The following is a 144,179-nucleotide window of genomic DNA, read 5'->3' as shown; positions in this document are numbered from 1 at the left end:
ATATCCTCGAAAGGAGTAGGGATAGGCAGCAGATGTGGAGCATAGAACCAACTAAATTCCTTGTGATACACCAGCACCTCTCCACTGTATCACAGTGACATGCATTCTCTTATCAAGGTGGCAAACTGATTATTGAGAGCGAACTCTCTCCTTATTTCTGCCCATGACTTCCATCTTCTATAATCCCTATTCCATAGTTGACCCCAACTATGCAGTCCCTTCTTAAACATCCTCCCTGGTGTGAGTTCAAATTCTTTATCATTCAAGTATTCATTTCGTAGGATTGTTGAGACCCAAATGGAATCCAATGCTAATTTAAGGATTTGAGCGCAATCCTTCACCATTTGTATGTGGATGCATCTTCAAGGAATGTGGCTGTGGAGAGGTACTGCATGTTGTTTGTGTTCTTGTCCTCATATATTGATATAATGAATAGCCCTACATCAAGGAGTCCATCAATTACTCCTTTCTAGAAAGTTTTATCTTAATCAATGAGACGAGAAAAAAAGTTGTATAATGGGAAGTGGTTTCCATTATTCACCTGATGGGAATTTAGATTTGCAGATTTCTCCAAAGCCATGTTGATTTGATTAAGCTCCATTGGAATGCCTCCCCTTTTACCTTCACTCCGTGGTTACTTGTTCTTATGTTAGCACTTGTTCTCACACTATCATTTTGAATTAATAATGCAAAAACTAGGAAACATAATTCAAAATTTTTTTTTAAAGGGAGAGGGAGAGGGAGAGGGAGAAGGAGAGGGAGGGAGGGAGGGAGGGAGGGAGGGAGAGAGGGAGGGAGGGAAAGAGAGAGAGAGAGAGAGAGAGAGAGAGGGGGGGGGGGGAGGACAAGGGGAAGAGAGAGGGAAGGGGAGAGGGAAGGGAAAGGGGAAGAGGAGGAGAGGGGAGGGGGGATCTTGTGCATTGCCACCACAGCAACAAGAAATTCAACACAAAAAAGCGGGAGGGGGGGGGGGAGAAGGAAGGGGGAAGGGAGAGATGTTTTTTTTGGAAAACAAAATTTAGAAAGGTAGGAGGAGAGGGAAAGGGAAAGGGAGAGGAAAGGGGGCGGGAGGAGGACAAGGAGAAGAGAGAGGGGGGGGAGGAGGACAAGGGGAAGAGAGAGGGAAGGGGAGAGGGAAGGGAAAGAAGAGGAGGAGGAGAGGGGAGGGGGGCTCTTGTACACTACTACCGCAGAACAAGAAATTCAACATAAAAAGGGGGAAGGGGGATGGGAGAAGGAAGGGGAAGGGAAGAAAGAAAGAAAGTTTATTAAAGTCTTCGAGAGACCGTGAAGGTCTATGAGACTAAAGATAACTGATACAATGAGCATAATAGTGGTGGTCTCAAAACAGGCCAGCCAACTGTTTCTATAAAAACGAGGTTATGAAGGACGGTGTGTCTGGTCTTGATACAAAAAATATGTGTCTACCTCCACATGATACAAAAAAGAAGGGGGGGGCACCAAAAATGGGGCAGAGGGGGAGATACAATATATATGTGCCGGTGGTGATCATCAAAGACCAATCATAGAGGGGCCTCAAATGGGAGGCCGGAAAAAACCTTGCGATAGATGATTGGCCTCTGACATCACGCGGCCTAGTCGAGCTTGATCATTGGGGGCGGCGGGTGGCCCTGTGGATGAGGGCAACAGTAACCCCGGTGGGGCGGGCAAAGAGCAAAGATGAGACGTCATGGACCCGGATGTGTGAGTCTGTTTGTTGGCGTAGCTGTCGTGGCTCTGGCTCTTGCTCACGTCTGCGTCATTGGCTAGACTGAGGAGAGGTATCCTGTGACTGGAAGAAATCAGTGATGGGCTGCTGGGTGTCCTCACGCTGTGTGTGCTACACGTGTTGCCATGCTCGGAGAGAGGTATCTCGGTGGCAAGTCATCTCATGTAAGAAAGCAGCTAGGCATTGCTGATCTGGGAACTACAGCATGTGTGGGAGGGGGCCGAATCCGTCGCGGAAGAGGCAGTGGTACTGGCCTTGAATGGCATAATAGATAGGACATCTGAAAGCAAAGTGCTCCTCCGACTCGATCTCCTGCAAGTCCCAAAGTAGGCAAAGGCGGCCCTCTCATGGGATACCCTCTGCGCGTCTGCTCTCAATCCGTAATCGGTGTGACGAAACCCTAAACTGACCGAGGGAGATCCGGAGTGCATGTGGTAGATGAAGCTGTGTGTAACCCGAAGGTGTGATGAAGCCCTCCTGTGAGATCTGGAGGCAGTGTCAGCGGTAGAAGTTGAGCTTCTAAGGAAGCTCAGAGTGAAGAAACCATGTCCGCCAAGTGTGGAGCTAGAGCAGATCCGCTCGAATGAGCCGGTTGACCTCCTGATCAGTGGGGGAGAGGGGAGATGGTGGAGCATCGAGGCTGTACTAAAAAGGAGGCAACCGGTCTAAGTCAAGGCCCAGTCGGGTGAACCAACTGGAAAGACGACTATACCAGCATCGTTGGTCCCCATCAATGGATAAGGCCATAGAGGAGGATAGGGCTAGCCAAGGTAGGCAAAGGTGACTATCGGCGGAGGAGCTAAAATCCCTGACTCTGTGGAGATAAGTGATAGCCTGGAAAGCCACATCAAGCTGTAAGGGTGAGGTGCCGAACTCTACTAGAATGATATGGTGTAGTACCGATGGTTTGCTACGGATCATCCAACAAACATCAGTATCTATAGGCACTCGACTCGAGCCCACTCTGTGTCTGAAAGGTCGGCTCCCCACCACAGGCTATCGTACATGCCTGCTGGGTGGACCAAAGAATAAAAAAGGAGAGACTTGGTCCGCGGGTCCTAGAAGTGGGAGTGGTAGCACTGTCGCTCTAGCCTGGCAAGAGCGGCATAGCCCCGGCTAATCTTGGCCTACATGGCCAGGCGCATCGTGAAGATCGAGCCTGAGAAGACAACACCCAAGTATGTGTAAGAGTCAACTATCTCAACAGGGTCACCGGCAAGAGGAACTGCTCTCAGTGCATAGTGGGTCTGGAAGTGTTGAAGATCATCACCTTGGTTTTCCCAAGGTTGAACTTCAAGTCATGTGTATCACAGAAGACCTGAAGTCCATCTAAGTGTCGCTGAAGACCAGTAGCAGAAGAGGATAGTAGTACTACATCGTCTGCGTATAGGAGAATCTGGATGACAGCCTTCGCAAGAGAGCAGCCTGCACCTCCGAGTGTCCTGATGGTGGTCTCGAGCTCGTCGATGTAGAGGCCAAATAGAGTCGGTGACAAGGGACATCCTTGTTTAACTCTGATAGTGCTCGTGATCTCTAGGGTCCAGCTGATGCCAATCCTGACTTGGCCCGTCACCCGCTCATAGAGAGCTACTACTGCCCAGATAACCTCCGAGTCATAGCCTAACTCCTACAGGCGTTTGACAAGTCGAGCATGGGGAACGGTGTCGAATGCCTTGCGAAAATCCACAAAGCAACAATATACGAGAGAGGGTTTCCTTGGAAAACAAAATTTAAAAATGTAGGAGGAGAGGGAAGGGGAAAGGGAGAGGAAAGGGGGGGGGTCGCGTTGCTACGAAAGCACCGTTTTTTTTTGTGATGCCTTGTGCTACCACAGGGCAGCGTGATGAGGGTCAGTAGTGGTGGTGAGAGAGGGGTGGGAAAGGGTGGGGAAGGAAGTGGGAGAGAGAGATTAGAGGAAAATGGGAAGAGAAAGGGAGAGGGAGGGGAAGAGAGTGGGGAGGAGAAGTGGAAGAGAGAGGGGGAGGAGGGAGAGGGAGAAGGAGAGGGAGAGGGAGAGAGGAAGGGAGGGGAACCCAAAGGGGGGTAGTAGGAGAAGGGAGAGTGTGATCGAAAAGGAGTTATGGGAGAGGTGAGAGTCAATATATAGCCCTAAATTAATTAAAACCCTAGAATTCAAACTTCTCACTCCCCCTTCCTCCCCCCCCCCACTCTCTCTCTCTCTCTCTCATACACATGCGCCCTACCCCCTTTCCATTTCCCCCATTTCTCCCCCTCTCTTCCCCCCCCTTCTTCGCCCCTCCCCTCCCCTCCCTTTTCTTCCCCCTTCTCTCCCTTCCCTTCCCTCCCTCCCCTCTCCTTGCTTTTCTCGCCAACATAGGTGCACTTCCTTTTGTTCCCCTCTCTTGCATTCCATTAGTTCCCTTTTTTTCCTACCCTCCTACAATAGTGGCCATTTTTAAAATTTTATTTTTTCAAAATAAGAAAATTCATAAATCCTTGCACGGACATAGATCATAATTGATCTTCCATTTCAACCCCTTTTGTGGATTATATATAAGGCATGGTCATGAAACTTTGCAAATCCCTTAATCCTTATAGCTTAAAGTCTTTGATGGGTATTATCCTTCTACGCACATCTTAATCTTACCCACTTTAAGACCCATGCAAAGTATCGTGTCCACCATCAATTGTCATAATTCATGGTCAGGAATGCATTTTTCCTTATTTTTCACCATGTGTCAAGCATGAGGGTCAAGAAGCATGCATTGTTGCATCTCATTCAAATGTGCGAGTCTTCAATGGGTATGCTAGTTTTCATGGGCCTTAATCTCACCCATTACAAATCCTGTGCAAAGTATCATGCCCATCGAATCTCATTTGCATAGTCGGGGAACATTTTTCCTTGCTTTTTTACCACTCATCATGCATGAGGATTAAAAAACATGTGTTAGGATGCCTCATTCGCATGTGCAAGCCTCCCAGGGGACAATACTTTGCATGGGTGTTGATATCACCTATTTAAAGTCTCTTGCAAAATATCGTGTCCATCGGATCACATTTGCCTCATTGTGGATGCATTTTTCCTTGTTTCTCACCACACATCATGCATGAAGGTCAAGAAACATGCATCAAGATTTCTGTTTTGAGTGTGTGATTCTTCATTAAGGACAATACTTTGTACAATTCTTTATCTCACCCACTTTAGGATTGGTGCAACGTATCATGCCCATCATATCTCATTTGCACGGTCAAGAATGCATTTTTTCTTATTTTTCACCACGTGTCATGCATGAGGGTTAAGAAATATGCATCATCGCATATCATTCAAATGTGCGAGTATCCAATGGATACACTACTTTTCATAGGCCTTCATCTCACCCATTACAAAGCCTATGCAAAGTATCATTCCCATTGGATCTCATTGCATAGTTCGGTATACATTTTTCCTTGTTTTTTCACCACTCATCATGCATGAGGGTAGCATGCATTGGGGTACATCATTTGCATGAGCAAGCCTCCAATGGGGACACTACCTTGCATGGGTCTTAATCTCACCCATATTAAATCTTGTGAAAAGTATCGAGACCATTGGATTCCATTTGCCTCATTGGGGATCCATTTTTCCTCATTTTTCACCATGCCTCATGCATGAGGGTCACAATATATACATCGAGATATGCCATTCAAACCTATGAGTATCTGATGGGTATGGTGCTTTGCATGTGTCTTTTTTTCATCCACTTTTAGGGTTGTGCAAAGTATCATGCTCATTAGATTTCATTTGCATGGTTGACAACGCACTTTTCCTTGTTTTTTCACCACTTGCCATGCATGGGGGTCAAAAAACATGCATTGGGGTGTCTCAATTGAATGTGTGAGTATTCGATGGAGACATTAATTTTCATGGGCATTAATCAAACCCAATTTAACACCAGTACAAATTACATGTCCCTCTGATCTCATTTGCATGAGGGTCAAAAAACACGCATCAGGGTGTCTCATTCAAAGGTGTGAGCCTCTAACGGGGATAATACTTTGCATGGGCCTTAATATTACCCACTTTAAGGCACATAAAAAGTGTCATCATTTGATCTCATTTGCATGGTCAGGAATCTAAGATGCATTTTTTCTTGTTTTTCACCATGCATCATTCATGAGGGTCAAAAACATGCATCAAGACGCGTCATTCGAAGGTGGTGTCTCCATGGATATGTTACTTTGCATGGCCCTTAATCTCACCCACAATAAGGCTATGCAAAGTACAATGCCCATTTGGATATCATTTGCATGGTGAGGGATGCAATTTTCTTTGTTTCTCATCATGTAACACAAGGTAAAATGCATGCCCAAGCATGCGAATGATATCCGATGGGCAAGGTACTTTGCACAGGCCTTAGAGTGGGTAAGATGAAGGTGTGTGCAAGGTATCATACCCATTGGAGACTTTAGGTATAAGTATTAGGGTTAAGGTTTTAGGGTTAGGATTTAGGATATAAGGTTTAGGATTTGGGTATAGGGTATAGAGTTTACGATATAGGGTATATGGATTAGGGTTTAGGGTACAGGGTATAGGCTATAAGGCTCAGGGCTTATGGTATAGGGTATAGGGTTTATAATTTAGGATATATGGTTTAGGGTATAGGGTTTAGGGTTTAGGCTATAGGGATTAGGGTTTAGGGTATAGGGTATATGATTCAAGATTTAGGATATAGGGTTTAGGATTAAGGGTTAAGGGTATAGGTATTAGGGTTTAGGGTATATGATATAGGGCTTAGGGATTAGGTTTTAGGGTATAGGATTTAGGGTTTAGGGTATAAGGTGTAGGGATTAGGATATAGGTTATCGAGATTAGGGTTTAGGACATAGAGTTTAGGGTTTAGGGTATATGGTTTAGGGTGTAGGTTATAAGGTTTAGATTATAAGGATTAGGGTTTAGGGTATAGGAATTAGGGCTTAGGCTATAGAGATTAAGCTAAAGGAATCAGGATTTAGGGTATATGGTATAGAATTTAGGATGTAGGATTTAAGCATCGTAAAGGTATATCAAAAGTTTTATGACCATTCCTTTTACATAATCTACAAAAGGGGTTGGAAAGGAAGATAGATTATGATTGTTGTCTATGCAAAGAATTGATTAATTTTTTTATTTTGAAATAATAAATTTAAAGAAAATGACCACTATTGCGAGAGGGTAGGGGAAAAAGGAAATTAATGGAATAAAGGAGACAAGAATAGAAGGAATGGAGGAGAGGGGAACAAAAGGAAGTGCAGCCGCATTGGCAAGGAAAGCAAGGACAAGAAAGGCATGGAAGGGAAGGAAGAGAAGGAGGAAGGTAAGGGAGGGGAGGGGAGGGGAGGAAAGAGGGGGAGGGGAGGAAGGGGGAGAGGGAAATTTGAATTCTAGAGTGAGAAGTTTGAATTCTTTTAAGGCTATATATTGACTCTCACCTCTCCCATAACTCATTTTCCATCACGCCCTCCCTTCTATTCCCGATCCCTTCACGTTCCCGTCCCTTCCTCTCTCCCTCTTCCTCTCCTTTCTTCGTTGTCACCCTTCCCATTCTTCTCCCTCCTCTCCCTCTCTCTTCCCCTTCTCCTCCCCTCCCTCTCTCTCCCTCTCTCTTCCCCTCCCTCTCCCTCTCTCTTCCCCTTCTCCTCTCCTATCCCCCTCCCTTCCTTTCCCATGCTTTATTAGCCCTCTCCCACTCCTCCCTACCCTTGTTGCGCTATCACAGTAGTGAGAGGTGTCGTAAAAAAACAAAGGCAGTGCAAACCCCCCCTCCCCTCCCCTTCCCTCTCCTTTTACCTTTTTATTTTTTTGGGGGTTGAAAAACCCTCTCTCCCCTCCCCCTTTCATCTTCCATCCCCCTTCCCTCTTTTTTGTGTTCAATTTCTTGCTGTTGTGTGATAGCATGTGAGAACCCTTCCCTCTTCCCCTCTCCCCCCCCCCTCTCTCTCTCTCTCTCTCTCTAGAAAACAAAAGGCATGAACCCTTTGTAACTATTGCAAGGTGTTTATTGTTGGCACCATTGGGAACTCCTTTTAGATTTTACTGTTGTTGCTTTTTGAAAGTCTAAAAGTTGTTTATTGGTACCATTATTAATTCTTAGAGATTTTAAAGCTTCAAAACATTGTAAGGTGTTTATTAACACCATTATTAAGCCTTGGAGATTTTAGAGGACTCTCGTGGTAAATTAATCTCATGCATGGACCTTTATATAAATATAAATGAATAAATAAATAAATGAATAATATATATAATATGTATGTGTTTGTATGCATGTGTGTGTGTGTGTGTGTGTGTGTGTAGAGAGAGAGAGAGAGAGAGAGAGAGGGGGGGGGCGGGGAGAGAGAGAGAGCCATACACACACACACACAGTTTTTCCATGGATTCAAATTATTTTTGTTTATTTAAATTATTAACAATTTAAGGAAAGTTAAAATTTTAAATGAGGATTCTTAACAATAAAAATTTATGCTAAGATTTTTGCAATATAGAGTAAGGTAAGAATTATGTTTCTTTTTTTTTTGGCATTATTGTACAAAATGATAGTGTAAGTAATTAAACTTTTTATTCCAAAAGAATAGTATCAAAAAGTAAACTTTTGATTTGTGAAGGATATTTTCATAAAGTTGATTTTTTGAATAGAAATTCAAGTACAAAAATGAATTTGGACTATGCACCAACCTATGTAAGATGTCAAAGTTAAATTTCATAATTTTAATTTTATTTGCTTTAAAAACTCTAAAAATTTTCTTGCTTTTATGTTTGAATGCATTTTTTCAAGAGTGGTGTTTGTCCAAAAGTACTTTTTGGACATTACACAGTCCAAAATCAATGAAATACATGTCGTTGTTGTGATGCACTTCCTTTTTGCAAAAGTGACATGCCATGTTTATGTCATTTAGTCTATCTCTTGGATAAATTCCTACCCTCTCTTTCCACTTAGTGGACCTATGTAGTTCTCTTGTGTTTGTTGAACTAGCATTCTTTAGTTGTGTAGCCTCAATGATTGCATATGTTGAATAATTTCCTACCTAATATTCATTCATTGTATGGTCCTCTTTCTTGATCTTGCTGATTTTTTTGACAACCAAATTGCCTTCTTCTTCTTCTTCATGCTTTTTGATCTAACATTCATTGTATGGTCCTCTTTCTTGACCTTGGTGTCTTTTTTGACAACCAAATCGCCTCCTTCTAATTCTTCTTCATTTCTATATGACCAAAGATAGTTTTTTTATTTCTTTACATTATCTAATGACCCCCTTCTTGATTTTAATTCTCATATATTCATTATGTTACATGACTCTACATTGTTGGTGAGGCTTCTACAACCATAAAGCCAATACTATTTTGCCTTAAGCACTGGGTAGTTGATCAGTAAGTGCCCTTATTCAAGCTGCCAACCTATACATTGATTCATTGAGTTGTTAAAAATGATTGAGCTCCAACATTAGGTCTTCCTTGTTGTTGAACTCATGTTGAAACGTTTTAGGGGAGGTTTTATGTGCACACGTGCATGCATGTGCGCATGTGCGCACACACACACACACATAAAATAATAATCTAACATGACCTTATCTATAGCCAAAGGTCATCTGACTCTTCACACTTCCACCTTAATGCTTAGTCCACACCTTAGGCTACAAAATCACCAATAAAACTCCCTTTTTTGAAGCAAAGGTGGTAAGAAACAACATGCAAAGAGATGACCGATCTCTAACTCCATGACAATAGTACAAAGAGCTAGTCTTATTGTGTGTACCTCCCATGCCATAGCAATCCCCTAAGTCATCTCACAATGTGTAGTCAAGATCATCACTCAGTCACACCCTTTAGCAACCACACCAAATGCACAAGCAATTATTACAAAGAGTTTTAGGGGACATCCCTAGTATGGAACCCAACTTAGTTCCTCGTGTAGCTATTATACACATATACCCATCCTTGCATTCAATCATGTCATCCATGAAGTCCTTAGCAACAGTGCCCTATAAAGAATGTTGATGTGGCCCATGGGAATAGAAGCATAGGGCATTTACCCCATGACTTTTAATACTACAGATTTAAGGTCTTGAACTTGTCAATTTTCTAAAACAAAAAAAACCAAAGTTTAAATTTGTAATGAATTAAATTTTTTGATTAATGTGTTGAAGGCATTGGCATTACACTACGAGTTGAAAGCATGTATTTTAGGCTCTAATTTGAAGCCAATGCTTCAATTTTGTAAACAAAACTCAGGTTTGCAAAGGCCTTATATCTAAGTCATAAGCCCTAATATAATGCTTATATATAAGGTTACAAAGGCCTTATATCTAAGGCATAAGCCTTAATATATTAAAACTTAAAAAGAAACACATGGTGATCCCTCTAAATTGGTGGAGATAGGAGCTATAGTAGGTCGGTTTTCTAAAGGTGCCTTTCAAGTTTCTTGCAAATATGTTGATTGGCAACCAGGTAAAAGCATAACCAAGGCTAGACAGAGAACAAGCCCACAATCTAAAAGAGTGTCTAAGAACAATAGAAATGCATACAAGAAAGAAAATGGACAAGAATCCAAAAAGTAAAGAAGGGTGGTAAGAGATTTGACAACAACTTTCAGAACAAAAATAATAGCATTCTAGTGAGATCATGTACAAGCAACATTTTCTTATGTTGAGAATGGCTACAATATTGTAAACTATGCCCCCTTGTCAAAAACACACGGCGGCAAGTGTAGAGCCACTATAGCTAGATCCTTGAGCTTCTCTTCTTTCTTATGCTAAGTGTGTGCCTTCAAAGCATCAACATTATTGGCAATAGGCTAAATGGGAAGAGATATGGCCCCTCTTAGATTGAACTTGAGCAAAAGGTGTCAACATTGTTAGGAGCATCAATTTTTAGGGCAATTAAAAAAGAGGACAATTTCTCACCAAAAAAATAGTAGCATTTGTGGCTTCAAGAGATGGTATCATTTAGGAGTAGAGCAAGTTACAACTTGAACAAAGTTTTTCATTAGTACCATCGTTCAATGGTTGGAGCACATGGGCTACTACTATTATGTTGACAAAAACACATTGGTTAAAGAGATCGAGATGGTGATGGCTTACAAATCTTCTTCAATTACAATAAGATAGCAATAGGATACTATTCATAGAAAAAAAGTGGAGTCAATAGGCTAGGGCAACCTTGTTAGTCCTCAATGGTGATACACACTAACAAGAGAAGGCATGATGTCAATGGTAGTAGGGATAGCTTTGAAACCATTTGTTGGAGATGTAGGGCATAGGTGCAACCATGGAAAGATCTTTATGACTATAGATGAGAGAGAGAGAGAGAGAGAGAGAGAGAGAGAGAGAGTACAAGAGAGAAATGGGGACCAAGATTGGAAGTCAAATCTATGGCAAAAGATTGATGTAGATTGATTGACATTGAAGCAAAGTACAAGTGCCTAGTTTATAGGGTGGGAGCCTTATCTTCCACCCATGCACTCAGACACACATGCACACATAGACACAGACACAGACACACACACACACATACACACACACACACACACACACACACACACACACACACACACATGCATGCATGCACGCACACATGCACATGCGTGTGCATACACACATGCACATGCATGCACACACACTCACACAAGACACACACATGCCGCCTGTCCCCTTACCAAGCTCTATGGGGATTCTATTTGGAGTACCCTCAAAAAAGGTAGGGGACTTTGAAACAAGAGATTTTATGGTGAGAGAGGTGAACTATTTATGGGTGGACATATGTATATTTGTAATGATGAATCAAGTAAGGCAAAAGTCTACTAGATGATTTGTAGTCCTTGACTAAAAATGGTGTAGCCTCAAACACCCCATGCCATGGTGTGGTGAGACATGGTGATGTCCAACCTTTGATGGCTACTTAGCGATTTAAACTCCTAGTGTATGGTCCTAATCAGCCTTAACCTCATATAGGGAAATATGAGAAGAGGTCTTGAACTATGACAGCTCATATCATTTGTTCAAGACAGTGATGGATTTATTTATTTATGTCTTGATTTGAGTAGTATAGTATGATTGAACACCATAAGAGTCAATGAAAGAAACTACCTATGCTATGTGAATCCCTTCCTGATGGAGCTATAATGGCTATAATGGTTGTCTGTATGAGGACAAGATAAAGAGAAGGGTAAGACTTGGACTCGTTAATCTTGGTTAAGAAACATTGGAAAGGGAATTATGGAAATAGAGGGAGGCATGGGTGCACCCTTCCATGCCCTTGACAGTATGGTCTAAAAATTGACCCTCAAATGCCTTGCATCGAGACTGAATTGTGTATATAGAGAGAGTAGTCAATATGTATACATTTGGTGAGATGACTTCATAGTGAAATGTCTAAACATAAAATTCAGATATCCTGGCAAGGGACGAGGTAGAAAAAAACATGGATAGTGGAGATGGTTGAGTCTCACCACCTTTGGCATGGTTCTAGGAAACTGGATGAGAAAATCGAGATGTACCTAGTACCCCCTTAGTGAGTTAGGATTGGGTTTAACTATTAGTGTGTGAGATATTTTTGTTTTATTGGATGAGGATCGTTATATGTTATAATGAGTAATGCATTTCATATGGATAAGGTCAATACATTGTATTACCATTGATTTATTTTATTTTGCTGACCCTTACTGGACGAAGCCCCATTCTTTGGGTTTAGGAATTTCATTGATAAGTTTTGGCTAATTGATTTTGCATTATACATGGATAAATATGTGGGACAAATTTGTATGGCTCCACCAATTTTTCATTTTGATGACTAGAGTGCCTTTATGTGTAGCACATTCCTACTGGGGATTCAAATTTCAAGGTAGAGTTGGAGTGCCATTGGTGCTCACATTGGCACCTCACTTTTGGAGGCTGCAATTTTTATCACCAAAGCTCTATTTTGCCTCTAGCCAATTAGATGCTAGCATCTAACATTGACAATGGGCTGATGTTCCTTCAATGCTCCCATTAGGGGAATTTTTGAGCTAAAAAAGGGCCTCATAAGGGGAAGATTAGGGAAATGTATTAATTCCTTAATCCTAGGTGAGTAGCTCATGGTAAGGATCAAATTTTCATGTCTCTTAAAGAGGATGAGGGGCATTCGTATGTGCTCTAGAAATTCGGAGGGCCTCGATGCATTGCCACTTGCATCCAATCATGTGTAATAAGGCTCCTTATGGTCATTGGATCTCTGACCATGATCCTATAGTGAGAATTTTCTATGTCATGGAGACCTTTTGAATGGAAATAAGATCAATGCTTCAGCCTCCTCATTGGCCATCCCCCTAATCATTTGTCTTAAGGGCCTAATGCAAGAGCCCTTTTTGAGCTCAAAATTCCCCTAATGCCACACCGGTACACAACTTGATGGGGGTAAACCAATGAAATATGACCATCTCTCATATGCAAATCTCCTCAGGCCTCTGTTCTAGCAAGTACTCATGCCTCTATTTAATGCTTCTAGCTATTTGGGCTATCTGAGCGTGCGAGGCACCAACTGTGCATTCTGAATAATCGCTCATGTGCACAAACTCTTAGAGCCCATTCTTTATTTTTCCCCATCAGGATCTTTAGTCCTTACCCTTCGGTGTTAGGAGCTGACTAATGAGCTACAGAGCTACCCAGCAAGGCTGACTGTCTCGATGAGACACGGTGATGCCTGAGTCGATGGATGGGGGAGTAGAAAACACACTTGCACAACTCTTTGTTGGGATGGATAGTGTGATTTTAAGGGGGTGGATGACCCACATATGGCTACTGGTGAATGACGGTTTGCATGCATTTTGAGATCCCGTCAATTGAGTTTTGCTACATACCAATGTTATAGTAGGTGTTTAACGTGATGGTAGTGTCAAAAAACTTAGGCTTGCCCTTTATATGAGGCCTATGGGTAGCGTTTAAGCATAAGCTATTCTTTACACTGCCTTTGTTACGATCGTCAATTGAGCGCACCCTCTAATAGCAAAGGAGTCTATGTCGTGAGAGGATGAACATAAGTTTATGTTTCAATGTGAAGTACCTCTCCAAATAAGTAGACTCCAATAAAAGCACTAGTTATTGAATTTTGTTATGAACATAGGTTACATGGTGGTAGTGAGTAAGGTCATTGCATGAGAAGAGTCAGGCTCATAGCGTGTGGAACTACTTAAGGAGGTCCATGCACTCCATCGTACAAGGGGGGCACAAGTTCGCTTTTTGTTTTCTCACAACTGTTGCATGTTCCAACCGTTTCAAAATGGAATGGTGATAGTGTTCCTGGATAAGTAGCTTGATCTACTCCGATGCTTAACTTGCGAATGTTCTACACACGTTGTGGGCATGGTGTACCACCTCGGCTTCGTTCTCATTAGAGATACTGAAAGTGTGCATTCCATGGAAAGTGCATGCTAATTTTTGGAAAGTGTGTTACTTTCTGGATGCTTACTCTCTTTCATCCAGTCCCTTATATACAACACACTCTAATAGGGCATGGTGGGCACATCTTGTTCACGCACATTTACTTCGGCTATACTCACTCATTATTGGGGTAGGTGATTTTATGACGAGCATTGAAATATCTTTTGACAAGGTGGCCCCTATGGCTCAGCTTGGCATGTTCCAACGATGGCCTTATGTAGGTGCGCTACACACAACTTGACTAAAGGAAAATGGATTCCTCCGTACTTTACTTGAATCCTCTCTTTGAGAAAATCATGATTCATTTTGTTCTTGTTGACGTTAAGTCAACAACAAGTACATCACATATTGTGATCAATTGTTATGCCATCACATGGCCCAAAGCTAAGGCTCCTTGAGACAAACTAGATCAAAGCATAGCTTGGTTTCATCTTTGAAAACGTTACTTGCTATTTTGGATGCCTTTTAAAGTTTAGAGTTAAAAGGGACTCATTTCCTAAACACATATTTATATCACTATCTTTTAAGTTTATGATGACACATAAGATATCACTAGCTCTTGAGTTTAAGATACAGCCACATATTGTACCAGGTGTAATGGTCTTTATTCCAAGTGGATTCATTCCATTTCTTGGTTAGTTATAGTCTCACTTGCTTAAGCCAACAATCAAAGGGGTCATTTGCTAGTCGAGGATGTTCATTGCTACTCAGTTTCTAGTTGAGGTCATTAATAGCTGTTATTTAACTTACTGTTGTGTTTGCAAGTATGGGTGTTGTTTTAGCTTGCACGTCATCTTGTCTAAGGGATAGGTTTGATATGAAGGTGGTTGGGTTAATCATGAACTTTGATTGTTTCACAATTCTTTGCCTTTCTAATCAGGGTTTTGTGACGGCGCTTCATTGTTTAGTTGCTCTTTCGCGGTGAGTTAAATATGTTTTGAGGTGTGCTTCTTTACCAGAGATCTCTCATAATTGTCCCTATCTCTTACTTGGCTCTTTGTTTTACCTATGCTAGTAGTTGCATGCTCTATATGACATAGATGTACCATAATTGTGTAACTTCTCTATTGTAATACCCTATAGATCTTCACTTAGGTGGCAGTGTGATTTCTTGTGGCGTATCATGGTTGGTATAGTTGAAGATTTTCTCTTTGTATCTAAGGATCTCACATTATTGTTATCACAAGCTTCCTTTTTCGTAACTAGCTTGCTTCTTGAATATGAAGAGGTGATTGGGTATGGTTTGTAGTGCATGTCTCTCCTTCTACTGCTTTTTCTTTGTTTGTGGATGAATCTTGCGGACTAGGATTGAATGGTGGCTTGTAGTTTTGGAGCATGCTGCTTTGTTTTATCATATTATATATCTCATAGCATGTTTACTATTTCCTCTCGATCATATTTTATTTACTTGATCTTTGTTTTAGTGTCCCTAGTCTTAGTGTTTTATTAGTTGTAGCTCTTGCCCTTTTGTCCTTTTCGCTTTGCTTGGCTAATAGTGAGATATGCCTTTAGTTCTCTATCTTCACTACTCATAGAGATTGGTGTTGTTTCTTTGCTTCCTTGGGTGGAGATTGGTATTGCTTAGTTTTCCATCTTAGCTACTTGTAGAAATTGGCGTTTGTTTAGAAATTGGCGTTTGTTGCTTTGCCTCCCTAGTTGGAGATTGGTATTACATAGCAAGACATGAGGCAAAATTGAGAGCTATAGGTGTGGAGCCATGGCCTTTCAAACTCCTTTCATAGATCATCCTAAGGAATTGCCTTTTCATAATTGCAAAAAAAGTAGCTTGTGATTCGATAATGGAGCCTATTGTACACTGCTAGAATGGCATTATTTTAAGGTTACAAAGCGTGACAACCGTTGAGAGAAAGATTCTTGCAGAAAGGATGAGCGAGAGGTAGGGGACGTAGAGTCTGATGAGCTATTCACTGCTTCTGTCCAAAATTTCAACACATGTAGACTCTCCTCCTGTGTGTAGCGCTGGATGACAATCCTTGATACGAAGCCCTTCTGCCTCCTTATTTGGCAAATCTCTCCCGGGTTGTTAGCTGTTACAGTCACAAGATAAAACCAGCCCTTGCTTGACATGAGCAACTCCACTATTGCTAGCATGCAATCAATGACTGTCCGACACCAGCCCACGTTGATGTAATCCCAAATACCCCAACCTCTTCTTCTGGAGTTGGCACATAGGGAGGGTTAAATAAAAGCACATCCACTGCCCCAGTTAGCCGTTTCTTGAGTCCCGACACAAGATCAGCAACAATCACTTCTGCATTGATATGGTGGGCTGTAAGTGTACTCCACGTCACATTCACTGCTGCCTCACTAATATCAGTAGCAAGATACACTAATATCAGTAGCAAGATACTCTACCTTGCCTTTGTCATCACCAAGTATTAGTGCAAGAGATGTAATAACATAGCCACTGCCACATCCCACCTCCACACACAAACTTGGCTGAAGCTCTCTCAAGTGCACTCTATCAGCAAGGAGAGCATCAACGAGTGCAAATGAGTCATCACAAGGTTCATAGACCTCAGGGTGACATCCAACAAGGCATACATCTGCGCTTCTTCATTGAGGAGAGGGAGGCTACAAATCAGAAAAAAACGGTTTAGGTACTCAGACGAGGCAGTATGATGTATGATACAGTTACGCCTAGATGTAATTTTGGTTACCAGGGATAGCTGGGAACCTGAGCTACCAGTTTGAGTCTAGGGCGTAGCGAGGTTCTTTATTCCTCCAGCTGATTTTCTCTATGTATACCCTGGAAATCCTTAGACTTTTCTCAAACTCTTATGGCATGGTCCATCCTCCTTTTGGGTGGTAAACAGCCCACAAAAGTAGCAGGTATAGCATAAAATAGTAATAGTCTCATGGTTCAGGTTTGCTACTGTCTGAGGATATCTCGCAGCTTGGTTTGCCAAAATAGTTTGGTTGTTGTTCCACGTGGCTCAAGACTTGCCGAGCTTCTCTTTCCTTAAAATATAGTTCATTCATGCTCCAGAAAAAGCATAGATTGTGCTGTTTTCGTTCAAGGTATCTTACACATGGAGCTTCTTTGGTAAAGAACACTAGGACTGGGGAAAGAGCTGCTATATCAATGTAAGATAGTGGGAGGGATGTTAGGTATAGTGAAACTGTTGACACTGTTAGCCCTGACCCTTACAACAGGACTCCATCACCACTCGGCTTGACATATCTGGGCATGCACCAACGCACTGCCATGTGGTAGAGGTAAGTGTGCATGTATCCATATCATGACTTTCCATATTATATATATCAATGCACTGCCATGTGGGTATGCACCAACACTTCCATCTGGTAGAGGTAAGGGTGCATGTATCCATACCATATCTACGGCTTTCCAGGGCATACAAGGAGAAAATCAGCTGGAGGAATAATTGAGGAAAGAAACTCGCCACACCCTATCCCTCGGAACCAAGGTTACAACTGAAATGACTGTCTTGCTAAGGACAATTAGGACTACAGGAACAAGTAGGACACCTAGCATCCTGCATACTAGTGCTATGTGAGCAACAGTGTCACATGCTACCTACAAAGATGTGCAATACATTTCAACATTTGTGCAACTTGAATTGAGCCAGGGACATTGGGGAACATGTGTATTGCATGAGATGAAAGTCGGATTGGTGCAACATGAAGTAAAGTTAACTAAAGGGATCACATATTTATGAAGGTGACTGTGTCAAAGCCAGTTGTATATTGTAACCGGCCTTTGACTGACAAAGGGCAGTATGTCTGACATTATTATCTCACAACACCAAAATACAGCCAACATGTACCATTGCCATTGCCCACACACAATACTTAGAGCATACAATTTCACAGCATAGCATCACTGAACCATACAAACAAGGGACGCTAGAATGCCCCTACTTAATAGCATACACAGTGACACCTATTGGCCCAACACTTGGCGCCCCTTGCGGTATTTATTTATTCACTGGTTAGTTCAAATACAAGGGACTCCCTTCTTGAACTCACCCGCAGGTGCAACCCAGTACAATGCCAACCCGTGGCTGTGCTAGTAAACAACTCCCAGTGCTATTCTCTTGGTTCCCTTCAGTAGCCATGCATATCACAAGCAGAGCAACCCAACATCATGCCAAGCAATACATCCACACCAATCAAAGCCATTACTGAGCCCAAGGCTTGCCACTGCACCCCCAGGAAGAAAGTATCACAACTAGTGTCCCAATCCTCTTCCAGGCCAATGGCAGGGCATCCAACCTTCCAAAACTCAGCAAGAGCAGCAGTTGCACAAAGCAGAAGAAGAAGACGAGTTCGGCCAGCAAATGGAGCCTGTTTCAGCTCGAAACAGCCTCAAAAGATGGTCGACCAGCAGATAGCAGACTCTGGCAGGAGGGAGCTGTCCTTGACTGCCTTCAAGCACCAAAAAAGCCACATGAGAAGTCGCCCAGCAACCAGCAATCAATCTGCCATGAATTCGTCCACCAAAGTGAGGATTCCAGCCCGTGGCAACTTCAGAATTCAGTGCGCATAGCACCAGACAGGAGCCAGGAGATAGGCGATCATGAATATGGCATCAGACAATGAAAAGGAAGCATTCTGTCGCGCAAAATGTCGAGAAAAGCTTCTAAAAAGGCCCAAAATAGAGACGCCCAGGCCTAGGGAGCATGCCAGCAGCAAGAAACACCAATGGGAGAAGATCTGTCGTGGAGAAATCACCAAAAAAGTCTTCAGCCAGCAAGGGGAGAGCTGCAAAAATTCACCATCTTCTCCAAAAGACCCCTGTGGTAGGGAAGAAGACCCACAACAGCAAGGTAGGATAGGGAAGGGCTCCATGACCTTCCAGGTGCTTCCAGATGGGACACACAGGCACCACAAGTCGAGCATAGAGCCCAAGCATGCACACACTCAGGACACATGGCAAATTGGACGTGGGAATTTAATGCCCCTAGGGGGTCACTTTTTAAGTCATGACCCTAGTGTGTAGAACCAGTGACCCTAGTAAATAGGACCTCTAGTGGGTCAATTTTTAAAACATGACCCTAGTGAACAAAACCAATGACCCTAGAGAATCTAGGACCAAGTTAATAGCACTAGGAGTTGCACTTGTTGCACATTCAATAGTAGGTACCCTTTAGACATTAATTAATGCCCCTGGCCTGGCACCCCTAGGCCAAATTCAGTGGCGGTTAGTTTAATCACTTCGCCATCACATCCCCGTGACATCCCCTCTTGAAACACCAAACTATCATGTTTGCTGTCCCAAAAGTACAGAAAACATAGAAGAATATGGCCTCAAACAATGAAAAGGAAGCATTATGTTGCGAAGAATGTCGAGAAAAGCTTCAGAAAAGGCCCAAAATAGAGACGCCCAGGCCCAAGGAGCATGCCAACAGCAGGAAACACCAATGGGAAAAGATCTGTCACGGAGAAATCACCAAAAACGTCTTCAGCCAGCAAGGGGAGAGCTGCAAAAATCTGCCACCTTCTCCAAAAGACTCCTGTGGTAGGGAAGAAGACCCACAACAATAGGGTAGGATAGGGAAGGGCTCCAAGACCTTCCAGGTGCTTCCAGATGGGACACACAGGCACCACAAGTCAAGCATAGAGCCCAAGCATGCACACACTCAGGACACATGGCAAATTGGACGTGGGAATTTAATGCCCCTAGGGGTCACTTTTTAAGTTGTGACCCTAGTGTTTAGAACCAGTGACCCTAGAGAATAGGACCAAGCTAATAGCACTAGGAGTTGCACCTGTTGCACGACATTAATTAATGCCCCTGACCTGGCACCCCTAGGCCAAATTCAATGGCGGTTAGTTTAATCACTTCGCCATCACGTCCCCATGACATATATCCTTTTCTTAGGCCAGATTTCCCTTCATAAGCTCATGGACAATAATAGTCCCTCAAATTACGAGTGGACAGTCCACAAGACACATGGCAGCCAGCAGCAATCCACATCAGCAACAGCAATTGCAGCAACACCAGACAGGCACCAGTAGGAGCATATATGGGCAGAATGCCATATCAGCCCCATGGGCTGTAGCATGTGCAGGTATAGACTGACATGTGGCAGTCTGCTGCCTGTCATGTCAGTATAGTGCAGAACATGAGGATTGTGCTATCCAAGAAGCCAAAGAGCAACGGGATCGTGAAGCCCGGGAAGCAAACGAAAAGCAAGATTGGACATTTGCTCCTGTCTCCGTCAAGACCAATGCAACGGAACCATTGGACAGCCAACCAGTCCAAGCTCAACTGGGGAAACTGACCCATTGCATGCTTTAATTTTTGAAAGCTAGTTTTTTATGTGTGGAAGTGTCCATGCATTTATCAAGTGTAGCACCAAGCAATTGGAACAAGCCCATTTAAGGCCATGCATGGATGCAAAGTTGGCATGAATTGAACAATAAGAGGCATGGCTATTAACTATGAGTAAGCAAGAGAGGAGCTCGAGAAGATGGGGATGCAAGTGGCCGCATGCAAGACATGCACGCCAAGTCAAAGAAGTATGCGGATGAACACGAGCGGTTTTTGTGCACCACAGCTTCACTAACACACATCTATTTCTTTGAAGATATGCATCTTGTGAAAGATGACATTAGCCAAACGGAGGCCACCGACAATTTTAATACTCTCTCCAAAAGATTCAAAAAAATACCGAATTCTGGAGAAAACAGTGTTCATATTAAAGACACTATTAGGAATTGACAAATATGAGGCTGCTTAACACTTTTGCAAAAGACATTGAAACAGAGGCAGGATCCTCTGAGGGAAAACCGGCACACAATGCACGTGCAAAATATATTCTTTCCAAACCAAGTTCTGATTCCCTTGAAGAGCTCAACCCACACAATGACGGTTAACTCAAATCAAAGGAGGAGGGACTCTACCACAATGTTGTTATACACGTCAAATGTTCCTGCAAGACGTGGATTTGACGTAACTGGATCTTCCACATGTAGTGCTATGTCCATCCCAAACCTGAATTTCTCTGCAAAATTTGGAAAGAATCTTAGTCCATCAATCGGAATAGTACACCTCGATGTATAGCATTCGTTCCGTAGCTGAAGAAATTGAGACATTGGCATTGGAAGTGTGCAGACGATTTCTAAATTAGAGCGTTCTCGGATGTGCTATAATGACAAGAGAATACCCTCACATATCTAAAACTCCAAAATGTGCTTATGGTCTCATCCACCCCCGCTAGTCTAATGGAAAGACCCGTAGAAGTGCACACGGACATATTCATTTCAATCCCCACGATCTAAGTCGCCAAATCTAGCACTATTTCCTACATGTCCTCTGGCGGAAAATCAAAATTAAAGACGTAGAACAATTGCTGGATTGGCAAAACGAGCACGACAAAGTCCCAAACTCTCAAAGGGTACAGCGAAAACGCAATGATTACAAACCTTGGCAAATCAAACGGTGATACGATTCGGGGTAAATGAAAATCCGGAAAGGCGATAGTCGAATTCTAAGAGGAACGGAAAGCTTGAATTCCAAGAAAGACTCCAGTCGATTGACAAACTAGGAAGATGAAGCTTGAAGAAGACGGAATTAAGGCGGCCACCAAAGCTTTATAGATGAACTTTGGGTCGGAGAAGTGGCCCTTCTCGTGAGCTTTGGGTCGGGGAAGTGGCCCTTCTTGTGTTCGGGTCGTGGCCGGGCACCCAGCGCGCTCGGCCTCTCCCCCAGTGCCCAGTCACTTCCCTTGGACCGTGGAGATCTCCCCTGTGCCCAATCAACATCAGACAATCAACACATATGATGTTGCCATCATCTTTACCTCTGAGTTTGTTAGCACTGCCCCTAAAAGGGGCGGGCTATAGCATCAATTCACTTTTCCTTTGAATTGGGTTACTCTACACGTGCCACCCATAGAACTAGTTCTCACTTGAGTACTCTCAAACTACTTGGAGTCCATGCAACAATCTTCTCACGCAGCTTCATCTGCGTTCAATGTTGGACGTTGAAGGGTAGTGCTTGCATGCACCCATCCGTCTTGTTGTACTTTCACAAAAGGATTGCTACTACGCAGTCGCAGGAACGGCCTCCTCATGGCTCTTCACTACTTTTATTAAATCATTATTATTTATCCCACTAGTCTATAAAGGAAGGGCAATAAACACTCCCACCCTCTCCAAAGGGAGCAAAAGGCCAAACAAGTTTGCCCTACTTGCACTTCTTTCACGATCCTAAAGATAGGTGTCCATTGTTTAGGTTAAGAAATTGTCCCATTCCTCTATTGGCCTTGCCAACTAGAACCCTGATTCACTTGAGATAAAGTAAGTGATATCATCCTTACTTGTCCCTTCTCACCTCAATATCCCATGCTCACCATAGGCTGGTACTTAAATGTAGACAAACTAGTGGACTAAGGATTGTGACCTTACGCCGTTACATCTCATCAAAACTACTATTTGTCATGTTAGCTACAAGTCAACTCTAGTGCTTTTCAAAGATATGAAAAGCAAAGTCATGCCTTAGAGGCCAACAATCAAGTTGACTCCATTGTGCTTACATGGAATGTGGTAGGATTACAATGGTGGGTGGGTTACACAATCAATAAAAATGAAGGGACCATCAACTCTGCCCACCAAAATGACCTCACTAAAGTTTCTGAGATCCAATGGTGGATTAATCATGATCTTTTAGTCATGTCACTCTCAATAATGTGTATGTATATGTATATGTACAGGTAAATGCATATGCTATGCATATGCATATGTATATGTATATGTATATGTATAGGTATAGGTATGCATATATGTATACGTATACGTATATGTATGTGTATGTGTATGTGTATGTGTATGTGTATATGTATATGTATATGTATATGCATACGCATATGCATATGTATATGTAGGTATGTGTGTATGTATACATATAAAGTTGAATCATGTCAATACTAGCCTTTGATTACTTCACCCATCACAAATGCTAAGTCCTACCTTATCAGTTTCTTTTCTTTCAAACACATCATCTTGTCCTCCACGCCCTACCCTGATATGCTAGTTCTTACCAATCATGGCTTCAATGGACAAAATTTATTCTTTTTCTTTATTCTTTAACTAGAAAGCAACAACACTCGTGTTAAAAAACATGATGACAAGGAAAAGGAGGATAAGGTCATCCTATATCAAAAGAAGGAAAAGAAGCTATCGAAAGACAACGTGTGCACACTTCAAAGTAAGTGCCAAACAATTGAGATCCTCGTAATGACTCCAACCACAATACCACTCCCCCCTAAAAAATCATTTATTGACTCTTTCACTTGCTTTACTCACTAGTGCTCAAAGTCATTTATTGACTCTTGCACTTGCTTTCCTATCAATGTGTGCACACTTCCAAGCAACTTCCAAACGAAAAACATCACTTTGAGATCCTCTTAAGGACTCTAACTACATAAGCACTCCCCACTTACAAAATCATTTATTGACTCTTGCACTTGATGTCCTCACTAGTGCTACTTTACTCATGTTGCTTACTTGTCCACCACCATTATTTGGTGCCTTATCTTTTTCACACCACTGCTACATTTTTTCTCTTTACTTATTGCCTTGTTTTGTAGAAGTGTAGCATGTGCTCTTCTATGCAACAACCCCTCATCTTCCCTTGTGCTTGCTTCTATCCTCTTTTGGCTAAAAAGACTCAAGAATTCTTACAAAATGACCATGTAGAATAATCTCCCCATCACACCATGTCTCCTCTTGCAATCTGTATAAACACATTAACAAGGGATAACCAAAGGAGGCAAAGGAAGGAGAGATTCAATTAGAGGATGACAAGTGGGAGAGATACACACATGGGGAGGAAATGGTAAAAGCTATGGCAAGAAATGGACAAAGAAAGAGAGATACCACGAGGAAAGGAGAAGAGTCTTCATAGCTTGATTGGAGAGAACATGGCATATACAAGCAATGAGATATGAACAATGAAAGGTGTATGCAATGGGAGCATCCCCTTTCTTACTCACATACCCTTAGTAAGCCAATTCTCTCTTCATTAATTGGAATCACACATGCACAAGGTGGGAGGTGGTATCTTCCAGGTGGACATCTTCAACCCATAAGCTCCATTTTCCAAGATGCTATCTCCTAAGTCAAGAGTGAACGACTCACCTCCTTGGACCTTCTCCTATTTTAAATTGCACACAAGTATCTATGAGGGCAAGTGGAGGGTTAGAACAAAGATGCTTACCAACTCATCCGAGCACAACCATCCTATTCAATGCACACAAGGGGCAATTCACATGGAGAGGTTGGCACATGAGTAAGCTTCCACCTCGACCATGGATCCATATTTCTCCTATTTTATATTATCCATGCCACATCATATTACACCCATTGATATCAAACACAATTACATTGATCTTTTTTTACCATTCATAGTGTTCCTTCCTCCACTCTTCTACATGATTCCTCTAGGCTTGACCTATTGCCCTTAACCTCATCTTGCCCATTCTCATCCCAAATAAGTACCATTTGAACTTACAGTTGGAGCCTTGATATACAAGCGCACACAGTTTGAGGGGTAGGAGAGTTGTTAAAAGTGACTGCCACAAGCTTCACTTGTAAGGGAAGAAGCATATTGACCTTTGGATGGAAGGCAACTTGTATCTTGTAGACCCTTCCATAGAAGAGACCCCTCCATTGCATACAATCCATGATTTTTTATTTATTTTTGGGCTTTTTCAGTCAAACGAATTATAAAGAGCCTAAGAACAATAACTCATAGGTTTGGGGTTTTTTCTTTAAAAGAAAAAAAAAGTGACATTATCAAAAAAAGCAAATAAAGAACAACTCATAGATTTGGGGTTTTTTTTTTAAAAGCAAAAAAAAGTGATATTATCAAAAAAATATATACATGCCATTCCTGTTACATCTCAATCTTCTATAGAGGTTTAGCTGTAGCAAAACATCAAAAGATACAACTGATGAAGAATCATGTGGAGTAACCATAGTAACCATATAGGCAGTACATAGAACACAAGCAGGCATCAAATTACTGGAAGGCAATTGAACAAGGTAGGCAACAAAACATGGGATGGTAGCATAGCCCTAGTAGCAGAACATGGGATGGCAGTATTTGAGAAGCTAACAAAACACAAACTGGCAACATATCTCTAGTAGACATCTGGTAGACATCCGATAAGTCGATTGGATTTTGATACGGATTCCAAAATTCCCTTTAAAGGACATTGCATGGTGGATGCTCTCGTACTCATCCTCATGCTCTTTGATATCCTCACAAAGTTGTCTTGACCCTGGTTGTACAGTTGGATAACTTGAGCTAATTTGGTCCTTTCCTATCAGCCATTCCAACTTCAGCATTTTGTACTTCTTGTTTAAATTGAAAAGTGTTTTGTGCAAGCCAAATGAACCATAGCGTGTGCACCCTAGTAGTTGTCCAAATACCCTACTTGACTTTTATTGCATCATCCAACAAGATAGATTTCCAATTTATAGGCCCCCCTACTAAAATCTGTGTGGTTTTCCAAACCTTACTAGCCTAAGGGCAAGCAACAAACAAATGAAAAGGGTCTTCTTGGGACCCTGGGCATCGCCTACACACTGAACATTCCCTTAGACTTTGGTCCACACAACCTTATGAAGAATGAGCCAAAGAAGGATAGACATTTTTTCAGGGATATCCTTGTGCCAAATCTTGAGGGATCTACCCTTCCAGCAGGTTTGACTATCATGTAAGTTCCATCTGACATTTAGAGTCCTATAAACCTCTTCAATGTCTATCAAAAGGAGTTGGGATAGGAAGTAGGAGAGAGGAGTATACCCAACTAAACTCATAGTCATAAATAAGTACTGCTCCTCATTTCCATTGAACGTTAGCCTCCCACAATGCCACTCGCTCCCTTATTAACCTGGAATGATGATTAGAGAGATGGAATTCCCTTTTGATTTCAACCCACGCTTTCCATCTCCTCTGTTCTCTCTGCCACAATTGGCCCCAACACTGTAGACCTTTCTTGAAGAGGGCAAAGTTGTGTTGAAATCCTCATGCTTTAAGGGAGAAGACCTATGCACATCAGCTACCCATATGGAGTCCAAGGCCATGAAATACCAAAGTCTGAGCTAGGATTTAATTGCCTTAAGGCAGTTGACAAAGACTTCCACAGCTAGTTGCCTTTAGAAATGCAGGGTTTTGGGTTGAAAACTGTAGACAGTGTAGGGAAGTGTTTCCCCTTTCTCTCCCACAAAGGGTCAAACCTACAAAAAAATTCTAGCAAGGAGTTGAGCCCAATCCTGTAGCCGAATTAAAGCTTTGATAATGCATGTGGTAGCTAGCTTAGTAGAAGAGAGATGTATATATTTACTACCCCAAGGCCTCCTTTGGCCTTAGGCCTGGTGCAAAAGTCCCACTTTACTTTGGGTATCCTAGAGCTACGGCCCCATAGAAAGAACCTACACTTGGAGATCACTTGAGCTAGGCCCTTGCTGCTACTGGGTGCCAGTAGGATAAATAAAAAATAGTGATAGGGTATAAGCAATGATTAAGGACCATCCTTATGCCTACAAGATTAGCTTGGAATCCCTTCCACTTCTCTAATTTAGTGCAAAAACAGTCCAGAACCCAGTTCCACCTATCTTTCATACTGATCCCATAGGGATTCCCAAAAGTCTGAACACCTTGCCATGGTAGTGTGTGGCATCCAATAGCATCAAGAAAAGCATGCTGCTACTGGCCACTAAGAATAGTGTACCCCATTTTGGTGTGGTTAATGAATGACCCAGAAGCAAAAGGATCAGCAATTTGGAATGTACAATTGTTGCAATGCAACAATTCATAGAACATCTTTGGTTGGAGAACAAGGATCTCCATGTCAAAGAAATTGTGTTGGCCTTGGAGAGAGAGGGATTTCAAGAGTCACTCTTGAAAGTAGATGATAGAAAAAGATCTTTGGAAAGACATATACATTCACAGATTCAAGCGTCCTTGGAGAAGGAATGGGAAAAGATGACAAGATGAGTGTAGAACATCAAGGAAACACCTTTCATGTTCAAGGATAGGTAAAGACATCTCCACCTATGGATGCACTAGTAGTTCTCAAAAGAAGAGAATTTGGGCTACCAAATTGATGCAAATTCTTCCCATAAAACATTATATTTGCAACATATATGATCTTAATTTGTTTCTTGTAACAAATTGACTTTTCTCTTCTTTAGGATATTCATGGAGCATATGATGGGATCAATGGAGATCAGTGATATTGACACTTCATAGCTTTCTTGAAGCGATCTCACATCCTTGCAATGCTAAAGGACCCAAGACACAAAGGTGCACATGTACAGTTTGCCCAAAGAGGTGATGAAAGACTTCCAGGGCATTTTGGATGGAAAGGAGATGCTTGGAGCTTGTGATGTTGGTGTAAGATGTGAATCATATGCATCTATATTCAAAATTATCAATTCTATTATTGCAGTAAATTTCATGAAGTCTATAATGCCACTTCATACTCCTTGCTCTATAATTCTTGCTTGATAGGGAACAAACAATCTTGCGAGATCAATGCTTGTAAGATACCATTGTGTCATTGGCACAATGAATTGGCATTGTCAAAAGTGGTCTAATATTCGATCACTTGAAATGAATGGCTTGAATAATGTTTACTTGGATGTTCAAAAATGTGTAGAGTGCCATGGTCAAATTCTTCAGTATGAGAGAAGATGGTAAACACAACTCATATCTTTTTGTTGTACATTTCTTAGTTTGGCCTCACAAGATTCTTGTTCATGTAATAGAGTGCAATGGTAAGCTCCTATCAACATGGATGAAGCTCAATTGGTCAAAAGGAACAAGCTAGAGAGGGTAATCATTTGCATTATGAACAACACTTTGTGCTTTGTTCTAGGGAATGAGGAAGTTGTGAAAGATTTATGGGTCCAATTTGAAAAGGACATATTGTCAAATGTTGCATTTGAGACTCCAAAAGAGTGTAAGGAGACATTGAAGTGGGTTATAGAAGAACGAACATCCTACCAATTATTTGAAGACAAGAAGAAGGGCAGAAAATACCACTAGATGAGCATCGAACATTTTGATTTGAATGGCATCTTGCAGGTGATTTTATGACACTCAAGTGCTTGTATGGTTGTGATATAGGAGCAAATACAAAACACACATGCTTGTGCTACACCCACACTCAAAGGATGCAAAAGGAAAGCTTACAAAGGGAAAATTCAATTCTCTTCTGCAAACTAAAGGGCAGTCCCTAATCATTACAAAAGGGACTCTAAGTGGGATCCCATTTTGCTAATCCAATGGGAGGGTATACACATATGTACTTTGCCTACTCAACTACTCTATACACCCAAGTGTTTGCCCTTGGCAAATGGGTGATGGCTTGTGTAATTGAAGGAAGAGCTAAGAGTACCAGGAATTCAATGCAAGAAACAAGCACAAGCACAACTTACGAAGGAGGAAACAAACAATTAAAGCAAGCTTCAAACAAGATCATATAAAAGACCAAAAAAGTGGGACCAAGATTGAAGCAGCAATTTATGAAGGAGGAAGCAAGAAAGCAATCTTCAACTAAGAGCATGCAAGATACCAAATTTGGGAGCAAGATATCTTGTAGAGAGAGAGAGAGAGAGAGAGAGAGAGAGAGAGATTGGGGGACAAAATGAACTTATTCTAATTCCCATTTGATAAAGAATTAGATACAAAGTGTGTCCAGGGTTCCCCCATTGACAGAATTATAGATAGAGGCTGTTTAGCCCATTGAGAATGAATTATACACAGAGAGTTTTTAGGGTACATGCATGAACCTACCATTTTTCTCTTCCAAAAAGAAACATAAATCAATTTATTCTAACTCCTATAACTATCGATAGGCTTTAGCTTGTCATGGGAATACCTTAGGGCCAAAACATTTTGAATTTTCTCTCAAAACAAGCTCAGGGTTCCATGGTCAATTCCAATTATTGCCAATAGTGTTGTTGGCCATGTTATTAGTTGCCCCCTATATTTTGGGATCCAATCCATTGGATCCTTAGTGTGGTTAGAACTCTATCCATGTTGTGGTTGTTTGAATCATGGCATATCACTTTGTGGCTTGTGATCAAGGTTCCCTCAAGATTTTAGTCTCTATCATTTCTTTGAGTTGCCAAAGTTATATTATTGGAGGTCTTGTGCCTTAAGACATATACATTTGAATATGGCATCTAATATTAGGGTCATTGATAATGTTAAGTGGCATTTTAAGTATGATGAGTAGCAGCTTAGAATGGTACAAAGCCTCATACAATGTTGGATTAATAACTTCCGCATACTAGGAATTGTGGTAATCTAGAGCTTGTTGTAGGTATACAAATGGGTATATAGGAGTAAGATCTATATCAATTGATGCTCCAATCAAGGGGGGAAATTCAATGCCCTAAATTTTTATAGTGATAAAGCATGTACCAATATGATCATGACATATAACTCAGTTCCACATATAGCCAACAAGGCATAGCTGAGTAGTCTATCTAGAATGGGCATTATTTCAAAAACTCGATCCATAATTGAGATGTAATCCGATGTCTTCTACAATGACTTCTTTTTTTTTCTAGAGAAAAAGAACTTCTATTAATTTTAAGAACCAACCATACAAATCAGCCATCCAAAAGGTGTTGATCATGGGAAGGGAAATGAAGCAAAACAAGCTTGCTTGTCACCAACCTATTTCTACAGAATCCAACTCAATGCTATACAATCTCTAGAATAGGGGCTAACAACCAAGGTGCCAAATCCAATGATTAATACCTCTCACGATGCAAACATAAAGAATGCCTATAGGACAAGCCTTGCCAAAAAACTCTTCCCTTTCAGTGATCACTCTAGAACCCAATGTCCCTCGCTCCCAGGTGGCATGCAGGGTGTAGATAATGTCCTACCAAATGGCGACAAGAGTGGCTCCCAAGGAAATAGAATTGCCTCCTATCACCAAAATGCAATGGCCACACGGATGTTCTAAGCAATGATGCTGGACACCATCTCCCATACATTATCCTCTGGTAAAGGTGCAAGGCACACATGGAAGGAGGCGTTCCATCATATGCCTCAATCTTGACCACATGATGGCCCTGAATGTGGTAGGCTAGGGATGCTATATCAATTGAGAATGAATGGCTCCCCTCTGTAAGGCAAGAAACCCCATCCCTCGAGTAAAGTCTCCCTGCATTTGTTGTGTATTTCCCACAATCCTAAGAGCCACTGTCTAGATCCTTTGTGCTACAGGGCATCCCCATACACATATCCAAACTCTATATTCACAGTATTGACAACTACCATCCACCTACATCTACTCTAACTAGGGGCCGCTGATGAGAAACCCTCCATGCACAATCATCCAAACTACTCTACCCAATGCCACTCCCTCAAGGGTTCATGCTACTACCGCTACCTGAAGATGTCAGCCAATGCAGGTGGGGTGCAAAAAGAAGGGTACATCCTCAACCCTATTCAAGTGCCCTCCCCATGGGAACAAGAACCACTCACTTGTGTCCCATGATCTCTTACAGAGGTTGGCCCTCCCATAACTAGAGTTGCCATTGTGAGGTCTATAGTCCACACTCTACCCAAATAGTCCACAACCCTAACCCTCTAGCACTCTAGCAAGCCTAAAGCCTAATCCTCTTGAAGGTCTCCCACCAACTCGAGCTGAAGGAGCCCCCCACCCCCTCTATTGTATCTATGGTGGTAGGAGCCAAATGACTGCCATAAGAATTGAACCTAAGAGGCAACCTAACCTTGAGAAATGTCCATCCAATGATGAACTAGGGGGAGCTATGCAACCCCTCCTACCATGAAATAAGGATCATTGCATCAATCTCTATCATCTATGTCACTATCCATCCAATGATGAGGAGCCCGAGGGAGCTATGCACCATGAAATAAGGATCGTTGCGTCAATCTCTATCATCTATGCCCCCCTTAGATGCTAGTGTGCCTGCACCCATGCCTCTGCCTCTAAGGGGAGATGTCTCCAAGTCCCAAATGACTTGGTTGACTAATGTCCCGATGCAACCAACTGATGTGGGTAAGCTGCCCCAACATGAGACCCTCTTGATCTTGAACCTCCCGATGCCAAATGAGCGATTGCTACTAAAACTCGTGAGGACTGTAAGACTAGCCCAAATGAGTCCCCTATACAAGTGCCAGCAAACCCTATGGAGACTCCTCGTCAAAGGGGAGCCCTTCCCTATGAGGGGAGCCTCTTTAAGGATCCACTTGTGAGACTATTGCCACTGTCCTCTTGTATAAGGTGTGTTCTGAAGAAGCCCTCATCTCAAAGCAAGAGCTTCTAGGGTTTTGAGCTAGGGATGAGCCCTAGCAAGGCTCTACTCTGCATCTCTATATCAATGATTCACATCCCTCCCTCTGCCCGTAGCAAGATCAATGTATGCCAAGTGACCTTGGCTCTAGTGTTTTGCATTCCATCATACCATTCCAACAAAAAGTTGTGCACCAAGTGCCTAAGCTGATCCATGCATCCCCTGTGCAAGACACTATATACTAGGATGTGGCAAGGAGGACTTGGTTGGCCACCAAGGCCCTTCCTGCTAAAGAAAGTTTGCCCAAGCTCCAATAGAGAAGTTTGCATCACATGAAAAACTGGGGGCTATCTACTACTGTACTAAAATGTCTATAGCCACTTGGCAACCCAAATATCTCTTTTTTACCCCAAAGGTGAAGTTACATGGATCAAGCTTGGAGAGAAGCATGGATAGATGATCAAGTATAACGATCACCATAAGCTAGTAGCACTTCTAGGATGGGCACAAAGTCTAGGCACTTATTTTACATTTGAGAGTTGACAAAATGATGAAGATGAACTTTGTGACTCTCTTCCTTGAGAGCCAAGTTGTCTTAAAGTGTGTCAAAAACCTAAGTTTAGTTCAAGAAACATATTATTGAGAGCAATGTTTTCCCTTGATTTTGAATGAGGTGTGTTTGTGGAATGGATTATTTTCTTCAAGCAAAGGGTGGGTGATTTTATTAGGGAGTAGACATATAGATTCCGTGTTGTTTTGGTTGAAAGTTTAGACTACATTTTGTTTTCCAAGCATAACATCCTATACATAATGTTGTATTAAGTGATATTTATCTTTCTTGTATTTCCTTATCGAGTGGACACAAAGTAAAGTATGGACATGGAAGACAAACATTATGTATCACATCTTATTTCCAAGGAGTAGGGGATTATACCTCAAATTTCTTGATGATTTGTTAGAGGCTTTGACGATCCCATTGTTTGGTGCTAGCACAATCATGTAATCACTTGCATATGAATTGACTTTCTTTGGATTCCTTAGTGTATCTTCTTCAATTGGGTCAACACTTGTCATCCTTGGATTAGTCAATGATAACCATGTGCATCCAATTCATGATTTCATCAACCAAAAATTCATCTCCTAATGGTACACCCTCTCTCGTTGGATGCTATTCATATTCTAGTGTTACTCCTCCTTCTCTAGTTGTATGCTATTCTAATTATAGTCTAGTATTTTGCATCCTAATTTTTTGCTCTAACTAGCATTGTCTTCCAAGAATCTAAGTCAACTATTGGATGTTGGCCCAATTACGGATCAAGTGTACAACTCTCATCCACGGGCTTCACAAGATAGCCTCAAACACTCTTCGAGAGCTTGGGACATGCTTCACTACAAAGTTATTTCTACAAAGTAACAGTGATAGGTAGTCTAGCTATCTACACCCATATGTCTTGAATGAGATGGAAAATTGATTTGATTTCAAGATTATTTTGAAGTCTATTTTTTCCAAATGTGGGATACCCAAAAGCTAATAGAGATCTACTAAAATAACATTGAGGAATGAGTCTCCATCTTAAAAGCTTTTATAGGTTTCAACCACCTAAATTCCAAAGTGATGGTCACATTGTGATGAGCATCTTTTTGATTTTGTTCAAGGGAATGGTACCACATTCAGTGAAAGCTATGGAAACCAAATTTGGGTCCTTTAGGCATCCTACCACCATTAATAGCTAGAGATGAGCACACAAACTATTCAAAAGAAGGAAGGCACTCCAATTTGTGTGCCCGATATCGCCATAAGTCAAAACATGTTTGTGTGCTCCAAGGACATTGAAATGCTTGATTCTGACCCTTCTGTGTTAGACAAGGATGATAGTTTCAAGATTATATCATTGCCTCTTGAAGGTCCTATCCTTACAAACTCAAGACACACTAGTTCCATGATTGGACCTTTGTTACAAGGTAATCCTTAGGGAAATCAAGGATTCTATTTCTTGAAATGTTCTACACTTTTTTGTTTAGTATAAATCCAAAAGTGGTATGTACAAAAATACTAATTTTAAATTATCAAGATTTTGTAATTTGGGTAGGGATGTCGATGATGATGTTGACATGGTTGAGTTTGTATCTTATCCTTCATTAGATTTAACCTTCTCGATTCTAGATTGCATTTTCCTTATTGACCTCCTAATTTGGGATCAATTGGTGACTTGATTGGTCCTATTCAAAGACATCCAACTTTATTTTGTCTTAGACTCCATCTAATGCCTAGTTAGAACATTTAGATCATTGGTATTGTTCACATTTTCTATTGCAAGAATCTTGATTGTTTTAGAGGGTTGGTTTTGAGTGGTGGCATTCCATTTATTCCCTTATGCTAGTGGAAAATCCTTGATTAAACCATGTTTGATGACATGGCAATTGCTTGATGATATGGTACTTGTCATTGATGGAACCTTGTTTTATAACATGGCGATTGTTTGAGAATAAATGCCACATTTTGATGATGTGGTAGAGTCCGATAGTCGAGTTTTACTTGATGACGTGGTAGTCACTTCTTGTTGTTGATGATCAAAACTCACATGTGGGGCAATGACTTCAAACCCCTCCTCTCACTAACAAAATGTGGGACTATGCCAAGCAGCATAGAACGGATGCTCTATTTGTTCTCAAGGCAAATCCTTACTAAAAAAGTTGTGGCATTTTCCCCATTAGGGAATAGATCAATTGAGTTAGCCCATCCAAACTCCCTAATGAAGTGATAATGGACTTTGATGTGTTTCATCTTTGTGTGGAACACGAGGTTCTTTGTGATCACTATGCAACATAGGTACTTTATGATCACTATGCAACTCTAGCGACGGTCACAATAATCCTCCATTGCTTCATCACTTGGAAGACCATGTCTTCTAGAATCTAGCTAACTCATAAAGCCTTGTATACTATAATACATGATGATTAGTACTCTATGTCCATTGAAGACAAAGACACTATGGGTTGCTTCTTGCTGAGAGAGTTTAAGGTCTTAGCATGAAGTTATATCCAAAAGTGGCTCATTGTGTATTCACATCTTCAACCATGCGCAATACTCGTAGAAGTTGATCCCACTCTAATATGCTACCCTTCAAGCTAAGAGAACATGAAGGCATGCCTTCTAGCATGTCTCCCTTGCAAAGATGAAAATTGATAAAGAAATAAACTAGAGAAAATGATGTCAAGGTAGGTATTCAAAAGATATAATAGCTCTTGAATAATTGTCAATAATGGGTCAAATCTATTAGTTGTGACTACTCGGCTTTTCCACAACTTCCAGTGGAGTGACTATTGCCATTGCAATCCTTCATTTAGAGCCACTTCAATATCTCTAGTCAATATTTATCCTACAAAGATGAACTTGCTATTTTGCTCCTAGCAAATCTCAATGTTGAGAAAGTAATGAGGAAGGCAAGGGTTGATCATCTTGAACTCCATCTAGAATAGAGCCTTTACCTCTTCAATCTTCTCCTCATGATCCCTTGTTTTGATCAAATGATAAACATATATGATCACCATCACTTTCATTTGCTATCAATGGCGACACAAGTTTGCAAATGATGGACTCCAAATCATACCAATTCTGTCAAGGTAATCATACAAGTTTGCATATGATGGACTTTGGATCATACCACTTCTTTCGAAGTACTCGTAGATCCTTGGTTTCATGCAAAGGGACATTTTTCAACCCATATAGTGTCTTTCAAAATCCATGCACCTTATCATCTAGGATCTTAAATTTAGATGGTTATGCCACATAGACCTCCTCCTCAAAATCCCCAATTGCAAACATTGACTACATGTCTATTTAGAAGACAAACCACTAAGAATGTGTTGTTACTATGATAACCATCCACATCATCTTCATTTGAGTTGTGCAAAATAATGTCTTTATTGTAGTTGAGAATTTTCATCTGTACAAACCGCTTGGCCACCAGTCATACCTTATACTTGTTGCATCTTGTTAGAATTGTACTTGACCTTGTATATCACTTGCTAAACCAAATCTTGTGTTCAGTATCTCTCAATGGATTCTATCTCAATTCCAACTTGGATTGCCTTTTCAAAGGACCTCAACTTCTTGATGAACTTGAGCCATTGAGCCATAGTTCATTGTAGGCACATGCTAAATTCACATTGACCTTTGCACCCCATCTGAACCAGACATTGTGATTTTGGCCTTCCCTAAGTCTTTTGATGTTTCTCTACACCACAATAGTCTCTTTTCCCACATCACAATAGTCTCTTTTCCCACATCACAATAGTCTCTTTTCCCTTCACAATAAATTTAATATTCTTAAGGTCTAGATCTAGGCCTGACTCTATGTTAGCTAATCTTGGATCTAGGTCTTATACTAGAATCGGATTTGGTTTTACATCAATTTGCAATCTTGAGGCTACTCCAATATCTAAGGATTCAATCTTTGAGACCATATCCCAATTTATCTCACATTTTGTATCACTTTATCAAATAGCTGATAGGACTAGGACTATTGATTATGGCTAATAAAGATGCAATTTTGGCTCCTTAGATTTTGATTTTAGTCTAAGCATCATCATGCACATGGACATAAGTGCCTCACCCAAACACATGAAGATGCTTGATAATACGCTTATTTTCAGAGTATGCCTCAAGGGATGTCTCCTTTTTACTAAGTTCATTGCATTCGATTAAGAACATGGATAGTTGCATTGACTACCTCTGTTGAGAATGAATGTAAAAGATTCTTCCGTCTCAACAAGGTTAGTCTTGTCTCCACTATCATTCAATTTTTCCATCTTGGCTGTTCATTTTTATGGGATGTTCTCGCCATGGTTAGCTATCATTCCGTAGTTCTCAACTTGTATCAATGTAAATTCCCCTCCTCTTTCTATTCAAAAGGAAACTTTAGCTTCTTCCCAATATCACATTCTACCGTTGTTCTCCATTCCCCAAACGTGTTGAAGGCATGAGACTTCTTTAACCAAGAGTAATCCATGTTACCTAACTAAAGTCATTTATGAATGTGAGTACATACTCAGATCTGGATGGACATGGGACCATGACATGTAAAATGCTCTGATTTGGGTGGTGTCATGAAACCCAAGTTATGGCCACCATTGGGAATCAATACCTTGTTGATTTCCTTATATGTAAACCCCTACATACTTCATGACTACTGAGACGAGTTGTGGGAGCTTGTCCACAATTCAAGACTTCTACATTGCATCTAGAAATAGAGTATTTAGCATGGATGATTCTTTCGTGCTAATTGAATCACAATAGTCTCTTCATCAAAGACCACACTCATCACATTTCTTGCAAGATAGCTAACTAGACATAATATACCTCGATAAGGACTTTCAGCTCTCTATTGTTTGTCTTGCATGGCATTGCTTAGATTCCCTTGATAGGATAGTTTTGGTTGTCACCCATAGTGACACACAATTTAGAACCTGATCTAGTGACGTATGAAACCACTCTTGGGTCTTTGCCATGTGCTTTTAGATGCACCATCATCTACATACCTATCTTCACCATTAAAAATATCATGAAATTGAAATATTTTTCCATCCCTTGAGCAAAAAATAGGGCTTCCTTGATGACATTTTTCGATTCTATCTTTGCATTGGCAATATTAGCCTTTGCATTTGACATCCTTTCCTTCACAAAACCTAGTTTGTCTTTTTTTGGATCTATTTCAACACGAGCCCACCTTCTTGCCACTTGCTTTACTAATCTCGAGGAAAGTGTCTTAATTTGCCATGATTGAAGAGCATTTTGTGCTTCCTATTAGATCCACCCTTTTCAAACTTTGAACCTTTATATGGATTGCACTTACCAAGTCTCCCTTTGCCATTTCCTTTAGCCAAGAAGGCCTTGTATTTGGATTTTGCCGAACTTCTTTTCTTGAGCCTCTTCTTGTAGGAGAAACAAAACCAAATCTTCGTGAAATTTTGGCATCAACATTTGTCTTGTGATCATGGTTGTCACAAACCCTTTTTAGCTCTAGAGAAGCATCCATCACCAATTTGGTAGTCTAGGACAATTTCATTTTTTGACCAACTACTGTGCAAGCTGATCTCTAACTAGCTTCACCTTCGTGGTGTAGTCCTACAACAAATCTCCCTCATTCAGATCACACTACATTACACACAACTATTGAGGAGCTTTGATTTGTTCGACGTGGTTGGAATGTTACAATAGCACTTCAACTCAAAAAATATTTAACAAAATTATAGATTTTCCACTTTCAATACATAAGAGCAAGGTGATTACAAAAGGTTTAACATATGTATCCTAGGAATGACTGGATGCTTTAATCTTAGTCAATGATCCAAAGTAGAATACTTTAGTCATAATAGAATAGACAATGCAATTGTTCTATGAGTCACCGGATTTGTCACTTATTCTTTCTTATACTAAGGTTGTTGGAAAATCTGTCAAAATGATCTAGTTCTTGAGCTTTTATCAAACTCGTAGGCTAGGAACAACCCCTTCCCTAATGTAGATAGGGACCCTTGACATTTGTCAAGTCTAGTTACCTATAGTTGCGTGGCCTCAATGATCTTCAATGTCAAGAATCGATGGATTTATTTTGTAAATCATAAAACAAAAGACTACCATAATTTGCCTTGACCTTATAGGAATCACACTTGGCCTATAAATAAATTTTCCTTCCAAGACATTCGATTGTGCATCCATTAAAGCCTTTAGTGTTTGAATCTCTCTCTCTTGCACATAGGCACTCATGATCTTGAACATCATAGGTGACATTGTCTTACAAACATCTACTCTTGCTAGTTTTCTATTTTTTATGGCCCTTTCACAATATAATCTTATGAATAAAATGCTTTTATTATAGCATCTCAATTTTCCAACAAGTCCATAATAGAATAGTGACATGTGCAAAATATTGTCACAAGTAGTCTTTTCAATGCATTATCGTTTCCTTAAGTTCTCACCATACTAACATAAATGATGTTTGGACATGATCTACATCGAACGATAGCATTAGTAATGTCAACTTAGGCAGTGTCCCTTTCCCCTTTCAACTAAAAGAAGAACCCTGATAGAAGGATAAAGAAGGCTTTCTATGTACATCTCATTTATGAGAGTTGCTTCGAAACAAGTGCTTTGGGATTCAATACATTGATGTTTCTATGCACTTGGATTTCTAGCATTTTTATCACATATAGCAATCTTGGATGCACTAGGGACGCATACTTTCTTATTTGATGTTTGTCACCATCGAGATAATATCTTCTTATAAATGTAGCATCACTTGTAGTTTTGTTACAAGCTGACAATTTAGAATAGGTGTTATCATTTTATGTATGCTGTACTAATTTCCACCTAAGACCAATAGGGTTTGTTGCTTTCTCTTGTCTACCACCTTTAATTGTTGCTAAAGGATTAGTGATTGATTTAGTAGCCATGTTGCTTATGAACAACTCCCATTATAGATTGGTTTTTTAAAGGAAGGCAATACAAGCTCATGCTCTAAACTCTCCACTATTAGGATGTTCACACCCTACTCAACAAAAAGAGAAACTATGAATTTACAAATTAAGAGATAACAAATCATATACTTTTCCATGCTCAGGTTCAATTTCTTGTAACGTACACTTTGGAGTGGCAATCCAATACCCAAATTTTAGAGCAACTCACAATGTGGCAAAACATAGATTACCTACTAGAGTCACTTTGAAGTTGCTCACACCATAATGCACAAGGAAATGGCAAAGGAATTGACAACCGCCATGGTAGAAGGGATAGAATAATACTCTACCCTTGACATCAAAGCTCCCAAGTTTCCACCTTGGAGGTATTCCCACCTTAATGCATAGAAAAGGAAATGGGACTCACATCCTCAATAGAAAAGTTCTATCAAATATATTATAATGGCTTAGGTCGAAATTGACTTGTGGATGCTTGATGATCTAGAACTTGATTGTGTGAATACAAAATATGGTAGGATCTTCATGTGAATAAAGTCAAGGACCAATGAGACAATCATGAGTAACAAAAGTTTTCTTATCTAATATAATTGATTCACTTGGCTTTAGCTCACAAAGGCACTTAAAGGAAATTAACTTAAGGACCAATCCAATCAAATGAACTTGCCTTACTTACAATAGGATGTAATTGGGAATTCACATTGCCTTAACTAGGCTTAACCTAGCTACAACAAACCTTTTTGAATTAGCTTGGGCCAATCTTATTCAACTATGGTCTGTCCCTCCACTTCTATGCAAATATGAGGGCAATTTTATTTTGTTGTCATCAAAGCAATTGTTACTCCTCATGACACCAATGCATTGATGCTGTACTTTGTCCCTAAAAATAGTGACCTCACTATTTGACATATGTTTGTAGACAACGTCAAGGCTTGATGTCAATACAAGTAATTTAGCCAAATCCCTAGCAACATCATATGGCTCAAAATCTTGTAAGGCTTGCTGACATAAATGATTCCATTACCCTGTTTCCTTGTTCATTGTGATTCATTAGTTCTCTTGAGGTTACCTCCCCAAGCAAAGGTTCCAGCATATTTAATAATCAGAGGTGGCTTTTCATTTAATTCAAATTTCCTAGTTCTTCCTTAGGAAGTTCTTCTATAACAATGTGTCAACTTAATATCTCTATAGGTTTTGCTTCAAACAAAAGTTTTTTATCATTTGTGTTTTTACTCTTGGATCGAGTCATGATATATACCTATTTATTATGAGTTAGTAGTAAAGATTCACATCTCTTGAAGATGATTGTTGTCTATTTTGACATGGATGCTACATTGACTACTTTTCCCTTAAAAATCACGTGAGCTTTTACTTCAAATTTTGGTGGTTGATTAATTGCATCATATAGCTTCTTTTTGCAACTTTCTTCCTTTTGACCAACCTTCAAATAGTAAGTACATTCATAGCTACAATGTCCAATTTTCTTACACACATGCCACACGACCCGATGTTTGGGGTTTGGTTATTATTTGTCTACCATATTATGTGCTTTATTGAGAACATTCACATCAACAACTAGAATCTTAAACCTCTCATCGACCATCTTATCAAAATTTGTGATCATATCCTTGATGTCATTTAGGTAACTATCAAAAGAGACAATTGTATAAGCCCAATGGAGGATGCCGAATTGCCAAATCACTATATTGTGTTCTTTAGATAAGAAATCTCATAATTTTATTTGCATATAGTAAATGCACAAATAATGGGATACAAAATGTGTGATCATCCTTGATTTTAAGCGAAAGATTATGCATTGCAAATACCTTACGTTCATCATATAAAGTAAAATAATACTTTAACAAAGTGTATTCATTATATAGAACCACACAAACCTTAACCAAATTTAATGAAAAGGCATCCTTAGCCAATGCTATTTATAAAAGTTTAAATGGAAGTTCATCTCAATGTCTCTTTAGAGACATCTGATGAAATTGGAAGTTCATCCCAATGCAAATCTTAGGAATCCCATTTACCCCAAGGGTTTCAAATTTCCTTTCTCCTTTATAGGTATGCATTAAAGGCATCCAAAACCCATCCAAAAGTCACCACACAAGCATCATACTGCAAAATCCTTTCTGGCAAATGTTGCAACTACATGCTTTTCCTCAATGGATACATAAAAGTAGCCAAATTGAATGCAAGTATAGCAACATAACAAAGAATCATATAGGCAAAGTTGATGGTTAGTGAAAGTTGGTCCAATTGTGCTTAGTTCTTAGATATTCTAAATGTGATTAGGATGGGCAATGAGACAGTTAGTGGTGTGTTAATGAATATCATGACCGGTATCCACAATGGAAACATTGGAGGTTAGATATCCCTACAAAGGGATCACACAACAAAAGGTGATCTCATGAGCGATATCTGTCATTAAAAACATGAGAATTCCATGAAAAGGGGTCAAATGACAAAAGAGAATGAAAGTATTTAGAATGAGTTTAGAATCCACACAAAAAAATGTATTTAGAATTGCACAAATTAGTTCTACACCTATGCGCCAATAAGTAAGCTTTAGTAAAATGTCAATTGGGTTAGGATGATAAAATCATTGTGATAAACTATATTGTATTAAACCAAGGAATACAAACTTGCACCTTTCTTGTCACATTTTTTGTATGACCATAGATGCCATTACGCATTCTCTTGTGAGCATTAAGAGTGACGAAATTTATGTGAAATTCGCCTTTTTTTGCATAAATGAGGAAGTTTTTAGGGGTGGAATTGCTCATGAATTCCTTGTGCACTCATTGTTGGCTTGTGAGAGTTATGATAATCTCTTTGAATTACAAGTTCCAAATGCCTACTTTCATGTTGCATGCAAGGGAGGACTAGTGCAATAATAATTAATCATTGTTGCTATGTTTTGGAACCATGCACCTGTGGGTATAGAAACGGAAAGATTTTCCATGAGGTAAGGGTTTTCAATTGCAACCACAAGGACAACATTCCTAGCAAAGGAAAGATAACACAAAGTGTGTATTTGTTCATAAATAAGGTGTAATAATAATTCCAACCTAACTAATGAAAGTAATGCATGAAATAAAAGTCATAACAATATTTCGCTTTCATGCACAAGTGAATCGAATTTCATACATAGTCCAATCACATCCATTTTGTTATGAAAGTTTGTAGCATTATGATAAAACTTAATTTTTCTATACGCACAAGATGCACTTTTACTATGATGTAGCTTGATTTTCCTATACATAGAACATGCATATGCAGTCCATGTACTTTACTTGGAGAAATGTGTAGCCTAACACCAAGACGTATCATGTATGTTTTCACTACACTAATTGCTTAAAGTTGTATGATATCTTAAAAGTGATACTTCAACATTTAAAGATAACGACTAATGATATGTTGATTGCATGACAATATCATAAAACTTGAGCATGATATTAACTAATAGATTAACTTCTATACATAATCCAAATAGGAGAATCAAGAATATGTGACTGACGTATCATCTTTGAGAGATGTTTTTGAAGGTTCCTCCACCAACAAAATTTGAAATAGTTTTGATAAAGCAGTTTTCTCATATTGGCAGGCACAAATAAAGGTTGATTCTCAAATGGGTTCTTTATCATGGGGGCAAAAGTGGGGAGGCACAATGAAAGGTGGATATTAAAACCTTATAATATATATAAATCAATGCCTCTTGTGATGTGCTTTAATCAAAAGAGAAAAGAATCACATCTCACTTTATCATTAGGATTTTGATAGTGGAGATTTCATCCCTATTGCAATATGTGGAGATGATGTTTGTAATATAATTACTTTTTGAGTAAGGAGATGTGGTCAAGATCTATGTTCTATAGTGCTTTAAGTGGTGATCATTACATTTGGGTGTACCTTTTAAATACAAAATCATTAGAGACATGTTTGGAGTGGGAAATCTTAAGTAAGATGTGAAAGTGTTTGCACACACACACACACATAGAGGGGGAGAGAGGGAGAGGGAGAGGGAGAGAGAGAGAGAGAGAGAGAGAGAGAGAGAGAGGGGGGGGGGGGGGAGGGGGGGCCAACATGTGACGTGACACATGTATGCCAATCCTTAGATGGCTTGACAAGATATGAAAATGCACACACATACTCATGTGATAAAATTTGTGTGGATCTCATGTTGTGATGTGATCTTGTTGTGCTAGAGAATATGCATACACATGATAGTGTTGCTTATGTTATAATAGCTTGCTAGCCTATCCTTATGTGAATTGGAGAGGAAATTGTATGTGCCAACATTATTTTAGATATAGTAGGATGCGTAATTATAGTAGTGATCTACAAGTATGTAGAAGATGATACTTAATTCATCTTTTACATTATCAATTCATACATGCTCATACCTGAAAGCAAAAAGGAATTAAACCATCAAATCAGTAAAAACAATCAAACATGCTAAACTAAGGCATTGAAAGGATAATTGTATATAATGAGTAGAAATAATCAACATGCTAAACTAAGGCCTTGAAAGAATAATAGTTTACAATGTATATAATGTTGTGGTCCCTATTTGACATGATTGGAAACTAATCTCTTCCACAGAGCTATTCTTTCAAAAGGGCCCATCACGAACTATACATGCGCATTGTTTTATCAATTTATAGGTACATGCAAAAATTATGAACATGTTTTGTAAAAGGTCGGGTGAACACATACGCATCCCCCTTTTTGCCACACCTTCACGTAAGTTAAAAGGGTCTATTATGAGTTTCCCAGAAACTAGTGTCTGTATCTTTATGGAATACATGGAAACAATGATAACTAAGACAAGCTTGATAGATTTATAGATTAACCACTTTTAATACATACTAGCAAGGTGATTATGAAAGGCATTACCTATGTATTCTAGGATTGACTACGTACTATAGTCTTATTCAATGATCACAAATAACAAACTTTAATCATAATAGAATAGACAATGCTATTGTTCTAGCCAATGATCATAAGTGACACACTTTAATCATAATCCAATACACAATGTGATTGTTCTATCATTTGGTCCCTTGTGTCACCAACCATGTGGTTGATTCATGAGTCACATGTTATCCATAGTAACATTGTCTTCATGCTATTGCTTGCAAATAAATAGAAAGCAATGCACCATAAGGCCTTCCTTGTTCTTTGGGAGGAGGTATATAGGTCTTGTAGTTTTAATGTGTAACTCATGTCGCTCGTTCACCTCCCCTCCACCCAATGCAAGGGAAGATCATGCTCTCATTGTTTATGCTATTGCTTGTAGAATGGATGAAATTATGAGGAATAGTTATTCCAACAATGGTTGCATGAGCTGCCATTAACAAATTGGAAAGAAGTTATAGTTACTTCATTAGCAAATTAATGATAATTTGTCAAGCTGACTATATAACATTACTAGATGTCCACGAATTCCACGATGATTGATGTGTTACAAATATACTATCGAGTTTGACTATTATAGGATTGTCATCATGGACTTCTCTCATATTTGTTTGAACATTCAATTTCATTTAAGTACTTCGAAAATATGGTTTAAAATTTATGAATCTGGATTGAGTCTATCTAAATTGTCTAATACCCCAAAAAAAGACCCTTAAGGGGGGGATAACCTTGATTTCCCTTATTGCTAATACCATTAGAGACAAAGAAATGTGATTCCATGTAGGTTCAAATTATACTTGTTATAAGGAAAGGTGGGTAATGGTCAGTGCAACACCATAAAGAGCATCGTTGTCATTTGCATCATCATTTTATCATCTTAAGAAGATAATTAAAGTGATTATTTTCATTGGTGGGAAGGTAGTTGAAAAGGAGGCATAAAGGTATGATTTTCATTGTGTATGTGTGTTGGGGGGGGGGGGGGGGGAGGGAGAGGGTGTAGAGAGTGCAAGTGTGATTTTCATTGTGTGTGTGTATGTGTGTGGGAGGGTAAGTTTTATAGTGCAAGGAAACAACAAATTTTTATGACGTGTGATAGACTAAAGCTTACCGTGTGAGTTTTAACATTTGAATGCATGAAAGTTGTGTGTTTAAAAAATTGAAATACATATGATGTGGTTTGAGAGAAAAAGGGAGGGTGAAACAAAATTAGAGCCAAGGTTTTTGGCTATGGTGGCGAGTACAAAATACACACATATTATTTAGTGCTAGAAAAGGAGGAGGATGGTGAAGTGTCTGGTATGGGCAAAAGGAAGCTGGTAAAGAAAGGGTGGTGTTAAGAAAAAGGGGAGGGGGTTGTTAGTGTTGCCTTCTAGGCAGCAGTGCTCTATTAACACTTTTGAAAGAAAACCAAAACATCCCTTAAGGTTGCCTTCCGTGAAAATAGAGTCCTCCTGTTCAAAATTTTGGATGCTCATCTAGTCCATTCACTCATTTCTATTCTCATTGTGCCTGTGTGTGAGTGTGCTCTCTCTCTCTCTCTCTCTCTACCATGTGTGTGTGTGTGTGTATAAAATGACCATGAGCATGTGCTCTCCTTCTCTACAAAAGTTCAAAAAATCAGAATAATGAAAGCAACGCTACTGTTAAGCACGTCATGTGCTCGCCGAGCAAGATTCGAAAACAAGGGAAGCCGCTTGGGGAGGCGCTGGGTCGCAACAAAAGGGTGAGGGGTGGGGGAGAGAGGTTGAGAGTGAGTGGAGAGAGAGGCAAGGGGAAGGAAGGGGGAGGGGAAAGTTGAAGGGCGACAATTTTCGAGGTTGTTAAATGAAAACCTCAAAAAATATATAAATATATGTAAATAAATAAAAATATATATGAAAGTAAATAAATAAATAAGTAAATAAATAAATAAACAAGTGAGTAAAAGTACTCATGAGCACTACCTTCAAGTTGGTTATGTCGAAGGAAAACGATTGTCAAGATGAATAAATGATTAATTGGCAACACATGTGATGGAAGCCGTGTATAGGAAAGTTCGAATGATTCGCAAACTTCGTGGGTGTGTGAGAGAGAGAGAGAGAGAGAGAGAGAGAGCGGGGGGAGAGAGGAGAGGAGAGAGGAGAGAGGAGAGGGGGGAGGGGAGAGGAGAGAGGAGAGGAGAGAGGAGAGAAACAAAATAGAAGACGTAGAGCGCTGCCTCAAGGCAGTGTGCTAATATAAATATAAATAAAAATAAGTGGAAGTGGCTGGGACCTGGTCGCTCGCTTTAAGGAAAGCAAGTACTAATAAGAAGAGATGGAGCCGTCACCTGCTTCACCCTCTCCTCTCCTCTCTTTTTACAACCAACCAACCAACCAATCTCCTCCTCAAATCTCCTCCTCCTGCTCAAATCCCCGTCCCTGCCTCTCCATTCTCGCTTCCTCCTCCTCCATCCTCGCCTCATCTCTCCCCCTTCCCATTACCAGGTACCACAATGCTCATCCCCCCCCCCCCCGCTTTGCTCCTTCAAATCTTGCCTTCCCCCTCTGTCTGTCTGTCTCTCTCGTTGTGCTTGATGATTCCCCATTAGAGGCTTACACATTAGGGAGCTTAGCAAAATTGGGGAGGCTGTCTCTCTCATTGTGCTTGATGATGCCCGATTAGAGGAGGCTTACACATTAGGGAGCTTAGCAAAATTGGGGAGACTGTCTCTCTCATTGTGCTTGATGATGCTTGATTAGAGGAGGCTTACACATTAGGGCGCTTAGCAAAATTGGGGAGGTGAGAGAGAAGCAAGAAAGTCCATTCGAAGTCTTCGAAAGACTGAAGAGTCTCTACCATTAGACTGGAAGAAACTTGATACAATGAACTGTCTGATCGATTCTATTGCGCTGCCTCACTGTTGCATAATCGGAAGTTAGAACCTGATCAGAAGGCACCGCCTCTGTATATTGCTTTCAGAGAATTTCCATATGAAATTTGACGACTTTTCCAAATCTAACGCTGTTCACACACGATGCTCAGGCATTACGCTTGCAAATTCAAATCTCCGCGAACCGTTGGCTTCTAACAAGGTGCTCTGATTCCTTCTTCTTAGCATCCTGGAAGGAAACGAATTCATACCTTAAGCGCGTTAAAGATCATCAGGAAAGATGAGCCATATGATTTGCACCAATCAAACGGTCAACGTGTGTCCTGGGTAATAATGCAGCAAATGTGTCCTGGGTGCTAAGCCTCAAATTGCTTGACAGGTGATTCCTGACGTTGGCAGGTGTTTTAGCTTATTTTGGACCAGATGAATTGGTTGTCTTAGTATTTGCGTATGCAATAGTTTACTATCCTGAAACAGCATAATTAAACACTGCTTCGAATCAAACAATTCGCTTTCTAACATCAGTGAGGAAAATGCATATTTTAATTAGGTGAAGGCTGGAATTGCTTGAGAAGAATTCTCTCTCATGGCACGTCTCCTTTGACCTCCTACTGCAACTGGCACTAAAGGACTGGAATATAATTGTGAAATTTACTATAGATTACTGGCAGGCTCCCATCTCAAGTTTTCTACGATATAGGCAGGCCACTCTCTCACTTCCCGCTCTCTCCCAACTGCAGTTTTTTACGGTATAGTCAGGTCCTCTTTCTGAGACTTTGCCATTTCATTCGAGGATATGCTGTTCATTTGTGAATAGAGCATAGCGCTGGGAGTGCTCGTCAGTGAAACAGTGTTGTTCGATTGTGAGTCTTATTTCTCTAGAGAATTTTCTTTCATCAATGCAGGAAAAGATTAACTCTGCTGGAGAGATTCACCTGGTGTCTTCAGGATCTTTTCCATGTGGGGGGAAATTTGTATTATCACCTGGTGGCTTGGGGACATTGCGGTGATTTTTGTATTGTCACTGTCACTGGATGTCACAGCAGAAGAGTCCTGCAAGGGTATCTTAGCTCAGTCGTTTCTTTTCAACAGGGGTGTGTGGGGGGTAGGATTAAACGGAAGGATCAGTCATGGGAATTTGGATACTGTCCGAAGAGGGTCTAAAAGCGTTTTTTTGTTTTTGTTTTGATTTGACAGGGTGAGGTTGGTGTTGGTGGCAAATCTAGATATTTAGTCCAAATGCAAAGTCACTTTATCAAACAAGCCCGTTCATGGTCTAAGAATTGCCCATATGAAGACTTTTGCATGAATGTAGGCTCATGCGTGCATGTGCCTGCTCGAGTGAGTCTGTACAAGCTGTCAGACTATACAAAGTATTGGGTGCCAATAACGTGATCTATACAAGTATTGATGCCAATAAAGTGAGAGTAAATCACTGTAACTATTTCTGTCACATTAGTCCGTTAGGTGCCAATTGAAGTGACAGAGGATATCTCTGCTATGCTCTGATGGTGCTATGTTCTGATGAATCTTATAATCTTTTGGATAAGTAGAATATGGTTAAAGACTGTATATTTCATGTAAGGTTTGATGATGAGTTTGCCCAAGAGACACCACGGGTCTTTAGAAACCCAGTATAACTACTTATGCTTGGGCACTGATGACGACATAAGCATTGGTTTGCTTGCTAGGTATGTGTACCTTTTGTTTTTCAAAAACTTTGTTAGCTCATTATCATTTTCTCTTTGATTTTCAATGTGGAATTTTGGTCTTTAGAATAACCAAAATCTGAATTTGTACGATTGGATATATATTCTAGTCTTACAAAGCCATATATGAGTTTGCTGTATATCTCCTTGCATCCAGTCGTCTGACAAACGGTTTACTTAGATCTAGAACTTGCATTAGTGGAGTTGAGACAGCAAGAGGCTTTATGGCCAGGACTTATGGCAACCATCACAGGTGGTTGTGTAGGTTAATGTTACCTATGGCTGAATTGTGCAACCACTGTGTGTTGTAAGTTGGTGCCATGCGTCATGCTATGTCAGTATATGCTAGATCGTTCATGTCATGCCGCATTATTGCATGCAGTCAGCACCCAAATCGATCAGAGTCCTTACATAGGAATTTCGATGGAGGTTCTTTTGCTTGTTCTATAAAGAATGTTAATTAGGAAGATATGATACATTCTAGTCTTATGTAGGTATATGTTTTTATGGAGGTAGAGAGGGCAATGGATTCAGTGAACGTGTTCTTGTCCAAACAGAGCTTGCACTCGATGTGATTTAGGGATTCATCTTAAAGGTTCATCGCTCTTTGAAACTCTGATGTGGTCGTAACTCATCAGATCTCTCTTTGTAAAGTACTTATATTCACTGATGGGGTTAGCAATTCTGGGAAGTGGGCTCTGTTTTTTATTGCGGACTTCTGCAAAGTTTTATAGTTAATGCACATTTAGTGTACTTCGAAGAAGTGAATGGGGGGACTGAAGGAGTTCCCCAGCAATTCTCCAAGCTATGTTGCTATGTCTTGCCTCTCCGGTTGAAACCAAGCTTCACGAGAATTTTATCAGCTACATCTCTTTTAGGTGATAAATGGTAAGGTGTGCTCACAAAATAATGAGCATAGAAGTAAAATGATCTTGGTACATCCTTTGGCGAATGCTTGCTGAAATAATCTTCAACTGGTTTTTGGAGACCTTCCAATAACAATCTCCTGCTTTTGTGAGAGAAGCTGAAGGTCACGGCATTGGAATCCATAGAGAATTTTAGAAGCGGCCTAAGTCAATCACAGCTTTAGCTACATCAATGGATGAAGATGAGTACTTAGTGGAGAGCTGAATCTAAACATGCTAAGAACTTAGTCTGCTGAGTATACGCCGTCCATTTATCTACCTCCAATGTTGAACTACGCTCAACCTCCGTGGCCAAAAGTCTTACTATTGGCAAGGTCTTGACATCAATCAATTATGGAAGCTACAGCTGTTCACCTATACATGATCTATCAGCTCTGGTGAATTTTCCTTAGAATCTGGGTTTCGGGCATTCTCTGCACCCATCTTGCATAAGAGATGTGTAATCTAGGCTTGAATTGTTGTCTAGCAGCAGTTCTTGCAGCATGATGGAGTTATACTAGTATATCTGGGCTGGTCATACATTTAATTGCCGGCCACTGGATATTAAGCTGTAAGGGCGGATCCCAGATACAATAATGTCTGGGCTAAGCATACGTTTGGTCTACATCTAAGTAACACGATTATTCAGTGAGTGATGCTGTCCAACCAAGTTTCTTGCATGCATGATCAGAAAAGGCATTCTATTTACTGACTTCACGCATTCTCCCATGCACATTGGGTGCTTGTATATATTACCTGACCTGCCACTTACATAGAATTGCAAGTAAAATGCCAATAGTCATAAACAAGGTGCAGGCTTTTACTGCTGAGAGAGATCCAATGGAGCTGTGCAGTATGGTCAGCGACACTGCAATCAATCTAGTTCAATGCATGCAATTGGGCTTTCTGTAGTATAGATCATAGGTAAGTATTTGAAAATTATCAGAGCTCCACTTGTAACAAAAAAACTTGGATCATGAGAAACTTGTACTAAATTTCTGTCTTGAAGTTTGATCTCTGCTATGTACTAAGATTTTCAGTAATCAATATGCAATATCGCAACTTGGAGAGTCATTAAGTCTACAAGCTCGTGAGCATTGAAGTCAACAAATTTATGGCATCTAGAGTTTTTTCTTGGGGCATCTTATGTAGACCGTATGATCCAAATTGTTCTCTTGAGACAAGTCAGGCATGGGTCCTCAAGTGCTGCTTAGGAATCTGCTTATGTACTCGTAAACCTCTCTGCTATTATTTGCTGCCTTCATAAGGTTTTCCAACTGCGACTTCTCTTCAAAGTTCACACGGCTTCCCTAGCCTTCTCCTATAGCCAACTCAGCTCTAGATGTTAGTTAAAATGGGTTTAAAAGCATTTTTAGAATATCCAAGCAGTGTCCAGATTAAGGTGGTGGCATGGTTCTTGTGTAGTTTCCTGGCTTTAAAGTTCACATTTTAAATTTTTATAAGGCTTCTTGTTGTGTGCTCACTAGCCTGCACGGACTTGTACATCCTTGCCAGTTGTTTTTATTTTTGTAAAAGTTGAGAGCGGATCTCTTAGTGCAGCGATGACTGTACCTTGTATTCTCTTTCTTCAAACTTTCATGACACTGTGAATGCTACTTGTGTCAACAGTTCAGGCGCTTATAACACAATCAACTCCACTGTTGGTTGGAACATCTCAATAGCCAGAATATTGAGAGCTGAGTTTATTTCTCAAAAAATCAATCTTTGGGGCATTCGGCTTCAGTAATGCTACGATAGAACGAGGGCATTTTATGTCCTCTCTAAAGCTTTACGCATGATACAAGCAGAGAGCTTTTTTTTGAGTTCCTTTCCAACAGCAGCTTTTACAAAGAAAGGTGGAATTTTACAAGTTTATGCTCGGTGCAAGGGTAAGAAATTTTGTTTGAGGAGAAGAAGCTGGAGTACTTTGCGATGGTATGCTTGCATACATGATCAGTCAATTTCTGAAGTATCATCGTTTAAAGAACAACAGCAGAAACGTTCTAATATGCCAGTGGCTAAGGATAATGGGGCCACAACTGCTACAGTTCAAACGAGACAGAGTGGCAAGAGTGTACTTGGCTACTTTTTTGAGGGTGCCAGGTAACTGGAAAGCCCTAAAAATCAACTTTAAATGGCCAGACCATGATTATTTGAACTCAGGATATTTGTTAGCACTTTCTCCTTTTTCGAAAATGTTACTTTCAAGCCTTATCTGAAGGAGGACCTGTTTTATGGATTTTTCCAGCAACGTTTTCAGGGCAGACGAGCTTGGATTGGAGATAGCTGTCATTGCATTGCCAGCATTGCTTGCTCTCGCAGCTGATCCTCTTGCTTCTTTAGTGGACACTGCATTTATCGGACGACTAGGTATCAGGGCTCTTCACTTGCTTAGATTCGAAAGTATTCAGGTTTACAACATCTGCAAATGAAGGCAATTTAAGTTGGGAATGGTTAGCTCATGATGTGGACCATTTCAGTTCTTAAATACAAAGTTTAATGAAGTAGACCAGTCTCTAGTGCAATTACATCATGCACTTCTTCTTTCCTTGTTTGTGATGTATTAACACTCTCTTTAGTACGGTAAACAGAATCTTTATTTGCTGTTGAATACTTATACTGATAATAACTTTGGGAGGATATGGAGGTGCTGCCACATTGTAAGCCTTTTGGCAGGAATGCATTTTTGTGAAGGAGATGAATAGGAGAGTAGATCTTTATGCACATTAAGCTCTTATCCAAACTTTGAGATCACTCATCATTTTTTTTTTTTGCCGAAAAAACAGTGCTAACTATATTACTTCGATAACAAGATACAAGAGGTCAGCTTATAGCTGACGGGCTGCGTTCACAAATCGGACGCAGCCCTAAAAGGTAGCAAAATAAACCATCCTCTCACGGAGGGATAAGACGAGTATGAATGAACAGCCATCGGGGTGGTGAGTAATGCCACCGAAGGCCCTGCGTAGTCTGCGCGAAGAAGAGGCCCTGTGTGTCCCAAGCCCGGAGGAAGCGTCTCCGCTTCTCCTGACCGGCCCGGGAGCCTCCCTGAATCTGGTCCCACTGGCCTCTGAGAGTATGAATAATCTCACTCCAAATCTCCGCCATGATCTGGGCAGTCGATAAGGAGGTGCCACCTAGGATCTGCGCGCAGCGCGCGAGGTCCAGATGTGCCACCCTGTGATGCTGCTAATAATCTCCCAGACTGTCTGCCTCTCCCGGACTCCTGTATCAGCCTCTGCTAGGTGCTGTGGGATACCCTCGAGCGGTCCCCACGACCCCTGTGTAATAAGGAAAGTGGGGTCCTGCTGGCATGCCTCGAATAAGTGATGAAGACCAGGTGCGGTGCTGCACCAACAGAGCGCGCCCCAAGTGATCAATCCTAGCTCTGGTGCTGCACGAGTAAGAATCCCAAAAGTCCACCTCCACACTTCCTGGGCGCGAGTGCAACTCCACAGGCAGTGTTTTGGTGTCTCCTCATCCGCATGGCAAATCTGGCAGCAACCGTCCTGGCCTATCTGCCTCAACCAGCTCCCCACTGGAAGACCTTTGTGGGCAAGAAGCCACAGGAAGTATGAGATCTTCCGCGGCCGCCAGCTCTCCCACAAGGCCTTCCAGAATGCCTGCAAAAAGAACCTGGAAATACCCTGTGCGTACCAGCTGGGTCACTGGGTGGGGGGGCGGCTCTGCATCCTCCCGAGAACTCGCCTTCCCAGAGTCGTAGTGTAGGCGAAGAAGGAGAAGAGAGAGAGAGGGAGAGAGGGAAGAGAGAGAGAGGGAGAAAGAGAGTGAGAGTAAGAGAGAGAGAGAGAGAGGTTAGAAAAGGGAAGAGAGGCAGGAGAAGAGAGAAACTTACAAAGTGAACCCAAGCGAAGGGAGGGGAGGAGAAGAATAGTGTCATGAGTGAAAGGGATGGGAAAGGAATGTAAGAAGGAAGAGTATCATGATTGTCAGGACAGGATAGGAATGCAAGAATGCAATAAAATGTCGTGCTAGCTTTTCAAATTTTGAATTTCAAAAGCTTATTTTTTCCACACTTTTGAAATTAAACATTAGATCATAAAGTGATAAACTTTTGTTTTTATTTTCTTTTTCTGGCCACCACCACTCTCCTGGGTCCCACTCAAGCTCTGACAAGGCCCGCCCCTCCCAGAGCCAAAGACGCCAAAGCTGCACCTGGTCCTGCTCGATGCTAGGGTCGGTACGCCAGACCTTCCCCAAGAGGCCTACGACCCGAACCCTCTGCCACGGGAGTAGGGGGTCGATGAGCGCACCCTCTCTCCTGAGTCGTCCATCCCCAGAAACCGCGAAGAAGGAGATAGAGGAGTCATCCATACGTCCTGCGATCACCAGTGGAATGCCACGGGGGGTGAACTGTCCCAGCCAGCGGGTGTCACCAGGCATGAGGATCTGATGCTCAGGTGGAACCAACCAAGCAGCTGGGATCGCACCGTCGATCTCCGTGCGTCTCGCCTGGGCTCCACGTGCACCTCCAGCTGCGTCTGCAAGATCAGTCATCTCCAGATGTCTGTACGTATCCCTCCAAACACGAAGGGATCGGGCTGGCCCCCTCATCCAGCCGTCCCACCTGATATGTGATCTCTCCCCCAACTGAAGGCCCTCGGCATCTCTGACCTGACCGTTCCAGATAAGCGGCTGGCGATCGATCTCCTCCTGATAGCTGGGAGGGGACTGAATGAGACTGAGGCGGAGCCGCCTCCAAACCATGAGGAGGCTACGAACGAGTGGGGAGCGGGGCTGAGTGGGCGGGGCGGAGGTGAAGATCCACCTGAGGGACGGTAGCCACTCTCCACCTCGGCACGGGACACAAGAGCCGACTCCCTGTTGAAGTAACATCTTCCACGTCTGTCCCCCTGGGGTCAAACCGCGAATGATAAGCTTGCCTAACAAGGCCTGACTCTGAAGCTCTGGATCAATGACCCCAAGGCCACCCTCAGCCTGCGGAAGAATGACTGTCTGCCAAGCAACCCTGGCTCTGGTATCTCTATGCCCATCCTCCCCAGACCAAAGGAAGTTCCGAACCAACCTCCTGAGTTGTGCCACGCTGGATCTCGAGAAGCACCAGCAGGAAGCCATATACCAAGCCGTGGCTAGGAGGACCTGGTTAACTACCAAGGCACGACCTGCAAGGGAGAGCTTAGCAGTGCTCCAGAAAGCCAGCTTCCGTCGGATGGAGTCTAGCACCGGGAGAAACTGCTGAGCTGGCGTGATGTCTAGGCCAACCTGGAAGCCAAGGTATCTAGCTGTCTGTCCACGTGGAATCCATTTGAAACCCAGAAATCGCCCCCACTGAGAACACGCCCCCGGGTCTGTGAGAAAACCAACTGATTTGTTCCAGTTGATTTTCGCACCAGCGACCGAGCAGAAAACCTCCAGGGCCATCCGCACCCTCTCTAGCATCCTCTCATTGTCCTGGACATAAAGGGCTGTATCATCTGCGTACTCCGAGTCCAAAAGCTCCGTGTCCTCCCGGAGTGGAAGGCGAACACCCCTGAGCCCTGTGGACCTCGCCCGAAGGTAGTAAGTCATGGCCTTGGCGAAGAAGAGAAACAGGTAAGGAGCCAGGGGGCAGCCCTGACGTACTGATCTCTCCAAGCTAAAGCGCTCACCCATCCTGCCTCCAATGATGACTCTGCTAGACGCTGTCCTGTACAAAGCTGAGATACCCTGAATCCAACCTGCCGGGAAACCTAGCCGCTCCAGAGTCCCCTCCAAAAAGGACCAGTCCACGCGATCGTAGGCCTTCTCGAAGTCGAGAAGTAAAATGGCAAGGTGTGATCGGTTGTACTGAGCCCACTCCGCCGCCTCTGAAAAGGTGAAGACATTATCCAGGATACTGCGATCCTGGACAAAGCCTGTCTGAGTGTCATGGACGAGGTCTGGGAGTAGAGGCCGAACTCTGGCACTGATCATCTTGGCGAGGATTTTGTAGGCAGTGGTAAGGAGAGTGATCGGACGCCACTGGCGGATCTCCTGTCTATCTCCTCCCTTCGGGATGAGGCAAATCAGTCCTGAGGAAAGGCTCTCTGGCATCTGACTGCTGCTGAAAATCCCCTGCAGAGCTGCAAGGAGGGGCTGATGGATCTGGTCCCAGAAGGAGGTGAAAAATGCTCGGGATAGCCCATCCTCACCTGGGCATTTCTGTCCGTCGATAGCCATCAAGGCCTCCAACATCTCATCCGAGGTGAACGGCGCCAACAACGTCGCCTGCATGCTAGGCTGGACCAGGGGTGGAATGTGCCTCCACACCTCCTCACGGGCACGACTAGCACGAGGGGCAAGCGGCTCCTGCTGGAAGAGGGTCCTGTAGAAGTCAGTGGCCAACCCCAGGACCTCCCCCGGATCCGTAACGATGTGACCATCCGCTGTCCTGAGACTCCGAAGCTGATCACCTGCAGCTCTCTGGCCATGCGTCCTGAAGAACTCCCTGCACATCCGGTCACCCTTCCGGGCCCAGAAGGAGAGAGAGGCGTGATAGGAAAACTCGGAGCGACGCTGGAGGGTCTCCTCCAGGAGGGCTCTGGCTCGAAGGGCCTGGATCCGAAGCTCCTCCGAGCCCGGGGAAGCCTGCTGGAGTCGCTGAATGGAGGCGAGGTCCCTCCGAAGAGCTCTCTCTCTGCCCCACCAATCCTGTCGAACCTGTAGGGCTGCGAGCTGGCAGATCTGGTTGGACTCCTGCAGAGCCTGCGCGACCGAGTCTACCAGATCCACGCCCTCCCCCCAGTCTCTGTCCCAAAGACTGCAAATGCTGCTGCGCACGTCCACCCTCGAGAAGATGGAGTCGGGAATCCTGCATGATCGGGGGGGGAGAGTCTGGGCTGCCGAATCTAATGATAGGAGCACAGGCGCATGGTCGGAGAGTGTCGTCCCTGGAACTATACCCGCCTGGCCGCCTCTACTGATGGCCCAATCACTGACATAAAATCTATCAAGCCTCTCCAGGAGTCTGCCTCCTTCCCTGCGGAAGCCCCAAGAGAAGTCCAGGCTCCCGTGCCAACGCCGGAAGGACGGGTCTCTCCAACTGTCCCTCCCTCCTGTCGCGAAGATGAAAGAGTCCCAAGCTGACTGCTCTGCCTGAGCCATACCTGTGAACTCCGGACCTCTGCCCTGCTGGTCCTCCAAGGTCTCCAGGTTGTTGAAGTCTCCTCCAACAATCCAGGAATCCATGTCTGGAAGAATCCCTGTAAGTGTCCTCCAGAAGGTGGCTCTGCATCGGAGGTCTGTGGGAGCATAAATGTTGAGGATTCCTATTTTGGATCCCTCCAAATTTAGGCCTACCCAAAGGGCTCGGCCTGGGATCAACGTGCCGTGACCGAAAACTTCCTGGGCTAACTGCTCGCACACGGAGGTACAGACACCCCCACTCCTCCCCCGTGCGCCGATCGAAGGCTCCCAATAAGTGTAGGAACGTCCAGGGAGAACCTTCCCGCAGCTACGGGAATGAGCCGCAGAAAGCTTGTGCTCCTGGAGCAAAAGTACATCCAATCGACCAATCACTGCAGGCTGAAGTTCCTGTCGCAAAATGAGCTTCCTGGGACCACGGGTGCCCGAAGAGTGAAACCCGTTCACATTCCAGGATACGAGGTGTAGGCTCATGGAGAGGGACGGGGGGCTGCGAACAACTGTCTGCTCGCGGTCGAAGTCGAAGAAGAATCAGACATATCGGAATGGAGGCGCTGCCGCTTATGAGAAGGTTTGGAGGGGGAGACGGGGTCGTCCTGCCCGTTCTTCAACACCTTCAGCAATGGCGAGAGGCCTCTGGTGCCATGAGCAAATGCTTTCTCGAGCCAGCTCGAGATCTCTGAAGTGGTCATCCCGTAGAAGGTTCGGAGTTTCTGTTGGGACCAAGTTTTGACATCCTGGGGGAGAGGCCATGACAGGGGGGTCTGAGAATCACAATCAGTCGGAAGCGTTTGGCGGCGCAACGCCACCGCAGGCGCACATCGCCCTCGGACCACTGAGTCTCGAGAAGCTGCCCACCGGACGGGCCTATCCAGGAGCAAACCTGGGCGTGTGTCTGCTCTCTGAGAGCCTCCCAAACCGAGTCGTCTGTCCAGGTCTCGATGCCATCGCTGAGGAACGTGAAAGCGAAGCTAGGGCCATCCCTGGGAGCCAAGGCAGCAATCTTCCCATCCGCCCCTTTGCGGAGCAGGAAGATACTGATGTCGAGACAAGCCGGGAAGGTCCCAAGGTCGGCCACATCCAGGTAGTCCCAGGGGCCAGATCTGTAAAAGTCTCAAGGAAGCTCTCTCTCCTGGAGCTGAGACCCAGCTGAGTCTGCCACTGAGGGGCTAGCGGGAGGGGAAGCCTGCTCCACTGGTGGTATAGACTCCGGGTGTCCTGCCAGCGGGGGGGAGGGGGAGGAGGCTGCGGGATAGGCGACTCGGACTCCACGGAGGCGACTGGCGGAGAAGGTGGAGGAGGTGGAGCGGGGGCTGCACTCGGCTGGAAAGCCGACGGTGTAGCTAACTCTGTAGGAGAGACGAGGGGGACGGGGGGGGGATGGGGATGCATCTGGAACTGGGGCTGAGGGGGAGGAGGAGGAGACTGAGGAAGAGGAGGCGGGGGCTGAAGCTGCGGGTCGGGCGAAGGGGGGGGGAAACTGGGGAGAAGGCGGGGGAGCGGGAGAGAGGGGGATCTGAGGCTGTGGAGGGCGGGCTGCCGTCGAAGAAGAAGCTCTCCCAGGTCCCTGGGGCGTCTGCCTGTCAGGTCTCTGGAGTGCTGCTGCAGGAAGGGTAACCTCTGCCTCCTTGCCTTTATCCGAAATCTTCTTGTTCTTTCCTCTTTTCCTTCGAACCTCGGTCCAACCGCCCACTACCTCTGGACCAGACTCCGGCTGCCTCGGCTCCTCCTGACGTGGCTGTCCGGGGGGGGGTGGGGGCGGAGGGGGCGGGGGCGGGGGGGTCGAGACGAGCTGGCAAAGCGTGGACAAGCAGCCGCCAAGTGCCCAAAGCCGTGGCACCGCAGGCACTGACCTGGCTGTCCGGTGACTATCATGCTCTGGGTGATGCTGTCGGCACCTGTCACAATCTCGATCACTGCAGGGAGAGTCGCAGGATCCGCCACAGCCACACGGACTCGGGGAGCTCCTGCCGTGGTCACCGCGTCGGCAAAGGTGTCGTGCATAACCCAGCCAAAATGGGAGCCCAAGTCCCTGACAATCGGCCGCAACTCAGTAGCAAGCCCTGGAAAAACTGGTGTCACTGGGTGGCGAGGTATACGGAACCGAACATCGAAATCCGCTGCGCTGAATCCACGGTACCACGGGACTATCATGATAATCTTCCCATCCACCGATGTGGGGGAACCGGCAATTAGGTTGCTCGCAGCTTTCTCATTGGAGAGTTTGAGCCAGAAGATGCCCCTTCCCATAAGGGCCACCTCCTCAATATGGCCATCCTCTAGCAGGAGAGTGGACTGGAGCCAGTCCCTGATGGTAGACCTGGAGGGGGAGTGTCCAATGACTCTACCGTAAACAGAGGTACGAGCAAAGTCAATGGCAACCTCCTGAACACGAGATGATTGTTGCTCTGTCAGGATAATGCGGTAGGCATCTGGAGAGGGAGGGTCCGACTGGGCCTCCGGATCCGGGCAGGGGGCCGCCATACCGCCAAGACTAACTGCAAGCTTCCGATGAGGAAAAAACAGGCTGCCACCCAAGAAGGGGGACGAAGCGGGAGGTGGAGCCTGGGGGTGAGGCGGGCGAGGCGAAGTGAGGGGGCGGGGGGGGTCGGAACGGAGGGCGGGGTGAAGGCTGTGGGGTGCGGGGAATACGGAAGGGCGGGGGGGGCGGGGTTGGAGTGGCGGGGGCGGAGAGGTGAAGCGGGGGGCGGGGAGAGCGGAATGGAGGCGGGGGGTCGGGTGAAGCGAGGGGGGTCGGCGGGTGAGGCGGAGCGGCGAGAGGGGGGGGGGGTGAGGTGAAGCGAGGGGGGGGGTTGGGTGAAGCGAGGTGAGGCGGAGGGGCGGGGTGGAAGAGAGCGGAGGGGGGGGGTGAGGGCGGCTGAGACGAGGGCGAGGGGGGGGGGGAGTGGAGGCGAGGGGGGGGGCGGCGATGGTGAGGTGAGATGGAGCGGAGGGGCGGGGCGAGAGAGCAGCGAGGGGGCGGGTTGGAGCGGGGCGGATGGCGAGGGAGCAGCGAGGGGGCGGGTTGGAGCGGAGGTGAGGCGAGGGCGAGGGCGGGTTGGAGCGGAGGGGGCGGGTTGGAGCGGAGGCGAGGGGGTGGGTTGGAGCGAGGGGGCGGGTTGGAGCGAGGGGGCGGGTTGGAGCGGAGGCGAGGGGCGGGTTGGAGCGAGGGGGTGGGTTGGAGCGGAGGCGAGGGGGCGGGTTGGAGCGAGGGGGGCGGCGGGTGAGGGGGAGGGGGGACGGGGGTCGAGGGCGGAGGGGGAGGGGTGGGGGTGGTCGCGACGAGGGGAGGAGCTAGGGGGAGGTAGAGCTAACGGCGAGGGGGGGGAGGGGAAGCTCGCAGGAGCGAATTCGAATCCTCTAAGATCACTCATCATGGAATTAATGTTTGCATCTATTAACATTACATCATTGTATTTTTTGTGGCTTAAGGAAGGCATGCCATTATATTTGTTTACAAATGCCTTTGTGAGTACCCGAGGGCTATTGGCCTTGAACTCTTTCTCGAGGTTTAAGCGTTTGCCGCGTCTCCTCCAATTTCATTTCTGTTGTTCTTTGCCATTGGATTGACAAGTGTGATTGTCTCTCGCCACAGAGTAGAGATTGTGAATGTCATCTGGCCAGCTACTTATCGTCACCAAAATGGACCAGCAACTCTCACATGAATATCAGAAGTTAAAGAAGAGCATTGCTCCGTGTTTAGTTCAGCACAGCATCATTGCTTTTCAAAAGGAGTTTTCACAAACCTCCCCTTTGTTTATATTTAGGTCTAAGTCTGGGATTGAGAAAAGGCATTGCATGTCACACAGAGGTATGACTCTAAGGATGAGAAGATGCAAAGACTGTTAATAAGCAGCCCAGCAGGACGTGCAAAGGAACTTGAATGTAGAAATCCTAACAGCATTAGAAAGAGAGAGGCAACATTTGAAGCTGAACAGAACCTCCAAAACTTCATCTCTAGTCTGAAGATGAGGTCACCACACAAAATAGCTATTTCTGGTGTGCCTCTTAAGCAAGCCAAACTTCACAAAGAGCAATTTTTCTGCAACAGGGAAAATAGGGCATTGTTGTATACTTGGTGTCCCCGTAAGCAGTCTTATTTGTGGGTTTATCCTTGTAGCTTTCTTGCAGAGCCCTATGTAATACTATCTCAAAAGGTGAGTATAACTTATCATTTTAATTCGTTGTTTGTTGTGGGTCCACTGAAAAGTCAATTGCAGTTTATCAATGACAAACAGTCTTTCTACATCATGGTAATTACATTGCTTGCTAAGAACTCATTTTTCCTGGTCTTCTTTTTGGCTCTCCGTCTTTCTATAAGTCCCCCCCCCCCCCCCAATCCCCTTCTCCTGGGTCCCGCAGAAAAAAAACCCTCCCCGCCCCCCCCCCTCTCTCTCTCTCGATCTGCTGAGAAGCTTGTCCTTCCGTTCTCGTCATCATGAGAGCCAAGTTGAAGAAAAAGAGGATGCGCAGGCTCAAGCGTAAGCATAGAAAGATGAGGCAGCGTTCAAAGTAGCCGGAAGCTTTGCTTTGTTCATGATTCCGAGCAGCTGTTTATCCTTTGTTGCAAAGATCATGTACTGAATGGTCATTTGAAGTTACTTCACTTGGGGTGACAGTCCTTTAAGACCATATCTCCTGACTATGCAGTCTAGAATGGGGTGATGCAGCTGATGTAACTCTGTCCTAGAGTTTTACATATTTCTATTTCAGATTTTCCCATGCAGATGCCTCTCATCTTGTGTGAAAATTTTGGCATGAACAATTCGAATGCTATGGGTTACATATCTCTCTCTAACAAAAAAAAGTCCGTGAGGCCTCCCACGGCACTCACATCTTCTGCCGCATGTAGAGATATATGTCCCAGCGCATTCAACTCTTCAGGTGATTCCATTCCAGCATACATCTCTGATGCTTTCACCTCTGACACAGAGCATACCCTGGGCTCAGTTCCCTTCAACAGTTCAGATCAGCAGATCAGTCTTCAAGACATTCTAGCATTGGCTCAGTTATGCCGCATGGATAGTAGGCATAGGTAGACTAACAATACTAACTGTCCTATTTATGTATTAACTGGCCTACAAGTCCATACTAATGTGGAAGGTGTAAAGTCCTACAAACGCCCCTTGAAGTAAGTACAGTGGAAATTTCTTAGATGTACCTGGTATAAGTACCATGGTTGCACATATTCATCCACAAAGGATATAGCAACCTACGGAAGTGGCAGTATTGAGTGACAAAGGGAAGCAAGTGTAAAGCTTGTCGAAAAGCTTCAAACTTAGATCGCGGTAATGCTTTAGTCAACATGTCTGCCAGATTGTCTTGTGTTGGAACGTAACACAAGTGAATATCTCTTGCTGACAATATTTCTCCAACACAATGATAATGAATGTCAATGTGCTTGGTCGATTTTGTGCAATTGCCAAGTCACTCTGACTGCCAGTGTAGATAATGGTAGGAGATGTTTGACCAACATCAGGATTTGCGAGTAGTTTCCAGAGCTTGATACATTCCATGGTAGCTGTAAAAGCTGCCATATACTCAGCTTCAAAGCTAGAAAGTACCAACTGTAGGCTGTTGTTTTGGTGAACCATGAGATATATGAAGTGCCAAGCATAAACATTTACCACTATGTGACTCTAGTGTCATAACATCCTGCACTATAAAGGAGTCCCAAGGTTTGAGTGCCTTTTAAGTATTGAAAGACATGTTTCATTGCTTGCCAATGCTGTGTACTGGGAGTATGTAGATATATGCTCAACTGAGAGACAGCATACAGCTTCTAAAGGCAGGCTAGAATTGGGAGGATGATGTGATTGTATCTATATGGATCTTAAAGCTGCAAAGTTCACAGGCCATAGAAACCAACTTAAACTTGGAGAGAACAGGAAAACCACTTTGATTTTGAGAGAGCCTTGACAGGAAACTCGACACCAAGTAGCCTTTATAAACTTCTTTCTGATGGCATGAAGAGTCTTCTTCATAAAATTGCCTTTGTATCAATGTCTACTTAACTATTTTATAAAGCAGTCATGCATGGCTGAGTAACAGACATCACTTGTCTGTAAACAAGCCGACCTGGTCAGGGCCGACTGGCCCACCAAACTGCCGATTCAGTGTGCTGACCCTGAGCTGACTCAGTCTGGCCCACTGCTGACCTGTGCCACATGGCAGGCCAACAGGTCTGTGACTTGTCTCCTGCCCCGATCTGCTACTGCCTGTCTGTCGACTGCTGCAGACCCAACGAGCACCTGCGGCGGCTCTCCATGCTGCCGACTTGCTGCTCTTCTATCATCCTGTACATAGGCCCTTTGCAAGCACCTATTGCTGGGGGTTCTCCCAGCCATTCTGCCCACTCACTGGGCTCATATCCAGCCTTAAACGAGGTCCTAATGTCATCCATATGTGCTGACCAGGGTGGCCCATGTATAAATTGGTTGCCCTAACTAAGATGCAGCACAGTGGGCCTACATGTCAATGCAGATGCTCCATCAGCTCGCTTGGAGAATCTCTCTGGAACTATTTGAAGGTGGCTCTGAAATTGGGTCCATGGCTCTGCATCTCCTGCTCCATCAGGTCCGGCCCCAAACATGCGAGCCATTCCAAGACGAAGGTTTCATATGTGCAACACCAACTGTCTCTGGAACTGCCGGTCAGGTACATCAAGCTGTCCCCCTTGTAAGTTGAGAACAATCCGAATTATGCAAAGCACGAAGTCTCCCAAGTCTGAAAAGTTCTAATTGGCTCACCACATGGTACTTCTAGGATAATGTAACTAGGTAACCATGGTGAAGCCACCATATCACTTTTACTGGTCAACATCTCAAACTCCTCAAAGTCTTTATCACCAGTCTCTAAGGCAAGCTTAAAGCAGGCGCCAAAAGCCTTCACAATGAGAACTCCCCTTTTTCCATATGGGAGGCTTTCACCCTCCATTCTCTTATGCTGCTGCCTACCAGCTCCTTTGTAAGTCTTCTGCCGACTTGCCGCTCTTTTATCAGCTTGTACATAGGCCCTTTGTAGGTGCCTATTGCTGGGGACTCTACTCTCCCTTTGTTGGAATTATCGCCATAATTCATGGCAGTGACCAATGTATGACTAATAAGTGGGTTAGGGACACTTTTCCCTCAGTAGAGGTTTTCCCCCCTAACCACAATTAGGATACCCAACTACAGGTAGTAGTTAGTGGTTGGGTTAGTTAGGGTTTTGTCACTTTGACAAACGCCAAGTTTTGTATGTTGTTTTCCATCTCTTGTAATACAACTTACGTTGCTTTCCTTCCTGTTCACACTCTTGCTCACCTTACTCACACCCTTTGCTCACATTTGGAATTAGAGCCAGCTTCTTGCTCCTTGCCTATCAACCATCTGCTCACCCTCTCGTGCTGGCCGTACACTCTGGTCGCTCAGCATTGTGCTTTGCTACTGTACGGTTGCGCAGTCACTTGTCCGTACCGATCCTGTTACCTGGCCGTATAGTCGACTGCTCCTGGTCGTACAGTTCTGCTGCTGTCCGTACAACACATGCTATTTGTTCGTACTACCCTCGCTATCCAGTTGTATAGCTAGCGACTGTATTGTGTACTTGAGCCAACCAGTCGTCCGTACACCGTTGTCGTACACTGCGCCAGCCTGTTAGCCATACCTGCTCAGGGCACGTCTAGTCGTCCATACACTGTACGGACAACAGTCCGTACAGGTTAGTCTTCTGCACAAGGTGCCGTACGCTACTGCAACCTCCCTATCCATACGTGCATCTGCCCCGTGACCTGTGTGCTTGCCTAGTCGTGTAGCTACCGAACAAGCAGTCTTTACTACTTGTTATCAGCCAGTTCAGCTGCTGGCCGTACAGCTTGTTCACACATTGATCTAGGTGCCTTGCACATAAGCATTTCTGCATTTGGGCCAGTGTTTGGTTTGCATTTGGGGTAGTGTTTGGCTTTTGCAGGAGAATTGCAATTTTGGTTAAAATTTGGGGCTTTTGGGAAATTTGCCCTCTTTTGATTGCAATTTCCCTGTAGAAATCGGGGCTTTTGTGATTGGGCTGCAATTTCCTAGTGTGTGAGGTACTTGGACACTTTGCATGCATTTTTGGACTCAGATTGAGTCACGTTGTAGACAATTGCCATTTTTTGCAGTGTTTTTTGGCAGTCTTTGGCCATTTGCAGAACATTTGGGTGCATTTTGAGCCTTTGATAGGCTGAGACAGCAAGCTATCCTTTGGTTTTGGACACCCATTTTCCTATATTTGGGCTTTTGGATTTTTTGCAGGTGTTTGGCAGAGATTCAATTGAATTTATGCTTGTGGGCTGTTGCATTTTGAGCCATTGATTGGCTGGTTTTTTTCCAGAAGTGGGCAGTTTGCATCAATATCCCAGCAGGGATTTGTGTTGTGCACCTTCATTCCCAGAAAGGAATATTTTTGTTGGTATTTGCTGTATTTTCTTTGGGAGTGATGGCCCAGAACAATCCCATTGAAGTGTTTGGAGTCCTCACACATGAGGATAAGTTGGATGGTACCAACTACTCCTATGGAGTTTTATGGTTTGCAATATCCTATTTGGTAAACACTTATGGGACTATATCAATGGGAATGAGCCACGGCCAGAGAATGTGGTTGCACCTGCTACTCCTCCTCAACAAGGTGGAGGAAGGGTAGAGGACAAGCTCAAGATGCAGGACAATTGCTAGGTGCAGCAGCTGCTACAGCGGCGGCTCCTACACAGGATTAGAAAAGGTGGGATTCATGTGATGCACTAGCACTTTTAGCTATCTCCCTTTCTGTCAAAAGGTTTATCATTCCGCACATTCGGTCATGCAAGACCTCGAAGGCAACTTGGGATATTTTGGAGAGTATGTTTTCAGCCCGCAATGATGCTAGGTTCTCATTCCTGAAGAGAGAGTTGACTCATACTCATATGGATGAGGGTGACTCCATGTCTGAGCACCTCACTAAACTTCAGGATTTGAGAGAGTAATTGTTGAATATTGATGAGATAATTCCAGATTCAGAGATGGTCATGACCACTCTGAATTCTCTTTCTGAGTCTTATCTTGGCTTTCACACCTCCTTGAATTTGTCATTGAGGGGGGGTGCCAACCCTCTCATGAGTTGATAGGACTTTTGTTGTAGGAAGAACAAACGAGGAAGAACATGGCTTCACGAGCTTTTGAACATGCAATGCTTTCAAAATTCAAGACCAAAGGGAAGGGGCAGCATAAGCAGCATGCAAATCAGCCTTAACATGAGCATAAAGCTGATTATGGACAGTAGAGAAGCCCAAGAGAAAGGTGTTTGTCATTATTGCAAGAAGCTGGGTCACTACATAGGGGAATGCAAGAGAAAAGAATTGCGAAGGAAAAGAAAAAGGATTCTAGTATGGCTGTCATTGATTCAGCTCCTCATGCACATGATGGTGGTGATGCTTCAGCCAACTTAGTGGAAGAACAGTATGCTTTTTTGACTTGCAGTCTTGATTTATAGGTGGTTGCTCCAGATATTACAGCCACATCTGAAGATGACTCTTATGCTTTTCTGACTCGCAGTTATTATCCTTCTAAGGATTCATGTGCTTTCAATGTCAATGAGACATTGAATAATTGGTACTTTGATAGCGGTGCCACAAAACATATCACTCCAGGAAATGTTTGTTTGATTCTCTACATCCATCACCCGGGTATCTTGTTGTCACTTGGCTTCACACCGTATCCACTTGCTTGGTAATTTCTTTTAGATTTATATCTGATATGTTTTGCAAAAGAATAAAAATGTTTTTCCTATTGTTCAGTTAGGTACATGGGGGCAAGGTCTAGCATTTGAAGGTGGACCCCCTTTGTTGGGGTTACGGGCATTAGTGTCCCACAGAGTTATGACCTCCTTTAGGAGGGACATTGGAAATCACACTCCACTTTAGTACCCGCTTTATGGGACCAATCAAATGCACAGATTGTATACTGACCTAGCACCCATTTAGGAGAATGTCTCTAGGCTTTGGGTGCATAGTCACATGAAAACACGTTTCGTCCTGTCAAAATACGACGAAACGTTTTGTCACGAAACATTTCGAAAGTGGACGAAACGCTCTGCACGAAACGTTGTTTCGCCCAAATCTTGTAATACTTTTTAAAACAATTTTTTTTTGTTTTTTCAAATGATTCAATGTTCATATATCTAGATTCTAGAATACATATGCTTTTCAATCCTTAAAGATTGATTTAGCTAAAGTTGAAACTTGAGAATCAAAGATTGAAAGCTTGAAATAAATTTGAAGAATGTGTTGGTGTTTCAAATATCCTTTTTGGGTGTCTTGACGTATATTCCTCTTTGTTAACTCTAAACTTGAGTATAACATATCTTAGTAGCCACTCTCCTTGAATATATATATTATCATTTCAATTTGTCTGACAACACGAAACGAAACGAAACAAAACCTATGGAAACCACGAAACGGCGAAACAGACGAAATGTTTCTTGTGACACTGTTTGGGTGTGAGCCTGGAAGCATGCCAAAGAGACATGGAGATATAAGATAAGACGACAAACTAATGAGCTAAGTTATGGCTCATTTGTGACCCTAGAGTATGCCAATTAATAGGGCTAACTGCTAGGAACTTGTCGGGGAAATCAAAATTGAATTCTGACCACTTTCTATTTGTTAGGGTTTTGGGAGTGACACGTGGCAGTCTGCCATGTGGCAGCTGAGCTGGCAGCCAGGACAGCTGCCCCACTCATGTGGCATCCTGAGGGGCAAGTGCCAGGGGCACCTGGAACAAGTGGTTGGCCCCAAATCAGGAAGATTTGGGGCAAGCTTCTGGCTGGCCTCCTGGGTGTCCCACCCCAACAAAATCTGCTGCGAAGTGTCCCTCCTCCTATCCTTGGCTGAGGGGGGGGCTCAGCCTATAAAAGAGGGCCTTCCCCCTCCCATTCTTGGATAGAAAAACTCGTTTTTTAGCTTCTCTCCCTCTCTCCCTTGATGCAGCAGCTCCTCCTCCACCCTTTGGGATCAGCCAACAGCCAACTCCTCTCCAAGCCCTTCTCTCTCTTGCTGCAAGCTCTCTCTCCTCTTCCAGTCTTTCTCTCTCTACTGTGCAGAAATTCTCTCTCTACAAGTTAGGCTCTTTCCCTCTGCAGAAATCAGCCCTCTCCTCTCCTCCAGAGCAATAGCAGTACGTCTCCTCCTTCCCCTGTCTGGGAGCAGCCATAACACTCTCTCTCTAAAGCATTACTCCCTAGCAATCTTTCTCGCTCTACTGTTCCAGCCCTTCCCATGCAGAAATCAGCCTCTTCTCTGCACTTTTGGGACAGCAGCAGCATCTCTTTCCCATCTGCTAGCCTGGGAGCAGCCATGACACTCTCTTTCTAAAAGCATCACTCCTTTGAGATTTTCTCTCTCTAGTCTACAGGCCTCTTTTCTTTTTTTTTTTTTCCGCAAAAAGTAGTGCTAGTTATATTGCTTGAAAACGAGAGTACAAGAAGGCCTAAAGGCCAGCGGGCTATAATCACAAAACGGATACAGCCCGTGGTAACAAAATAGTTACAAGCCTCTCAGGGCATAATCATATGAGTGTGGACAAACAGCCACGGTGGGGGCGGGTAATGCCACTAAAGACTCTGAGCAGAGTGCTTGAAGAAAAGCTCTTGATGGTCCCAGTCGCGAAGGAAGCGCCGTCTCTTCTCCTTCCCTGCCCGGGAGTCCCCCTGGATCTGATCCCACTGACCCTTGAGCGTATGATTGATCGTGCTCCAGATGTCCGCTAGGGTCTGGGTAGCAGAAGAAGCTTGATCTCCTAGGGTCTGCGCGCATCTGGAAGTCCAGATATGCCAGCCTACAATACTCCCTATGATCTTCCAAACTGGGTGCCGAGTCATCGCTCCTGCATCTGTCTCTGTTAGATGCCAGGGGAAGCTTTCCATGTATGCCCAGGTGAAGAAAACTGGATCCTGTTGAGAGAACTCGTAAGCCAAGCGATGTCCCACCTTGGTGCTGCACTAGCAAATGGCTCCCCAAGTGACCGGTCCTAGCTCGGGTGTAGCCCTTGCTAAGATCCCCATGACTCCCTTCCACACTGTCTGAGCATGCGAACAGCTCCAAAGGCAGTGCTTCAGGGTTTCCTCCTCCTAAAAACACATCTGGCAGTGCCCCTCCTGCCCCATCTGCCTCAGCCATCTCCCAACTGGTAGCCCCTTATGGACCACCATCCAAAGAAAGTAAGAGATCTTCCTTGGCCGCCAGCTTGCCCATAGAGTCTTTCAGAATGTACGAAGAAAGACCAGAGATATCCCTTGGGCATACCAGCTATGTGCCTGGGTGGGTAGCTTGCGTTGGAGAGCCCCAAGAGCACGCCTACCGATACGCGCGCTATATGAGAAGAAGGGGGCAGGGTTCTCTGAGGTCTCGAGTGGTGGCCAACGCCACTCCCCTGGGTCCCACTCCACCTCTATCAAGGAGCGGCCCTCCCAAATCCAGAGTCTCCAGTCCTGGTCCTGCACAATCAGGGGGTCTATATGCCACGCTTTCCCTTGCAGCCCTATGATGCGAAGGCGCTGCTAGGGAAGCTGGGGGTCGATCACGGCCTCTTTGCTCTGGAGACGGCTACCATCGGCGACGGAGAAGAAATGAATCGAGGAATCCAAGAAATGGCCTGCAACCACCAAAGGAATGCTGCGGGGTGTGAACTGCCCTAGCCACCTCTCATCTCCTAGGAGGAGCTGTCTGGTGATCATGGGAATACTCCAACCTGCAGGAATGGCAGCATCAATCTCCGCTCGCCGAGCCTGGATCCCACGTGCCGTACCTACTACTGCTAGCTCTCTCTAACCAACTCGAAGCCTCCGTCAGGGAAATACTTTAGAAGCCCACTACCTGAGGTCCTCCAAGGGCGGAGCCCTTCGGCGTAGATCCACTCTAGAGGTGGTCGAATGATGACTAAAAAGGCGGAACTGTTTGGCGCTGTGGCGCCATCTCAGACGAACGTCACCCTCCTTCCACTGCTGCTGAAGAAGCTCCGCTGCTCTGCTACCAATCCAGTCCTGTACCTGCTCCTAGGACTGATCACGAATCGTCTCCCAAACATTTTCATTCGTCCATTGCTCATTCCCGTCACTAGTGATAGTGAAGGAATAGCTAGGACCATCATGGGGGGCGAGGACGAACACCTTACCCTCCGCCCCCTTTCGGAGGAAGAAGATGCTGATGTCTAGGCATGCAGGGAAGGAGCCAATACCAGCTGCATTCAAGTAATCCCAAGGTCTTGCTCGGTAGAACTTCAAAGGTAGAGCTCTAGGAGCTGCCCTTGGGTGGGGGGACGAAGATGAGGAGTCAGAACCAGAAAGAGGGGTGCTGGCCGTCGAAAGAGTTGGAGTGGTGCTGGCCGTCTGCAGGGAAGGGCCTCTCCCCTCCACCGGGCCAAGGGGGGTAGGCGCGGAGGAGGTCTGTGCTAGCTTCGGGGCCGCAGGAGGAGGGGGGGTTCTCGCGGAATCATGCTCGGGGGAGAGGGGAGGGCTGAAACCAAAGGTGCCGGGGGGGGTCCCGGAGGGGGGGGAGGTAGGGGAACTGAGGAGGAGGGGGGAGGAGGAGGGGGGTGAGGTGAAGGGTGAGGAGGAGGCTGGTTGACCTTCTCCTTCCCTTTCTCCTTTCCCTTACCGGGCTGCTGCTGACTGGTGACCACAGGGGTCTCTTGCTGGAGAGGGGGCTTTTTGGTTATTGTTTTGTTCCTTTCCGTTTCCTTTTGACCTCAGTCCAGCCTTCCCCTTCTGGAGGGGTTGTCGATGCCTGGCGGGGGGGGATCCTGAGTTGTTTGGCTGGGGGCCATCGGAGGTTCTGTCCTCGTGAAGCGAGGGCAAGAGCGTGCCTGGTGCCCGAAGCCGTGGCATCTCAGACAGTGATATGGGCGACCAGTGACCATAATGCGCTGCGTCACCACACCTGTGTCCATCTCAATCTCGAACTCCGAGGGGATACTCTGCGGATCTAGGACTGCCACTTTGATGAGTGGCACCCCTTGGGCTGCCGCCGCATCAACGAAGGTGTCCTGCATGAGGCAGCCAAAGTGCGCTGTTGTGAGGCTTGGGAAGATGAGGGTAACTGGATGGCGGGGGATGCAGAAGCGGGCATCGAAGTCCACTACACTGAAACCCCTATACCATGGGACCATAAGGATGATCTTCCCACCCACAGAGGTAGGGGACCGTCTGACCATATCACTCGCAGCTTGTGCCGAGGAGAGCTTGAGCTAGAAGATACCACGTCCCATGAGTGCGACCTCCTCAATGTGACTGTTCTCAAGGTATAGGGTGGACTGCAGCTAGTCTCTGATGTGTGCTCGTGAAGGGGCGTAGCCAATGACTCTTCCATAAACGGAAGTCTAGGAAAAGTCATTGGCAGCCTGCTTCACTAAGGAGACCTGATGCTCTGTCAGTGTTATGCGGTAGGCCGAAGGAAGGGGGGGTCCGTTTGGGCCACCGGTTCCGGGCTTACGGCCGCCATAACGCACTGACAAACTGCGAAAGCTCCAAAAGGCGGGGGAAAAGAAATGGCAGAGGCGAGGGAGGGAGGAATGGAGGCGGAGGCGGGGAAGAAAAGAAGGAGGGATGGAGATGCAAGAGGAAGCGGGGGGAGGAGAGACGGCAGCGGGGAGAGAGAATGGCGAGGGAGGGGAAGGAAAGGAGGAGGGAGGGAGTGGCAGCGCGGCGCAAAGGCGGGGAAGGGGAGGGAGGAGAGGCGGGGGTGTGGCGGCGTGGCGCGGGGCGGAGGCGGGGAGGCAAGGAGGAGAGGAGGGAGGGGATGGGGGGGTGGCAGCGTGGCGCAAAGGTGGGGAAGGGGGAGGAAGGGAGGCGGGTGTGTGGTAGCGCAGCGCGAGGAGGAGGCGGAGAAGGAAGGAGGGGCGGAAGGAGGGTGGCGCGGCGGCAGCGTGGCGAGAGGCGGAGGAGAGGGAGGAGGGGATTAGTAACCAGATTTTTACAGGCCTCTTTTCTGAGTTGTTCTCACTCCAACCTCTTGTTCTCACTCTTCCCATCCAAGAGGGCTGCAAAAGCATCAAAGACTCCATCTCCAAAGGAGTCAAGTCATAAGGGGAGTCTGGAATCTCAAGTTTGTCTTATTTGCAGCACCGTTTCAAGTTGAAAATACTCTCTCTTTCTAGATAACTAGTGCTTGCAACTAATGTTGGATGGAAGTGGTGATTGTTGCAAGCTTTCTCCTTGTGGATTGGGATGGCTAGAAGCTGATTCTCTGTCAGCGCCAGCCCTGGAGTCCCTCTCTCTTTCTCTATTGTCAATAACTCTCTCTCTCTCTCTCTCTCTCTCTCTCAGTTGTTCCCTTATTACCTATCAGAGTTCTAGTCAATAATTGAGTTCTCATTTTGGAAGGTGCACTAAAGTGCCTATAACTATGCCTACAAGGCACATACCAAGGCCCATAGGGCATCACTACGACCGGGAGAAGATGGCCTACAAACCCCCCTCGTGGTATGGGCTGAAGTATTCTGGAAACGTCTCAAAATACCTGGTATTTTCTGGTCATGGTGTCACATGTTCATCCAAAAGGATATAGCCACCTACGAATGTACGAGGTATGTCAGATCATGTAACAAAGGGAACCAAGTGTAAAGCCTGTCGAAAGCTTTGAACTTGGGACGAGGAAGTGCCTTTGTAAATATATTTGCTATGTTGTCCTCTGTGGGAAGGTAGGACAACTCTATGTCTCTTGCTGACAACCGCTCTCGAACATAATGATAGTGAACTTCAATGTGCTTGGTATGCGCATGAAACACTGGATTATGCGCAATGGCCAAAGCACTCTGGCTGTTAGTGTAGACCATACTGGAGGATGTTTGGCGAATACCAAGATCTGTAACTAACTGTCGAAGCCAGACACACTCTACTGTAGCGGTGAGGCTGCCCTGTACTCAGCCTCACAGCTGCATGTGGCAACTGTTGGTTGCTTCTTGCTGAGCCAAGAGATACATGAACTGCCAAGCAAAAAACAATTGCCGGTATGTGACACTCTGGTTTCGGAACAACCTGCCCTGTGACTATCCGTGTAAGCATGCATGGTAAGTGAACCCTGATCACCATAGAAGAGGGCTAAATCTTGAGTGCCTTTGAGATATTTGAAGACTCTCTTCAGTGCGTGCCAATGCTGGGAACTGGGCATGTGCATGAACCTGCTGAGCTGGGATACTGCACACTGTAAGTCAGGTCTGGTGTGGCATAAGTAAATGAGACATCCAACAACTTGCTGGTAAAGAGTCATATCACATGGTGGGCTCCTATCATGAGCTGAAAATTTGAATCGAGGGTCCACTGGAGTAGAGATTGGCTTGCAATCCTCAAAATCAAGGAGCTGTCCAATATACTTGGACTGTGACATCATGATACCCCCCTCAACATGAGCAAACTGAATGCCCAAATAATAGTGCAGCTGTCCCATGTCTGACATTTCAAAAGCTTGCTGCAAATCAGCCTTGAAAGCTGCAATATACCGAGTATCAGGGCCCGTGATCAGCATGTCATCCACATATGAAATCAGCACTAAAAAATCAGAACTACTCCCACAGACATAAAGAGTGGGCACTGTGGGGCTATTCTGAAAACCAAGGGATAGTAAGTGTGCATTAATTTTGGCATACCATGCCCTGGGTGCCTGCTTCAAATCATAAAGGGCTTTTCTCAGCCGGCATACCTATCCAACAACCTCAAAGCCAAGAGGTTGTGTAAACTAAACTTCTTCCTGCAGATCCCCATGAAGAAAGGCAGTCTTGATGTCAAGCTGGTGCACTTGCCAATGGTGATGGGCTGCAATGGCAATAACACATCTAATAGTAGTAATGCTGGAAGTGGGAGCAAAGGTCTCCTCAAAGTCAATGCCTTGTTGTTGGGCATACACTTTTGCAACAAGACGGGCTTTGTGTCGATCTATGTTGCCATCAGATTTCCTTTTTAACTTGTAGACCCACCGGGTACCAATGGCATTCTTGCTGGAAGGGAGATCTACTAATTCCCATGTGTCAATAGATTGTAGCTCAGCTCTCATTGCATCCATCCACCCTTTGCTGTCAAAAGCATCTTTATGGCACAAAGGCTCTTCATTGCAAGCTGTAGCAAGGAGTGCAAACTCAAGAAAGTGACCATGCATCTGACTATTACCTGATCAATGTGTCAAGAAGCCATCTGGGAACTTGCCTTTGCTGTCTATTGACAGCTCTTTCTTCAATCATTGCATCATGAATAGTGGGATCATTTTGTGTTGGAAGAGAAACCTGCAAATCAGCATGGGGTATTGGCTGATCATTGCTTGTTGGAGGGCCTATAGGAGGCTCATGTTGCTGGTCAAAGTCTCCCTCTGAGGGAAGCAGAGGTAACCAAGAGTCAAAGGCATCAAACATGTCAACTTTTGGCTTAGCTTTGCAGTCCACAAGAGGAGAAGCCGAATGTTCAGCAAAGATTACATCTCTACTGACAATAATCTTCCCAGTATTTGGTTGGTATAACCAATACCCTCTGCTCTCTTGGCTGTAACCAATAAATATGCATTTGATTGCCTTATCATCAACTTGTACTTTGCTGATTGTGCGAATATTGATGAGGTAAAGGTTTAAAAATCTGGTTTTGCAAAGATTGTGGACTGAAAAGTACCATTCGTTTTACTAAGAAATTATGATCCCGTATGGTTTGCTGGTTTGTTCTTGCAGGTTCTGTGGAGCTGGCTGCTGTTGGCGTCTCCATAGCGGTTTTCAACTTGATATCCAAGCTACTCAATTTTCCTGTCTTGAATATCACAACTTCATTTGTGGCTGAAGAGGAGGCCTCGGACAAAGGAAATGTGGAAGAGCTTGAATTGGTGCTTGATTCAGCTGGAGAGAGAGTTCCCTTTATCCCTGTCAAAGGCAAGTGTTACATGGCATTGCTTTCTTTGTCTTTTGTTCTGACATGCCTTGTTCCAAATGCAGCATGCAAAGATAGAATCAAGAGAAGCAAGGCTTGACAAGCCTTGTGCAGTTGTGAATGTGTGCACGTGAGAGAGAGAGAGAGAGAGAGAGAGAGAGAGAGAGAGAGAGAGAGATGTATTAACGTCTTTGGGAGGCCTCGCGACATAGTTACGAGGGAACGGCATTCTGACATCTGGAACGTCTAGAACACCGTTCCAAATAGCAGGCCGGAACTGAAACGGCGCCGGAATGTCATTTTTTTAAATTTTTTTGCTCTTTGAAAGTTTCAAATGGGTATTTTAGAGCTTATATATAAAGTTTAAAGCTGTAAAATGTTAGTTTCTTTCATTTTCTAACATAGTTATATGCCATATGATGACATGTCATGTATGACATGGCGTTCCGATTCCTGTTCCCCCGTTTCCCCTACTTGGAATGTTCCCGTTCCGACACCCGAATTTCTGAAATGTTCTCGTTCCCTAGTAACTATGCCTCGCAGCCCTATGAGACAAGTGCAATCACAGGGTAACTCATACAAGCCGCTATGGGCTGAAGCAAGGGGCTCGCTAAGACTTTTGCCTCACGAGTGCTAAGAAAAACTCAAAGAAAATTCTAACTCAAAAACAATACACAGATACTCAAAATACTCAAAAGGCATATCCTGGTGCCATGGTGGCTCTCTTGTTAAATGCGAGGATATCTCGGAGGTGCGTCTATCGTGTCCTCTCGCACAATGGTCGGGGGAGGGTGTGGTTTTCAAGACTTCTGTATCCTGTGAGCCATGTCAAGAGTGACGAGTGCTTATCTCGGAGAAAGGCTGTGATAGGCCGGACCTCCATGGTGCGTGGTCTAGCCATTCTCGCTCCATGTTGTCTCCTCCCGCTAGCTCACTTTGCCCTCATATCGTCAATCTTGTCATCCGCCACTTTGTTAAATCTTGGGGCCGACTCAAAGGCATATAAATCTGTGACATGTCTCTAGGCTGCATCTATCTTTGGCTCGGGTAGGACTGTTGGTGCAGGTTGTCTAATGTGTCTCAAAGGAGTCTCTCTATGTCATTGCATCGTCATCAGACAAAGACTGCCACAGACCTAGTCTTGGAAGTGGATCGAGCGAGAGTGGTCCAAAGCCAAGTCCCTCCTGGTAGAGGCAGTGGTGCTGCCCTCAAATCTCATAGTATGCCAGACATATGCATAGAGAATGCTCCTCCGTCTCCACCTCCCCTAGTGTGCAAAGTTTGCATATCCGCTGCTTCCTTGATATGCCAATAGCTCTACCTGCTTCTATCCCCAACTGATGGGATGAGACTCTCATCTGTTCGATGGCAGTCCTCAACGAATGTGAGATGCGCGTGTCCTCAAGGTATGATGGTTTGATGACCAATCCGTCCTCTGATATTCTAAGGAACTGGTTGCGATAGAATTGGATCTTGGTGGGGAACTTGTGGTCCCCTCCCCAAGTCCGTGTCGTGTAGAGCTGTAATAGATCTAACCGTATGATAGAGTTGATCTCATCTGGTGGGATCAAGCAGGACGGGGCATCCAAGCTATACTGAAAGGGCGGGAGTCGACTCATTTGGATCCCCTGGCTATCAAACCATCTGGAGGCACATGAGAGAGAGAGAGAGAGAGAGAGAGAGAGAGAGAGAGAGAGTCTAAAGGAGACCAACAGGTCTATGGGACAATAAAAAACCATCTAGTACATCTGGTTTAGGGAGGGCACAAGCAGCTCCCAGGGAGTGCAAAAGCAACCCCAATTATTTAGAGTACCTAAAATAATAGTCTGAAAGAGTAATCAGCCATACATCAGTTTAAGACTGAGAGTCTTTTGGTTTGGATTTAAACTCTTTGATTAGTGCTATGCCTTCATGATAAACTGCCCATTTTCCATCCTTCCTAGCAGCCTTGACTTTAGCTTATTCCATTGCCTTATTCTTCAATTGAGCTCGTGTAAGTTCCTCAGCTATCCATATCTTGGTCCCTTTCAACTTGTAAGATTGTTGAAGAAGCTTGATCCATATATGTCGCGACTTAGTGTAAGAATAGCATGTCCTTTGGAGTGACGGGTATTAGTTGCCCCGTCATCATCATCATCATCATCATCATCATCAACCTTCCATTACATGGCTGCTTTGACATGTGCTAAAGTCTCATTGAAAAAGTCATCATCTTTGAACCATCCTTCAGGGAGCCCTCCCACTCTAATCTTCAATGCATTATCACGTTTGGCTTCGTGTTCTTTTATCTCTTCCTGGATGTTAGTCTTGCTTGCCTTTGTGTCGAACTCCTCAATCACTTCTTTCTTGATTGATTGTACTTCAGTATGAGCCATATCTTTGACTGTAGAGACTAGTTGAGGAGTAGGAGGAGAATTCTTACATGAGTTCACAACCTTAGCAATTACTGCCTGCTTGCCAAGTCCCTCTAGAACTTGAAGTCGGGCTTTTACTTTTGCTAGCTCAAGCCTTAACTCTCTGACTGCTTGCTACAAATAATAAATCTGTTCATGTTGTCCAATGATAGGTGGTTTGGACCCTTCTTGCTGGTAATTGCGTACATACGGAGAGGGTGTCACGGCTGCAACTATGGAGTACCGAGTCTTGATAGTTGAGGTTGATGGAGTTGAGGGGGATTTGGAGGAGAGGGTAGGCCATTCCATATTGGCGAGAGAGAGAGAGAGAGAGAGAGAGAGAGAGAGAGAGAGAGAGAGAGAGAGAGAGAGAGATGATTTCTTTCATTGTCCACAAAGAACAAAAACTGGTGTGTGGAACCAAAAAAAAGTAATGGAAGTTGAGAAAAATGTTTCTCTTGAACCCAGTTTTCGAGTGGTGCAATGAGTTACATCATCAATGTATTGGTTAAAGAAGATACCTCATCATCCAAGAAAACTTAGAGTGATAAAGTTTTCCATATATGTGTATGTAGAGAGTGAGCTACCAGGGGTGTGATTTCTTTCATTGTATACAGTGAGAGATGTATAGAGAGTGTATGATTTCTTTCATTGTATAGAGAGTGAGATATATGTGTATATAAAGAGTGAGGTACCATTAATAGGTGTGTATGATTTCTTTCATTTTTGACAAAGACCAAAAAGCAGTGTATGGAAGCTAAAAAAAGTAATAGAAGTTGAGAAAAATGTTTCTCTTGAACCAAGTTTCACAGTGGTGCAATGAGTGACATCTTCAATAATATATTGGTTGAAGAAGACACCTCATCATTCAAGAAAACTTAAGGTGATAAAGTATGCCCTATATGCATATGTGGAGAGTGAGCTGCCTTTGATAAGTAGTTTTCTATTTTATTTCTCCAGCCGTGTTTGCCAAAACTTGAGCATCTCTCTAGAGGATAGTCATCCATGGTTTGGTGAGGAGGAAGGTAGAAGCGGTCCTTTGGTTGGACACTGTAGTGGCTCTCTGGTGGGCTGCGAGAATATCTCGGATTTGCATCTGTCGAGCTGTCTCGTGTTGTGGCGGGGGACGTGGTTGTCTTGATCTCTGGGTCCGATGGGCTATATTAAGGGTGTTGCCTCGTCTGTGGCGGCCCCTTCTGAGGAGAGCAGAGATAGGCTTGACCTCTATCGTGTGTCATTTGGTTCCTCTTCGTGCCTCTAGCTCGGTCGCGTCGTGTCGGCTCTCTCTGCGGATCCATGCTGCCCTCATATCAACTAGCTCGTCCTCCTCCACCCCACTGTGTCCTAGAGCTGACTCAAATGCATAGTAGTCTATGACATGCCTTTGTGCTCGGTCTGCCTCAGTAGCCTATGGCATGGTCCCCTCACGCTGCTCTCTGGTCTGTCGCAGTAGTGACATGTCTCTCTGTGTCGTTGCATCTTAATCAGATAGAGTCCGATACAAACCTAGTCTTAGAAGTGCATTAGCTGTGAGAGTGGGCCAAAGCCGTGTCCCTCCTGGAACAGGCACATAGTAGGCTGGACATGTGCATAGAAAATGCTCCTCTGTCTCGACCTCACCCCGCGTGCTTAGCCTGCAGAGCCGTTGCTCCTTGGGTATCCCTGTTGCCCTCCCTGCCTCAACCCTCAGCTAATAGCGATCCTCAATGCATGTGAGACTCCTCTTTCCTTGAGGTATTGGGGTCTGATGATGAGTCCATCCTCTGATACTCTCAGAAAGTGGTCGCAGTAGAATTAGATTTTAGTGGGGACCTCTTGGTCCCCTCCCCAAGGCCGAGACGTATGGAGCTGGAGGAGATGTAATCGTGCATACCATACTGTATCAATCCCGCTCTCGACTGGTCGCGTGGATGACTCTAGTGCTAGCCTCATTAGTCTCTAGTGAGTTAGGGCCCAAACTCTGCGGAGGAATGTCACTATCTGAAAGATGGCATCAATCTGGAGGTGTGTCATTGCAAACTTTGCTTGTACTATTTGATGAGGGATTGAGGGCTTATGCTAAATTATCCTAGATCCCACAGTCATCTGTAGCCACTCTAAATTCCTCGACTTCATCACCGGAAGATCACTCCCCCAAAAAGGTGCTGCGCAGCGTACATAGTATTCGATCTGACTAGGGTGTTGACACGACCTCGCAGGATCTGACCCTATCACCGACCTAGAATCTCGTCCTTGATACAACTAGAATCATAGCGCAGGTGCCTTGATCCTCCCGACCACCCCCGAGCACGTGGGCTACAGCTCGACTCATCCATAGGCCCGTATCTAACCCAGGCGTCCCATACCACTTGAGCCCGTCCAAAGGACCTTCGATACACCACCTATGATCCACCATGTAGATGGCGAGAGTCCCGGCCTGGGTCCAAGTCCCATCCATCAGTTGAGGAGCGCTCAACTGATCTACACAATAGCACTGGCCCCTCTATATAGAAGGAAACCCGCTATAGATAGCACAATGCTATGAATAGCTCCATAGATAGCACAATGCTATGAATAGCTCCCTCCATATAAAGTGAGCACTATATATGAATCAATCTCTATATATAGCAATCTCGGCTAAAAATAGCCATCCAGCCCTATGCTATCCCGTAACCCATGTTCACTTGCTATTCAACCCTACGTACACCATGCACATGACATACTCGCCTCCTCTAAGAACTCACTCCTGAGTTCACCAGAAAGCTCGAAAACTCTATGTGAAGATGAGTCCATGCCAATAACTATGCTCGAAGTATCAGTTTTAGTGTGCTATACTTTCCATGAGATTCAAATCAAAGAAAATCTAAGGCCAAAGCCACAATCTTTGATAACCAACCCAAGGAAAGTAAATCTCTCACTTTGAACAAGGTTACATATCGTCGAGTATTCTCCTCGAGAAATCCAATAACGTGTGAATCCTCAGAGTTAGTTCCGTTGACATATCCCGTACACAAGCATGATAAAATCTGTACCTGAAGGTAAATGATTCTATCGACCTTATCTATTGAGTATCCTTGAACTCAAAATCTTAGGTTGAGATCGAGGAATCATTGTTCGAACAACCCCATCAATTGAACCCCTCGAGGCCAATTGTTTTGGTTGCAATTTCTATTAACCCTAATTCTTGAGTTACTTAGTATTCAGAAAATCCCTCAACGGAATACCCTTGTAATTCAAATTCTTGGGTTGAAATACATGACAGACTTTCCATCGCAGAACAATTAGATCTCCGTTCATAACTGTTGGGGTAAAGGCACTAACCCATGTTCACTTGCTATTCAACCCTACGTACACCATGCACATGACATACTCGCCTCCTCTAAGAACTCACTCCTGAGTTCACCAGAAAGCTCGAAAACTGTATGTGAAGATGAGTCCATGCCAATAACTATGCTCGAAGTATCAGTTTGAGTGTGCTATACTTTCCATGAGATTCAAATCAAAGAAAATCTAAGGCCAAAGCCACAATCTTTGATAACCAACCCAAGGAAAGTAAATCTCTCACTCTGAACAAGGTTACATATCGTCGAGTATTCTCCTCGAGAAATCCAATAACGCGTGAATCCTCAGAGTTAGTTCCGTTGACATATCCCGTACACAAGCATGATAAAATCTGTACCTGAAGGTAAATGATTCTATCGACCTTATCTATTGAGTATCCTTGAACTCAAAATCTTAGGTTGAGATCGAGGAATCATTGTTCGAACAACCCCATCAATTGAACCCCTCGAGGCCAATTGTTTTGGTTGCAATTTCTATTAACCCTAATTCTTGAGTTACTTAGTATTCAGAAAATCCCTCAACAGAATACCCTTGTAATTCAAATTCTTGGGTTGAAATACATGACAGACTTTCCATCGCAGAACAATTAGGTCTCCGTTCATAACTGTTGGGGTAAAGGCACTATGGCCACCCAAGTACAGTTAGTACACTTAGTACTTTATTTGTTAAGTACACTAAGTACACTGTACTTAGTGTTGTAACCTTATCCTTTCATATAAAAGGTTGACTGTGTGCTAGGGGAGGTACACACATACGTTTTATCCCCACACTTCTTGTGTTTATCCTGCTTGTGTGTGTCGGTGTGCTCCCACTCTCCCCTTCCACAACTCGTATCAGAGCCATCAGCACAGCCATCGCTAGGCAGCCAGCATCAGAGCCATCGCAAGGCAGTCAGCAGCACTGCCATCACTAGGTAGCGGCAGCCTGCAAACAGCGCCGTCAGCAGCGCCTTCAGTTGCTAGCGCTGCCAGCGCTAGCAGCCTTCGAGGTTGTTCATCGCCAGCGCCAAGGCCACCGGCGATGCCAGCGCCAAGGCCACCGGCGACGCCAGGGCCAAGGCCACCGGCGACGCCAGGGCCAAGGCCACCAGCGACGCCAGGGCCAAGGCCACCGACGACGCCAGGGCCAAGGCCACCAGCGACGCCAGGCGGCACCACCAGCAGCAAGCCAGGCGGCGCCACCAGCAGCAAGCCAGGCGGCGCCAGCAATTCCGCCATCAGTGCCACAAGTGGCCACAGGTGCATGTCCTCGCCATCGCCATCGCCGGAGAGCTCGGAGACGTTCACGATCGTAGAGCAGCCCGCTTCACCCGTTTTTTTTTGGTTCCTTCAGCCTTCAGTTCTTTTCAGTCCCAGCGCAAATTCTGAGCTCATACTTGAGCATTGTGGGTCAGATGTATTGTCAGTGAGGTAGATCTGCAGATCTATGCCTCCTATGTAAGAGAAATTCTCATTTTCTTTGAATTGCGGAATCAAGGGGCTTTGTAGCCACAGCCAAGCATTGGCTTATACACGCACTTGTTTGCGTATATCCTCCTGATTGGAGTTGATTTGTGCAAGGATTTGATGCATTTTATGACTTACGGGACAGTGGCAGATGCATATGAATTGGGGCTTTTGACATTGTTATGCATATCAGTGTTGGGGGAAACACCTAGATGCCTTATGTGATCAGTGGAGCTTTGGGAAAGCGGTGTATGCACTAAAATCTTCAAAATTGGCTTCCAGTCAAGGGGCTTTTGCCTCATTCAAGTTCTAAACTGTGTAACACAGTTATAGAGGCAAGAGAAAGTCTAATTCTGACAGTTTTGGACAGTTATACAGTCAATTTCTGTTGCTGTACTAGAAAGTACAGTCGGGTACTGTCCGGAGTCAATTTTTGGACTGTAAACAGTCACTTTACTGAAGTTTAAAGTGCATAAAACAGTGCTGTTTTCACTGTTACAGCAGGGACATACATTGTGTCAAATCAAGGTACTGCTGTACTGTACTACAGAGCATCAATTAATGCATTAAGTATTGCTTTTCTGGATCTGCAGCAGGCAGGAAACAGACAGTATTAACTGTTAAGTGGGAGAAAGTTGCAGGTCCTGTGTTCCATTGCAGGAATTAACTTTTGAGCACAACTACAAGTGCATCTGTGCACTTAGTTTGCAGGGAGTCAGGCAACCAAGTGTGGGTTATATTTCTTGCTGATTGTAATGGCTTCATCCTCGGAATCTTCTCTTCTCAATATTAAAAAGTTGCAGGGTGCTGCTAACTACCCAATGTGGAAAAAGATGGTCCTGAATGTGCTAATTCTCAGGCAGTTTCATGCTCCTTTTATACACAAAGGTGTGAAGCCCACTGGCACATTTGATGATGCTTGGGCACTAGCTGATCTGTCAGCAAAGTCCATAATTGAATTGTCACTCCATGAGAGTGTTGTTTGGAATGTGGATGGTGAAAAAGCACAGGACACATATGAGCAGCAGAGTGTAGCCACAAAGATATATTGGCTGCACAAGTTCTTCAATTTGAAGATGAAGGAAGGGACCTCCATGGATGCACATCTCAATGAGTTTAATTCAATTGTCACTCAACTTGCAAATCAAAAATATGTGGTGGATGAGGAAACCAAGGGTATGGCACTCTTGATCTCTCTTCCTGAAAGTTGGGATACATTCACCACAGCTGTAACAAATGCAAACACTTTCATAAGTTTTTCAGATATCACAGGGCTGATTTTGCAAGAAGAGCAGAAGCTGAAAGCTCAAGATGCAGTAAAGCCTAACAATGCCTTAAATGCAAGGGGGAGAAGTCAGCAAAGAGGCAAATCTCAGGAAAGGGGAAAAGGGAGGAGCAAGTCCCGCTCCAACAAAGATGTTGAGTGCTACTACTGTGGCAAAAAGGGACATACCAAAAAGCAGTGCTTTAAACTGAAAAATGATAAGAGAGACAAAGCCAAAAACACTGATGCGTCAGATGCAAAAGCAATTGTACCAGTAAGCAATGGCAAGAGTAGTGTGAAGATTGAAGAGCTTCATTCTACACACGGTTATGACAGTGAGGGAGAGGTTCTATTTCTCTCTACTTTGGATGCTCATTCTCTCCATGCAGGAGATTTTGCAGACATGCACTCTTGGATCATTGACTCAGGTGCCTCATTCCATGTTACACCTTACAAAGAATTGTTTGTAAGATATGCAGCAGGCAGTAATGGAGTCGTTTTTCTAGGGGATAATCATGCATGCAGTATTGTTGGTATTGGAGATGTCAGGCTTGTATTTGCTGATGGTACTCAGCTTATGCTTCACAATGTTAGGCATGTACCCGAAGTCAAGAAAAATCTGATTTCTACTGGCATGTTGGATGACGAAGGTTTTGTGACCAGCTTTGGTCATGGTTTCTGAAGGTCACCAAAGGTGCCCTGGTTGTTGCCAGAGGCTCTAAGGTTGACACAATGTATACTCTTCATGCTAAAGTATGTAATCATGCTGATATTCATGCCACCGAGCTGCCGAATATTTCTATGTGGCATAGCCGGATGGGACATATGAGCATAAGTGGAATGGAGCAATTGGCTCGCCTTGGCTACTTACCGTCTCTTAAATTTTCTGATTTAAAGTTTTGTGAGCACTGCATATATGGTAGACAGTTACAGTGTCCTCATAAAAGGAGATTAGGACATAAAGATGCTCAACTTGAGCTTGTGCATACAGACGTGTGTGAGATGCCTAGTCCTTCACTTGGAGGTGCACGGTACTTTGTCACATTTATAGATGATTCCACAAGGAAGGTGTGGGTGTATCCTCTTCGATTGAAGAGTGATGTCTTTCTAGTGTTCCAGAAATGGCTTGCTATGGTTGAGAACCAAACAGGCAGAACACTGAAGGCTTTGCGGTCAGATAACGGTGGGGAGTATATGTCTAATGCATTCAATGCATTTTGTGATGCTAGAGGTATTAAAAGAGAACTCACTGCTCCTTACAGTCCAGCGCAAAATGGCACTGCAGAGCGTATGAATAGAACCATATAGGAAAAGTCTCGCTCTATGATGTCACATGCTGCTTTACCTCATGGATTTTGGGCTGAAGCTGTAAAAACAGCAGTACACCTCATCAATAGGTCACCAAATAAAAGACTAGATGGCAGAGTGCTAGAGGAGCTTTGGACAGGAAAACCTCCTTCCTATAAGCACTTGAGGGTCTTTGGCTGCACTGCGTACGTGCATATATGCAGAGAAGATCGCAGCAAGCTTGATCCTAAGTCTCTTAAATGCATTTTTCTTGGATATGGTGACAGTGGTGAGATGGGTTACTGCCTATGGGATCCTGTGAATAAGAAGCTAATACGCAGCAATGATGTCTTATTTGATGAGTCATGTATGTTTAAGGCAGCAGATAAGCCTTCTGATGCTTCAGAGGTTGACATTGATGACTCGGGACATCCTGTACAATTCAGGCAGGCTGCAAATCAGCCACAACAGCAGCGTAATCAGCCAATGCATGATGCTGCAGCAGGTCCAAATGGACAGCCCGCAGTGGCGGAAGATGTACTACGGGACATGCCACCTTTGGAAGACCTCCCAGGCATAATTCTGCAGCCTGATCTACTAGAACAGCAACCTGTTTTAGGTGAGCAGCAAGTTGGACAGCAAGACCAATGGGTCCGAAGGTCCACTCGACAAATGAAACCGCCAGACAGATTTGTTCTAGGAGCATATTTTATTATGCTTACAGATTGTGGAGAACCTTCAAGGAAGCCGTGCAAATGCATGATAAAAGGCTATGGGAACTAGCCATGAAGTCTGAAATGGACAGTCTCCATAAAAATGATACTTGGGAATTGGTGCAGTTGCCTAAGGGCATGAAAGTACTGCCATGCAAGTGGGTGTATAGATTGAAAGTCACACTTGGAGCTAAGCCAAGGTATAAAGCCAGGTTGGTTGCCAAGGGCTTTAAGCAGGAGTATGGTGTTGATTTTGATGAGATCTTTTCTCCAGTGGTTAAGATGACCACACTCAGGATTGTACTTGCTTTGGTTGCATGTGAGAATTTGGAATTATGCCAAATGGATGTGAAGACAGCCTTTCTTCACGGTGATCTTCATGAGGAGATCTACATGCAGCAGCCAGAAGGATTTGCAGTCAAGGGCAAGGAGTCACTTGTATGCAAGCTTAAAAAGAGCCTTTACGGGCTGAAACAGGCACCAAGGGAATGGTATAAGAAATTTGATACCTTCATGAAGTCCCAAGGTTTCAGGAGAAGTGATGACGATCACTGCTTATATACCAAAAGGGCTGCAAATGGCAGCTTAATCATTCTCATTTTATATGTGGATGACATGCTTATTGCTGGTAAAGCTCGTAAGGAGCTTGATGACCTTAAGAAAAGATTGCATGAGGCCTTTGATATGAAGGACCTTGGTGATGCAAATCACATACTGGGAATGCGGATACGGAGAGACAGGGGACAGCGTTTGTTGTATTTGTCTCAGACCGAATATATTGGCAAAGTATTGCACAGGTTTCATATGGAGGGGGGGAAGACCCTTAGTTCTCCATTGCCTCCGTATGTGAAACTTAGTGCAATGGACAGCCCACACTCAGATGCTGATAGGGCTGAAATGACCAAGATTCCGTATGCTTCAGCTTGTGGCAGTCTCATGTATGCCATGGTTGCAACCAGACCTGATATTGCGTTTGCAGTGGGAGTGGTTAGCAGGTATATGTCAAATCCAGGCAAGAAGCATTGGAATGCAGTGAAAGGTATCATGAGATACCTGAAGGGCACACAGGAGTTGTGCATATGCTTTGGCAAGCGAGATGCAAAGGTGCATGGTTATGTGGATCCAGATTTTGCTGGTCATCCCGATAACCGGAAGTCTACTACCGGTTATGTTTATACATTCACTGGAGGTGCAGTGTCATGGATGTCAAGGATGCAGCAGTGCATAGCCTTGTCTACTACGGAAGCTGAATATATTGCAGCCACAGAGGCATGCAAGGAGGCCTCATGGTTATCTCGGCTAGTGGGAAACTTGGGCATTACAGGTGATATTCCATTGTTGCATTGTGACAGTCAGAGTGTTGTGGAAGGGGAGAGTGGGAGCATTACAGGTGATATTCCATTGTTGCATTGTGACAGTCAGAGTGCTATTCAGTTGGCACACAATCCTGTCTTTCATGCAAAGACAAAGCACATTGATGTGAAGTATCACTTCATCAGGGAGGTGATAGATGATAAGCTGATTCAGCTTGTCAAGATTCACACAGATGATAATCCAGCAGATTTGTTGACAAAAGGCTTGCCTGCAGAGCGGTTTGCACATTGCCGACAGTTGATGGGTATAGGTTGAGCCTCATTTATTTTTACTTGAGGGCATATTGCCTTTAAGTGGGAGGTTGTTGGGGTAAAGGCACTATGGCCACCCAAGTACAGTTAGTACACTTAGTACTTTATTTGTTAAGTAGACTAAGTACACCGTACTTAGTGTTGTAACCTTATCCTTTCATATAAAAGGTTGACTGTGTGCTAGGGGAGGTACACACATACGTTTTATCCCCACACTTCTTGTGTTTATCCTGCTTGTGTGTGTCGGTGTGCTCCCACTCTCCCCTTCCACAATAACTCATGATGGAAGAATCTTCATGGAAGTATCAATGGGCAAAATCCTGACCAAAGATATGATCCCCTTGATCTATCCTCGAAATGCCCCTACCTGAGGATAATCAGTAAAAATTCAGTTGGCTATATCCAGTCAATGGTACTATTCTAGACATGTATATAGTCACATATCTCCCACTCTAGTCCTTTTCACCTCTGATCAAAGAGCGAGATAAGTAATACGGAAATAGACAATCTGAAATCTCCTAAAACAAGATCCACTATCGAATATCCTGAAGGGAGAGAAGGAGAAGAGGAGCAAGAGAGTGAGAGTGAGAGAGAGTGACACTCAAGTGCGGGTGTGAAGAATAATGAGCCACACCACAAACTCACTTGTGTTTTATTAGGATTAGGTTTACCCTATGACTGTCTTGAGACAGTCATAGGTGTCCTATCTTTTAATGAAGGGTTGGCAATGTGCCTTTACCCCAACAACCTCCCACCTAAAGGCCAATGTGCCTAAAGGGGAGAAAAGAATAAAAATTACAGCAATATACAGTTACTGTTATACAGTTACTGTATACAAGACCATAAAGTAAGAATGGTCTCATCCTAATCCCATGATGTGGCGGCAATGTGCAAACCGCTCTGTAGGCAAGCTCTTAGTGAGCAAATCTGCAGGATTATCATTAGTATGCACTTTCACAAGTCGCTTGTCTTCCAGTACCTCCCTGATGAAATGATATTTCACTTCTATGTGCTTGGTCTTCTGATGAAAGACCGGATTCTTTGCCAACATGATAGCACTCTGACTATCACAATGCAAAACTGGCATATCTCCTGTAATGCCCAAATCTCCCACCAGCCGAGTAAGCCATATTGCTTCCTTGCAGGCCTCAGTGGCTGCAACATATTCAGCTTCTGTGGTTGACAGTGCAACGCATTTCTGCAACCGAGACACCCATGATATAGCACCTCCTGCAAATGTGAAAATATAACCGGTAGTAGACTTCCGGTTATCTGCATTCCCTGCATAGTCTGAATCTGTAAAACCATGCACCAATGCATCCTGCCTACCATAGCATATGCACAAGTCTTTGGTACCTTTGAGATACCTCAAGACACCTTTCACTGCTTCCCAGTGCCGCTTGTCTGGATCTGCCATGTACCTGCTGATGACTCCCACCGCAAAAGCAATATCCGGACGAGTGGCAACCATGGCATACATCAAAGATCCAACTGCAGATGCTTACGGAACCTTGGCCATTTCAGCCTTATCATCATCTGATCTGGGGCTGTCCTTACTGCTGAGTTTTAAATGTGGAGGCAACGGGGTACTAATAGACTTCCCCCCCTCCATTTTAAACCTCTGCAGTACTTTGTCAATATACTCTTTCTGTGACAGAAACAAAAGTCCCTTGGACCTGTCACGAGTAATACGCATGCCAAGAATATGATTTGCATCACCCAAGTCTTTCATGTCAAAAGACTTATGCAGTTGTTTCTTCAAAGCACTAATCTCATGCTGAGATTTACTGGCAATAAGCATGTCATCCACATATAGAATGAGTAGCATCAAACTGCCATCCTTTGCCCGTTTGGTGTACAAGCAATGATCGGTCTCACACCGATGATACCCTTGGGACTGCATGAAGGCATCAAACTTCTTGTACCATTCCCTTGGCGCCTGCTTGAGTCCATACAAGCTCCTCTTGAGCTTACACACAAGCTGCTCTTTCCCTTTAACAGCATATCCCTCTGGCTGACTCATATAGATCTCATCATGAAGATCTCCGTGAAGAAAAGCTGTCTTCACATCCATCTGACATAAATCCATGTCGTCATGAGCAACAAGAGCTAACACTGCTCTCAATGTAGTCATCTTGACTACAGGGGAAAAGATCTCATCAAAGTCAATGCCCTTCTCCTGCTTAAATCCCTTGGCAACCAATCTGGCCTTATACCTAGGTAAAGCATTTGAATCCACTTTGACTTTGTAAACCCACTTGCATGGTAAAACCTTTCTGCCTGCAGGTAACTGCACCAAGTCCCATGTATCATTCTGAAGTAGGGAGTCCATTTCTGACTGCATGGCTTTCTCCCACTTCTTTTTCTCTGTTCTTCCCATAGCTTCCTTGAAGTTGGAAGGCTCACCACAATCTGACAGCATGATAAAATCAGCCACATTATTGGCTCCTGGAACAAACCTGGCAGGAGGCCGTTGTGCACGGGTGCTCCTCCTAACAAAATGTTCCGGATTAGGCTGCTGTCCAGCCTGTTCTTCATGCATGACGGGTGGCTGTACCACCATATCTGGCTGTTCTAAAGCCCCATCTGTTGGCACATCCAGTGGTGCATCATTGGCAAAATTATCTGGCTGATTTTCAGCCTGTATACCCTCTTGAACGGGGTGATCTGCAGCAGCCTGCTGCTGCATATAAATGGGCATTCTTTGCTGTCCAACATCATCATAAATAACCCTCCTGTATTCCACAGGTTGCACGGGTTCCTTGTGTACACTATCTTCTTTAAAGATGACATCATTGCTGCGTATAATCTTCCGTTTAACGGGATCCCATAACCTGTACCCCATTTCACCTTCGTCACCATAACCCATAAAGATGCATCTGATAGACTTTGGATCCAGTTTGGTGCGCAGTTCTTTGCGTACATGAGCAAAGCACTCGCAGCCAAATACACGTAAGTGCTTATATGAAGGTGGCTTGCCAGACCACACCTCCTCTGGCACTTTCAACTCCAAAGCCTTGTTTGGCGACCTGTTAATAATGTGAACTGCTGTTTGCACGGCTTCTGCCCAAAAACCATGGGATAATGCAGCATAAGACAACATACATCGAACCTTCTCCTGAATAGTTCGATTCATCCGCTCACTTGCACCATTTTGAGATGCATTATGAGGGGCTGTGAGTTCCTGTTTGATGCCCTTAGCTTGGCAAAACTGCACAAAAGCATGTGACACATACTCACCCCCATTATCGGATCTGAGGCATTTCAGCCTACGACCTGTCCGATTCTCAACCTGAGCGACAAACTTCTTGAAAGCATCTAAGGCATCTCCCTTATGCTTCAAGAAATAGACCCACACCTTACGTGTGGCATCATCAATGAAAGTAATATATTTTGCACCCCCTAGTGATAACTGTGGCATCTCACACAAATCAGTGTGCACTAGATCAAGTGGTGCTCTATTCTGGGGAGTTCTCCTCTTATGAGGAGTGACAGAGTGCTTGCCAAATATACAATGATCACAAGTAGGCAAATCTGAAAAAGAAAGAGGCGGCAGATAACCCAAACGTGACAGTTCTTGCATTCCTTTAACAGACATGTGTCCCAACCGGCTATGCCACAATGAAACCTTTGGCAGCTCGGTTATGGCAACAACATGATTACCCACACTGGAAACATAAAGAGGGTACAAGGTATCACTCTTAAAACCCTCAGCCACTACAGTCTGGCCATCAGTAATCACCCATTTGGAATCCCCAAATGTGGTGTGGTAACCACTGTCATCCAATAAGCCATTGCTAATCAGATTTTTCCTGATTTGCGGCACATGGCGAACACCATCAAGCATAAATGACCGTCCATCAGGAAATACTATCTGTATACTGCCAATCCCTGCAATCTGACATGCATAGTTGTTCCCAAGATGAACAACTCCATGAGTACCTGTGTAGGAAGTAAACCACTCCCTATGAGGAGTAACATGAAAAGAGGCACCTGAATCCAAGAGCCAGGTGTGCATGTCATGGCCATCAATAACCAAAGCATGTGCTATTACAGCAGAAGAGCATAAAACATCATGTATGTCACTGTCACTGTCCTCTGCTGCAACATTCACTGCATCCAAGTCATCTGCCTTGGCCTTGCCTTTGCCTTTGCTTGCATTTCCTGCATCCTTTGTTTCAGCCTTCTTGGCTTTCTGATCCCGTATGAACTTGAAGCACTTCGACTTCACATGTCCCTTCTTGCCACAATAAAAGCATTCAATGTCCTTTTTGCCACGGGACTGACTGCGGGATTTGGACTTACTAGCAGATCTCCCCTTCTGCTGAGTCCTGCCTCTGTCCTGTACCTGCAAAGCATTTGAAGACTTGCTGCCCGCATTATTCTTCCTGCTCATCTCCTCCATAAGGAGAGAGCTCTCTACATCAGCATAAATAAGAGTGGCATTCGAGTTTGACAGGGTGGTCTTGAAAGTGTCCCAACTCTCGGGGAGGGTACACAGCAAGAAAGTAGCCTTGAACTCCTCATCAAGGTTCAACCCCTGTGCAATCAGCTGTGTAAAAATGGCATTGAACTCACTCAAGTGTGAGGTCATAGCTGTACCTTCCTTCATGCGAAGATCAACCAGCTTCTTCAGCCAATAAACCTTACTGGCTGAGCTCTTTTGGGCATACAATTCTTCTAGTCTTTGCCATAGACCATAAGAGGTCTTTTCAGCCTGTACATTGAACACAAGAGTGTCTGAAATAGTGAGCATGATAGCTGCCCTCGCAGACAAATCAAGCTCTTCCCAGTCATCAGCTGCCATGTCAGATGGCTTGACACCCTTCACCCTTATGGGCTTAGCAATCTTCTTTAACAGAAGTACATTCAAGCACTGTTCTGCCCATAATGCATAGTTGTGTGCTCCTTCCAGTTTCTTTATGTTCAGAATTGAAGAATCACTTCCCCTTGATGCCATATCAGATGAGGAAAATACCTGACTCCCTGGAAGTAAAAAGACTGAATAAAAAATTCTGATTTCTCAGAAAAACCTGCTCTATTCAAGAGCCAGAAGCACTCTCAATGGTGCTGTTTTTACTGTCAGTAAAATCTGCAGCAAAACAGTAAATGACCCTGCAAATACTGTACCTTCTGACACACTGTACTGAGCTCAAAGAGGCATAAAAACAGTAATTTCAGACTGCTGCAGCTGCTCAACAGGTGCTTAACAGTGCACAATCATCTGACAAAACCACCAACACTGCTGTAAACACTGCTGTACTGACTGTACTGATCACTTCTCCCACCTCAGATGAGGTATTGCACTGAGTTAAATTGCAGAAACCACTTGACAAACACCCAAAAAACAGTAAATGACCCTTCAGCCTGTCACAAAACCTGCAACAGTAAATGGGATAAATCCCAAGCAATCACCCTTATACCAAGAGGAGAAAATGCATCTGAAGATCTCTGTCGGTAACCCAAGTGCTATCAAACAAAGTCTGGGCAAAAGCCCCTTGATCTGACACCTGAATCAAGTGGAGAACACCTCAACACTGAGGTAGCATGCAATATGAAAATCTCTCTGACACTTTTACCTGACAATGTGCAATGCATAGACTGCCCCTGTGTACTCAGTAACAACACAAATCACAAAGTACAAACACCAAGAAGAAAATCTTTTGAGCACTGTCAACGATGGGCAGTTAGGGACCGAGTAAACTCGATGCGCCCTGACCAAGCGTGGCTCAACTGAGATTTTCAAAGTGCGTACAAAGAATGTGACCTGCAACAAATGTCACCAAATGCACTGCGGAAACAAAGCAAATGTGTGCTCCCCGGCTACACACTGCCTCAAGGCATATACTGCAAACACATCCAGGCAAAAGCCCTTTGAAATGGTCACTCATGTACTGCGCGTACATGCACAAAACAGAGTGCTTCAGCACTATTCCTCTTCCAAAAAAAAAGGTGTGCCTGCTGTACTTTTTTGTACCTGCAGAGTACCTGCTGTACTTTCTATCCCTGCAGTAGGCACGCTTCCCCAAAAAAAAAGTCGAGTCTTTGCCTGGCTCCCTACGCGCACACACGCACGTCAAAGGAGATCCAGCTGCGCAATGCCTCGAGAGGCTTAGTAGCTAGTAGCAGCTGCTATGCAGCTGCTAGCTGCTTGCTAGATGCGGCGCCTCGAGCTGCAACTAGCAGCTGCTGTGCAAGGAGGCCCGTGTCGCCGCTCGTGACCAGCTGCTGTGCAAGGAGGCCCGCGTCGCCGCCCGTGACCACGCCCCAGCACGCGCCCGCGACCACGCCCTAGCCCGCGCCCGCGACCACGCCCTAGCTCGCGCCCGCGCTGCTGATCTGCTGCGTCGCCTGCGCACTGATCTGCTGCCCTGCGGGCAAAAATGCGCCGCCGCAGTCCGTCCGTACGACTGTACGAACGACGTACGGTCGTACGGCGCTGTCCGTACGTCCGCACGGAAGGGGTAGACTAGGGAGTTCAGGGAATGGGTAGACTAGGGAGTGGAGGGGAATGGCTCTGATACCAGTTGAAGGGAGAGAAGGAGAAGAGGAGCAAGAGAGTGAGAGTGAGAGAGAGTGACACTCAAGTGCGGGTGTGAAGAATAATGAGCCACACCACAAACTCACTTGTGTTTTATTAGGATTAGGTTTACCCTATGACTGTCTTGAGACAGTCATAGGTGTCCTATCTTTTAATGAAGGGTTGGCAATGTGCCTTTACCCCAACATATCCTGTATAAACTTGTGCACAACAAAACCGCTCCAATCACAGGATCATCCAGTTCTTAGGATCTCTTATCTAGGAACCCCAAGTTCCAAACAAGGCATTGACATACCATCATGAGAAGATATGCGGTAACCCTCCCTGAGATTGAGTCTGGACTATGGAGCTCCAGGGTTGAACCCAAAAAATACATGGCTTCTCTCAGGGTAAAAAATCGAATCAGGTTACCCCCAATTCAATTCAGCCTACTTGTACTTCACCCTAGAGGTCCTTGGGTATTATTTCACGCTGGATTATACCACCACATCAGAGAATCTTAAATGTAACATACCTTAGTGTCCCATACCACCAAACTATACTACAAATAAAAAACTCAATGGACAATATGAGTAAATGAGGTAGCCAATCCCTCTTCAACTCAGATGATCCCAGATTGAGTCAGGGTGGCAAATCCGTTCTCAATCCTTTTCTTAATGTGATTATATCACCCCCTTGTGTTACAATGCCCCAACCAATAGGTCAAAGAAGAAAACCGAGTAGGTAGCATCCCTAACAACTCTTGAATCCTGACTATCCATGACCTCGAGCTAAAAGAGTGAGAATCATAATGACCCCATCTTTGGACATGATTCAAAGAAGATATCCTACAAGACTCATCCTGGTCTAATCAATAAGAACCTTCATATGTCCAAACGGTAACTCGAAGAAACGCCATAACTCACAATCACATCGAGATCAAAACTTCAAATAGAAACCAAACAGGAATCTACGCACCAAAATTCGAGAAAGGGAAATCCAATTGTCTTAGTTAAGTCCAGTTTAAGATGTAACAAAGTCTCAGGCATCCTCAATGTACCATATATCTAAAAAACTGCAAGATATATGGAACAAAAGTACACATTATATAATTTGAAAAAACCAATCAAATTATAAATGCCACTTAGTTACAAATCAAATCCAAATTAACCAAAACCTGGTCAATTTAATAACAAGACAATTTAGAACATAATTCATACAAAATTGGGGAGCTTCTTGAACCAAGAGTGGTTCAAAAGATCCAGTCGAGCCAAAAATAATTGGGTGTCGGTCAAAACTGAGGATGTCAACCTCTTCATCGCTTCTCAATAGCACGGAAGCGGTATAAAGACTCTAAAACAAGCTGTCTACATTTGGAACAGCATGAGCCTTCTTCAATATATTTTTGATACTGAGGGGTTTTATAGTAGTGAAGAGCTGCCCAGAGTTCATCCATCAAGGAATCCATCTCTCGTAGCAGGTCATGAGGTCTACAAGGAATAATCTCCGATGTAGCCTCGTCCCCCATCTCAATAAAACAGTAATCCAACGTAGGTGTCTCATTACTTTGATGTCCTTCCATGGCTGGAAAATATCTCGCATGGGAGAGGGACTAGAAGAAAAACAATTGCGTCCAAACGCGTGCTCTTCACACTAACAAAAAAAGAATCTGGGGCTGCGTGGAATCAAGGAAGAAGGCGAGTAGAGGACAGCAAGAAAGATGGCGGAATCTGATAGGCTGATCTCAGACGGAAAGAGGGTGGGAAATTCGCCTTCATGCGTTGAAATGCCGAAGTGAGAAAGAGAGAGAAATTCCGGGTATATAAATAGCAGGAAGGGCCATCAAAAGCTAGGCGAATTTAGGGTGGGTGTTTGATTTAGAGCAAGTGCTTTCCTTGCTAGAGAAAAACAAAAAAGCAACCTGCTTTTGTTTAAACCAAAAAACAGTCTCGCTTTTAATAGATCTGGTCCCGCTTTTCTCCAACCAGCCAAAAATAGCCAAAACGTGCTAGATTTAGAGCAAGCGCTTTCCTTGCTAGAGAAAAACAAAAAAGCAACCTGCTTTTTAACCAAAAAACAGTCTCGCTTTTAATAGATCCTGTCCCACTTTTCTCCAGCCAGCAAAACATAGCCAAAACGCTCTAAAATCAGGCCATACGCTCCTTCCCAAAGCCAAGCGCCTGCCCCCAATCTTATCGCCCCTGTCTTTGATGCCCGAATCTCCTAGACAAGCCGCTTTCTAGGCTTATGAACGCCCCTCCTCCTTCTCTACTGCAGCAAATCTAGGTCTCTAGGGTAGGAATCTCATCCTTGAGAACCTAGAGGGAATTCTTTCCCTAACCAGCCCACTTTTCCCCACACAGCCAATCACATCAACAACCCAAGCGTGGGAAGCTATGAATAGCTCCCTCCATATAAAGTGAGCACTATACTCTATATATAGCAATCTCGGCTAAAAATAGCCATCCAGCCCTATGCTATCCCGTAACCCATGTTCACATGCTATCCAACCCTAGGTACACCATGCACATGATAGGTGTCGAAGAGCCAAATCTTCGTTGGCGGGTCGTGGAAGTTATAGAGTAGTATTTGTATCATCAGGTCAGCCAACGGTGATCCCTCGCCTCCGAGGCGGTCTATAAAAGATGTGATCTCATCAATGTAGAGGCTGAAGAGAGCTGTGAGAGGGGAAATCCTACTTCACCCTGATTGTGCTCTCTCCACTAGACCTCCTGGGGTGTGAACTCTCCCTTTGACAGACTCGTATATCATCACTTCCCAAATCATAATCTCTGGAATCCACATCTCTCTGATCAAGCTTGGATCATGGAATTGTATCGAAGGCCTTCCGAAAGTCCACAAAGCAAACGTAGACTTGCTGGCGTCGCAACCTCGCCTTCTCAATGATAGCTCTTGGGGTGAAGATATGGTCCACGGTGGAGCGCTGTCTCTGAAATCCTGCCTACCCTAGTGCTCACTGTCCATGGCCCTTTGTGTGGCCACTGATCTCCCTCTCTAGTACCGATCCATATATCTTGGCCAGAGTTGGCCAATCATAAGAGCGCGGTAGTTCCCAGTGTCCATAGGATCCCTTGCTTTGTGTATCAATACAATGGTGAAGGTGCTCCAAGCAGCCCGAGGCATACTGCATGGTTGAACATCTTCGCTAGGAGCGGAGCCAAGATCTCCTGCCCATGAGCGAAGTGCTCAGTTCGTAGTCCCTCATGATCCTGTGCCCTCCGATTATGGAGATGACGGAGTGCCGTACGCACATTTTGTGCAGTGAACAGATGACAAGTAGTGGGCCTGGGCATAGAGGACATATCGGGTGGTGCTTGCAATGGGGCGTCATAGAGAGAGCATGTGTATGTGTGCCAAGTATCTGGGTCTGTGATGGGAATACATGACTTTCCCTTTGACAGTAGTCCCCATCCAATGGTAGGATCTCTCCCTTGGAATGATCTGATCACATCATCCATCCTATGTGTGAGGAAAACCCGCCTCTTACGACGCGTCAGACGTCATGAGATCGGTTGTGCCTTGGCTGATGTTAGGTGACCCAAGGCTCGCTCATGTGTGAGCCCTCATCTCTTTGCACTCATCGTCAAACCAAGGGTTTTGAGGCATCTTTCCGACTGGGGAATGCACATATCAGGTCGTGGGGAAAGATCTGGTGGCAACACCTTGTACCTCTGAGATGAGAGTGTCGGGCATGGGCGAGGTCTGTATTTGGATTTGTATCATCTCCAAGCAGGGATGGAAGCTCCTGAGCTAGGTGGCTTACACACACTGGGTTACGAGCATGGTCAAAGTGGATCTGGACACGAGTGACTGTGGGAGGGGCCCTCCCTGTGACTAGCTTGGCAGTAGAGATATAGAGGGCTAGGTATGAATGATTAGCACCGAGTGGGGGAGGGGGCACACCAAAGTCATAATCCGAGAAGCAAAGGCTAAGGGACCCAGTAGGTAGTCCACTATACTTGTCCCCCTGCCATGTGGGAAATAAGTAAGCCCGCCAGAAGATGGCATCTTTGGAGACTGCTATATATGATTAGATTATGGACTGCACCCAAATCCAGTAGATGTCGTCCATATGCTGTCACATGTTGTGCATCTGCTGAGTGCCTAACTGTCCCGAGCTCTGTTGCATCTAACTCAGGTACAATGAGGGGATCGAATCCAAAGTCAAGTAGGCCCTCCTGTTTGTCTCCTGTTCGTGCATTGAAGTCACCAAGAAGGAGAGTGTCTCCCTGTTGGGAGAACTCCGTGATGTCCTCATGTATCGTCTCGTATGGGCTATGTCCCTGTGTGGTGACCCCTCGTGCGTATGATGATGTATCTGGTGGGAAGTAGCACACCGCTATAAAGATCGGTCGTGCCTCTGACAGTTGGTCTGGTATCCACGTATGGCGTGCGTGCTTCTCTCTCCACATCACCGATATGAGTGGTCGCAAGTGGGATTTGAAAAGGACAGCCACACCACTAGAGCCTCGTACCCCACTATCTCTCCTCAGCTCCATCATGTTAGCTGTATATCATGTCACTGTAGGCAGTCATCTCTCTGGGTTCTCATGTGTCTCGGTATGGAAGATATATCGCTGCCAGTGTATGTTTCCTAGAAACCTCCCGAATTGGACCAAAGGGTGCCATTGCAATTCCACACTGCCATTTTCAGCCCACCTGGTGCACTCATCCCATACCCCCCACAGTCATAACTCCCCATAGTCCTTCTCTTCTCATTCATTCTTGTCGGCTCTCTCTCGAATCATCGCTTTGCCATCCCTGTAGGCAGCCCATTGCCCTTCCTCTCTTGCTGCAATCATGCGCACCATACCCTCCCTTCGGTGCTCCTGCTGTAGGAGTGTGAGGTTGTCATCTAAGTAAACCTTAGTGCCTTTCAGAATTGTCCTCATGCTCATGAGAGTGGACCTGCTGTCACTGTCCGGAGTTTCACCACAAGTCACCTTGTTGGTGCCTCAGCCTTGCCCACACTCCAAGCTGATTCGCACGTGAGGTTAACCACCATTTTGGTTAGCAAAGTCTTGGCATCTGCCATTGGAGTGTCTCGCACTTCGAGGCCTCGAATCAACACATTTCAGGCCTTGCTGTTCCTTCTTTTGTCCTCCTCCAAAGCATCCGAGATGAACTCCTTGGGGGCAGCTGAACTTTTTTTAACCAAATCTTTCCATTCGAGAATTCAGCCTCCCCTTTAGTGATCTTTTGTGAAAACTCAGCGTGCTTACCTTGCATAGTGGCCTGCAAGGATGCTAAGTCTTTCCTGAGTTTTTCATTCTCAGATTTGAGCTCTTCCATTGCCTTACATGTCCCTCCCTGAATTCCTTGTGCTCTCTCAACTGCTGCAATTCAGTACCCATAGGTTGCATTTGGTCTTTTTAAGTCTGGTCCTCTTTGATTCCCATACTACTCTTTCTTTCTCCCACTCCTTGTTCTTCTCTTTCCGCCATTCCTCTTGCATTTGTGCACCCTGCTTCTTGACCTCAGCCAATGCTTTATCAACATGTGCTTTTTCATTGAGCAAAGCCACATTTGTGGCTTCCAAACCATCAACCTTCTCAACTAGCACAAGACAGCTTTTATGAAAGTGAGAAATGGTGGCCTTCCTGCTGTGTAGGCATTTATGGCGGCCTTGAGTGCTTGTTTACCCCAAGTGTCTTCCACACACCCTTGTGTAGGCATTGTGATTCTCCAAGTCTCTACTTGTTTGCTGTTTGTAATGTTTTCTCTGTGTTTTCCCTTCTATTTTTCCATGTATTCCATGCCTTCCATGTTGTAGTCTTCTCAGATCTGTGCACTTGCAATTAGAGCTTGGGTGGTCCGGGGTCTTCAAAGGAGAGGTATTTGCTGAGTTGAGTCCTCAGGGTGTCCCCTTCCTGTCTTGTGGGTTTTCTTGATTCTTGAAGGGGTTTTCTCGCTGCTGTACAGGTACAGGAGTCCCTGGAGCGGTTTCTTGGAGTCTTGCAGGTCGTGTGGAGGGGGTATGGGGGTTGGGAGCAGCTCGTGTGGAGGCGCAGAATGGGGCGGGAGAGGCTGGGGCAGCCCTCGTGGTGCAGTGGCGTGCCCAAATGGGCCTGGACCAAATAAGTCAGAATCCGTGTAGTGAGTACTTGTTGGTCTAGCTTGTGAGCTCGACCTAGTACCTTGTTGCGATGTTTTAAAGTTTCTTTGAAGTAGCTTCCTAGCTTTTTGGCTGGCTGCTCCAGCAGATTCTTTAGGTCTTTGCTTTCCCCATAGCCTTCTCTGATGTGTGCGTATGTTCTACCTCTGAGGAGTACATGCTGCTCATTTCTCCTGTGGCACAGATTTTGCAGATTCTTTCCTCTCTGGGAATCCCGGGTCTTGCCCATCTACCCCTTCACTACCTCAAGATCATGTGAACTAGTTCTGATTTTGCAGATCAGATGTCTTTTAAATGTTGATATTGTTGGGTGTTGGAAGCAATGGAAGCTTAAAAATGGAAGCACAATGGAGCAAAACGAGATGCTGTAATAGATTGCTGCAAAACTGAAGTGTGGAGGATCAAGGGAGAGCCAACATAACAAAACCCTAGGGCTAATGCCCTAACTGGACTAAGTGTCCTAACTGACCTAGATGGTACATAAACTAACTGTACCAATAGTCCTGACTGACCATAACTAGGCCTACAAGGCTCATACCAAGGTATAAGTGGCATCTATGGATAGCCCACAAACCCCTCTCCATGGTATGGGCTGAAGTATCCTGGACATGGCTCAGGATACCTAAATATCTAGTGTCATTGTTGCACATGTTCGTTCCGTAGGATATAGCAACCTATGACTGTACAGAGTACAACAGATCAAGTTGCAAAAGGTATTAAGTTTAAAGCTTGCCGAAAAGCCTCAAACTTAGGTCGAGGTAGAGCCTTCGTAAAAAGATTTGCCAAGTTGTCTTCAGTGGGAACATAAGACAACTCAATATCGCCTGTTGATAATCGCTCTCTGACATAGTGATAGTGAATCTCAATGTGCTTTGTGCGAGCATGGAAAAGTGAATTCCGTGCGACAGCCAAAGCACGCTGACTATAAGTGAAGATGACAGTAGGAGCAGTCTGACATGCACAAAGATCTGTAAGTAGCTTCCGAAGCCAAACACACTCCACTGTAGCTGTAAAAGCCGCTTTGTACATAGCTTCATAGCTAGAAGTAGCAACTATACTATGCTTCTTGCTGAACCAAGAAACACATGAAGTACCAAGCATAAAACAGTTGCCACTATGTGACACACGGGTGTCAGAACAACCAGCCCAATCACTATCAGTGAACCCATGCATGATACAAGTGAAGTATCAGCCCCATAAAGAAGGCCTAAATGCTGAGTGTCTTTAAGATATCTGAAAACATGCTTCACGGCATGCCAATGGTGCATAGATGGGCCGTGCATATATTTGCTCAACTGTGAGACAGCATATTGTAGATCAAGTCACGTATGGCATAGGTAAATCAAACAACCAACTGCCTACTGATAGAGAGTGACATCACATATACCACTGCCATCCTTAGAAGAGAAGTGAAAACCAGTCTCTAATGGTGTGGATACGGGCTTGCAATCCTCAAACTGAAAACACTGCAAAAGCTGTCCAATGTACTTGGATTGTGACATCAAAATGCCCCCCTCACTGCTAGCAAATTGAATGTCCAGATAGTAGTGCAGAAGACCAAGATCAGGCCTAGCAAATGTCTGCTGTAAATCAACTTTAAAATCTGCAATTTGCTGAGCATGTGTCCCAGTTACAAGCATGTCATCCACATAAAGGACTAAAATCAGCAAATCTGTCCCACGCTTGCGGATGTAAAGGGTAGCCTCTGAAGGGCTGTTCTGAAAGCCAAGTGTGAGTAAGTGAGAATGAATTCTCGAATACCAAGCCTGAGGTGCTTTCTTCGATCCATAGAGGGCCTTTCTCAAGCGGCATACCCTGCTTTCAGAACCTTCAACCTCAAAGCCAGGAGGTTGGGAAGCATAGACCTCTTCCTGCAAATGCCCATGAAGGAAAGCTGTCTTAATATCAAGCTGATGTATTTGCCAATGAAAGTGGGCAGCAAAGGCAATAACAATGCGAGTGGTAGTGATCCTAGAAGTGGGAGGAAAAGTCTCCTCAAAGTCAATGCCATGCTGCTGAGCATAGCCCTTAGCAACAAGACAAGCTTTGTAACGGTCCACTGAACCATCAGCTTTCCGTTTGATCTTGTAAACCCATTTAGTTCCAATGGCATTCTTGCCATAAGGCAAATCACACAACTCCCAAGTGTCATTCTAATGGATAGCATGGCCTTCATCCAACAATCATTCTGAAAGGCATCTTGATGACATAATGGCTCTTCATTGCATGCTGTAGCAGCCAAAGCATAAGCAACACAACTAGCATGCTCTTTCCGAACAGCTGCTCTCGTACGGGCAGGCAGAGGAGTGTCTTGTTTGCTGTCTTTTAATGTGTCAAGGAGCCAACGGGGTACCTTTTTAGGCTCCTGAATTTCTGCTCTTTCCTGGTCAAGAGCCGGTGCAAATGATCTTGATCAATGATAGGCATATCAGGCTGAATTTCTGCATGCACATGGGGCTGTAAATGACCAATAGATGGAGGAGGGACAACCTCAGATGGAACATCATCCTAAGCATCAGATGGAAACAAAGGCATCAAGCTGTCAAATACGTCTGGGTAATCAACAACGGGCTGTTTTTGACAGTCCAGCAAAGGCATAGTGGAAGATTCATCAAACACAACATCCCGACTGACAAAACACTTGCCCGTGCGGGGCTGATATAGCTTATAGCCCGTGCTCTCTGAACTATACCCAAGAAAAATGCATTGAACAGCTTTATCATCCAACTTAGTGCGTCTCTGTGAAGGCACATGAGCATAAGCTAAGCATCCAAAAGTCCTTAGGTGGGAAATGCGAGGCTTATGACCCGTCCACCAAGCCTCATAAGGTGTGATAGTCTGCAATGTCTTTGTAGGACATCTATTCAAGAGGTAATTTGCACACTTGACCGCATCCAACCACAACTTATTAGGCAAATGTTTGCCTTTCAACATGCATCTGGCCATTTTCATCGTTGATCTATTCTTCCGCTCAGCCACGGAATTCTGTTGAGGAGTATAAGGCACCGTGCATCGATGATTAATGCCGCAGGAAGCCAAAAAATCAGCAAACTCCTTCGACATGTATTCACCCCCCCTGTTTGTATTAATGTGAGCAATGTGCAGCCCACTCTCATTCTCAGCCAAGGCAATAAAGTGCTTGAAGCATGAAGAAACATCATCGGAGTGTACCTGGTGAAATCATCAATAAAGGTAACAAAATAGTAGAACCCCCCAAGAGCTGCAACCCTCATGGGTCCACAAACATCACTATGAACCAGATAAAGCTTACGTGAAGCACCAACTCTCCCATCCTTGGGAAATGCAGCACGGTGCATCTTACCAAGTAAGCATGGTTCACAAACATGTTTGGTAGGCATATGCATTTTGGAAAGATCCACAACCATATCTTCCTTATATAACTTCACCAGGGCTCCAAAATTGAGGTGTCCAAACCTCTCATGCCACAAATGAGTATCTACCATGGTAGAATCAATAGCAAAGGCATGTGCAGCATCATCATCTGAACATCTGTCATAAGCATCAAGTCTGTAAAGACCGCTAGACAATGTGCCAGTCAAAACTAGGGTAGAGGCATGTGTAACATCATACCTCACACCATCAAAAATAACCTGAAAGCCACATGTAGCAATGGATGAAATAGAAATGAGGTTCTTACAAATGCCTGGAACATAAAGCACATGCTCTAGAGTGACAATACCACCAGTGACAGAAGTAAGAGCAACTTGCCCAATACCTTTCACGGTATATGATGCATTATTGGCACATGTGACACTGCTTCCCTTAGATGTAAGCTCCAATGAGCCGAATAACTTCTTGCAGGAAGTGATGTGCTTGCTAGCACCACTATCAAAGAACCAGGCATCACGAACATCTGAAACTGCCATACAGGCATCATGAACATCGGGATTATACAGACATGTAACCAAGAAAGCCCAATGGTGGTCTTGTGTGAAATTAGCGGACTCATGTCGATCTTCTGCACTAGAAGAACCAGATACTGCAAGACCAGACTCTTTCTTTTTCTTTTCAGATGCTATGCGCTTCCTGCATTGAGAAATATCATGCCCAGGTTTCCTGCAATAGTTACATCTCTTCTTCTTTTTGTTATCCCTTGAAGAAGAGGCACCATGTGAATGATCAGCATGGGAATGAGAGGGCTTTCTAGTTGAAACCTTGCCTTTACCTTTGTGTTTATGATGGGCAGCAAATGCTTGATCACTAGCCATAGTAGCATTGCGATTTACACGACTTTGCTCCTCCTGAAGAAGAAGAGCAACAAGCTGGTCAAATGAGAAATGATTGGCATCACCCTCTGCAACCAACCTCAATATAGTAGCAAAGCCTTGATATGAATCAGGCAACCCATCAAGGGTATTAGAAACCAGCTGAGAATCATGCATAATCTGATCAATGTTGGCCAACTGCTCTTTCAAATCCTTCACATTAGTGAGATAGGCATCCATGTTACCACCCTCATCAAGCTTTAAATCTTTCAACTGCCTGCGGAGATAGGCAACCATTGCCTCATTCCGAACCTGAGACAAGGATGCAAGCTGATCCCATGCTTACTTAGCTCTCTTGCAAGACCGAATATGATGGATAATAACCTGTTTCATTGAAAGAGCAATCAAGGCATGTGCTTTGGCATCACGACCATCCCACTGAATTTGCTCTTGTGAAGGAGGCAAAGCACCTGGAGCAGGAGGTGCAGGACTCCTGGCTGTAGTAGTAGAACCATCACTTGAAGACCCATCACTTGAAGAAGCAGAGGTTGCAGGTGTAGCACTAGTAACAGTGCGTGTAGGCTTGGCCTCAGAACCTGAAACAATATGCCATAGATTCTTGGCAACCAAAACGTGTCCCATCATGTATGACCACATGGGGTAATTGGTGCCATCAAGCTTGTCATCGGCCCCAATCAGCCCAAACAAATCATCTTTGCCACGAGACATGGTGCTGAAATACAAGGCAAATGCACCAACTGGCAAAGCAAATGAGAGAAAGGCAACCTCTCAGAATCAAGTGCCAAAAAACTGCCCAAGCTATGTCTGCAAAAGAGTCCGCTGTCCCAAGGTGTACCTGTTGTAAGAAAAATCCCCAAAGGCAACACGAGGCCTTTCCAAAATGCAAATGAAGCAGAAATTGGAAAAAAACCAATGCAACAACGGCTTACCCAATGATGAACAGCAGCGACAGGCTCTGGAAGCGAGCAAATGAGGGCTGGAAATGAGAATTACAGCAAAAGAAGTGCTCCCACGAGGAGGAGAGCACGTAGAAATGGAGAGAAAGAGATCCAATGGAGAGAAGCTCGCAGCCCGAGGCAAAGGGATGCCAAATGAGGAGGGAAGGGCTCAAAGAGAAATCTCCGGATCAATTCAGCAGGTCCAAATGGCTCCAAATGCCGGCACGTAGCTCGAGGCAGCTCCAAAATGCTGGCACGTAGCCCGAGGCAGCTCCGAAATGCTGGCACGCAGAACGAGCAGCTCCAAAATGTTGGCGCGTAGCTTGAGACAGCTCCAAAATGCTAGAAAATTTGAGAAATGACTGGCACGCACCCCCGGGTTTCCGTACAATTTTTGACACGTACGGATTTTCGTATATATATATATATATATATATTTGTGTGGTTACAGGTTCAGAATTTTGTACAGATGTTGTAAATGCTCGCGTGGTCGTTTTTTGCTGCAGTAGGCCGGAAAATGCACCGAAAAACAGTTCCCTTCGCGAGAGTTGCTCCAAAGTGCGGTCTTCTCGTGACAAAATGAGGTTTTTTGTGACAGAATTGCTTGGCTTTAGGTCTCAAACACTCATGGGAGTGTGAAAACCAGCAAGACCAGCAAGAATGAGATCTCTAGAGGCTGCCAAACAGCTTGGGAAAGCTGTCAATGGCTAAGGGAATGGATTCCCGACCTGCTCTGATACCATTGTTGGGTGTTGGAAGAAATGGAAGCACAATGGAGAAAAACGAGATGCTGTAATAGATTGCTGCAAAACTGAAGTGTGGAGGCTCAAGGGAGAGCCAACATAACAAAACCCTAAGGCTAACTGCCCTAACTGGACTAAGTGTCCTAATTGACCTAGATGGTACATAAACTAACTGTACCAATAGTTCTAACTGACTATAACTAGGCCTACAAGGCTCACATACCAAGGTATAAGTGGCATCTATGGATAGCCCATGAGATATTCTACAGATATGTCTTCCCCAAGGTATTTTTGCATTCCATAACTATCCAGAGAGAGAGAGAGAGAGAGAGAGAGAGAGAGAGAGAGAGAGAGAGAGAGAGAGAGAGATGATATGGTTATATGAAAGTCCACTTGAGACCCTTGGGATTGGACACTACTATTATATAGATAGTGGCTCTTGCATCAAAGTTTTGCAGAAAAACAATTCATTCAATATTTTTTTATACTGTGGGTACGTGCCTAGCCAATTGGTGTGCTAGGACAAGGTGATGCCCTAATACTTTGAGAGGGTACATGTACATATACCAGCCAGACTGGAATACTACAATCTCCTCTTCAAACAAGTGCTGTGAATGCTTGTTGCATTTGGTCAACGAATTTCCAGGTAGCCTCTTAAAGGAAATTCCTTGCCAACCAAGTACCATGGAAATTATTCGATGTCAAACTTGTGTTCTCTTAAACTACAAATGATCTAGGATTCTTGCTAGTCCAGTCTCCATGGCAATCATTTTAAGGATCGAAACATAACAATACCCATCAATCACAAGACATTGCAACATGCATGCATGATATAGGGGATACATAGTCCTCTTGGACAAAATAGAAAATTGGGGAAAAAATTGTGAAATGCTGGCCTTAAATACATGATCTCAAAATTATAATCATCGATGGAAAATTTCAGATGAATCATGGAATCTCATGGTTGTTAAGACACTCGTGTCTTATGATAAGACACTTAAGACACTTAAGACACGTGTCTTACCTTAAGACACCTTTAGACACTCTTGCGTTTTTTTTTTTTTTTTGGTGGGTGGGGAGTAACAACACACATTGAGTTTGACTTAGCCATGCTATCATTGATGGTGACTTTGGATCTAGCAGTGGCAGTGACCTCATAGATTCAGATTAGGATGAATCTTTAGAGATTTGAGTCTTGAGAGTCGAAAGCTTCCTTTCAATTATATGTATCGATTTAAGACACTTTAGACACTCGTGTCTGAAGTGTGTCTAACGTGTCATGTCTTAACGTGTCTTACAACCATGTCATGGATAGTGGGAAAGAAAAAAAGCAAGTTTATAATGTCCACAAAGGACTGAAGGGTCTATGAGACTGAAAAGATCCAAATACAATGAAAGATAGGGGGGTGGGGCCGCTAAGCAGGCACCCAAGCCCAAGGCTGATGTCTGATACAAGAAAGTAAATACATGGTGGTGTCGCTACGAGAGAAAGTAATACAAAGCAAGGATAAAAAGAGGAGATCCGTAGCCATTGACCACCTGGTCAACTATCCATCAATCCGAGTGATGGGACCTGTGATTGCTGTCTGTGGCCAACTTTACCAGGAGGATAGTCAAGTTGAGCTCATCGGATAGTAGCTCTGGATCTCGGATCTAGAGAGCGTTGGTGTTGTCGAGGAAGGAAATCGGGAATGGAACATTGTTGGTGCTCAGCATGACGAGTCTATCTAGGTCCCTCCCTTCTCTGTACTCTCCAGGTGGTCGGTCGTCGTTTGACAAGTGCTACAGTAACTCTAGTGGCTTGTCTCCCTACATCAAATAGTAGAGAGGAGGTCTCTGGGACAATTTTCAAGTGCTTTCAGCCTTCATGTTTTCTAGTTTATTCAACAAATTTTTTTAAAAGGTGAATTTTAGAAAATCAGGCTCTCATTTGGGTCTTGGACAAAAAGTTGGGCGACCATGGCATTCAAGGAAAATTTTTTTTTGGGGGAAAAATCTATGTTGATCCCAGAAACCAGCCAAACTTTGACAACTTGTATCTTTACAAATCCAAATAGTGTCATGTAGCATATCAAATCAATTGGCAAGACATGCTTTAGATATGTATCATGTTTTTTTTCACCATTTAGCAAAGCTACATGCATCAAAATAATCATTCTATGAGTTATGGCTAATTTTCTCCAGCCTTGTATAGCATGGTCTCCCATTTTAGGCTATTATTTCTCAAGGGTGAGGATGGTAGGATAGCCCACTTAGGTGCTCTTTTTCCTCCGGAAAAAAAAAAACACTATTGTCAAAAGCTCACAAAATTGGAAAGTAAAAATTTAAAAGTTGGGAGCTTGGCATTGGGTAATGAATGTTTCCATTGTACAATATTCAAATTACACACTCTCTTAGAGCCCCAAGGCTTCCTAGATATCCCTAGATCAAACATTTTTTCCTTAAAAAATTTTGATATATGCTAACATGTAACCTCTACATGTGCAAGTCCTATGCTCCTTTAGTCTCCCACATAGCCTAATCAATCATTCTTTTGTATGTTTATCTTTGGGCTTGCCCCTCCATTTCCAAGAACCATGACCTCGGCACACCTTTTGTTAGAAATGACCCAACAGAGGGTACACACAGCGGAAGACTTATAGTAATGCCCAGGAGCTCCCACAGTGTGGTGTGGGTGTGGAATCACGAACTTCTTTACTTAATGTGCATCACATAGATGTGCAGACTCATCAATAGACAATGAACCAGCCAGATATAGAAGACACCAAAACTCATATATTTCCGTCCAAAACTATGGACACAATACAAAAGAGATAGATCCAGAGTCCCACCAATGGTGTGGTCCTCTGATCTAACCACAAGGTCCTCCTATCTGCCGGCTATCTCTAGACTCGAGCCCACGTGCTCCACCTCGAGCGTAAGTAGACTTTCCGTCCAATGTGTTCTTCTCCACCTTACTGCCTGTGAATCAGCCTAGGTGGGCAGCCGCTGCCAAGCTTTGTCTGCAGCACATAGGTCCCTGTTCCACTGCTCCAACCTGCTTGTGAATGGCTGCTCCAAAAGGTATGATGATCTCAGCACCTTGCTGCCCTAGAAGACAGCCAAGGTCCAGCCTCTCCCTAGAGCTAAGTCTGCAGCACCTGTTGCACTCTCTCACCTCCTGGTTGCACTCTCACCTCCTGTAGATAGGCCCAGAGAGTAGGCTTCCTGCTCCTCCTTTCTGCCCTGGAACTGCTGGCTGCTGGATAATGAAATGAGGCCTGTGGCCTCTGCTTTTATAGGCCCCAAGGGCCCCTTGAAGTAACCGACCAGCCGGCCCTAAATGGGCCGACTGGCTGGTCTGTTTGGGCCAACCAGTCTGCCCCAAAACCAGCCCTTTAAGGGCTCCAAAACTAGGGCCCTTTGGCCCACACTTCTAGGGCTTTTGGCCCTCCAATCTAGGCAAGGGCCCAGCCTATTTAAGGCATGCCTCTGCCCACTGGCAGCCCCATTTGCTGCTCCACCAGGCCCCAGCCATGTCAGCGCCTGTTCACCTTGCTGCTGCTGGTTCTGCCCTCTGCCAGGCTCTTCTCCAGCCACGTGTGCAGTGCTGTACTGAACTGAACTGCTGCTGATGTCATCGCACCCTGCCAGGTCAGATCTAGGGCTTGCTGTCCCCGCCTTCTGCTCCTTCCACAGGTTCCGTCCTTTGCAGCCTTCTTCTCTTGTGAGGTGCTGCCCATGTGGCAGCCCCCTCTCTCTCTCTTCTCCGGGCATCTTCTGCCCTAGGTCTCCCTCCCCCACGCTCTCCTCATTTGGGGGCTTACAGATGGGGAGGTGACCTTTCCAGCACCTTTGTCCATGAAGGATTCGTATATCTGGTTGTATTGCAATTGCACAATACTATCACATCTCCCAGAGAGAGAGAGAGAGAGAGAGAGAGAGAGAGAGAGCCCCTACTTAATGATAAGCAGGGCCAAAACAATTTATCAAGGCCAGGAAGTTTTATGACTGAAATATTTTATCCTAGATGACCCTTTTGTTCGGGTGATGTGGATGACAGATGTTGAGAGCCCTGTGGTTGACCACTCCAGCAGTAAAGGGGGACTTGGCATGCAGGGTACATCAATTGATGGCAGTGAGAAAAAAAACCTTCCAGCAGTCTCAACAGCACTAATCGTGGGATCGGCCCTTGGTTTTCTTGAGCTGACTGTATTGACATTTGGAGCAGGGCCAATTTTGGATGTCATGGGGGTCCCTTTGGTAAGTTTCTATGCCATGTAAAAGAAATCAATATTGGTTTTGACCTTATCAGATTTGCTTTCATGATGAGGGTATGAAATTTCGCTCTCTGGAATCGTAATCAAGTCGTCTGTTGTTCTGATGCATAAAGGAGAAGGTTTTGGGTTGGAGAACATTTAGCTTGAGATCACAACCTTGGATATCTATTTGCAGGGTTCTGATATGAGGGTTCCAGCTGTTGAGTACCTGGCATTGCGTGCAATAGGTGCTCCTGCTGTTGTCGTGTCTCTAGCCGTTCAGGGTGTTTTCCGTGGTTTCAAAGATACTAAAACTCCTTTATATGCAACTGGTGAGCGTGAGGCTTTCCACTTCATACCCCTGGTCTTGCAATTTCTGCATCTTTAATTTATACACTGCTTTCTTTTGAATAGAATTGTTTAGGCTTGCAGATTACTTGATCCAAGTACTTGCTGTTTCTCTGGATGCAGCTTCTGGCAATGTCGTTAATATGGTGCTTGTTCCAATTCTGATGTTTTCTCTTGGATATGGTGTCGGTGGAGCAGCTGTTGCCACTGTTATATCACAGTAAGTACCAAGTTTATGTTGCAGATTGGTAAGGCTTCTTCAAATCCATGTGGTAGTAAGCTTGTTGCCACTGTTATATCACAGTAAGTACCAAGTTTATGTTGCAGATTGGTAAGGCTTCTTCAAATCCATGTGGTAGTAAGCTTTTCAATTCTGCATCACAACAATCCTGTGACCACTTAATTGATCTGCAATAATCTATCGTAACATTGATGGGACATTTCACTCAATAGGAATCCCCCTTAGCTTCATTGGTGTAAGATGGAACAGTCAACCCATGTGTATGATGCATCATGCACAACAAGGAAGGAAGCTGTAATCGCTAGCTCTCTCGTGGAACCTCACGCTCATAACTTACTGTAGAAACACTCTCATAAGAGCTCTCTCTCTCTCTCTCTCTCTCTCTCTCTCTCTCTACACACAGCTAGGGCTCAGGACAACATGTCGGGCTGGACCCCCCCGAAGGTATTTTATTTCTTGAAGAGAGAATCCGTTACAAGAGTTCAGCGTAGAGCTGCTTGATACAAAATCCAACGTGAATCCATATTACAAGAGCTTCAAGCTCATTTCAAATTGGCAACATGCCACTTGTCTAAAATCTAGACTAAGTCCTATTACATGCCACTAAGGGCAACTCTGGAGTCTTCGAAGCACTTGGTCACGTGAACTGCCTCCTAGATGCTTGTTAGGCTTCCGTAGCGCTTAGGAAAATAACTCTTCCTAGTACCTAACAATTAATTAAAGCGCACCACCATGGCACCCATTAATTGTTAGTGCTTTGCATGCAAATAACACATTGTAGACTAGTTCTAGTCATGGTGGGCGTCCCCACTGAACACATGTGCACACATAACAAATATAAAAATATATATTTATTCTCTGGTTGACCGGAGTCAACACTCTTGATCATAATTAAAGAGCTTTGACCAAGGGTCGAGGCGCCTTAATTATAGCCAAGTCTCTCCAACCGAAGTTGGCACATCTTGGTTAACCGTGGTTAACCCTCTTGGCGCATGCCAAGTCTCGTTGACCGAAGTCAATACTCTCTGACTGTAGTCAGCTTTGTAGTTCTCTGGTTAACCATAGTTAACCCTATTGGTAATAAACCAAGTCTCCCCGACCGAAGTTAGGTTTACTTGACCAGAGTCAAGTATCTTTGACCGTAGTCAATTCTTTGACCATTAAAAGAACTCTTTGACCATAATTAACACATATATGCTCTCTGGGCGTACCAGTGGCTCTCCATGCTTCGATCCTCAGCTGATGGGATGAGAATCTCATCTGTCCAATGGCGATCCTTAGAGCGTGTGAGACTCGTATGTCCTCCAGGTACTGCGGTCTGATAATCACTCCATCCTCCAATACTTTCAAGAAGTGAACACGGTAGAATCAGATCTTGGTGGGAAATTCTTGGTCCCCTCCCCCCTGTCTGTGACGTATATCTAACCGTTTAATACGGTTGATCTCATCCTGTGGGAGTGAGTGATCAGGGGCATCTAAGCTGTTTTGAAAGGGGGGGAGATGGTCCATGTGAATTCCCTGATTGCGAAACCACTTGGTTATGCATGCATACCAAGCCATGCTAACTGTACTCTTAGCTAGTCGTATAGACGACTCTAGCACAAGTCTCGGTGATCTCCATCTGGGTAAGGTCCAAACCCTGTGAAGGTAAGTGACCGTTTGGAAGATGGCATTGACTTGAAGTGGTGTCATGCTGAACTTTTCCTATATGATATGGTGGGGGACTAAGGGCTTGCTCTGAGAATCATCCTGGAGCCCATAGTCACCTGCAACCTCTCAAAGCGTCGCCACTCAGTCGTTGATAGATCACCCCCTCAGAAGGGTGCTGCGTACATGGCTATCCGTCTCATTAGTGTGTTGAAATGCCATCCCTTTGTCGGAGGTCCTTGAAATGTGCTTCAAAGCATAACGTCTCTAAACGGGCTAGATCTCCTTGTCCTTTTGTAAGTTGGGCCCTCACTGCATGGGTCATTGTGAAGGCTAGGCCTGCAAAGACCGCCCCTAGTTAAGTATATGATTATACAATCTCCACTGGCTCCCATCGATATGTGAAGCTGGTGTCGGTGCACTGCCCGTGAGGTGTTGAAGATCATTACTTTGGTCTTGCCAAGGTTGACTGGTAGGTCTCTCTCTCTGCAAAACACCTCTAGGGCCATCAGGTGTCTCTGTAGAGTTGTTGTCGAGGAAGATAGGAGGACTATGTCATCTGCATATAGTAGTATTTGTACCATCGAATCAGCCAATAGTGACCCCTCACCTCCTAGGCGGTCAATGAAAGTTGTGATCTCATCAATGTATAACCCAAATAATGTCGGTGAGAGAGGGCATCCTTGCTTCACCCCTATCGTGCTCTCGATCCAATCTGATAGGCCTCTAGGGGCTTGTACTCTCCCTTTGACTGACTCGTATAATCTCATCATCTCCTAGATCATGACTCTTGGGATCTACATCTCTTGGAGTTGTTTGATCAAGCGGGATCATGGATCTGTGTCAAAGGCCTTTTGAAAGTCTACAAAACAAGCTTAGACTCTTTGAGATCTCAATCTTCCCCCCTTGATGACTGTCCCTCAGTGTGAAGATGTGATAAAGAGTGGAATGCTGTCTTCAGAATCTAGCCTGTCCCAGTGCCCATTGTCCTAGTGCCCGTTGTCCGTGTGCCTCTGTGTAGGGGCTGATCTCTCTCTCTAGTATTGACCCATAGACCTTGGCCATTGGTACCCTAGATCTTGCCAGAACTTCCCTTCTCCACTTCTAGGTCATGTGAGCTGGTTCTCATTTTGCATATTAGTTGCCTTTTAAATATTGATATGTCTTCCCCAAGGTATTTTTGCATCGTCTAGCTCTCCATTGGATTAATTTCCTATTTGTAGAACTGCATTTTTGCCCCTGGGTTTTGCCATAATTTTGTAGCATCTTGTGTCTCATTATCTCTTGAGCTCACATGCATCCTCTGGTATATCAGCAGTTGTTATACCCCATAATTCTATCCATTTCATCCCATCTCAGTACCATCCAACGGTTTGTGTAGCTTCCAATGCCTTGTGAGGTATCTTGTTGGCATCCATAATGAGAGAGGTGACTATCATGGGAGTCTATTGTATAGGTTAGAGATGGCTTGGTTTTCCTCCCTTATGTACCCTTAACCATTGTCAAAGATCTTGTATTAGTTGTTTGGTAGGTAGAATGTCGTATGCGATAGCAAGGGTCGATGGATGAAAAGCTGATGCAACGCCACCTGGGGTCTTGCAACTTTTGGTTGAGCTTCCCCTAGATCTCAAACTTGGGTGTGGCTTTGAAATAGTGAAACTATGGTTGGGAGGTGAGCTCACCAGCTCAACCCTTATTGGTTAGTTTTCTTTGTGTTATATGCATCTATCTATGGTCACATTAGTTAGAGGATTCTAGCTCAATGTTATAACCCAAGAGGCGGATCTAAAATTGATATCAGAGCAAGCAAATGTGTGCCCCTATCTGACACAGTTTCTATTAGACATTCATACCGTGTTATCACGTTCTCATATAGGAATCTTGCTGTGCTTTTGGCAGTGGCTTGCAGTGGCTTTTGTTATTGCTTTTGCTTGTGCTCACTTGGTGAAGCTATCTAAGGCCACAATAATGTTCCTGGCTGTGTTCACTTAGCAGTTGGATATATTTGCATGTATGGATGCATGTGTAGGCATATATGTACATAAGAAAATTTCACACGAGTGCCTGCGACAGTTTTAAATGCATTGCGATTTATCATTTTTCATCCATACAAATTTGGTTTCTAATTTACTTGCTGATTGACTTTATTAGTGAGATCAACACCAATCCACATATTTTAATATGGCCACCAGGTGTTATGGATAATTCTTGTTCACTTGTCTTTACATTTGCAAGGTGTAAGGAATGCCAGATGATGTGCTTCCATGCCGAGCTTGGGATGTGAGTTCCAAAAAGCAAAAGATGGTGAAGTTTTGCTATCAATGTGGAAAACACCAAGCAAACGGTTGTGGAGATGAGAGGCAAAAATTCTCCTAGAGACAAACTCTCGATGGAGATGTCGTGGAAATGTAGAACTAAAGACTCATGGGAGAGAGGCATTCACCAAAGAAGTATTGAAACTATATGTAATGTTTATAAAAGGCAGTTTTTTTGCTAGACAAGGGCTTCATATAGAGTTTACCTGAGTTGTTAACCCTGGATAGATGCAGAGAGCATTTGACATAGTGTTACACCTCTTGAGACATAGAATGGGACACCGGTGTGTGGAAGGGCAAGATTGAATACCATGGGAGAAACGAATTTGTCTACTTTGCAGTCAAAGAAGGGGGAAGGCAAAGCGATGGCCCCTTTAAAGTATGCAGCATGTTGAGAATGTGAACTGCACTAGATGCTTATAGTGTACAAAGAGTGGGAAAAAGGGTATGTCCATAAAGGTATAGGCTGAGTGTCAATAGACTATGAGACCGTTAGGGTTCTCTAAGTTAGGCTTTGTCTAAATATTCTTCATGTTCAATAAAAGAGTGTCCATATGTATAGGGATCTTGGTGTCTTAGATGCTACAGCCTTTCTCTCCTCCTCTCTTCCACACTCCCCTCTCTTCAACATGGTATCAAAGCCATAGTGCCCTTACCTTGGTTCATGATAAAGCCATAATGCTTCTCCTTTTGTTAAGCCATAGAGCTTCGTTTGTGAGTGTTGTTCCAGCCACAATGTTGAGTATGAAGTCATAGTATACCTCTGTTTGTTGTCCAGCTCCAGCCCAAGTTGTAGGTCTTGTTTTGCTTAAGATTCTGGTCTCTGTACTTCCCAAAATGAAGCTCTCTACCTCAAGATAGTCAGCTTGAAGCTTTCAAGTATGGGTGAACAGTTCTCTGCGTTAGTTTCCATTAGTTTACACTTCCAGCTGTCCGTCAGTTTTGAGAGGTGATGAATCTGTGTGCATCCTCGTTCTCTGTCCTCAGTTTTGAGGTGTCGTTCTTACATGCATTAGCATCCTCCTCCAGGCTCTAGTGCACACCCCTGCGCAGGCAGACTCCATCAGCATGACCTTCAATGCACAGAGAACAGCACAAATCTTGGCACGGATAAACTCTACCGGTGGCCAACTCCAAAGCAAGCTGCATCTACGACGAACGGCAGTCTGCATCCTGTAACCTCCACTGTTCTGCAAGCCTTTGCCTTGAGCTCCGCCACCAGCGTGCGTCATTGAAGGAGCCTCAACCAACCTTGTAGCTTGTCTGCCTCCTTACAACTGTGACTCCGCTGAGTTTTTTGTGCCTCCCTCAGCCTCAAGTGCATCACCTGCTGTCAAGCCATTGGCCCAGAGCAGCCTTCTGCGACATCTTCGGCAAGCCTCATAGAGGGAGTGTAGGTTTGTAGAGGCTGCTGCAGCCAAAGGCAGAAAATGCGAATATATCTTTCTTTCTTTCTCTTCAAACACAGCGTTCTGCATTGCATGAATTATGTTTTGCAAGATTCTGGACGGATGTAGCACCATTTTCCAATTCCTCCAGAGAGTTGCACAGATTTTATGGACAGAGCCATAGAATTTAGAAGACAACTCCTTGAGCAATCTCATGGCAATGCAAACTCTACCAGGGAAACCGCTAGGGCTGCTTTCATGTCATACCTTACGTTTTGCTATCATTGTTTCGATCCCATAGGACATACACAGCCTCCAATGAGCATTGTTAAGAGATTATCATCCTTCAATGAGCAAGCACATAGGCTACCAAAGAGAGCATGGGAGGCAAGCAAGAGACCTCAAAAAACAAACAAGAGCAAGATGCTATCATCTGGATGGGGGTATGACATTAAAGGCTGGTTCCAAAGATGGGAAGTTGCTTCTTACCTAGATGCAATGCCAAGGGAAGAGGAGAAAAGGACATTTTCTACAGCCCTTTTAGAAGCACTACACAGTAAATGGCAATCAGCGAAGAAAAGGAACAAATATGAATATTATTGTGAGAATATCAACCCCAACTATTGGACCACATACTCTCAGAAAGAGAACAAAGCACACAAATATATATGCACTATCTCTCTCAGGGCAAGAAGAAGCATCGCAATCATCCGAACTTGATCACACTCCCTAGAAGTGGAGAAAAAAGCATGGGAAGGAGTATCAAGGGAACAAAGACTCTGCCAGCTATGCAACTTAGATGAAGTGGAAAATGAGGCACATGTTCTTTTGACATGTCCGCGATATGAGCATCTAAGAGAAGATTTCAGCAATGTCACGCAGCATCACAACAGTTTGGAGAGCTTGCTTTCCCATCCTCACCTCGCAGCCTTGGGCAATTACATTACCAAGGTCCTTGCATACCGTGACCAATGTATTACACAAGTAGCAACATGCTAGCTGTCCACTCCACCCTTCTTCAAAGAAGGAGACTTTTTGTAACATTCCATTGGGTCCCATGGGTCGATTTCAGGCCCCCCGAGGACGATAATAATAGTTTCTTTTCTTTCTCTCTCTCTCTTGCATGTCTAGCTGTGCGTTGGTTTATATGGCTCTTTTGTTCATTTGTACATGAGAGTATTATTATTCCTTTGAAGCGATCCATTGTTTGGATATAAGCACTCGTTAAGTTATGGAAGTTTATGTTTATAACTTTGCAACTCTTATGCATTCGAATATTTCTCACATGAATGGTAAATCGTTACAGGTACCTTATCGCCTTGATTTTATTGCTAAAGCTAAGTAAGAAAGTCGTACTTTTGCCACCAAAGCTAGGCGATCTACAATTCGGGCGCTTTCTGAAAAATGGTGAGAGACTAATTAAAATTTTACTGTCTTCAAACATTGTTTGCTTCATAGTGCTGTCAACTCTCATGATGGTCATGCAAACTTCCTATCTTAAAGTAATTCAAAGTCTTATCCGTGCAGATTATGCTGACTCCATAGTGTAATAGCCTTATATGTTTGCAAACCACTTGTGTAAGGTGTAACCTGCATTCCATGTAGAGTTTTGGTTTCTGTGACAAAAGCAAGCAATTGTTTTTAACCCGTTGTAGTTTGCTTGAGAGTTCTAGAAGGGTAAACATGGAGGTATGGATTTCTGGGAAGGTAGTGTGGAAGCATCTATGCTCTTGTCATTTGAGCTACTCATCCACATGCAAATGTGTGATTTTTGTGGAACTTGGGGGTAGAGCACTGTTGTGAAAGCTACGTAGAGCTGTTCTGATTCCTCTTCGAATAGGGCTTACATAGGTGACTGCAAGCTTTATCTGATTTTATTTTACATCATACAGAAATAAGGTATTACTTTTTTGCATTTCGTCATTCTGATCAGCTTTGGCCTTTTGAGCAGGCGGTCTTCTACTAGCTCGTTCCACTGCTGTGATGATAAGCTTGACATTGGCCACTTCAGAGGCTGCAAGGCAAGGTGCGATTCCAATGGCTGCACATCAGATATGCATGCAAGTTTGGCTTGCTAGTTCCCTTCTGTCGGATGCGATAGCTCTTGCAGGACAGGTATTTTGGAATTTGCCGCATGATGGTTGGTCTCAAATGGCTGCTTATTGCGTTTATCTTGAATTGAAGTTTATGTTTTACCCAGTTCTTTGGAAAGATGTGCAGTGTACTATGTCCACAATTTTGGCAACCTTAACATCTCCATCTATTGGGAGGCTCTTTTTACTAATTTACCAAAGTGGTTGGATCAGATCTTCTTGATGGATTAGCTTTTGGCCTCATTGTCATAAGGCGGAAAACATGATCTGTCTCCATGCACCAAGGGAGGGCATCGGCACATCATTTCACTGGTTGGGCGAAAATATCCCGAGCCCTCCCCAACCTCTACTTGCTCGCTCATAGAACTATGGATGCCAAAGTTGCTGTTGCTCAACCTCCTATTTGTACTTTCTGTGAAAGTCCTGAGCATAGGCGATGCAGAGTCGTCATTAAGCTTGACCTTAGGGGCGAACCTCATCTTCCACCAATGAGGGCATCGATGATTGGAAACATAGTTTGTCGGCACATCATTTCACTGGTTGGGCGAAAATATCCCGAGTTCTCCCCAACCTCTACTTGCTTGCTCATAGAACTATGGATGCCAAAGTTGCTGTTGCTCAACCTCCTATTTGTACTTTCTGTGAAAGTCCTGAGCGTAGGCGATGCAGAGTCGTCATTAAGCTTGACCTTAGGGGCGAACCTCATCTTCCACCAATGAGGGCATCGATGATTGGAAACATAGTTTGTGTAGAGAGAGAAAATCCTTGACATACTTTGTGTAGAGAAGACTAAAATCCTTGACACATACTTTTGTGCCATTTGAAAAGGGGGCCATGCTATATTAGCCGCTTCCAAGCCTACTAAGTCCTGCTTTGTTTCTCCAGATCAATGATTGAACATCCTACCACCTTTGCCATAGGAAGATCACCATCTGTAAGCCCAAGTCTTCTTGGTCCTACTCGGGCAAGTCCTTTGAATTTTATCCTTACTTGCAAACCAAGTAGTGTGTAGTCAAGCCTCTTTGGATGTACCTAAATGACCTTGCCTCCCCTCCTGTCAAGGGTACAACCAAAGCGGAGATAAACACCAAAGATATATGTGAAATGATGCGTCTACCAAAGGAAATGCACTATTTGCTAACAAGGTAGTGGCATGAACTTATACCCTTCACATATAGAGCCATATCATCTACCAGCTCGAGTTTAGGGGATTGCGCTTCTTGTGAATCAAGATTAGAGGCCTATTAGACCAGAAATTTATGCTCTCAAGTTGGGACCCTAGGGCCTCCACCAAAAAAAGAAATAAAAGATGGACCAAAGGATACCCCAAGGGTATCAACCTCAAGGCAAAGCCTATATGTCTCTCCCAAAGTAGCACCTCACTCAAGCTCCCTAGCATAGAGCATGGGCACACATCTAATCTATTCTACAATGGAAGCGAACTCTAGGAATCCCCAATATACTCATCTACAATACAAGGACGGCAAGGGATTGCTCCTATTGATGTTAGCAAGATTACGAAACCACTTTCTTGGACAAGAGTCGGATTGAGCATGATATATTTGACATTGGATTTTGTACATTGTGGCCGAGTGGAGGCTTGAGTTCAGCACCTAGCTCCTACATACCTATATGGCAAAAAGTGTGTTTGTAGGTGAGCTTCTGTGGCACGGAGTTTGGGGAGGGTTGTAGAGAGGGAAGGCATTCGGCAATAGCTTCTAGATTTGGTGACTATGGTTGTGGAGGCCATGCTGCTTCAAGAGGTACAATGGGACCTTGGGAGTGGCATATACATCTTAGTCCAAGGCTCAAGCGTACATAGCTTTGCATATGTGGCCTAAAGGCCCTAGCCACTGATTGAGGCTCATTTCATATTTGTTTTCACTGGTTGTCATAGATGGGAAAGGTCTTCTATTTTGAGGCAATGAGAGCTAGCTAATGTAGGATGCCTCCATGGCTCGATTGAAGATGACATGACCAAATGTGACAGGCGAAGATCCTCACCTCTTCATGAGGATGACATGTCAAAGACCATGTGTGAGCATATGTGGCTGACACAATTGGGTTACCGGTTTTGGTCTAGTGATAGGCTGACAAAGATCAGATGAGTGGCCTCTCTAGTGGGCATTTGGCTCAAGATTAATTACTCAATGCGATCTATTTGAGAGCTAGGTAAGGAGGGACCTTGGAGACATTTTGCATGTCTTGCACACTTTTGTAAGACCTTTGCCATACCATGGACCGAGGTATGGTTGGTTGCATATTGTGTGCGCAGCTGCCCCCCTCCCGGCGACATTTTGCATGTCTTGCACACTTTTGTAAGACCTTTGCCATACCATGGATCGAGGTATGGTTGGTTGCATATTGTGTGTGCAGCTGCGCCCCCCCCTCCCAGCGGCTTGCTTCTTGCAGCTGTTCTTGGGTTCTATAGACAGTGAGACAGGAACCTTGGTAAGCAGCCTGCAAGGTGATGTTTTGCATACTGCCCTTGTGGATAGTCGAGTTGTGCCCCCCCATCACACAAGAAAAAAACGGAGCAGTCTTTTAAAAGGTTTCCTACCAGGTGATGGATCATTTACTAAACACGCTGTGGTTTGAGGAGCAGTTTCGAATCTCGATCCATATTTCATTGTAGTATTGTCAACTGCCATTATGATGAACCCCTTTTAGGTATTGTTCTGAATAAGCTGGAGAGAAAAGGCTAGGCGTGGGTTTGTGTATCCTTCATCCCTCCTCGTTTAGGAAAGAGGTGAAGGAAATAGCAAGTTTCATAGCACAATTGCTTGTACTGCGCTTGTGTGGAGGGAAGTATCAGGAGATTGAAAGATGATGCCACTTGATATTGAAAACTGGCTTGAAAAGTTTGTAGGGACCTTAAGAGTGTTTATTGCTCCTTGTGTGTGGAGATTCTACTACCAGATGGGTTCGAAGATGTGAGAATTCCCATTGCTAATCTTGTTCATTTTCAAACATAAATGATACAGGGATATACAGAATATCATTTTCTAAGTGTCTGTTTGTGTGTGTAGGCCATCATAGCTGGTGCTTTAGCAAAAGGTAATTATGCGGTGGCGAAAGAAGCTGCTTTTAGGACATTACAGGTAAGCAAAGCATAGCAGTACTCTTTGAAATGTCTTTTGGTCTGACAAGCAATGAATCTATCAGGAGAATGGCTATATTGGAATTTAATATTGAAAGAATCTGGTCATGAACTTGCTTGAACTGATGGACTGTAATTTTCAAAGCTCAAATGTTACCGAGTCGACTCGAGTAGGCAAGAAATGAGCTGAAGTAGGATCCTCTCTGGCTGAAATATCCTCGTCGTTCAATGCTTTTAAGGGCTTATTTATGTTTCTGGACTACTTTGGTACCTCATTTAGACAGCTGATATTGGCATGCAGGCCTTTTGATTTAGGACGATTGGAGAAAGGCAATTTTTGCAGGTGTAGTCGGATGGGCTGTCTGAAATGTTTGCAATTTCTAATCCAGGGAATTTTTGCAGATAGGCTTTGCGTTTGGTTTCATTCTATCATTAATACTTGGTGTGGGTCTGAGCACATTCTCCAAACTTTTCACCAGTGATCCTCTTGTACTAGGGTTTCTCGCTCTCGGAATTCCTGTGAGTGTTTCTGCTCTGAAATCATGTGGTTGTGTTGAACAATCTTTTTGTTGTACAAATCAAATTCATGAATGTTCGTAACAATATAACCTTGTTTCACAGTTTGTTGCTGCTACCCAGCCAATAAATTCTATAGCATTTGTTTTTGATGGTCTTCACTTTGGAGCTTCCGACTTTTCATATGCAGCAAACTCAATGGTCAGGCCCTTATTCTTTTCTTGTATATTAAATTACTTGGTTTTTCAATAAATATTCAAAGGGGGTAGTTTGATGTACTTGGAAGAGTCCTCAAGGTCTCTGTTGGCTCCAAATGTCTGCAGATCATTGTTTCAATTTTAGCCTCAGGATTCATGCTCATTGCCGCCCCCCTGTGGGGATTTGTTGGTATATGGGTTGGGCTGACAATCCTTATGACGATGCGAATGTTTGCTGGCTTCCTCAGGTAAGATGGACATGCTCTCTTCTCCAGTGGTAGCCATGCAGTCTATAAAGATTATGCTGATCTATCTGGAATAGTTTCGTAGTACTCACTTTTTCTCTTGTATTTGTCTGCAGGATAGGCACAGCCAGTGGACCTTGGAAGTTCTTAAGGTGACCATAGCTATCACAAATATTTGTATCATACTAGATGCAATTTATAATAATATATTGAACCTTTGGAATGGGGATTTTGTGTACAAGACTGTCTTCTATGATCGGTACATGAGGCTGCAACAGAATCACAGCTCAGCAGGATTCTGTGAGCAATTTGCTTATTTATGCAGACATTGGCTGCAGGACAGATGCAGTGCACAATGCATAATGTAATACATCCCTAGTTTGACAAATGAGAATTGTATTATTCCTTGGGCAACCCCTACATATTTCATTACACTTGCAATCTTAACAATATGCCTTCCAATTTTATTGATGTATCTTCCCCTTCTCCCCAAGTTCATTTTTATAGTGGTTGCAGCATGCTCATTGGACACCATTTTCCGTCTGGGTTGGACAACAGTAATTTCTTGCTATGATCCCGGTAATGTGGTGGAAGTTATCATCCCTCATAAACCATTGATGGCATTGACTTCAAGGATACATTTCGTTTTCATAATTTTCCTGTACTTCAACAAAATTGGCAAGGGCAGAAAGGAGTATGAAGAGAGCTTGAGGGTGGAAACAATCATCAACGCTTGGAAGGTATAAAATAATGTTGGCATTGTGTAATTCTTTTTCTCTCAAGATATGATGGTAGAATCGAGTTTGGTGTTTTCTACACCAATCATCCTTTCAAATGACTATGACACAAAAAGGAAAACAGCTGCTACTCTTCCTCATGGTTGCCATTATTGGACATTTCTAAGCTTCAAGGTTTTGGTCACATAACAAATATATCAAATGTTTTTTGTAGAGCAAAGTGATCACAATTGTAGAATAGGGCCTCAAGTCGTATTAGAGGCTCATGCTCAAGCATGAAAAGTAGTTCTGTCATTAGCTTAGGTGTAGATCTTGCATAGCTTAGGTGTAGAAGTGTTGTTCATGAGGAGGTTGATGGAGTTTTCAGCTCCATCAAGGGTTTTGAGAGTAAGAAAGAGTTGAAAAGGTTGCACGGTTTAGAAAGGGGATAGGGTTGAGAAGTCTAATCTAGGATTGCAAGGGTAGATCAGGAGTGGGAGAGGATTGTGAAAGTGGAAAGAGTAGATTTGAGAAAGCGAGAGTGAGCGAGAGAGAGAGAGAGAAAGAAAGAAAAAAAGAAAGTTTATTAAAGTCTTTGGAAGACCGATGGGTCGATGAGACTACGAAAAACCTGATACAATGAGTTGTGGTAGTGGAGCTACTAAACGAGCATCCACACCAATGTAGAATGCAAAAGATGCGAAATGGTAGTACTAAGTCCTAAGTACAACGGAGTCATGTCGATAGTCGACTATATATCAATCTCATCATCATCATCATCATCATCATCATCATCACCAGCAGGACATCAGGATGGATGAGGCAATGGAGGCATGAGGTCAGCAGTAGAGCGCTGTCGGCCTCTGAAGGATGCAGTCTTGGTACGTCTCTTGGTCGTAGCTTTGCGTCTAACCGAGGCCATTGTGACTCTCGTTGGTCGGGCTCTGACCCTAAACAAGGAGGGGATGGCCCCAAGTATGATCTGTGTGTCAACCCTCTGTTTGACCTGTCGGCTCACAGTCTTGTTGAGGTCTCGTCTTGTGGGGGTCTATGTGATATGGTTGAAAGAACTCCGTGATAGAGCTATGAGAGGTTTCAGTCGAGGAAGAAGTCTACTTTTGTCTCCGTGCTTGGAGTATCCTCTTGCGGTGTGTAAGCACCTCATGAATGAAACCGGCCAAACACCGCTGGTTTGGGTAGGAGAGGAGACGGGTCAGAACCCCATGACTATCTCTGAAGAGACATTAGAAACGCCCTCGGATCTCATAGTAAACATGACACCTGAAGATGAATGCTTCTTTGTCTCAACCTCTTGCATGTCACAGTGCATATGCGCCTCTCCCTGGGTAACCGCTCCGCTCTGTCGCTCTCGATACGAAGTTTGTGTGAAGAGACCCGGAATCACTCAAGAGAGATCCTTAGCGAGGGGGGTAGGTGAATCTGCGTGTATCTTGTTGGATCAATGAAACCCTCCACTGTGACATGTAAGAAGTGATCTTTGTAGAAGCCCAGCTTCATTGGAAGATACACTCGGGCCCAACGAAGATTCCGGAATGTGTTGCTGTAGTAGATCCTCACGGATAACCTCATTGACCTCGTGTGATAGGAGGGGAGAGAACGGAGCATCCATGCTGTACTGGAATGGAGGTAGTCTGTCCATGTGGAGTCGTAGTCCCTCAAACCATATCTCTGTGCATGCATACCAGCACCTTTGGTCTCCCCCTGTTGTAAGTGCCATAGAAGAGGACAATGCTAGCCATGGTATCATGCTACGTCCAGAGGTGTAATCCCCATATTCCTCGACTCGATACAGATACGTGATTTGAAATGCAGCATCTAGGTGTAATGGGGGTGACCCAAACTCCGCCCTAATGATTTGGTGAGGAACGGATGGCTTACCACAGATCATCCGTGATAACATGAGAACCTGTAGCCGCTCCACCTTGACCCACTATGTATCCGACAAGTTTGGCCCCCAGCATGGATTGCCATACATCTCTGCTGGGCGGACCAAGGAGTCAAAAAGTAACCCTTTGGTCTGTGGATCCTGAAAGTGAGAGCAGAACCACTGCCTCTCTAGTTTAGCCAATGAAGCATATCCTCTACTTAGACATACATGCATCATGGGTCTCATAGTGAAGATGGGTCTGGAAAAGACGACCCCAAGATAAGTGTATGATGAAACTACCTCAACAGCGGATCCATCAAATGCGAACTGCTCCTGGCGCATGACGGTTTGAGACGTATTGAAGATCATAACCTTGGTTTTACCCAGGTTGACCTTCAAATCATGAGACTCACAAAAGGATTGTAGTGCATCAAGGTATCTTTGGAGGCCCTCTGCTGAGGAAGACAAGAGAGCCACGTCATCTGTGTAAAGCAGTATCTGGATCAGCGTGCCCGCGAAAGAGCAACCTATCCCCTCGTGTCTGCATCACTATCTCGAGCTCGTCAATGTAGAGGCCAAACAAGGTAGGTGATAATGGACACTCTTGTTTGACCCCGATAGTGCTCATGATTTCGTCTGTCCGGACTCTGTCTGAAACTCACTCGTAAAGTGCCATGACAGCCCAAATGATATCCTGGTCATAACCAAAATACTGTAGGCGTCATATGAGGCGAGCTCTCGGAACCGTGTCAAATGCCTTGCGGAAATTCACAAAGCAATTATAAACCCTCTACTTTCTTGCCCTCGCCTCCTCGATGATACATTTGAGCGCGATGTGGTCCATGGTCCCATGATCTCGCCTGAAACTGGCCTGTCCTGTTGCTCTAAGTCCTCGACACTCCGTAAATTTGCTAACCTCAGAATCATAAATCTTGGACATGACATGTCCAATCATAATGGTCCTGTAGTTCTCCGGGCTCATGGGATCCCCTGCCTTGTGAATGGGTAACATAGTGTTAATGGTCCAGGTGCGTGGAAACCCCAAGCAAACAACTTCATTGAATAGCTTTGCTAAGATCGGGGCTAGGAGGTTAATCCCATATGCAATGAACTCAATGCATAGTCCCTCATGATTCTTCGCTCGGCCATTATGAAGTTTCATTACAGCATCCTTTACCCTCCCCCCTCCCCCCTAGTGACGAGGGTGCAAGATGTGGGGCGTGGCATGTGATATGTTAGGGACTGGCGGATTTGGGATATAATCAAACCACACCTGAGTGTCAGTGAGTGGTGAGGGGGACCGTTCCTCTAGAAATCTCCGCCAAAAGTCCTTAGAGTTGTTATTGAACAGAATTATCAGTAGCTCCTCCTCGTTTTGGCGCACAAAGTCAAGTTCCTATCATCGTACCAATTATTACAGGGTACAGTCCCAGATGGTGGTGGGAGGGTGGTGTGGGGGACGATGTGAAGAGCAGCCTCATGTAGTGAGCGGGTGAGGAGGGCAGCACGGTCCTCAAACAGGGGTATAAAGTCGATGTATGCGAGAAGTATGTATAGACGGCCAGAGTAAGTAGGTGAGTCATCGCGATCAAAGCGTATATCATGGTAGGTGGAGTACGGGGTAGAAAGTGCTGTGCGACAGGGGGGTAGAAATGCTAAAGAAAAGATAGGTATGATCAGCCCCTGGAGGGAGAGATGCTACGGTAAAGTCAGTGATGATGCGAGATGTGAAGGCAGGGGATCCCATGATGTAGTCCACAACACTAAAGCCTCCCCCATGTGGAAAGCACATGAAGCCACTTGATGCGGGCCATCTGTCCATTTGTCAAGACCATTATAAATAATGAGATCATGCATCCTGTCGAGGTCTAATAGGGCCTGTCCATAAGATGTGAATGGTCCTTGTCTGTCAGCCAAAACTCGTAGCATACCTGCCTCCTCGAGGTCAATGTCTGGCAGTAGAGTGGAATCATCCCTGAAGTCAGAGTGGTGCCTGACGAGCGCCTGTCCTAGTATTGAAGTCCCCAACTAGGAGGACTTCTCTGCGGCTAGAGAAGTCAACAATGGACTAATAAAGAGCAGCAAATGGGGATGCCTCATCCTCCCCTTGAATATCTCTGGCAAAGCGGGAGGTCTCGGGGGGGAAGTAGCAAACTGCAATAAACAGATTCCGGCTGTCCATGTGCCGCGAATCCGGATCTAGAGAAACCTGGAATGTGTATCTCTATGCTCCACTGAGATGGCCCCCAAAAATATGGATCTGTAAAGGACTGTGACTCCTCCTGACCCTCGAAGCCCTCTTGTATCCCTCATCTCATCTCTGTAGGCAGACTCCCATGTATACCCCTGACAATTGGTAGTGGGCGCTCTGGACTCTGATGTGTCTCTGTATAAAAGACTATGTCGTGACCTGTATAGGATTCCGAGAAGTTCCTTGGTTCTGAGCATAAGGTACCATTACAGTTCCAGATGGTACATGATAAGGTCTCGGATGTTTGAGTCTCATAGACCCCGCCTCCCTATGCGGGAGGAGAGGTGGGTGCCCGATGAGGGCCTGTAAGGAGTGGTCCATCTCATACTACTGCCCACTTCCCCTCCTTGTGGGCCTGATCCCGCTGCTGCAACAGAAAGCGCCTCTCCTCAACCTATAGTGGAGTGAGATCCTCATCCATGGAGATCGTTGGCTGGTCTCGTAAGGCTGACCTATGACGTAAAGCTAAAAGTCGTGCCTGGGCGTCATGGAACCGTATGATAAGGGGCTGCTCTTGATTGGGGTCCCTCCCTACCCGCCATGCTATCTCAATCCTGTGCTTAGTTGCCCCTAGAGTAGTGGCCACGAAGGCCATTGCATCTGCCATCGGTGTAGCCTCACTGCGTGGGATCCCACGTACTCTAATGTTAGCAAGGCTCTCTGCTGCTGCTCCAGGAGGGTAGCCGAAACGGTTACCCTTGTAGGTTCCCGTTTGGCTATGTCAACCCATTTGGACATCTAGATTGCATGCTCACAATCTGTGCCTCCACAACTGGGGTGCTCGCTTAGAGTGTATGTATAGTAGTGACCTCCTATCGGAGCTGCGAGATCTCTTGTCTGAGCCCCTAACTAAGATCAGCCTGGTCTAGTTGCTCCTGTATGAGACATGCCTGGGTGAAGCATGTTTGCTCCTGTGCGAAGTGTGCACCTCCTGGGTGAAGCATGTTTGCTCCTGTGCGAAGTGTGCACCTCCCTCTCGCGCTCTCGGATGCTATGAACCTCCACTAGCAAGTTCTCCCAAGCCTCTGATGGGTCAGTTCGTCTATTCTCTAGCAAAAACTGAAAGGACTGTGGCATGAAAGTGTGAGGATGAGACTGGAGGCTGGGTGATGACTGGGTGAGATGGGTGTGGTAGGGAGATGATAGTGGCCTGGAGGAGGTGATCCTAGCATGGTGTGGGAACGTGGGCTGATTGAGAGGCAGAGGGGAGAAAAAGGTCGAGTAGTGCAAAACATTGTATGGCCCCTCCAAAGTAGGTGTCATAATCGGAGAGAGAACTGTAGCCGGGGAAGAAGGGAGAGATGGAAGAGATGGTGTCAGTGACAACCCCTCTATCCTAGGGGAGGGTGGAGCAATCGATGTCATGGGTAAGGGTATATTAGAGCCAGTAGCTGTAACTTTAGAGGCTGTGGACGGAAGTGGAGCTGAAAGTGGAGTTGAAACTGGAACTGGAGCTGACGCTGAGGCTAAAGCTGAGGTTGGCGCTGAAGCTGAGGATGAGGATGTAGCTGAGAAGCTAAAACTGAAGGTGAAGCTGAGACTGAAGCTGAGGCAGAGGTGGACCCTGCCTTTGCTTTGCTGTCGACTCCGAGTCCACTGTGTTTGTAGTGTGTGTTCACATTGTGTGTTCACATCCTAGATTTTCAGCTGTTTTTGTTTCTTGGCTTTGTTGTCATCTTTCTTGGCGGCTTTATCCGTATCTTTGCCACCTTTCCCCATTTCATTTGATTGACCCGTGTGGTGCATGTCTTAGTGCAGGAGCGGGAGCATGAGCCCCCCCCCATGACGAGAGGTATCCCTAGGGGGCTAAAAAAAGGCAGGAAGCGGGAGAGCTCAATGGAGGGGGTAGAAGGCGGGGCTATGGGTCGGGGCTGTAGGTTGGGGCGGAGAATGGGTGAATGTGGAGGGGAATGGAGGAGAATTTTCTCTGATTTTTCTATTGTTTTCTGGAAGGTACAGATTGTCTCTTACAGACAAAAAATGACAGGTGACACCCTTTTTCTTTTTTTCCTTTTTTTTGGGAGGGGGGTGGTGTGGAGTAACTAGGTGAGTAACTATCTAGTTACACTAACTAGACTGATTGGTTAGTTGAAAATCTAGTTATCATGTAACTAGCCTGCTAACTAGAGTTAGTTGACTAGGGTTAGTGTAACCGCTGGTGAGTGTGGAGCGATGGCGTGGAGCATGGAGTAGGTGCAGATGACAATGGCGTAGGCGTAGGTCGAGCAGAGGAGGGGAGAGAGCACATAGATGGTTGGAGCGATGGCGAGGCTAAGTAGAGGGGAGCGATGGCGAGGATGAGCGTAGGTGAGTGTAGGTTGATGTAGGGGAGTGATGGCGTAGGCATAGGTTGAGTGTAGGGGAGCGATGGCGTAGGCATAGGCTGAGTGTAGGGGAGCGTAGGTGTAGGTTGAGCGATGGGTAGGGAGGCTGAGCGATCAGGAGAGGTTGAGCGATATGGAGAGAGAGAGAGAGAGAGAGAGAGAGAGAGAGAGAGAGAGAGAGAGAGAGAGAGAGAGAGAGAGAGAGTGGGAGGTTGCGAGGATGGAAGGGGAGAGAGTAGAAGATGGGAGATTAAATGCTTAGAGCATATGCTCTCACACTTTGATAGTGTTGAGGGAGCATGGACACTAGGAGTGAGTCCACAAGAACACAAGACATAAGTGAACACATTACCCAAAGAGTGTAGAATGGTTGTTTACCATTCCTTGTTCTTGCCATAGCATATGGTAAGAAATTTCTTCCACTCTGTTGAGCATGTTTGCTATGGCAAGAAATTTCTTCCACTTTGTTGAGCCTGTAGTAAGGAAATTTTCCCTATATGTTGAGCATGTGGTATAGAATTTATCTCTCTAGATCATGATTTTGCAAGTATGTGTAGATCTTTTCTCTCTATTAGATCTATCAAATATGCTCTAAGGTTCAAATGATTACAAGCGGAGAGTTTTTCTGCTACTCCACATGCACAATGTTTGCATGGACTGCACTTCATTATGCTTTTAACCCTTGTTGACATAGGGTTGATAGCTCCCCCAAATTGATTTGATTGCTCGTATCAAGTAATTTGTGTTGGGAGTATTGCATCTTGTGCTTGCGGTGGAGTTTTGTTAAGTGTGAGAATGGGATTGGTCCATAGTTAATTTTTTCTAAAGATGTGGTCATTGTTCTCAAAGTAGTCCTTGCCTCTTGGCTGCGTTGGTATTCAATCGTTCATAGGTCAAATCTTGTGGGTGTCCTATTGAATTTAATTTTGGAAAATGCCATACTGCCGTTGTCTTTTGTTGATTGCTTCTAGAGTTCCTTCTATGTTATTGATTATATTAAAATAAATTGTCTTTGTAATTTATACAGCTTTCTATCTACTAAGTCATTGTGCATTTTTAAAAATCACAAATTTTGGAAAAATTCTACACTATCACAAATTTGTATACTGAAGATGAGTCTTTTTTTGTTTGTTGGCAAATGTCAAATGGGATAACGTCGACTCAATTTGAATCTAAAACTTTGTACTATCTTCCAAAGTCTAGAGAATAATTGCAAAATCTTCTAACACCTGATACGTACCATTTAAGTGCCTTTTTCCATTTTGGACAAAATTTGGTATTGTGTTATAGTTCAAGAAAGGAAATATTGACATCAAGTCTAGAGCAGACTTATTGCCTCATACTATCTCATTATGGATATATCAAATGAGTAAAAACCAAAAGTGGGTAAATAAGAAAGAACGAAACTAAAGCTAGATCATCTCTCTCAATTCTAGGCTCATTCTAGGAATCATCTGTCTCAATAAAAGTTCAAACTTTACTAGATGAAATACTGAACTTTGACTTAAGCCTCTTGTAATTTATTTGTAAATACAAAAAGTTCATCAAAGAGAATGTCGTTCCTAGCTAATTAAATGAATCATAAGACATGTGCTCTCATTAAATTTGAGTGTTTCTTTTCGTCTTCACTAGGTCCACTAGTAGACAAGGTCTACTAATATATATATATATATATAGAATAGCTCTCACTAAGGTTCCCTAATAGAATAATTCCTACTAAAGTCTAGTGCTCTATTTCATCTTCACCAGGTCCCTTGATTGAGTAGCTCTCACTAAGGTTCCCTAGCAGAATAGCTCTCAATAAGGTCTAGTGGTCTCTTTCCATCTTCACCAGGTTTCCTAGGAGAATCAATTTTCAATTAGACGCTTCCCAAAATGAAAGTGAGCCACTTACGCAACTTTATTTGAAGGAACTCGAAAGGAAATTATAGAATAAGTAGAAATATTGTCCACTCTATGAAAATTTCTCTTGCATCTCTCATTATTCCTAGTCCTTAAATTCTAGAGTTTGTCTAGAGAACCTTGAAAAGGATGAGGAACCTACGAGGAGTGTACTTATTTGAGGAAGAGGTATAATAGCCAAAAGATCTAAGTCCTAGACAAATAAATTCTTTACAAAATACGAATTGAGTTTCTCCATTCTAACTAATGTTACCTCCCCATAGATGTAGTCTCATTTTTATCAGGCAACATGACCTTGGCAAGTGTAAGTTTTATCCTTATTCCAACAAAAAATTTCCAATTTAGTTCCTTCCTGAACCATAACCAACCCCATATTTATGATAAAGATTAAGACGAGATTAAGATATTTTAAAACAATTGAGATATTATGAGAAGGAATTTTGGTATCAAGCTATTATGATCATCAACTTGCTAGAGCACCAACTATCTTTCATCAATTAGCTCAATACCTCTTAATTTTCCCTATAGCAAATTTCTTTTCAATTAATCTAGCCCAATGTTCTAGCACTGGTAGTGATTCATTAAGCATAGAGAATTTAAAGGCTTCCATTCAAATACTTTTGCATTGGCATTGGAGAATAAAATATAAATTAAACATATGTATTCTTTGGCTAGTATGTTCTAAAGAGATTGAATAAAGAAGTCCCAATCAAGCCTGTCACAAACGTTATCAAAATAAACTTTGATAAGAATATGTCTTGGATCATTTCCTTTGCATGCACACATTGCATATGCATAAGTTGATAATGGCTACCAAGAAGTTACTTCCTTTAATGTATCACTTTTTTCTAGTTTAATCCAAAAATTTCATATTGTTTTAATTCTTAAATCTAGAGCCTTCGCAAATATTTTATAATTGCAACAATTGAACATGGAGAGATTAAACTTAAACTTTTTACAAGATTTAAATCGAGTCTTGATAGTCTTTTCCCCTCACTAGTTTGATTGACCACTACTCGTTTGATAAGATGACCACTCTTGCAATTACATGTAGCTATCCTAATGTCATGCTACTATTGGTGCTTTAGGTTGTAAGGAAAATTGAGTGTCACTAAAATATGAGGTTGCTATAACATCTTCTAAAATAGATGGAATGACACAAATAACATGTACCTGAGTACTATAGGAAATTTATACTTGTATTAAGGAAGGGATTTGAGGTCCTATTACAAAAATCCCAAGCTACATGCTGTGCAGTGCACACACTTGCTAGCACAATGGCACTGGATGCATGTGACAATAAACTTCCTCGCTCTAGCTCTCACTCACACTCAAGTGGTAACTGTAACTCTTCTTTCATTACGGTACTGCCATTTAAAGGATGCACGTCTTCTTGATCATCTCAATTTCCATTTCCTACCACCACATATTCTTAATATTGTTGCCAAAATTTGTACTACCTCTTTATGCCTTGTCACCACTACTGCCTAACTATTAACTAGATCTTGGCTCTAGATCTTGGCTCACTGCCTATGTTGGTACTTAGTTGCCACCTCAGTTACATCCAAGTGTCCTGATGGATACAGTGGGGCCAACACGTGGGGCCAACACTTGCTCAGAATTATCTTCGATTGAGTCTCTTGTGGTCTAAACTCCCAAGTATACTTGGGTAAGGGGCTAGTAGGCATTAGTCATGCTTCCCTAATAGAATAATTCCTACTAAAGTCTAGTGCTCTATTTCATCTTCACCAGGTCCCTTGATTGAGTAGCTCTCACTAAGGTTCCCTAGTAGAATAGCTCTCAATAAGGTCTAGTGGTCTCTTTCCATCTTCACCAGGTCTCCTAGGAGAATCAATTTTCAATTAGAGGCTTCCCAAAATGAAAGTGAGCCACTTATGAAACTTTATTTGAAGGAACTCGCGAAAGGAAATTATAGAATAAGTAGAAATATTGTCCACTCTATGAAAATTTCTCTTGCATCTCTCATTATTCCTAGTCCTTAGAATTCTAGAGTTTGTCTAGAGAACCTTGAAAAGGATGATGAACCTACGAGGAGTGTACTTATTCGAGGAAGAGGTATAATAGCCAAAAGATCTAAGTCCTAGACAAATAAATTCTTTACAAAATATGAATTGAGTTTCTCCATTCTAACTAATGTTACCTCCCCATAGATGTAGTCTCATTTTTATCAAGCAACATGACCTTGGAAAGTGTAAGTTTTATCCTTATTCCAACAAAAAATTTCCAATTTAGTTCCTTCCTGAACCATAACCGACCCCATATTTATGATAAAGATTAAGACGAGATTAAGACATTTCAAAACAATTGAGATATTATGAGAAGGAATTTTGGTATCAAGCTATTATGATCATCAACTTGCTAGATCACCAACTATCTTTCATCAATTAGCTCAATACCTCTTAATTTTCCCTATAGCAAATTTCTTTTCAATTAATCTAGCCCAATGTTCTAGCACTGGTAGTGATTCATTAAGCATAGAGAATTAAAAGGCTTCCATTACAAATACTTTTGCATTGGCATTGGAGAATAAAATATAAATTAAACATATGTATTCTTTGGCTAGTATGTCCTAAAGAGATTGAATAAAGAAGTCCCAATCAAGCCTGTCACAAACGTTATCAAAATAAACTTTGATAAGAATATGTCTTGGATCATTTCCTTTGCATGCACACATTGCATATGCATAAGTTGATAATGACTACCAAGAAGTTACGTCGTTTAATGTATCACTTTTTTCTAGTTTAATCCAAAAATTTCATATTGTTTTAATTCTTAAATCTAGAGCCTTTGCAAATATTTTATAATTGCAAGAATTGAACATGGTGAGATTAAACTTAAACTTTTTACAAGATTCAAATCGAGTCTTAATAGTATTTTACCCTCACTAATTTGATTGACCACTACTCGTTTGATAAGATGACCACTCTTGCAATTAAATGTAGCTAGCCTAATGTCATGCTACTATTGGTGCTTTGGGTTGTAAGGAAAATTGAGTGTCACTAAAATATGAGGTTGCTATAACATCTTCTAAAATAGATGGAATGACACAAATAACATGTATCTGAGTACTATAGGAAATTTGGACTTGTATTAAGGAAGGGATTTGAGGTCCTATTACAAAAATCCCAAGCTACATGCTGTGTAGTGCACACACTCGCTAGCACAATGGCACTGGATGCATGTGACAATAAACTTCCTCGCTCTAGCTCTCACTCACACTCAAGTGGTAGCTGTAACTCTTCTTTCATTACGGTACTGCCATTTAAAGGATGCACATCTTCTTGATCATCTCAATTTCCATTTCTTGCCACCACATATTCTTAATATTGTTGCCAAAATTTGTACTACCTCTTTATGCCTTGTCACGACTACTGCCTAATTATTAACTAGATCTTGGCTCGTTGCCTATGTTGGTACTTGGTTGCCACCTCAGTTACATCCAAGTGTCCTGATGGATACATTGGGGCCAACACGCTTAGAATTATCTTCGATTGAGTCTCTTGTGGTCTAAACTCCCAAGTATACTTGGGTAAGGGGCTAGTAGGCATTAGTCATGCTTCAAAACTTAGGGGCCTAGAGGACCCTCCTCATGGTGGTTGTCTAGGTGTTGTGGTTCCCCTTTTGTTGGGTCATTGGTATTGGAATTAAGAAGGTGGGGAGGGTGCTAATGCTGTCCCTTGGTGGCGTGGTTGAGGTTCAGATCCCTTGAGCAATATGTTAGGATCATGGAGGATGTAGGGGGAAATCAGGTCCATTTTCATGGAGTCAAGTTGGGGAGCCAAGGTTATAGGGATAATTCATTTTATCCTATCGAGACCTATTGCCCAAGTGTACTTAACAACTTGATGGCTATTTCGTTTTTTGTCCATTTCTCCATCATCCCCTTCCAAACTCCTATGAGGTAGAGCCAGAACAAGATTGCCTCGATGAGTGTGATTGCTAGGAACTTCTTGACAAGGTAGAGAAGGTTTGTAGACAAGGTTTTTGTTGTGGGGATTGGAAACTCCAAGGCCCTTTACATTATCACCCACCTTTCTTCTTGATAGTGTGGCCATTTTCACTTTGCAATCTCCTTGTTTGGCACAAATGTTCTGGTCATGGCTTATCTTGTCATAGAGGCTCCCCCTATTGGGAGGTAGTCAAGCGGGCAGTCAATATAGGTGTGTGGGTGCCAATGTCCCTATCTCAGCGTATAGTGTTCGATACTTGATATGGAGGACTTTCTACCTCCAAATTTCTCTATTCAAGGGGCAATGAAAATGATGGGTAATAGAAGAACATCTAGGGTCGTGTGCCTCGAGGACTACCTCTATGGGATGGGGAAGTGGAGAGGTCTACTTGGAAACTTTGGCAAAGTGGACAGACGAGGTGATTGCCTTGTGGAACTGAAGCCACCTTGGCTCTGAGATTGGGTGCTCCCCTTTAGATTCATGATGGACCTCATGTACTAGTAGCTAGGTCTTTGGGGTCACTTAGCCTTGGTGTGAATCTAGGAGCAACATTGTGAGTTCTTGAATCAAGGCTTGGTCTCCATTGATAAATTTGAAATGCAGATGGGAGGCCACCTGCTTCTCTCATGCCCCTAGAGGTTTTGATTGCTTGGAGCCAAAATTGAGGCTTAAAATTGGCTGCTATCATAACCTTCTAGATAGAGGTGGCCAATTTGGATGTTGCAGAAAGAGGACCCTATAAGCTAGCATTGACTTCGTCATTTGGGCCTTGTTTTGCTGCTATAGCTTGGAAGGGTGATTGTTTGGGATTCTAAGGGTTTGCATGAGATCTTGGATTTGAGCAAGTGTCTTATGTTTCTTTTTTCCCTAAGATCTCTCTTCTTGGGCTCTTCTCTATGCTCCTTGACTCAATTTCCTCATCATTGGTTGTCATCTTATCTTGTTGTTGCTGTGTTTGCTTAGCTTATGGTTGGTTACCAAGATCACTAAATTCTAACATGGGTGCAGTTTTGGTGTCTGTTCGGGCCTTTTTCTTGTTGATGATGGAGGTATAGCTAGGCCTAGCCAAGGTACCTATTGTGTAGTGAGTTTGTGCTTGAGCACATACAAGTGTGCTCCTAATAGTGAGTTTGTGCTTGAGCACATACAAGTGTGCTCCTAACTTGTAGTGTGTTTGTCCCTTCATAGATGCCTAAAGTTGGAACAAAAAGTTATCGTAGAATATTCTAGTCCAGATTATCTTGAACCGGTGCTCCTACATGGAAATCACCTTGGCTACAAAAGCCCTTAAGACATTGTTTTGGTATTGTGATAGGAATTTGAGGAAGGACCACATTGACTTGTCTTGAGTTTTGCTGGTGAGATACCCTTGCAAAGAATTTTAGCTTCTCTCTTTGAGTTATTCATCGCACCTTTGAAATTTTGGGGATGGGAGGAATAGTCATTATGGAGGGGACCTAGAATACTTGGTCCAAGAGCTCCAGTCAGTTTTACTTGGTGAAGAACTTAGGACGCAAGCCATTCACACATGCAAAGGTCATTAAAATGATCAAGCATTAACAGCTTCAATGGAGGTAGAGGCAAAGGCAGAGGTAGATCATTCCAGTGAAGTGGTCATCATCAACAACAAAGTCATTAGCAGCATCATCCTTAGCAACATCAGCATCAGAATCTAAGAGGAAATCATTCCAACCGAGGAAGATTCCAAGGACGAGGTACTGCATCCACCAACATGTCAAACATTCAGTGCAATAAACTATCATAAGTTTGGACACTGTGAAAGAGATTACTGCAAGAAGCAGTTTGACCAAGGTGGTCAATCTAGCAATAATTAAGGGAATTTTCAAGGAAGAGGAAATCATAGCGGTGGACATTCCAGTCATGATCATTATGTCAATGAACCTAAGAATATGTTCCTTGCAAGCAAGAATGTACAGAAGATTGAAGTAGTGTATCCTGACGTTGATTGCAATTCAAAAGGGAAATGCAGTTATCAAGTCGATCGACCATATCAAGATCCTTGGTACATGGACAACGGCACATCATCTCATATGACAAAACATCAGGAATGGTTCACAGAGATGAAACCATTAGAAGGACAGAAGAATGTTATCTACACTATAAACACACCGAATCCAATTCAAGGGAAAGGCATTGTCCCTATGAACAATTTCAGTGGTGCAAAAGGATTGGTGAAAGATGTGTATGTTTCGAAACTTAGCAAGAACCTCTTGTTAGTTGGGCAAATGACGGAACACAACTATCAAGTCATCTTTGATGGAGATGAATACACAATTAGAGACAAATCTAGAGGATATCAGCTAGTAGGAAAAGTAGTCAAGGAAGGACACTTTTTTAATATGCTAGCCTCAATACCATATTTGCATGCCATGTTAGCTCAACCACAACAAATGCCACTTTCCACAAAATGGCACAATAGATATGGACATGTCAATTTCAAAAGCTTGATAGAGCTAAAAAATCAGAATATGGTAGTTGGAATTCCTGAGCTTCAGCTGCTTGGAAAAGTTTGCGAACCATGTTGCTTTGGTAAACAAAAGCAAACCAACTTTGGCAGAATCACCTCTCGACAATGAGGTATTCTTGATGTGATACATAGAGATGTATTGGGTTATGCTCAGACTCGTAGCATCAATGGTTCACTTTACTACTTGAGTTTCAATAATGACTACACTAGATATTGTTGGGTCTACTTTTTAAAAAATCTCTCAAAAATATGAAGTATTTTCCAGATTTCAAGAATTCAAAGCCATGGTTGAAAACCAAACAGGCAGAAAGATCAAAGACATGAGATCAAGTAGAGGAGGTGAATACATGTCTTCAACATTCATGGACTTTTGTAGAAGTAATAGCATTCAAAGACAATTGACTTGTGCAGATAATCCTAAGCAGAATGCAAAAACTGAAAGGAAGAATGGTACTTTAGCAGACAATGCTAGAGCAATGCTCAGTGAGAAGCATCTTTTGAATCAGTATTGGGCAGAAGCAATTGTCACTACAAACTACTAGATTGATGTAACAGCCTCATAATTGGTTCAAAGTCCAATTATATTTCTTATATTGCAAAAATATATCTTACATCCATGTTTGAGTTAATATAGGTTAGTATTACTTTTAATACTATGAGTTAAACATTGAAAGGTCAAATTTAAGTTTTTGACTTATTAAAATAAACCCTACTCCATCTATAAAATACTTTCAAATTTACAAACTAGATGCTACTATCAACTCTATAAACTACTTTTAATAAAAAATTAATATGAAGATATCCCCAAAAAAAAAAGTCTACTGGCTACAAACATTAAAATTAGGCTAATTATAACTATGGGTGTTTTGATACAAGCCAAAAAGAGTGAACTACACAATTGACACATAATGCTTTTATATTTAAGGATAGATTATAACTTACAAGCTCAATTTGAAGCCTTGTTAATCCTTTTTGTAAGCTTTTGTGTTCTTTTTAAGACTCCAACTCCAAGAAGGTCAATTAGAGACTTGGGCCGAGGAATGGGGTCTCAAAAGTCCATAAATCAATGTATTTTAGTCTTTAGGGATTAGGGAGGGGTTTGAGGTCGACTAATGTGATTGCTTCTTTCTATGGTGCAATGCCCTGTTGAGGTGGTACATATGCATTCATGAGAGAAGCTCCCATTGGCTCCTCCTCTTATACAAGTGGCCACCCAACCATCTTGCCCCCCTATAACCCATCCTTGACCCTCCCCAATGCACTTGGAACTTGCAACTCCCTCAAATCTACTCAAAGTTTGCATCAATGCCATGGTGGGTCCTTATACATGAGAATATCTCTTGTCCTAATTGGCTACTCAATCTTTCTACTCCTCCACTACTTCTTTGCTGTTGTCAAGTAGAGCTACTCTACTTGACTTGCTACTCTGCTTTGCTACCCTCTCTCTTGCACCTGCATTGATACCCCCTTTCCCTCTAGTATCACACTTTGGATCTAGCCCCCTTCTCCACTCTCTCCCTCTCTTATTTCTTGTGTTTCACCCTGATTATTCACCCTCATTCATTCTACGTCTCCCTCAGATGATTGAGTTCCATTCCTCTTGTTTTGGTCTCTCTCCTCCCGTGTTGTAGCTCTATTCATATTGTTTCCTCTCCCCCCAATTGCACTACTCCATCGGCCTTGCTCTAATAGCAAGCGCCTTCATCCATCTCTTATTTGCTTATTCATTACTATGCGAGCATCATGTAATATTGTCGCCAATTTGTATGCTCAACAACACTAGAATTGTATTGGGCACTCATTGGATCCCTTGTACTTGAATGATTGGATAGTCATGAGATCCCTTGTACTTGAATGATTGGATTCCTTGTACTTACAATTTTAATGATTGGATAGTCATGAGAGGATCTTGTAAGGGGCTAGATGAGATTCCAAAGAGTAAGACAAAGGATGTTCTACATGTTTGGAAGGGCTGCATAAAGGGTGCAACATGTCTACATGGAAAAGGCATGTGCTTGCCTCTACCATCAATAAATCAAGCCAAGATACCATCATATTGTAAGCTCTTTTGCTAAATCTCTATTTGAATATTCTATGTTGGGTTTGCTAGAGTGCTTATTCATGGTAGATGCATTTCCTTAGGACTTTGAGTATTGGGAACCAGTGGAGTCTTTCATAGGGAAGTTCATTACCATTCATGAATATGTGGGTAAGCAAATGCATGGAATTCTCCTTCTTTACAAAAGAGGAATGTATATTAATATTATGCAACCTAAATTGTTCCAAGGGGAAGAGGACATTATGGATATTTTCAACACATTCCACAACCATAACTTCAAGACATAAACTATGACATGGTGGACATAAGATTAATGCAATTGTATATGGAGAAGATTTCAAAGGGCGAGGGCATGGCCATGAAGTTCACATTCGGTTCCAAATGGGCAAGGTTGTCTTGGTTCATGCCACTCCATATTTTTGTTTCTTAATTTCAAAATATCCAAATGCATAGAACAAAGGCTATTTGAACATGTAAGTGCATTGACGAAAGGGATCTTGATGCTTTGCTTAGGAAAAATTGATGAAGAATGTAGGCGAAACAAAAGGCTGATGTGTTTCAATGTCATGCATGTAAGGACAACGTCAAAACTTAGTAGGTACCACATATCATGGTAGAAAGTGTATTTTTCCTTTTAGTATAGGATGTGGAAGAAAAAACAAGTTCCCATTGGCTTCCCCTTGAATCAAACAATGGTGAAAACATAGTTGTATGTTTACCTATCCAGCTTGATGGGGGAGATGCCAAAAAGTTCATGTCCAATGCCAATTTAATCCCTCTTGTAACATTGAAGATCATAGACAATGTGTTTGACTGTTGCGGGCATTGAATTAAGGATGAAAGTTTTTTGTATTCGCCTAGGAGGTAGAAATGGTACAAAAAATTGGGTGTTTGTTTGTTCTTTGATCTCTTAATAGGTACTAAAGTTTAAAAAAGCACTATTTAAAGATTTTAAAACACTATATAAGGTGTAAGAGGCATTTGTTATTTAGTTTCACTCTTCTACAGCTAGAATTTCCCTAATTGTGCCAATTTCTCACTTGCTCTAGCATCCTTATTGTTGTTAAGGTTTGTCCCATGAACACTATCTTCATAATTCCCATTCCAAGACAAACTATCAACACGTTCATACAAAACTAGGAATACTTCTATCATTAGCATAAATATTATTAGCATTGGTTTCTAGACTACTATTAGTGGTACTATACATATTATCAAAAATACTATTTAATATTACACAACTAGGTAGTACTTCTACACCCTTATTATCAATGATACTTGTGTGTACATGCTTGATATGTACTATAGAGCCAGTGATAGTATGCATTATACCAATAGTATTAGGCTTTAAAGTAGGCATAATACTAGTGGTAGTTTTTTGGTTTCCAAGTTAGCGTCAATGTATGGGTTTTATACATGATTGCATCTTTGATTAATGAAAAATACGTTCACATACATAAATCACATTAAAAAGGCATGTGATTATGTAACTATTTAATTACTAGTGTTGATTTGAGTTAGTTTGTCATTTTTACAAGCAAACACAAGACATTATCTATGAAAAGTTACAAAAGACCTTGCTCCATGAGGCAAATGCACAAAATACATCAAGAGGGACAATAAAATAAAATAAAATAAAGGTGGAGTCAGAGAGGATGGCTTTTTAATGCATCATAATTTGCATCTCAATCAAAGGCATAGAAGGATTTGGTTTAGTGGAAAAACAAATAATGTCTCGTTGAAAATATTTATATGAGGATAATTGTGATTGCTTTTTGTAAAGTGAAAGTACCATTTTGTACATTCTTTTGTGGCATGTATGATACTATATCTCCAAATTCTCTAAATATTGTGGAAAGTGAACGTGTTCACCTTCCAAAGAGAGTGTTTTACGGCACCTTTTATTTTGATTTTTTTGAAAAGAGTGGAAAATGTGAAGATTTCATGCCATTTAAGATAAAGGTAAGAAAAATGTAACCTTTCCAAAACCACTTGATTTTGATGGTTTCTTTAGGAGTCTTTGGGAGATTCCTATTATGATTACATTTTAAATGTAACATTGTTTCACTGATGAACCCACCTCATTAAATACATTGCCTCCACCCTCTCCTCCTATTGTGTAAATTTTGTCAACTTTTTGCATATGATGCTAAAAAATAATCCAAGTTACAAAAGATGTGACCGTTTGTTGAAAAAACTCCTCTTTTTGACTAGATAAAATGCGACTTATAGTATATAAGTATTGGTGATCTATCACATATTGTTTAGACAGTATATTATCTTTAAGGTTCCAATCATATTTATGAATAAACTCCTCTTTGGGCCTAGGTAATATGCGACTTATGGTATTGGTAGTCTATCACATATTGTTTAGAAAATATATAACCTTTAAGATTGCAATCACATTTTGTTAAGTAGGCATCTAGAAAGGATTCAAAAGGAGAATCTAGAGACAAAATGTAAAAGCAAGAAGGAATCTAAGCTTTTGGACAAACTTTTGACGTTAAAATTTGTGCTTGGTACAAAAGGTAAAGTTGAAGACAAATTTGATGATGTCTAAATATCCATAAGGCCACATCTTGTGGAGGAAACTTGCATCCAATAAAATAAGAAGACTCAAATTGCTTGCATAATTTCAAATTGTTTAGTGGCAATGCATATCAATCTATGTATACTATAAAAGTGAATGGATATATGAGATTTTTGAAAGTTTAAGCATATCTTGAATATAATGCACATTTCAAACAAATAAAGTGGAATAATTATTCATTTTATTGGGCATTAAAAAATTTATAAATGGGCATCTATTATGTTGTATTAAAGGACATTTTTGGGAATGTTTCCTCCCTTATATGCAAGAGAAAATATGGGGATATAAAAAATTGAGTATGTCTTATTGAGACTTAAACAAGCCATGATTTGCATGTTCTTTATTGATACTTGTATCGGAATATAGATATTTAACTCTTTATGTGCTGATTAAACAAGATCTTTATGTATAAATGCCTAACCAAATATTGATGATGGTTCAAAGGTAGATCCTCTTTAAATCTTTATGTATCGACTCAAAAAACTTTCTTTTCATAAATATTGGATGAAAGACACTATGGAGCTATAGAGATTTAAGAAAGTTGATAATGATTGAAAGAGATGATTTTGAGAGATTGCTCGACATCCAAATCGTATGTCACATTATTGCTTTTTAGCCTTTAAAATATGTGAATTGCCTCCAACACGCCTTTCCCCTTTGTCAAAATATAGAAAAATATAACTTCCCTTTGAAGGGAAAATGGAGTATAGTATAGTACAAATGTTCTTACCTTTTTTCTCCTCTATTAAGACATTGGGAAATGAGATTGCCTATGAGCATAATTTGCACTCATCTTTTCAATTCAAAAAGTAAACTAATGGACATGTAGCATCTTTTACAAATTAATCCTCCCTAGGATCCTAGTCCCAAATTCCTTCTCCCATACTCATAAAAATGTACAATTGTGCATTTTTCGTAACACAAGTTTTGATTCTCAAGGTATGCCTCACTTAACATTTTATCATACCTAATATTAGATGTCACATTCCCTTTATATCATGAAATATGATGTGGGTGCTTAGTTCTCCAGGTCATTTAATTTCATTTGTACAGAACAAAAACTAGGATTACAGTAGTGTGCCTTGAATGCCCAATGATAGAGCTACGTAAACATAGAAAGATAGTATAAAAGATTTATATTATCTAGATATAATTTGTACATTATTTTAAGCTAAATGCTAAACATTTATAGGTCATAATGGATCATAAATATTATGTCATTAGAGTACCACACCTTAGTGGACACTTTAAAATATGTGAGGTACGTTAGGTTAATAAGTAGACATTTTCCTTTTTGGTTATATAAGGAATATAAAAATTACAAAAGATAAAATGTCATTTCAACTATTTAAAAATCGTGAAATTTATGGGCCCTCTTGTACAAAAGCTTATGATTTTTCAAGTTATACTTTATAAAAGGATTCTTAAGGGCACATGAGGGAGGGGGGAGAAGAAAAGGAATGTTTAAAAATGAGATTTATGGGAAATCTATATCTTGGTATCAGAGTAGGGACAACTTTAGAAGGGTTAATATTTAGCAATAACAAAATTCAAAATTGCATCATGAATGTATGTATTAACTAAAATTTTAAGTTGGGGAGTTTTGCCTAAAGAAAGCATCAGTTTTATAATTTTGTATAAGATAGTCTACTTTGATCTTCTCTAAATTAAGATTTCTAGTCACCTTGGTAGTGGTGTTATATTTGTTCAAGACTTTGCAGATATCTCTAGCCCTAAAATGTGTCTTGTAAAAGTTCATTGAATATGCAATACTTTGATTATTGCCTCATTCAATTTGTTAAGTGTCATCTTGACCAAACTAGAAGTGTCTTACAAAGCCTCTCATCAATCTATACAATATTGTATATAAAGAATGGAGTTTTGTGATGAAATTCTTGTTGGAAATCATGTAAATATAGTTTGGAATATCTTTGCATGTTATTCATTTGGGAACCTATACTACTTGTATAAGTATGTGACTATGTAGGCAAAATGGAAAAACGAGTTCCCATACATCATGCAATCACCACCTCAAGAAATTTCAGTACTCTCAACCTATCAATTATTAAAGGTTGACCATGTGGGGTAAGGGAAAGTAAAGTATATGGTTTTAAATCTCATAGCACCATCTACTAAGGGTTCCATGGATATTTTAATAGCCTTTAGGTTCTCTTTGCAGGTTGATGAATGTAGCCACTTGCGGTTTTAAGGGAGGTTGATTTGCCTGTACTAGAGACAATGAATAAGAATTGCATGCATACTGGTTACAAGCACCTTCCATTGTTAGTGAGAATCATAAATATATAATTTGGAGACTTTTCCATGCAATTTTTGGTACATCATTCTAAGTTCAAGAAATTTCATATTTACTTCTCTTGTTTTTTTCACAATTTGGGGATTCTTTGGAGGCATTTGGCTCCCAAAAAACGAAAATGAATGGAGTATTGGAGATCACCAATGTTAAAACACCTCCGAACCATTCAATATGAAGAATATTCATCAATGAATCTCTAATATTATGAATGTATAACAAATACCAACATCAAATGCCATTTAATGCAGTAAAAACTTTGGTGGGAATCTTACTCCTTTAGTGACCCCATATAATAGCATGGAAATTGGCTAAGTAGCATGTCGAATTGGTAAAGAGAATGATGGCACAAAAACCCAAATATGCCATAGTTGCACAAAACTATTTGCTTGTCAATGGAAAACCATTTTAGAGCAATAGTGAGTTCACATAC

At 43.5% G+C, this 144,179-nt stretch overlaps 1 protein-coding gene and 1 pseudogene across 2 annotated transcripts; one reads left to right on the top strand and one right to left on the bottom strand.

Annotated features, from left to right (window-relative positions):
* Positions 1 to 15,880: 15,880 nt before the first annotated feature.
* Positions 15,881 to 21,646, bottom strand: LOC147903665 (uncharacterized; annotated as a pseudogene). Its single transcript, XR_015540783.1, has 3 exons — positions 21,527 to 21,646; positions 21,005 to 21,095; positions 15,881 to 16,708 (listed from the first exon to the last, which is right to left on the bottom strand). The product of XR_015540783.1 is annotated as an uncharacterized LOC147903665 (transcript).
* A 24,448-nt stretch (positions 21,647 to 46,094) lies between these two features.
* Positions 46,095 to 121,967, top strand: LOC147903664 (protein DETOXIFICATION 42-like). Its single transcript, XM_087400498.1, has 14 exons — positions 46,095 to 46,260; positions 50,890 to 51,363; positions 51,509 to 51,630; positions 74,094 to 74,288; positions 108,961 to 109,160; positions 109,353 to 109,488; positions 109,628 to 109,724; positions 116,402 to 116,502; positions 117,047 to 117,210; positions 120,218 to 120,289; positions 120,691 to 120,807; positions 120,910 to 121,005; positions 121,128 to 121,249; positions 121,363 to 121,967. Exons 2-14 carry the CDS (start codon positions 51,056 to 51,058, stop codon positions 121,400 to 121,402), a joined length of 1,770 nt encoding a protein of 589 aa, XP_087256624.1. The 5' UTR covers positions 46,095 to 46,260; positions 50,890 to 51,055; the 3' UTR covers positions 121,403 to 121,967.
* Positions 121,968 to 144,179: the final 22,212 nt, after the last annotated feature.

The sequence above is a fragment of the Dipteris shenzhenensis genome, chromosome 3 (genome assembly GCF_047967505.1).
Source record: "Dipteris shenzhenensis isolate YYH24624 ecotype China chromosome 3, Dip_SZ_1.0, whole genome shotgun sequence".
Taxonomy (NCBI): Eukaryota; Viridiplantae; Streptophyta; class Polypodiopsida; order Gleicheniales; family Dipteridaceae; genus Dipteris; species Dipteris shenzhenensis.
The sequence above is the reverse complement of the archived record's forward strand: the minus strand, read 5'-3'. Positions and strand labels throughout refer to the sequence as shown.

Excerpts from the sequence above, each read along its gene's own strand:
- LOC147903664 (XM_087400498.1), top strand. The coding sequence starts at position 51,056 with ATGATACAAGCAGAGAGCTTTTTTTTGAGTTCCTTTCCAACAGCAGCT. Across the intron at positions 51,631-74,093 it reads TGCATTTATCGGACGACTAG|GTTCTGTGGAGCTGGCTGCT; the intron begins GTATCAGGGCTC and ends TTGTTCTTGCAG. Across the intron at positions 109,489-109,627 it reads AACTCCTTTATATGCAACTG|CTTCTGGCAATGTCGTTAAT; the intron begins GTGAGCGTGAGG and ends CTCTGGATGCAG.